The sequence below is a fragment of the Phodopus roborovskii genome, unplaced genomic scaffold (genome assembly GCF_943737965.1).
Source record: "Phodopus roborovskii unplaced genomic scaffold, PHOROB, whole genome shotgun sequence".
Classification (NCBI taxonomy): domain Eukaryota; kingdom Metazoa; phylum Chordata; class Mammalia; order Rodentia; family Cricetidae; genus Phodopus; species Phodopus roborovskii.
The window spans coordinates 24,118,858-24,263,036 of NW_026126571.1; the positions used below are offsets into that span (position 1 = coordinate 24,118,858).

At 42.9% G+C, this 144,179-nt stretch overlaps 3 protein-coding genes and 2 non-coding genes across 5 annotated transcripts; all 5 read left to right on the forward strand.

The window, feature by feature from the left end:
* The first annotated feature begins 11,025 nt into the window (after positions 1 to 11,025).
* Positions 11,026 to 14,778, forward strand: Npvf (neuropeptide VF precursor). The gene is made up of 3 exons (XM_051203008.1): positions 11,026 to 11,198; positions 12,732 to 13,129; positions 14,684 to 14,778. Exons 1-3 carry the CDS (start codon positions 11,061 to 11,063, stop codon positions 14,733 to 14,735), a joined length of 588 nt encoding a protein of 195 aa, XP_051058965.1. The 5' UTR covers positions 11,026 to 11,060; the 3' UTR covers positions 14,736 to 14,778.
* A 23,505-nt stretch (positions 14,779 to 38,283) lies between these two features.
* LOC127235893 (U6 spliceosomal RNA) lies at positions 38,284 to 38,394 on the forward strand. Its single transcript, XR_007835736.1, has one exon. It is a non-coding gene; the product is annotated as a U6 spliceosomal RNA (small nuclear RNA).
* A 1,994-nt stretch (positions 38,395 to 40,388) lies between these two features.
* CUNH7orf31 (chromosome unknown C7orf31 homolog) lies at positions 40,389 to 77,804 on the forward strand. Its single transcript, XM_051203010.1, has 10 exons — positions 40,389 to 40,628; positions 41,559 to 41,716; positions 48,957 to 49,133; positions 59,047 to 59,118; positions 60,897 to 60,926; positions 63,451 to 63,632; positions 63,933 to 64,021; positions 73,225 to 73,399; positions 73,678 to 73,769; positions 76,772 to 77,804. The coding sequence occupies exons 2-10, from the start codon at positions 41,583 to 41,585 to the stop codon at positions 77,588 to 77,590; spliced, it is 1,770 nt and encodes a 589-aa protein (XP_051058967.1). The 5' UTR covers positions 40,389 to 40,628; positions 41,559 to 41,582; the 3' UTR covers positions 77,591 to 77,804.
* Positions 75,600 to 75,729, forward strand: LOC127235898 (small Cajal body-specific RNA 11). The gene has a single exon (XR_007835738.1). It is a non-coding gene; the product is annotated as a small Cajal body-specific RNA 11 (non-coding RNA).
* An 8,834-nt stretch (positions 77,805 to 86,638) lies between the features above and the next one.
* LOC127235691 (cytochrome c, somatic) lies at positions 86,639 to 88,616 on the forward strand. The gene is made up of 3 exons (XM_051203053.1): positions 86,639 to 86,776; positions 87,606 to 87,782; positions 87,904 to 88,616. The coding sequence occupies exons 2-3, from the start codon at positions 87,614 to 87,616 to the stop codon at positions 88,050 to 88,052; spliced, it is 318 nt and encodes a 105-aa protein (XP_051059010.1). The 5' UTR covers positions 86,639 to 86,776; positions 87,606 to 87,613; the 3' UTR covers positions 88,053 to 88,616.
* The last annotated feature ends 55,563 nt before the right edge of the window (positions 88,617 to 144,179 follow it).

A 144,179-nucleotide genomic window follows, 5' to 3' on the forward strand; every position in this document is an offset into this window, starting at 1 on the left:
CTACCTACTACAAAAAGGTTAAATGAAGCGTAATCTATGTGTAGCAAAACATATATGTAGGAGGCAGTTTGACAACACGACCATTTTTCAAAACAAATAGGTTCTCTCCTAGGATCTATGACCTCCATATCCATGAATTTGTATCAGGTTTACAATACCAGACATCAATTAATTCCAATCCTTATGTTACAGGCCTCAAACCCAATCAGAAAGTGGTTGGCTACCACACAACTCTCCTTCCACTATTGCGCAGTGGGTATATCTCACCTGGCAGGTCAGTTTTATAACACACAGGGCCTGGGGCTAGATAAGATCTTAGATGTCTTTTTTCTCCTTTGGTTTACATAGCACCCGCCAACAATATAAAAGATAGCCAACAGGGAATTTCCTTGTCAGTTCCAGCTTGATTTCTTGATGTCCTATAACTGAAGGAGATAGTGTTTTCAACACTCTTATCATCTAGTTATAGTAGGCAACTGAGAGTAATGCAATGCCTATGCTGTTTTGGGCACCTCTGGGGCTTCCTTACAAACAGCTTTCTTTATAACAGAACCCTTAAATGTCACAAAATTTGTATCAACAAAATGCATGAACTAGTGCACCTAAAGTTTGTAGTAAATATTCCATGGGCATAAACATGGAGTATGATTAGAGCAGTACACAGAATAAGCTCTGTGTGTGTGTGTGTGTATGTGTGTGTGTGTGTGTGTAGTCTACATTTGTGGACCTATGTTCATGTGTATCTTAGACTAAGACAAGAAACCTTGATTGTGATCTTCACTAATGGATGTTGTAGCCTCTTGAAGAAAGTAATAGACAAGTCTCACCACACATTGTTTACTCATACAAGCATTGTCATTCTAATAGGGTTGTTGTTGTCTTCAAGGACCCCTGAGATGATGCCATCACTCTGTGCATGTCCAAGATTCCAAGACTAGAAAACTCAGACTAAGACACGCACTTACATCAGGTAGGAACTTGGAAATGATTATCTTCTTTATAGACAAACCAACAAATAAATTAATAACCAATTCTTCCCCAGTCATGTCATGAGTATAAATGATTATGTGCCAAGTAAAACTCCTTTTATAATTGTGAAAGGGAATATTTTGAGAATCACTAAATATTAATCGAAAGTAAGGGGGGAAATGCATCTAGGCCAGGCAGCATAGGAAAGATCAATGAATCAGCTCGTCACTGATGCTCTGAGAACTCCAAAATTACAGACAAAGGACGACTTCAGAACTATTACATGGTGCTATTTAAAACATGTTCTACCTGTATAATAGGCTAGAGAAGAACTAGTCCATTGATGATGGGAGATTTAAATCTATGGCCTACATTATCATGATGATGAATCGTCTATTAATATTAAAGTTCTATCCATCATTTTGGACATTTCCCTAGAGTTTCTAACACGGCCTAGTGACTACCTTAATATGTAAATCATTGCCAGTGAATATTCTCTGCTTTCAACTTTTTCTCCATTCTATCTTTTGTCCATAATAGTTTGTTTTGTTTTGTTTGAAGAAACAAGAAACTTGTTCTCCCTTCAGATTGCTATGTCATATTACCCTCAGAAAAGCCACGGTTCAGCTGTTTGATATCATCTCCCTTTTCCCTCTTGTTTGCTGATAGTAAAATTAGCAGCACTAAGGAGCTGATTCTGTGGGCTTAGGAAACTTGGCTCAAGCGGTTCGAACAAGCAATAAATGCTGGCCAGCTTTTATTCTGTAGCTCGTAAAACATTGGATTCCATAGCTCAGATTCTTTGGTCTGTGGCCACAGTCTACAAATGTCACATTTCATCAAAGTCACTCCAGCAACTGCTGTTCATAGGCATGCCCAGAGGGGAAAGAGGGGGTGGTGTAATGCAATAGAAAGAGACAGAGGTCAAGTCTGCAGGTACTAACTGCCATGCACAGAGAACACCACTGCCCAGGGTCTCCAACGCAAAAATAATCTGCGGCCTCTCCAGTTCAACATACTTGAGATTTGGGTGTGAGAAAATAGCAGGTCAGGAATCATTCAGTGATTTTCTTTCTGGCACAGGATCCACCAGCCTTGCAGCCTGCATGCATCCTGCATCTTCCACCCACCACCCATGGCCACATTCATTATCTCTAAAAGATTGTGAGCACAGTAGCAGCAGCACAGACAATAACCAGCATTTATCCAGAGCTTACTGGGCCGAGGACCCAGCCAGCCATGCCAAGGATGTGCTAGTGTCCTCTCCAGATGGGCCGTGGAGAAGCTAGCGGGGCCACTGAACAGAGAGCAGATGGACACCGGGTGGCTGCCCTCTATCTCACACCTCTATTTCATTCCAGAATGTGGCCAGCCCACATCAATTTCATCCCAGAGACAAAACAAGCACCCTCTGCCGGGGCTCCTTCCTGAGGAAGAAGATCCCACCCAGAGCACCCCAAACTTTCTCTGCCAGTTTCTTAGAAGTGGTTAAAAGAGCCTGGTTGAGCCACTACTGCTAGTCAGGGAGAAATTACCTGACAAATTTTTCACTCAAAAAAACTTTATAAATTTTTAAATCTCACTCTTTCAAAATGAGCCATAAATGGGTCAAATGATATAGAACAGTAAAATGGATGGGATATGAATTCTTTATAATTATGGAAATGATATCTTCCTTATTGGTCACATGAGTCATGTAACACGTAATTCCTTGCCTTGGGTTATTAATAATGGATACACAGTTATCAAATTGTTCTAATGAACACTTCTAAAATACTTTCTGTCATTGGAAGCAAATATTTTAGTGCAGATATGCTTGCAGGATTGAATTGGAATAACCCATTGCTGCTACTTCTTATTTAGGGTAAATTCTATCAAAAACTGACAAAGAACAATAAAGCTAACTACCAAAAGAGTGTGTATACACTTATATGTGTTATTTCTCCAAAATAAACACTCCTTTGTGATTCCTGCACAGTTCACTATACACAAACAGGGGATTTTGGATCATATCACTGAGGAAGACTACTCAAGTGTTGGGCACAGAAATGTCAAGTTTGCCAACTTAATAGAAAATATAACTTTCCTGCTCAAAAAGCAAGGTTTCACTCTAGTCTGTTTCATTAAACCCTTTGACCTTAATAAGTTCAATAGGAAGAAATCAGGGAAGCCAGTATCACCATTGGAAAATAAAGGGTTTTAAACATGAAATGAGGTCCACGGTTGAAAAGAGTTTAAGACCATTTAGGGATCAAACCATCTGGTCTTGAAATCCTTGGGACTGTTTCGTATCTGGTGAGAACATAATGCTGGAAACAGGAGTGCCTCCCAGTGCCAGAGGGAAATACCTGAGCCAGGGTTTCCACCTGCCAAGGGAAAAGGGGAATCTTAGGCCTCTCATCATTGGCTCTGCTTTTGATGGATATATGGAGAAAGAGCTGGGAACTGTGCCCTCAAACACCCCATGGGGAAGAAAGGTCTAAAATTTGTTTTGTTTTGTTTTTACCAGCAAAGCCCCATGTGAGCTACAAAAACAATATCACACAAGAACACCTGCCTGTGGAAACAAAGACCCAAATTGCCCGGCAGAAGTACTATCTGCCTCCCCGGCCCGGATGGGCTGGAAGACTGTCACTGCACCTCCACAGAGAAACAAAGGGACAGCACACCAGCGTGAAGTGCTTAGTTCTGCCTGTGGCGCAGTCATAACTCAGACAGTGAGGGCAACTGCCCCAGAACTGGAGTCAAGGGTCAGAATCCATCTTTGTACTTGACACCATCTATCCAAGTGACTTGTGACCTGTCAGTTGACCCACCCAGAAGTGCCACCACCCCACTCCTCTCTCTGCCTTACCTAGGGCCTTCTGTGTTAGTACTATGACCCCACCCAGTCACAAGCTGACTCAGGATTGGACACTTTATCTACACTGGGCAAATAAGAGTCCTTCCTTGACATCTTGAATCTGGAACTGAGCATGGTAAGGCAGCTTTTCATGGGGTGGCCAAAATTGAGACTATGTAAATTTGGAAAGTATTGAAAAATGCATAGGCGATTTTCTTTCATCTAGAAAGTAGTCAGAGAAGATAAGAAAACAGATGTTGGGGTATAAATGTGGTTGAGAGAAAGGCCTGATAGTGATGCAAGTCCTTGACTCCAGGTGTTCCACAGACTCCATCCCCATTTGTAAGGCATCCCAGGAGCCTTAGAATAAACTCCTTGTTTTGTTTGAAATTTTGTTAACATGTAACCCAGGAGACATGAATAAACTGTCAGGAAAAGGAGAGCCTCATTTTGCAGCTATGCCAATAAGAAACTTTTAACCACAGAGCATTTGTAAGAATTCAAGCTGTTGAACAAGCAAGAAGATCCAACATGTGCCTGCAGTAATTTCTCTCCTTATCATTTCTCACCTCATCCCTCCTGGACCGAATACTAGGTCTTCCTTCCCTATACCTCTTTTCACTGGAACAGAATAAATTATATGTGAAAGGCTTTTGAAGGGATAAGTATAAAGAAATCAACCTGAAGTCTATGAAAACATAGGAAGGGCACCAACTGCTCTTATTGAGAGAGTGAAAGATGGAGCACGGATGGATGGTTCACTTAGTGTCCATATCACTTTGGATGCTCCCAGATCACAGGTTGCTGGTTGTCTCTGTCAATGAGAGAGAGTTCTGTAGAGTATGGCTCATCAGCCAAGGCCTACCATTGAGTCACTCACATCTGGATTTGTAAGAGACTCCTGTCCACAGAGCTGGCTGTGCATCTAAATATGCTCTAAACTAAAACCTTTCCCAATTTTATCTATTGTCTTTCTATCATACCTTCTCAAGTGGGAAATAACCATTCTTTTGGACTCACCAAGTTTTAAAACCCAGTATGGAATTAAACCCATTAGATGTTTAATGAGGATTACATTAACATTTATTTAGTTAATTTAACCCAGTTAATATGAAAACTTACAGTCTAGATCCAGAAGATTGTCAGAAAAATCTCTTTTAATTAAATTTATGCCCAGAGTCACAGACACTTTCGATGTGCTAAATGCACACCGAAGTCAACAGTTACAATTCAGTTGAAGGTTTTTCTGGGGTCTTGCTTGAAACTGGCATTTTATGAATTTATCATGGAGTTGCCTGACTTTCAATCAACAGACCTGCCATGTTGTAGCTCCTGCTGCATCATGGACTCATCTTACAAGACTAACACTGAAGGGAATAACTTCCTCATTGTTGAAGTCTAGCCGCTATGACTCAAGTGACTGAAGTAGCCACTGGGCATAAGGTTTCTACAGGATCTCATAGGGAGAGCAAAGAATTGGGTGGGATTGCCAAAACCAAAGGTCTGGTAGAAGAAAAAGAGTCAAAGCACCAAGTGTCGATCCAACAGTGGTCGAAGCTACATCAGCCTCTGAGAGAGCTGAACAAGCATGGTTGCTGGAGGACCTCAACAGAAGCTCCCAGCAACAACACCCAGAAGCACAGGAACCATGGCACCCCTACTACCAAGAAAAATCCAATCATGTGCATGCTCCAACATGTCATCCAGATGAAAGAGCATGCATGTGGTCCACATTAGTCATCACGCCCCTTCAAATTAGATACACATCTGCCCTTACATCCATGTCTGTTTGAGAGGGGAAGCCAGCTGTGCTCACAAACATCCTCTACAGCTCACATCAATGTAGGTTTAAGAAAAAATTCTCTTCTCGGAGAAGCCTGGCTAAGGCAGTGAGAAAAGGTACCCTAAGGCTTAGGCTGGGTCTCTCCTACACTATCCAAAGCCTCAGATTTTATTATTATTATTATTATTATTATTATTATTATTATTATTATTGAATTGTAACTATTAAAGCAAATAGTTACTTTAATGGCACATTCTACGTTTAGAACCCTTCTAAAGACCACACGAAGAAATAAAACAAAGTGTTGGAAAGGTACTCACCAACTTTGGTTAAGAGCTGGCAAAATGGTTCAGTGGTGAGGAGCACTTGCTCCTCTAGCCTGAGCACCTCAGTTTGATCCCCAGGGCTCTAGTAGGAAGGAGAGAACCAACTCCTGGAAGTTGTCCTCTGACCTCCACACATAAAGTGTGGCACATAAATACACACACACACACACACACACACACACAAACACATTAAAAAATATTAAGTTACATTATCCTGCTCAAGTTGGAATATTGAGAAGGCTGCTTGCTTGTTTTTTCAAAATGTATCAAAAGCAAAACAGGCTAAAAATAATTCTAGTACAATTTCTATTTCCTACATTTGTGTAAAGCTATGTGTTATTTTAACTAAGCATCTGGTCTTTGTCCCTCATGTAAAAATCCCTAAATTTTCTTGAGTTTTTGGCCAGAGGTACCAGAACCCTGTGCCAAGCCAGTAAAAATCACACATTCTTCCCAAGAGGGAAAAAAATGTCAATAAAACAAAGCATTGAAAAAATGTAAAAGCTCAAATAGGAGAGCTATGAAGGCTATGCCCTAATCAGCCTTGCAAATTGTTTTAAATTTTTTAAATTCCACTACTTGTAAGATCTAATACTGGAGGTTTATTCAATATATTGCTATTAAAATTTTTTTTTTCCTTCCAACATGGGGATCCAGCCAGTTATTCACCCTCCAAGAATAAATCATGTGAATTAATTTTTATAAATATTTAATGTCTATCCTTGCATTGCACAAATTGATTCTTTAGGTTACTTCAACTAGAGTTGAATTTTGACATCTCTCACTACATGGAGAAATAATCCTTGTCTCACATTTGCCTCAGCACCTTCCCAGGCCTACCATTGTCATCTGTCACAGAGAAAGCCAAGCCATAAATACAGTCTTGCAATCAAAATATGACAAGTTCATTACAACGAAAGACTCATAATTCTCAAGGCAGAGGAACTACCGGTACATTTTTTAAATAATAATTTTATACAGTCTGTATATGGTACTTTACTTGGAACAAAGACCGGTATTTTTTTTCTCTCTCTACCATACATAATAGTGAAATTAATTATATCATAATACCACCTCCCATCCCACTTTAAAAGAGCCAAAAGTTAACAGATGGCTGCAAAATACTTTGGAAACATGAAACACAACATAAGAGTCTAATAACCATATATTCTTCTGTGTAACTCAGCAATTGGATTGCGCTTAGGTGGGAAGAAGTAAGCATTGAAAAAGGCAAATATCCCAAAACTAAATGGCTGGGTTGGGAGTGAGAAACAGGGCTCCATAACCAGATTCATGTGGACTTTAAAATTGGCCACCCTAGTAGACCTCTCCCATAGCTTAGGAAGTGTGCCTCCATGAGTTAAGTGAGATGCCCCTTCAACATAGGGTTTTTAAACGTGCAGCCCATGGTACACAAACAATCTTTTAATTTAAATACTTTACCAGAAACCTGGGTAGAACAGCACCTTTTGAACATGGGTCACTTCTATTCCTCATTAGCAGAAATTACTTGTTCCCAGTGATTATTACTTGCCAAAAAGCAGAAAGTATCTAATAGGCATAGAAAGATAAGCAAAGAGCCCTGCACCCAAGTCTGCTGCTCCATGGGAGAACCTACAGCATGTCCAAGAAGCCCTCCCTGGGGCTGGGCGTCAACTCAGCAAGACCCACTGGAGCCCACTGATCTGGAGGTGTGACCCTGAATGCGCCCAATCTTGTCTGATCTCCGAAGCTAAGCAGTGTCGGGCCTGGTTAGTACTTGGGTGGGAAAGGGTTCTTAAGAAGCAGAGAGTTAGGCCAGAGAAATCAGCAGAAGACAGGTTATAAATGTGGGCTTTCTGAGTGATTCGGAGGTAAATAGGAAGCCACTGAAGGTATTAGGAAGGTCATAAATAGTTGCATTGTGGAGAAAGTGTCAAAGAAGAAAAAAGGGGAGGGCTGGAAATACAGCTCACTGATTAAGAGCACTGGCTGCTCTTGCAGATGCCTGAGGTTCCATTCCTAATACCTACACAATGGCTCACAACTGTCTTTAACTTCAGTCCCAGAGGATCTGATAGTTCCTCTGGCCTCTGTTGCCACCAGCACATACTTGCATGTAAGCAAGTTTATATTCTAGACAAGAAGACATGGTGTCTTCAATGGAGATGGAGAAAAATTAGCAAATCTAAAAACTCCTTAGACGTTAGAAGAGACCAGACCTCACTAGAATAATCAGTAATTATCCACACCAGAGTTCCAGTCCCGGGTCTGACACCTATATAAACATCTCCGTTTCCCTTTCTGAACCTTGACTGTTGTTCCCATGGAACAGTACGTGCTGGTGAAATGATTAAGAAAGTTAGTAAATCACAAAGTACTTAGAATGGGTCTTGGCATGTGTGATGAGTACATAAAAATATACTATTGAGTATAATGTTCAAATCTAGACACAACTTAATGAACTTCAGAGTGGGGCGAGGGGGCAAATGGAAGAGAATAGCCAGGGATGACATGGGGACTCTGACTTAGACAACTGGATGGATGGTGATGAATGTAAAAGTTACTGACTGCCTCAGCTCCAAATCTACCTTTCAGCACATGATGCCAGGCCATGGCCCCAACCCAGTAAGCATCTTTCTTTTGAAGGAGGCACGTTGTGCTAGAAAAGACTCTGGCTGCAGAGTCGTTTGCTTCACTGCTGTCTCATACATAGCTGCCACTGGTTCATGTTGGGGACACCATGGTGCTCACCCACATCAAATCCCCGTGAAAACTGCCCAGGGGTCTCACAGATATCCCCGTTCTTCACCTGTACCCAGACTGTCTCATGCATGTGGTGTGGACAAGCAGACCCAGAGACAGTAGCAAATTTCTCTGTCATCCATATCTTCTCCAATATGATCTGAATCCTGGATGATTTGCTTTCTCCCTAGATATTCTACTTCAGCACCAGTGAATGCCTTTTCCCCTTTAAAATTAACCCTCAGAGGTGGGGGGATGGCTCAGTGGGTAAGGGCACCAAGTCTGACAACCTGAGTTGGTTCCCCAAGACCTAGATGAGAGAAGGAGAGGACTGACTGCAGCCAAGTTGTCCTCTGACACATGTGCCATGCCATGAGCACACACACACGCACACAATATTTTTGTAATCTCTGAATAGAACCTAAAAGTAACGCATGTGCATGAATAACACAAGCCAGCAAGAAACTTAAGTAAAATTTGTATGTCTGTGTATCTCCCCAAACAGTTCCAGACTTCTACATCCATATGCATGTATGCAGTGGTACATTTCGCCAAGGGTATATGGCGGTTCCATGCAGTGTATGTCCTACAGGGTGGTTCTCTATTTGTTAAACTTCTCAATGTTAAAATAAAAAACATGGTAGAAAACAGCCAACTTTCGTTTGAGTTGGATTTTTATGATGGGAAACCTAGGGTAGTGAGTCACAGGGGCCCCTCCAGATGTTGACTAGAATAACCTCTAACTGATGTGTCTGTACCCTCAGCACCACTGAAACCGGTGGCCTGCTTGGAAGCTCTGCATTCTTTGAAAAGGGCTAGACACAAACCAAATTTTAGAGATCCTGGGTGGTGCTTTCTACTTTTCCCAGGGTGTGAACTTGAAGGGGGAAAAAAAAACTTGTCCCTTGCTTCATCATTTCTCAAAAGTTTGTCTCTGCTGACCACAAAAAGGGAAGTCCCATCAGCAGTTTGCAAAAGAACAATTTGGGAGAGAAGTATATTAAATCCTAAGGGAAATTAAACCCAAATAATCTAATAACACCATTACAAAATTAACACAGGACTATGAATTGAATTAATTGCCTCCTACTGTGGGGACTCTTGGCTACCACAGACCAAAACAAATGGGGCTCACAAAGTCCACTGCCTTGAGAGGTCGTAGGCAAGTGTGGTCCTGAGGCCATGGAGAGTTTACCTGCTGCCTACTCTGGCTTATGTAGAGACCTTCAGGATGGAGAAGAGTCACTCCTGCCATCTCACCACCTTGAGTTATGTACAGAGGTTAGAGAGGGCAGAGAGAGGGTGGGGGGAGAAGATAGAGCAATGATAGACGTTTTCGTCAAGTCACACGGAGTGCCTCTGTGTGGAAGTGGATGGATCTCCGTGTGAGGTCTAGCTCTCTTAGGGGACAACAGGTCTGATGGGACTCATAGTGGCTTCTCTGGTGTGTGTCTGGTGATAAGGCAAGTCTTTAAGAATACCAGCCACCTATTACAAAAGAGACTCGCTGTGGCATTTCAGTAAATACACATTTATTTCTATAAATTGTCTTTTAATGCCATGATGTCAGTATGCCTGTGGCAGAGTGAGATTACCTAAATAATATGGGCCCTGGGAGTAACAAACGGAGCATGTGTGTGACTAACTCATCCCCTGCTAGATTCTTTAACTTCTGGATTTTGAGCAGGAGGGTAGGACGTGGTGGCTTTATAGAAATAAAATCCTGGTGATTTATATACGTTTGCCAAATTAGACCCTCAAGGCAAATACAAACTGGCTGAACTGTCTCCCAGAAGGCCTCCTGAACATTCTCTCTGCTGCTCATCCTCCACCTGACAGCTGACATTTACTCTTGGAGCTTTGTATTAACCGAACAATATTTTACAAAAATAATTAATCCATGGCATTTTATTGGGATACTATGGCGACTTACAACTTTTTTCACATTCTTAATTTGGTTTGACATTTTGAAAATATTATGCCTAACTCTTTTGTCTGAATTATTTAAAACACAGCTAGTGTGTACTGAATCTCCCCCCCCCCCTTTTACGCTTCCCTCAAAAACTAACAAAAGCATCAAAAACAAAAGATTTCTTGTTTAGGCTCAGAGAAATAAAGCATCCTGTTTGTTTGGAATCCTGATGACTGGTGCCCCAATCTTACCTAATTAGGAAAGCCTGGCTAATGAGGAAGGATTTTTTCAAAGTCAATGGATTTGCAAACACAGACATTGTTGTCCCCCCAGAATGAATTAAGCTCCTTCCTTACATGCATATTTTAGTTACACACTCTAATTAATAGTACTACTTAAAATGTGTGGAATTCATCTCTTATGGTATAAAAACACTGAGTTCCCTTCTTGTAGACTCATAAACACCAGGCTGAACATATTAACTCAATTTTGGATTTAGACAGAATGGAAATTATTTCATCAAAACGATTCATTTTGTTGACTTTAGCCATTTCAAGCTTACTGACATCAAACATCTTCTGTACAGAAGAATTGATGATGCCCCATTTTCACAGCAAAGAAAGGGATGACAAATATTCCCAGGTAAGTCTTAAAATCTACCTAATGCAATGGGCATTCTTATATTTATGGTTGTGAGCCTAGCCTTTAACGGCTGAGTTATCCCTCCAGCCCTACAATGGACATTCTATATATACACACTAAAGTAACTGACATTCTATACATACACACTAATATAACTGACATTCTGTATGTACACACTAATGTAAATAACTTTCTGTATGTACACACTAATGTAACTGACAGTCTATATATACACACCATGTAACTGACATTGTACACATATACACTAATTTAGCCAACATTCTATATGTATACACTAATATAAATGACATTCTGTATATATATATATATATGCACACACTATTTTCCTGAATCTAATGCTTCTGCAGAGACTAAGTAAAAATAATAAGTTTGTAATTTGTTTTATTTTTTATTTTGGTTTTCTGTCACACTTCAGCTTTTCTGTGACAATACATGATGTCACTTTGTAAAATGTAGCACAATAGCAATCAACCTGGCCTCTCTAATGACAAGTGTACTGCACTCGGTGTATAATATTTAGCAAGGAGAAGGTGAATTAGTACATGTCAGTTGACTCAGAGATGCACGCTTATAATAAAGAGAAATAGAAATAAGATTTGGATGCATTCCAGCTGGAAGCTTGCATGATAAGCACAACATTTGTACTTTCTCCTTAGCAATCACAAACTGGTAAGTTTGTGGTGTCTTTAAATCTAGGAAAACTGTTCGTCCCTACATCAGGAAACTGCAAATTATGTTTATTCTCGGTGTTTAAGTATTCTGCAAAGTTTCTGGTTAGCATGATCACTCGAGTCACAATCAGAAATGAATTAAGTTTTTTAATGTGGTCCAGTGTTCAAGGGAGAACCAAGTCTAACTAAATATCCAAGGCACTCATGTGGGTTGGGTAAGTAGGTTTGCTGGAGGTATAGGAACTCACAAATGAACTTCGACTCTCACTGAAAATGTCATTTGTAGTCTAATTAAAGAGCAAATGGATTTTTGAAACATGGTTTTAGAATGGAGCTATGACAGAGTAGAGAGAGAAACACAGTGGGACTGCCTGGCCAGGCTAGATCCAATTCTGTGTGCCACTTGGCCTTCAAAGGGGGAGGTGAAACGTGAGGCCTGCAGAAAGAAAGGGAGTCTTCTCTAAAGTCATAATAGAAATATATAAAAACATTCCATAAACAATGAATCAAAAACCTGGGAGAGAATGACTGTAATAAAATAAACGTTCACCTCATTTCAATACTTCATTATATTCCTGCTGCTTAAACATACTGCTGTACTCACTATATATTTTTATTAATATTTTATAGTTGTCTTATAATAGTCAAGGGACAGAGAAACTAGATTGCTTTAAGAAGCTTAATACAAATTATTTACTTAAAAATTCTGCTTATAGGAATGCAAACTTTGTTTATAGCTAGAGCAAGTCTGCAGCTTGAAGTCTAGATTTAAGTTAATTTAGGATTTAATCCATGGCTTGTGATAATAATAAATTATTTTAATTGCCATTTCTAATTATAGCCTACAGGAATCCCAAATGGGGAAAAGGAAAGAAGTGTCAGTTTCCAAGAACTAAAAGATTGGGGAGCAAAGAATGTTATTAAGATGAGCCCAGCGCCCGCCAACAAAGTGCCCCACTTAGCAGCCAACCTGCCCCTGAGATTTGGGAGGACCCTGGAAGAGGACAGAAGCACCAGGGCAAGGACCAACGTAGAGGCAAGGACCAACGTAGAGGCAAGGACCTTGGGCCGTGTCCCCAGCCTGCCACAAAGGTTTGGGAGAACAACAGCCAGGAGCATCCCCAAGACACTGAGTCATTTGCTTCAGAGATCCTTGCATTCGCTAGCCACCAGTGAGTTGCTCTATGCCATGACTTGCCAGCATCAAGAAATCCAGAGTCCTGGTGGAAAGCAACCGAGGTAAGTGTAGGAAAGCTGGTCAATGACATGGCCAGAGAACTAAAAACCTTGTCCCATACTGTCACGATGGACTGCTAAGGAAGCCAGCTTCTCCAAGGGCAAAGACAACAGCACAGGTAAGTAACACCTGAGCTCCTCAAGGACGGGTGTAAGAAGACCAAGCCACAGGTGACCATCAGGGTGACAACCTATAGGCCATACACTAAGTCCATGCAATGACAAGATCACAGATTTAAGTTAGGACATATTGTTCAATGTTACATCGCTCTAAAATAAAAGCCCTATGTGAGAGAATTGTTCCCCTGTCCAGAATATACCACCATCTCAATCAGATGGCAAATACAGCCCCCCCAGCAACATTTTTTGGGGATGGTGTAAGAGATGGAATCTGGGCCTTACGCATGCTAGCTAGGCAGTTGCTCTACCACAGAGCTACCACCATCCTAGCCCAACTTTTAAGGAAAGTTTTCTTAGTTTTCTGCATCTGGTTTTATAAATAAATCCTCCTACAGCCATTCTTTGTATTAATTAACAAATATTTGTTATCCCTACATATAAATCAAGGTGTCGGTTACTACATAAGATTAGAAAATGTTACTTCTAATAAAGACTATATATTTTTAAAAAGTTAAAGACTGAAGAAGGTAGGGCTGCAAATTCTGTCACCTAATCAGGGAAGCTGTTTCAGAATACACCTCATTTACTGTTTCCAACAAACTTACTACCCTCTCTCATATGTTTAGGATCAGTTACCTTTAATAGACTTTCCTTTCTATAAATCTCATCATTGTATCTACTGTCATATTCCTAGGGCCTAGACCCGTGAATGCCCCTTTTAAGTCCTGGGTACTGGAGAAAATGAAGGAGTGTTGTAAGATAGCCCTATGGAGAGTGTATCTGTAGGCAGGAACCCAGTGACATTTCCTTGGGAAGGCAGCTGGACTCTGAACATGCAGAGACTGCGGGGAGGAGAGGGGTCTTTTCAGACTAAACGCTGAGTGTAAACAAAGGCACTGAAGCAAGGCCAGCAATGGAGAGCTGAGATCCCTTTTTCAGGACCTAGAACGAGGAAGAGTTCGGGACAAGGGCAGAGGGTAGAGCGCAAACAAAATGCAGACAACCAGGGCCCAGACATGGGTTGGGGTCTCTGTCATCTGGAGATGGAGAATTGCTGCGATTTTGCTGAGGCCCTGGGTTATAATGCAAGGTAGACTTGGGCAATCAAGTCAACAGTAAGTGCCCATCACAAATTCAAAATCCACCCAAAATCCACCATGATCTCATTCATTTCAACTGCAACTCAGTACAGCTAAAGTATAACTAAGAAATCACAAGATGATTTTTTTTTTTTGAGACATCATCTTGCTGTGTAGATCTGACTGGCCTGGAACTGGCTGTAGACCAAGCTGGTCTCAAACTCACAGGGATCCTCCTGCCTCTGCATCCCAAGTGCTGAGACTAGTGTACCTCCACACCCAGGATGGGCTGTATCTTTATGTACTTTGCTTGCTAGAGCTCTGATAGATGAGAACACTCTTTCCTGTTACATTTAAGGAGACAAGCATTCATGGAAACAGACGAAGAAGAAGGGAAACATGAAAAATAGGAAACCTGGAACCCGTCCTTCAAGATGCTACGAAGCTGTGACCTGTGGTGTTGATAAGGAAGAGCATCAATTTTTCCCATCAGTTGGTTATGTTGATGGTTATTAACTAAGTCAAGAATATTTGTAATATAAAGTTGAAGAAACTTTTATCAGAATAAAACAATATTGTAAATAAAGAAGCTTCTGTCTAATGAGAGGAAAGGAATGAGAGAAGGGAGGAAGGGAAGAAGGAGGAGAGGAGAGAGGGAGAGAGGGAAGGGAAGGGAGAAGACAGGGAGGGAGGGCGGAAGGAGGGAAAGAGGGAAGGAGAGAGGGAGGAGAAGATAGGAAGGGAGGGACGGAAGGGAGGGAGGAGAAGAGAGCGGGAGGGAGAGGGGGGGGAAGAGAGTGAGAAACAGAGACTGAAGCTACATGACAAGCATTCTAAAATCACACACACGCCTCTTCCTCCCCGGGTCCCCTCCAGCATCCAGCACTTCCTGCCTCTGTGTCAATAGGTCTATGGGAGCCTGCTGAGCCCAGCCCAGCGCTCACTGTCCAGCACCCACCTCCACCCCCAGCTCAGTCGTCCAGCTGAAGAGATTATGGGTGTGAGATGCAGTCAGCCTTGGCTCCCAGCCAGCTCCTGCTCTCCATGAAGCTATGAGGCCTGGCTAGGACCCACCTGGGCGAACCCCGGCCCAGCTCCTTGGGTTTGTTCCTGCATTCCCTCCTTTCAGCAGGATACCCTCAGGTCTCCAGAGCACCATCAGACAGCCTGGTGCCTTCCGAGGTCAAGCCTGGGCTGCATTCCCAGCAATGCAGATGACAGGAGGTCAGGAGGTCAGGTCTTCCCTCACTGCTCTACATGAAGAAAACCCTACTGTTTGGGGGGGAAAAAAAAAAAGGAAATCACACACACACAAAAAATGTATAAAGACATATCTCTGTATTGCATGAGATTTCCTAATTAGATACACACAGACACAGACAAACAAAAAGTGCAAAATTACACTTCTTAAAAAATCAAGTAGAAAGAGAAGGGGAGGAGAGGAACGCACATGGGACTAGGAAGACTGAGTCAGGGGAGGAATAGACGAGAGAAAGAGACAGAGATCATAAAAGAGGGAGCCATTATAGGTTTGAAGAGAAAACTGACTCTTGAGAAATGTCCAGAGACCTACAAGGATGACCCCCAACTAACAATCTGAGCAACAGTGGAAAGGCTGCCATAGATGCCCTTCCCTGATAATGAGGTTGATGACTAACTTATCCACCATCATAGAGTCCTGGTCTAGTAGCTGATGGAAACAGAAGCAGACACCCACAGCTAAACATTGAGCTGAACTGGAATCTAGATGCAGAGAAGGAGGACAAGACCAGGCTACAGAAACCCACAGAGACAGCTGACCTGAACAAGGAGGAGCTAATGGCTCCCAGACTGATAGCTGGGAATCCAGCATTGGACTGACTCAGACCCCCTGAACATGGGTCTCAGTTAGAAGGCCTGGGCAGTGTAAGGGACCTCAGACAGTGGAGCCAGGATGTGTCCTTGGTGCACAAAAGGACTTTGGGAGCACATTCCCCATGGAGGGATACTCCCTTAGCCTAGAGGCAAGAGGGAGGGCCTAGGCCCTATTCCAAATGACTTGACAGATTTAGATGACCCCTCCTGGAAGGCATCACCCTCCCTGTGGAGTGGGGGGATGATAGGATAGGAGATGGTTATGGTTGGGGAGGATGGGAGGATGAGAGAGGAGGGAGGGAGGGAGGGGGAACTGGGATCAATGTGTAAAATAAGAAAAATAAATTTAAAAAAAATCAAATAAAGTCTAGTGGTGGTGGTGACACACACCTTTAATCCCAGCACTCAGGAGGCAGAGGCAGGCATGTCTCTGTGAGTTTGAGTCCAGCCTGATCTACAAAGCTACACAGAGAAACCCTGTCTGAAAAAACAATTAAATAGAAGGGTCACCTGACAGATAATATGGTGAAAGTTGATGATTGACAAGTAAGTGGGCCAAGGTAACAAGTTACTTGTGAACATGTTTTATTAAAATGATTTCTGTTCTCCATGTCACTGTTAGAGAATCTGTGACAGACAGTCTCACAGACACCTGTCCGTGTAATTTTATAGGACAGAGGAAACCCTGAGATCTTAGCTGGATAAAAGAGAGACCATAATAGTTGTTGTATTTAATGTCCTTGTATCTCTATCCAGAAACTCACCCTTTGCTCTTTATTTAAAATCTTAAGCCTTTAATTTATTGGGAAACCATCTGGCCACTCCTCAACTAACAATTTATAAATGCAGCGAAATCGTACATAAATGCACATTGATGAAACCTCAGTCTTAGGAATATGAAACCCTTCATCAGCTGTAACAGGCTTACTGAACAGTCCAGCTCCACAGGGAACCACAGGAAATGATTTCCTTTCTCTCCCATCAGCTGGGCCTTGTGACTCTGCCACCCCTGCTGGATAGAGATCCATTAACAATACCCTGGACAGATACCATAAGTTCCTTGGTCACTTGGTGATATTAAAAAACTCTGTCACATCTGGGTAAATATACCAACCTCATATCCAAGGCAAGCTGTTCCCTCCCCCATCACTGGCAGACCCGTGGGCCGGGAAGATCTGCAGTGAGGACCAAAAAGTTCTGCTCTTTGCTCTGCCTCTGTGGCCGTGTTGTGGGAGGGAACATGGTAATCTAGAAAACAGTCTGTCTCCTTCTCCAGAGTGTCTGGATGACAGAGAGTAAAGGGAATTCAGGGAATGAGATGCGCATGCAATCTATGTGAAACTGCAGCTTCTCCCGGTGAATTATTCAGGGAGCAGGACCAGGCTTTCACACTGCCTAAGTTGACCTGGGGGCCTAGATGTGGCTGGCTTTCTTCCTCCTGCCTCTATTTGTTCTCCCTGTACCTTCCTGTTGCCAGAGAGAAAGGACTGCCCACTTTTCCAGTAGCCACTAGTTGCATAAACAAGACAGGACACATTGGTCACAAGAGAACAGGAAAGGCTACTACAGAGCTCATGTGTCCCAGGGACCTACCGAGCAGGCTTACAACCCTCCTCAACAAACACACACACACACACACACACACACACACACACACACACACACACACACACAGGCTTACAACCCTCCTCAACACATACACACACACACACACACACACACGCACGCACGCACACACACACACACACAGGCTTACAACCCTCCTCAACACATACACACACACACGCACACACAGGCTTACAACCCTCCTCAACACACACATACAGGCTTACAACCCTCCTCAACACACACACACACACACACACACACAGGCTTACAACTCTTCTCAACACACACACACACACACACACAGGCTTACAACCCTCCTCAACACATACACACACACATGCACACACACACACAGGCTTACAACCCTCCTCAACACACACACACACAGGCTTACAACCCTCCTCAATACACACACACACACACACACACACACAGGCTTACAACTCTTCTCAACACACACACACACACACACACAGGCTTACAACCCTCCTCAACACACACACACACACACACACACACACAGGCTTACAACCCTCCTCAACACACACACACACACACACACACACACACACACACACACACACACACACCAGAACTCCATGAACACTGCAATCAAAGAAACCAAAGGCTGCCCAGCAGCATGTGGGATCTGAGCGCCAGAATGAGCGAGAACTTCACCTTTTCACCCACTGTAGTAGCTGGGACAGCAACTCGCTCCATATGTGATCTCTTTACCTCCTCTTCCCTGCTGTTTAGCTTCTGCTCTCACCTGTGCCCCAGGACTTTACTTGTTTGGGTATCACACCACTCACTCACTCAGATCTTAGGGCAGGCCTCATTGGATTCCTTGAATTCTTCCCAACAACCTGTACCCCTGTGGCGCCATCTTCTTTGAGGCCTCCCCAGTGCTGAGTGGATTATAGCATCATTGTGCTCCTGAAACTCCAAAGGTGTGGGTTAAATCATCTCTTTTTAAAATAAGGCACCAAGTTTGAAGTATTTTGATAATCGCAACAGAAAACAAGATCTGCCCCTTCCTAAGGTCATGACCCCTATCATCTCCTACAACACTCCAAAACGAGTGTAAATATCCAGCCCATAGACAAGCTTAAGCTATCCAGACCATGCCACCTGGCTTCCAGGCAAAGTGAGCTAGAGCAGGGATTCTCCAGATCGCTCATCTCCTGGCCTTTGTTGTTCACCCCAGAGTGGCTTCATGGACCAGTGACCTATGCAGTCTCACAGGGCCCCGCCTTGATGTTAAAGTTTGAAAATGATTTCAATGTGACCATCAAAGGTTCATGTGTTAGAGTCTTGGTCCCCCATATGAGTGTATGGAGATGTGAGCCTAGGGGTCATAGGTCATTGGAGTACCACATCCACAAGGCATTAGAGAAGTATTCCTAGAACGCCTGGGTGACGTTCTAGTTTTGTGACTTTAGCTCACACTGACTCAAGACTTCTGGTTGCCTCTTTCTCTTCTAATCATTCCTGTACTAACAGGCTCCCACCATTGTACATCTTTATGGTCATGATATGATGAAATGTGCCCCCAAAACTGATGTTTGAGCAGTGACTGGATCATGAGGGTACTAACCTCATCAGTGAATCAATCCATTGTGCATCAAGTTGATACAAGCTGGAGTCATCTGAGAGAAGGGAACCACAAGTAAGAAAATGCCTCCATAGGCCTCTGGCAGTGACTCAGTATTTATCCCTAGTATACGAATGGACTTCCACATAGAGGGATACTGTCTCAGCCTACACACATGGGGCAGGCCCTGCTCCAAATGATATGAAGACTCCCCATGGAAGGCCTCACCCTCCCTGGGGAGCAGAAAGGGGATGGGATGGGGGTTGGTGGAGGAAACAGGGGAGGAGAGGAGGGTGAGGGAACTGGGATTGCTATGTAAGACAAGTTTAAAAATTCTATATAAAAGAAGAAAGAAAATGCCTCCATAACTATTGCGGTAAATAAGGATCAGGATAAACAAATAGGCCGAATAGATGTTTATTCAGGGAGAAATAACTTACAACCTAGACAGATGAACACCAGGAAATTCAACCCGATCCTCTCCTGTCCGAGTCATGCCAGAAAGAGAGAGCCTTTCCTGGCCCCCTCCAACCTCCTTCCACAGGTCACTTCCGCCCATGGCTCCACCCCCCAATGGGCGTGGTCAGTGCCATAGAAGGAGACAAAGTGAATATCCCACTACACATAACATTTAGCCGTAAGGCATTTTCTTAATTAATGATGCATGGGGGAGGGCCCAGAGCATGGTGGGTGCAGCCACCTATGGGATGGTAGCTCTGGATTCTATGAGAAAGCAGGCTGAGCAAACCTTGGGGAGCAAGCCAGTAAGCAGCATCCATGGCCTCTGCATCAGCCCCTGCCTCCAGGTTCCTGCCCTGTTTGAGTTCCTGTCCTGACTTCCTTCAGTGATGAACAGTGATATGTAAGTGTAATAAGTGATATGTAAGCCAAATATGCCTTTTCCTCTCCAACTTGCTTCTTTCCCCCCACCCCCAAGACAGGGTTTCTCTGTGGCTTTGGAGCCTGTCCTGGAACTAGCTCTGTAGACCAGGCTGGCCTCGAACTCACAGAGATCCACCTGCCTCTGCCTCCCTAGTGCTGGAATTAAAGGTGTGCGCCACCACTTCCCGGCTGCCCCCCCCCCAACTTGCTTTTTAGTCATAGTGTTTCATCACAGCAATAGTAACCCTAACACAGCCATTAATGAGTTCATAACCTGAGAGCCACTAGGAAGTGAGGCCTAGTTTATTATGTCTTTGAAGGGTGGGTCTCATCTCCAGCCACTTCCTCTCATTCCATTTCCCAGCCCCCCATGTGGTGAGACTGAGTGAATGCAGCCTGCACTGAACCAAGTAAACCCTCTGAAACCAAGAATAAAGCCTACGTTTTTTTTTTTTTTTTTTATTTGAAACAAGGTTGTTTTACATGTCAATCCCAGTTCCCTCACCCTTCCATTCTCCCCTATTACCCCCACCAAACCCCAGCCCATCCCCTTTTTGCTTCCCAAGGAGGGTGAGGCCTTCCAGAGGAAGTCTTCAAAGTCTGTCACATCATTTGGAGCAGGGCCTAGGCCTTCCCCCAAGTGTCTAAGATGAGGGAGTATCCCTCTGTGTGGAATGGGCTCCAAAAGTCCATTCATATACTAGGGATAATTACTGATCCATTACTAGAGGCCCCATAGACAGGCCTCCTGACTGACACCCATGTTCAGGGCATCTGGGTCAGTCCCAGCTATCAGACTGGGGTGCATGGGCTCCCCCTTGTTCAGATCAGCAGTTTCTGTGGTTTTCTCCAGCCTGGTCTTGACCCCTTCGCTCATCACTCCTCCCTCTCTGTAACTGGATTCCAGGAGTTCAGCTCAGTGTTTAGTTGTGGGTATCTGTTTCTGCTTCCATCAGCTACTGGGTGAAGGCTCTAGAATGGCATATAAGGTAGTCGTCAATGTCATTATCATGCAAGGTCATTCAAGGTAGCTCCCACACTATTGCTTAGATTGTTAGTTGGGGTCATCCTTGTAGATCTCTGGGCATTTCCCTAGTGCCAGATTTTTCCTTAAATCTATAATGGCTCCCTCTATTATGGTATCTCTTTTCTTGTTCTCCTTTATTCTTTCCCTGCCTACACTCCTTTTAAAATGTTACTCCCAGCTAATTCTGTCACAGAGACAGAAGGCTGACAACCAGTTAACCTCTCAAAACTGTCGCCACTTTATAAAAGTAACCAGCCTCAGAGATTCATTATGGTAACAGGAAACAGCTTAATACAGAAACTTGGTTCTGAGGAGCCGAGTCATTCCTAAAACTATAACTAAAAATATGGAGGCAGACTTAAAAATCAAACCCAAGTGATGGGCAGAGGTTGGAAGAGTTTGAAAGAGCGGAAACCATGAATGCTGTAACTAGAGTATAGGTGATTCTGGTCATGGCTCCTAAGATGGGGGGACTGGAGAACTACCCACTGACACAGATGAGGGAGGGTTCTACCAGAAATCAGGTTGAAGGCCACTCTTAGCACACAGCAGTAAGGAATATGGCTACACACAGTGTCCATGCCTCAGGGCTCGGTGGAAAGTCAAATTTTAAAACAGGGACTGGTTTAACTGCAAATTTGGGAGAAATTTCTAAACAACAAAGCATGCACCTGTGACGGTGTTATCACATGGACCTGTGACAGGAGAGCTGACTTTGTGGGTGCACAGAATGCAAGGAAATCTCAGGCAGCCGGGCAGAAGGTTACTGCCCAGAGAGCCATTGATGAGGCGATCCTGACTTAGTATAGCAGTACAACCACAGCAGAAACATGCCACACAAGCCAGAAAGCTACAGACTGACAAAATTGATTAACTACTCTGCTCTCACTGTCTTGAAATTTTCAATAATTCTGAACCAGGAGCCCTGTTTGTTATTACAGCCTGTTCTGCTTCCTTCAAAATTGACCTGTGAACTTCTATGAGGTCCAATTCCCAATCCTTCTATCTATACTCTTTTTTTACTGTTTTGTGGTACTGGAAAGCAAACTCAGAGCCTAGTATATGCTAGGTAAGCACTCTCTTGTTGGACTACCTTTGGACAGCAAGCCCAAAAATAATGACCTAGAAGCCAAGTGGTGGTGGCTCAGACCTTTAACCCTGCACTTAGGAGGTAGAGGCAAGAGGGTCTCTATGAGTTCGAGGCCAGCCTGATCTACTAAGTAAGTTCCAGGACAGGCTCCAAAGCTACAGAGAACCTCTGTCTCAAAATAATAATAATAATAATAATAATAATAATAATAATAATAATAATAATAATGACTGAAGATTTGTTATTAATTATGGAGGCCTGGCCTTCAGCTTAGGCTTATCTTAACTAGCTCTTATAACTTAACCCACATTTTTTGATTCATGTTCTGCCACATGTTCTGCCTGTCTCCTCTATGTCTGGCTCAAGACTCCACCCTTCTTTCCAGAGTCCTCTGTCCCCAGAAGTCCCACCTAACCTCTTTCTAGCTTTTATTACACCAGTCACAGCAATACATTTTTCACACAGTGTACAGATATCCCACATTTGACTGTCGTTATTACTACTATTCTTTATTTTATGTGGGTGCATTGCATACATATATGTCTGTGTACCACATGCATGCCTGGCATTGACAGGGGTCAGGAGATCAGATGCCCTGGAAGGGGAGTTACTGTTTTGAGCCACCATGTGGGTGCTAAGAATCGAACCTGGGTGTTCTGAAGAGTAGTAGCAAGTGCTCTTAACCACTGAGCCATCCATCTCTCTAGCCCTCTTTGGCCTTTCTAAGTTAAAAAATATACCACACTGTAACATCTCATTGTACCCTATAAATATATTCAACATACTTTTCTATGTGTAATAAAAAGAGACTCAAATTTAGAAAAATAAGTATGCATTCACATATACAAAGCCTTGGTACTATTGTAATCAGTATCGCAATTGGCATTCAGAGTTCATTACTCCATTAACCATCCCTACCGCCTTCGCCGCCCATGCTGTGGCCTAAGCTAGCAGCTTTCCTCCAGCCTCTGTGCTTGCTCTCAGCCTGGTTGCTTGTAAACCTCCTGCCCACATGTGATCCAGTACATCCAGGGCAGATTGGTCAAATGAACTTATTTAGGGGAGTGAAAACATGTGGTTGTTATCTCCCATAAACAACAGCCTCCAGCATTTCAGGAACTCTCTGTCCTTGGGCAAGGGACTCGCAGATCAGAGGCATGTTTGTTTCACGAACTTCTTAGGCATAGTAATTAAAACTTACAATGCAACGCTGGCTTCCACAGTGTGAGAACTCCACACAGTCAACAAGGAACCCAATCTTCCCCTCCACTGGGCCTCAGCAAGCTGCCAGGTCTCTTTCTGAGGAGCACAAACAGAGCAAAGGCAAAGAAATTCTGTATTTCAAAGAAACTTTTCTTCAAGCACTAACCAGTCATTTCCTCTTTTGTAAAACTGCCACTCTCGTCTGCAAATAGGAATTAATGCAGCGTTTCTACTTGGATGTGGCCCCAACCATTATTACCGTGAAAGAAAAAGGCAAGATGTGGCTATTGGATGGGCAACCTCTATAAGCTCACTTCCTTGCCGCATAAAATATGTGTCACATTTTAATTGTCTCATTCACTGGACAAAAGTGAGCCATTGAGTTTAGGCTGGGGACTATTTGTGCATCACAGGTTGTTTGGTAGTACCGACAGTTTCTATCTATAGTGTCACCTGTTATGTGCCAATGGGACCACTCTTCAACTGTGACAATCCAAAATATTTCTAGACACCACCAAATGTTCCCTGGAGGTCCAAATGTTCCCCAGAGGTCCACTTAATTCAATTGTTTCTTCCTAAAACTTGTGACTATTTATTGCTCTAGTGATTATGTCTGTTTTAACATTTAGTGCTATTCCATTAACACTGACTTCTCTACATGAGAATGGGGCTTAGAAAGAATGGTCTGAAGAAACAAGAGACAGCAGATTGCTTCAGCTGATAGCAACCTACTTGAAGGGTTACACTCTTCCTCTATCCCCTGCCGTGCCCACCGGCATGCAATGGCGTGCCCTCCGGCTCCATAACATATTAACCATGCTGGAAACATTTGCTGAATTAAGCATCAATGAGGAAAATAACTACAGGAGCCCAGGACTAAATCCTTAGTGTTTTGAAACACCACACACAGCTCTGGAAGGAAGAAAATGGAGGGAGGAAGGAAGGGAAGGAATGGAGCAGGAGGGAGAAAGGGAGGGAGGGAAGGAGAGATGGAGGGAGGGGAGGGAGAGGAGGGACAGAGGGAGGGACAGAGGGAGGGACAGAGGGAGGAAGGGAAGGAATGGAGCAGGATGGGGGAGGGAGGGAGGAGATGAACTATAGATTTGGGGGAAGCATTGCTTTATCTCTTCCCTGAGGCATCTAACTGATGAGGAGTTCTCACCTCATCAGTATCTAGAGGCAAGGGGTATAGCATCACAGAAGCAGGAGGGGACCACTATTATCTTGGGCCAACAAGGAGCAACTAATCCATTTTTCTTCTTCAGCAGTCAAAGTATTTGACAGTACATGTCTATCTGTACACACATGCGTGCACGTGCGCGCAAGCACGCATGCACACACACACATCCATATGTGTGCATGTAGTACAGGCATACATGCAAGTGTACATGCACATATACATGTAAAGGACTTAGGTAATGTTTTTTTTTTCGTTTTTAAGAAACTCACCAAGTAGACTAAGCCCCAGTGATCCACCTTTTTTTCTCCATCCTCAGCATCAAGATGGCAAGTGGGCCAACATGAAACTCAAGCCATTGTGCCCGTAAGGCAAGCATTTTACCAACAAAGCTATCTCCCCATCTTCCAAAGTGGCCTTGTTGATGAAGTCCAACTTCCCATTTCTGCTTCAGCTGTAGTGCAGGGCCAGAGAGGTACAGAAATCTTGGTGATGACTGACAAGTGGAAATGAGAAGCAGTGGCCAGAGGCACATCCTACCAGAGAGGTCTTGTGCTCCTCTGGCGATTTGCAGTCTATTACAGATTTTCTTCAGGAAATGGAACAAGACATTGAAGCAATTAAATCAACAGAATGCCCTGACCCCACTTGCATGAAATGTAGTAGACATGCCCACAGCTTCTCACAGATGTAATTCTATGTTCGGTAAGATTCAGTTAGGAAATATTAGCCAGCAGGTATCAGTCCCTCTTCATTATTCTCAGCCTATGTAAACCTCCCGTTTATTCATTGACTCAGTGTCTGGAACATTTATCAGGCGTTGCATATTTCATCCATTGTTGTGTTCTTTAAATTGAGGAGATTTTGCTTACCTTTTGAATTAAATTTTTATTGTGATAAAAATCCATATAACATAACATTTACCATCTTAACCTCCTATAAGTATGCAATTCAATAGATTAAGTGCATTTCACTAGTCTTCTTCTGGAGTCTGAGTCTATTCTTTACGTGCATGCTGATACAATGTAAGCATGTGCAAAAAAAAAAAAAAAACAATGACAACAACAACAAATTATTTTTTAAAAAACCATCCCATGAAAACAAGAAGGCTGATGGTTTTCAAGAGGCCTGGACTATGTTATCTTCCATCATCCAGAAATGTTGCAACTTTTCACTAAGCGTTTTTCTTTATACTGTCTTTAAGCACATCTCAAAGGAGGCTATGTTGCCAATCATTTTCTTTCTTCCCTTTTATTCATTGATGGCTCTTGACACACCGAGCTGACCTGGGTCCCAAGCTCTCACCTGGGAGAGCACAGCTTTCTGGGAACAGTTGGATATAAGGAGACATTTGAGAATGGTCATGAAAATGAGGAGTCTGATTAAGTGAATCCTCCTAAGGAATGAAAAGCCGTGATTGCTTGTGTGCTGTTTTGCAACACTTTCCCTTGAACTTGAGAACTCATTCATAGTCTTCCCAATAGCTCATATATTACTCCCCATCTGTTTCGTATTAAAGTCAATTAAAATTAAAAACTTTGCCCTTGATGTCTGAGAATCTACATTAACAACTAGCCCAAAGATGTCCAAAGATGACTAATGAGAGAACTCCTTACAGAATGCATCATGGAATTTTCCTATCACAACTTAAAATGAATATGATGCGTATAATCCTAAATGCAGCTAAGGAAATAGCAAGAATTATTACCCATATCCTCATCCTCAATATAGGAACTAAAATATGAACGGAGCCAAACAGGAAAATCACTATTAGAATCAGGAATGGAACTAAATTATAACTAGATTGATGTCAAATTAACATTCTCTTTGTGGAAATAGAAAAATATTATTTTAATCCTGAAGGAAAAATATCACAAAATTGATTTTACTTCTTGCCCAGATTTCTAGGCACTGGTATATTGTGGTTAATAAAGCAGAATTGATTATTCTTCTTTTGTAAAGTACGCAATAAAAGTAATTAGCTATGGCAATACATCACATAATTTTCACACTTTCAAAGCTAATTGTGTCTTTTCCCTTTGTAATTTAAAATGGTAAAGTGGAGCCAACATTGCAAAATTACTTTTAACCACTTGGGGGCAGAAAATGTTTCACATCTGTATGTTACCAACTTTAAATCCCTAAGCTAAAAAGATAGTCTCCACTACAACAGAAGGTCTTTGGGTCTTCCTGTGTGCTGTACAGCACACTGCACATATAATAGTTGAAGACCTTATGGGTTTTTAAAGTTTAAACTAGTAGATAGTCTCTTCTATTCAACAGTTCACAGGAGGTGAAAGTGAACATCCCTTTGAATGTAGCATATCCTCAGGGTGCTTAAAGCAGGCTAACATCCCCTGATCACAAGCAAGGCTTTTTCTCTGTTACAGTATCTGGAATGTGCCAGGCAGTGGTGGCACATGCTTTTAATCCAGCAGAGGCAGGTGGATCTCTGTGATTTCGATGCCAGCCTGGTCTACAGAATGAATTCCAGGATGGTCAGGGCTACATACAAAAAGAAACCCTGTCTCAAAATTAAAAACAAAACAAAACAAAAAAACCAAAAGACAAAAATCTGCAATGCAAGGCAAAGACAGTGTTCATCATAGACCTGGATAGTCACTGAATTCATGGTGGTATAAACTCAGCCGTTGACACTGGGAACTTTGTTATATGAACTTTCTTTACCACAAGCTAACAATCTAACAATAGCTCTAAAGTAGTGAGCGTGTTCTTAGTTTCTTAGTGTATCTTGGTGACCTAATTAACACTGGTTTCCTCCCAATGAAGCCATTTGCGTTTCAGTAACTAAAGCATTACTTTGATTACAAAGTTCAACCTCTTCCCTTTCTCTCTCTCCATAACTAAAACGTGTCATGGCAAATTATCCCATTTGAATTTCAGTCTGAGCGGGTGACATTTTAACTGCTGCCCTTTCTCCTCCCTTCCTTGTCAGTCTTGGCCATTCCCTACATCACTGGACAGCAAGAGGGCAATGGTGGCAGGCTGTTGGGGGGATGGGCTGGCAGGGAGCCACGAATTGCCCATCACAGAAGTTGGTGACATCTCTGATGCATGAGGCTCTCACTTGCCAGTCAAACCTCATACAGCTTTCACCTTGCACGGCTTTACCCACCGCCCTAGATCACTTCTGTTCTAAAGCATTTTTCCTTAACTTAAACAGGTCTCCTTCCACTTCCCAGGTCTGTGCCCAACACTCACCCAACACGAATAAACATGGAAAGTCTGGGAGTGGGCAGGGTGGCAGGGTCCCTCGTCCCTCGTAAGAGCAATGTGATCTGAAAGCAGGGCTTTTAAACTAACACTAGGCACAGAAAGGTGCAAGGAGAGGCTCAAAGTATGCATGTGTTTGAAAATGTCGTAATAATCAGGCCATTGTTTTGTATGGGTTACATATGGTGATAGCAAGGAGAGGAACTGTCGAGACAGCTGTGGGTAAAGGTAGCCACCACCAAGCCTGGCAACCTGAGTTTGACCCCTGGGACTCACAGGGTGGAAAACCAAGTCCTACAAGCTGTTCTTTGCCCTGCACATGCACACCAGAGCTCGCGCACACACACCCAAACACTAAGTAAATAATTGCTTTTCAAAAGCAGAGAAAGATGGTTTTGAATACTGGTATCTAACCACTGCTACCTAGTTTTCTGGCAGTTTCATAGGCACTAGTCTTCTGCGGCTACCGTAACAGCAGTCACCAGAAACTGGTGCTTTGAACAAGAGGAACGTACCTTCCACAGATGGAGCAACTGGGAGTCTGAGGCGAGGACACCAGCATGGCCCAATTCTGGCAGGACTCTTGCTGGCTTGCAGATAGCCAGCTCCTCTTCTTGCTGTGTGTTCACATGGCCTTTCCTCGGTGCTTTATGGGACAGCTCTCTCCTCTCCAGCTCTCACTGCAAGTCTCGATTTTGCTCTTTTCTATAGGATCAGAACTCACATCTGTTTAACCCAATTTCTCCCCACGGCCCTGTCTCCAGATATCAGTTGCACACTGGAGGTTAGAGCCTCACTATATGAAGTTGGGGAGGGTTGAATATAATTCAGTCCCCAATGTGTGCCTATTATCCATAGGCAACTACCAGGGTCTCTTTTCATTCTATTAAGTATCCCCTGTGAGTTGGGGGGAAAAAAATCAGCATTTTGACCACACCCATTTCCTGTTTGTAGTCTCCAGCAGTATCTACTTTCAACTTGTTTAGGATACCTTCTTTTAGATTCCAAACATCTCAAAACAAACAAACAACCATGACTGTACTTGTATCACTTAAAAATTCCTTTAAAGGGGCTGGGGAGATGGATCAGTGGTTAAAAGCACTGCATGCTCTTCCAAAGACCGAGGTTCAATTCCCAGCACCCACATGACTAACTCCAGTTCCAAGGGATTTGATGCCCTCATACAGACATACACGCAGGCAAGATAAAATAAATATTGTTTTTAATTCCTTTAGAAACTAAAATGAAAAAGATCATTGACCAGAGGAGAAAATTTTAGGAAGATACCCAACGACTTAACTTGTCTGAAAAAGAAATTTCCCACATCTAACTTTGGAATTTCATACCCATCCAACTTCTTTCTTAACAGAGCATAGAGATGGAAACATCTGCACCATAGTTGACTCCAGACACCTGGTCTCTTCAAGGCAGGATTTGTTGCCCCATCCTGGCACAGACTGCCCCTACCACACCAAGCTCCTTGGCCTTTCAAAATGCCTTTCTTACAACTAACACAGGATCAGTGCAGAAGTGTAAAGGTCACCGCCACCCAGTCTGGGACTGCTGGGACGGACTATGTCTGCTCCCCAGACCCAGGGTTAACCCTCCTTACACACAGACAGCTCAAGCCGGCTTTAAACTCCTGTTCTCCTATCTCTACCTCCCCAGTGCTCCAATTACACAAAGGCGCCGCTGTGGGTATTGATCTTATTGCCTCCTCTGTCGTTGTGATAAAAACAAATGAAGGGAAAGGGGGTTTATTTTGACTCGAAGTTTATGGCAGTTTGAATGAGAATGGTCCCTATAGGTTCATATACTTGAATGCTTGAACCCCCAACTGGTAGAAATGTTCAGAAAGGATTAAGAGGTATGGCCTCGTTGGAGGACATGTGTCACTGGGGGGGGGGGGGTTGAGTTTCAAAAGTCCATGCCACTCTCAGCTCTCTGTCCCTCCCTCCCTCCCCCCCCCCTGCCTGCAGCTTGTAGATCAGATATAAGCTCTCAGCTACTGCTACAGTGTCACAGCTGCCTGCCTGCTGGCCATGATGGACACAGACTAACCCTCTGGAACTGTAATTCCCTTATAAACCCTTTCTCCTTTAAGTTGTCGTGGTTATGGTTCAAGGATACAGTCCATTTCGGGCAGAGAAATCAAGGCAAGAGCTTGAAGCAGCTGGTTGCGCTGCATTCCCAGTCAGAAGCAGAGAGCTGCATGCATGATACTTCTTACTTCCCTGTCTTTACTATAGTCCAGGATCCCAAACAGTGAATGGGGCCACCACACTTTTGCAAGCCCCATTGAGTCCCCTCGATGCTCCGTTAACCATCATGTGATCATATGCTTTGGATTTGTCTCTGGTTCTCTATTTCATTCCACCAGGGCCTGTCTATTACAGTGCCAGTGCCAGGACTTACCGTTTCCAGTCTACAGCTTGGTGGCATAACGCTAAATCAAGGAGGAGGATGTTCTCAGCCCACTTGTTCTCAGAATAACCATAGCTTTTAGGAGTCTTTATGATTCCGTATTTAATTCTGCGACTGATTTTTTTATTTGTATAAAAATCTGATTAAAAGGTGAGAAAAGAGGAACCCTGCATAGACGACTCAAAAGGTAAGAATGCTTGCTGATCAAGCCCAAGAACCCAAGTTCTGACCCCAGCGTGCAAGCAGAAAGCTAGATGTCATCACATATTATGATGTAAGGACAGTGCTGTGGGTGGATAGAGACAGCCTAGCTCCCAGCCCAGCCAGAGAGTCTGTCTCAAAGGAATAAGATGGAGCATGATAGAGGACAGTTGATGTCATCTTCTTCCCTCAGTGCAAGAAACTCATGCATATATGACACACACATACACACACACATATGCATATACCACATATACCATATAGGTGCATATACAATGCACACATATACCACATTCACAAACACATATATTATACACATGTATACATGTGCATACATCACACACATATATCTGACACACACAAGTGAGTAAATACTTGAATAGGCACGACTTAAAAGATGCCACAAAAATAGCCAATGGCAATATAAAAAAAGTACCCAACATAGCTGGGCATTGGTGGCACATACCTTTAGTCCCAGTGAAAGACCCCAGAAGACCCCAAGAGTTTGGAGCCTGTCAGGGGGAAGGCCCTTGCCCCCAAGAGACGAGACCGGACCACTGGTTGCAAGTGCAAGAGGTTATTTATTGTTTACACACAGGTACCTATGAACGCCCCAGTCTTTCGAGAGACTGAGAGAGCGTGCCTGGTTAAAGCATATGCAGTTTATATAAGGTTGGTGTGGCAAGAAGCAGGCTTACAGAAGCAGAAGCATGGGTACAGGGACTTCATTGTTTCATCTAAATGTAGCAGTTGTAGTTAACCAAGGACAGTTGGTTATTCAGGTTGGGCACAAAGAATACAAAGAATTCAGTTATGACTATCTCAGCATACTGGACACTGTCCTGCTGACCTTGCTTTAGTCCAAGCTGCAGACCACAGATATCTGGTTGGCGTTGGATGAGAGCAGCACCTGGTTCCCTCCTGTACTTTTCTCATAACTTGACCTTGGCAATTAACGAGAGCAGCTCAAGCAGGCAATAAGCATAGTGGGGGTCTTTCACCAGCACTCAGGAGGCAGAGGTAGGCAGATCTTTGTGAGTTCAAGCCTAGCCTGGTCTACAAGAGATAGTTCCAGGACAGGCTCAAAAAACAAAACAAACAAACAAACAAAAAAGTCATTCAAAGGGGCTCATGAGGCCACACTAACACTACCTCCCCCCCCCCAGGACTACTGGTGGTTGCTGAGAGCAGGGATGTCACTATGTCACTTTCTTCAGTGGTGTAGGCACTGACAAGTTGCCCATGTAAATAACTCCCAGGCATGATCAGGCAAACAGATCTAATTAAACTCACACAGAAAGGCAATGTGAGAGCAGGAGGGAGGCTTGATGGGGAGAAGAGAGGTTTCAGTGGGAGCAGGGAGAGGATGAGAGAGGGGAATGGACCAACAAATGAAGGGAGAAGTCATTTAACTCATCCAAAGTGTAATTTTTAAATATATGTATATGTATGTATATGTTATATATGTATATATGTTATATGTGTGTGATATGTGTTATATATATGAATGTATCATATATATGTATATATGTATACATATATATATATATATATATATATATATATATACACACACACATATATATGCACAGGAGTTGTCTTCCTGGTAAGTAGCTACACACTCTGAAACCAATGAGGTACAAGATTTCATGTTTTTAAATGTAAATTTTTAAAAAGCACTGACAGGGGCTTTATATCTTCTAGGCAAGGAATAGATCCAGTTTTTCTTCATTTAAGAAATATTCTTCTCTCCCTCTAAAACTTAATTCATTTTTCAAATGCCACTTTGTTAAAGGTCTCTGTAAGATTTAAAAGAACGATTAATTGCTATGAGTAGTTTTCTCCCTGCAAGCCTGGGCCCACTGCTGTGCCAGCCCCAAATAACACACAGAGACTCTGTATTTGATATAATGCTTCTGGCCAGTTACTAGTTTCTTATTGGCTAGCTCTGTCTTGAATATTAACCCATTTCTATTCATATAAGTACTTCCACGTGGTCTTATCTTACCGGAGAGAGAGGCTGGCGTTCTACCCTGTAGGTCCTTCATTTTGGATCTCCTCCCTCCTACTTCCAGAATCCTCCTTGTCTCCTAGGCCCACCTATCTTGCTTTCCTATTGGCCAACAGTGCTTTATTCATTAACCAATAGGAGAAACATATTTACAGAATGACATCTCCCATCATCTCCTCTTTTCTGTCTAAACTAAAAAGGGTTTTAACCTTAGCATAGCAAAATATATCACACAACAGTTATGAAATAAGAATCACAATTAACAATATTTAGTCCATTAACATTTAGCAAGATTTAAATAGTTTATCATCTATCCTATCTTTGTGAGTCTAAAGTCCTATATGTAATTTATCTTTAATCGTAACTAAGGAAAACTATAACCATAACTATCTGTCTTCAACTCTATCAAAGACCATGGAAGGATAATATATAAACTCTAGAAATGACAGAGGCATCTCGCTACCTGGTCAGGTACCTGAAGTTCTTCTGTAATGTTCCATCTTCAGCACATAGGCCATAGTGTGTCAGGCAGACTCCTCAGCAAAGCAGGAAACTTAAAACTGTCCACCTGTATTGGCAGTTTGTCAGCCATTTTTCTCTGTGTCTTGCACACTGTCTGGCAGACTCTTTCATGAAACAGGAATCCTGTAGCAAATGTACATCTTGTATCAGCGGTCACTTTCCTATGGGTCCTGCATGTCCAGTTTATACAGCATAAAGACAAACAGTCCAGACAAGAGCAGTATCTTGTCCAAATGGCTAGTCTTGCCATGTTGAAGGCAAACTTCATAACCCGTTTCTTCGATGTCCATCTTCCATTCTGATGCAGATGCTATTGCCAGAAGCAGTTATGTCTCACTGTCAAGAAAAACCCTAAACCATTTTAAATGCCACATTCTGTAGGTCTTAGGTTTGAAGAATGCCTATTCATCTCAAATATATCTCTGTACATATAGAAATCTTAACTATAAGTTTTGACTATCATAGGTAATTATTGATAATCTGTGTTAAATTATACATTACATTTCTAAATGTATATAAACACAATACCTAAACAAGAGGAGAAATATACATATCACAAAGTTGACCTTAAATTTTTATCAATAAATGAAAATCCATTCCAAAACAAAGTATACATATTATACCATAATCCCCTTTTTACCTTTAAAAAGAGATTGATTGTGATCATCAACCATTTATAACCAACCCCATTTAAATGAAAACAAATATTTATAAACAATATTTGGGAATTTGGGCATTGTTCTTTTCAAACTGCTTCCTGCTGGTAGGGGGCGCTGTCATGGGGATCCTAAGAAGACACAGAAATCCTGGCTGTAGTCTGCAAGGCTGGCTTATCCCAACTGTTTTGAATGTTGGATCACCTGGGATGCTGTTTCAGGGGGTCTGGCTTGATCAAACCATGTTAGTCTGGAAGGAATCCACAGCTTTTCATTTTCCGTGGAAACAAAAATAGAAATCCTTTTCCCCAGTAACCTGCCCTTAGACTTAAATTTTGGAGTCAAAGCATTTTTAAAATATGTAAATTGGATTAATCTAGCAGCATTTGTTTTAATGGTTGTTGCTACTTCTTCAGCAGTCAATTTAAAGAAAAACAGAACAGCACACAGTATCCACACTCTTTTTGTGCTTCCCATCTTTAAGTGGCTTTTTTTTATCACTCTATTTCTTTTATTTTTATGTTTTCATTTTTTGAGACAGGGTTTCTTTGTGTAATTTTTATCTGTCCTCAAATTAACTCTGTATATCAAGTTTCCTTTGCAATCACAGAGATCTGCTTGCCTCTGTCTCCTGAGTGCTGGGATTAAATGCGTGTGCCACCACACTCAGCTACTCTCTTTCTTTTTAAAACCATTTTATCCCGTTTCTTTTTCTCTCCCAAGCCTACATATATTTTAAAACACACCATAAACCTTTAGCAGTTTTTCTTAATCTGAATCTGTCTTTACTGTAAATCTTTATCTTTTTTCTGGCCATGAGCCTTTTATCTGGTAAACAACAACACTGCTAAAATGAAAGCCACAGCTGTGTTAGCTGCAGTCTATCCAAGATGACTGTGGGTATTTTTACTGCCAGAACTGAGAGCTGTGCTCAGTGCCTTGGTCTACACTGCCATCAGCAGCATGTTGCCGGCTTGGAAATGTGGTCATTGCCATTGCCAGTTCTCGTACACTAGTAAGTTGTTAGCAGAGCTCTTTAAAAGCCTTGCAGTTTTTTTTTTTTTGTTTGTTTGTTTTTGTTTTTTGTTTTGTTTTGTTTTTTGCCACTTTGCTGAGTCGGGAAACCTTCTTTAAAGGAGCTGCGCAAATCTCTGCTTGTCTCTAGCAAAACAGAGTCCAACCATTTTTTAAGCTTTTGTTAAGTTTTAAGTCAAAGTTCTTTGGTCTGTGTTGGACACCATTATGTTATGAGTAGTTTTTTCTGCCAGTCTTGCCCCACCGCCACGCCAGCCCCAAATAATATGCAGAGACTCTGTATTAGATAGAATTCTGTTGGCCAGTTACTAGTTTCTTATCAGCTAGCTCTGCCTTAAATATTAACCCATTTCTATTAATCTAAGTACTTCCTCGTGGTCTCATCTTACCGGAGAGAGGGGCTGGTGTTCCCTCTCCGTCCTCCACTTGGATCCCTCCCTACTACTTCCTCTCTTCTCCATGTCTCCTAGTCCCGCCTATCTTGCTTTCCTATTGGCCAACAGTGCTTTATTCATTAACCAATAAGAGAAGCATATTTATAGAATGACATCTCCCATTAGGTTATAGACTATAATCCAATCTTTAAATTATTATATATGCCCTGAAAATTCCTTTTTTTTAAGATTTATTTTTATTTATTTACTTATTATGTACACAGTATTCTGCCTGCATGTATGTATGCAGGCCAGAGGAGGGCACCAGATCTCATTATAGGCGGCTGTGAGCCACTATGTGGTTGCTGGGAATCAAACTCAGGACCTCTGGAGGAGGAGGCAGTGCTCTTAAACTCTGAGCCATCTCTCCAGCCCGCCCTGAAAATTCTTTAAGTGAAGATAAATGGTCTCATCGTGACCTGGAATCTTTGTCAACCCAGATACAATTTCCTAGGCATATTTCTTTTCATCCTAAATTTTACCTCCCATGTGTGAAGAACTCCTAAGATAGAGAAATTAGCAAGAGAAATTAGGGTTAGGGTTAGGGTTCAGAAGAAGAAAGGTAATGTGAGGGTATTAATGATATCAACAGGTATTGCATATCTAAGTATCCATGAGCATCAACAGTCACTGCTTACCTAAGTATCCATGAGCATCTTCAGTCACTGCTTACCTAAGTACATGAACATCAACAGTCACTGCTAACCTAAGTACATGAGCATCAACAGTCACTGCTTACCTAAGTACCCATGAGCATCAACAGTCACTGCTTAACTAAGTACCCATGAGCAGGTTACTTGTGTTGGTGTAGGACACACACTCATTGTCTGTGGGCTGAGGTAGATGAGTTAAACCATAAGTTCTAGCGAGCAAATGAGCTGGTCAAACATTAAGAGTGAATCCTGACATTGTCTCTGAGAGCCTTTCAGAGCAGAGCCATTTCCAAAGGACAGCTGCTTTAAAAAGATAAGACTGTGTCCCTTTCTTCTAAATTCTAGTTGGAAAAACTCAATAGTAAAAATAATTACATCTCTCAGGGGCTGGAGAGATGGCTCAGTGGTTAGGAGTACTGGCTGCTCTTCCAGAGGACATGGGTTCAATTCCCAGCACCCACATGGCAGTTCACAGCTGTAACTTCTGTTCCAGGGAATCTGATGCACTCATACAGATATATGCCGGCAAAACACCAGTGTATATTAAATAAAATTTAAGAATAATTACATTTCTCCACCCTTTACACTCATGAACTAAAATAAAAATTGAAGTACACTACAACCTGAAGATTATAGCTGAATTGCTAGAGGCCCCTTTAAGATAGTCTGGGGGAAAGAGAGAATCAGATCATGATCCCCTACCATTCTATCCCTGAACAGAGAGTGAAGAGCTGTCTTGTGTTCTGTTTTGTGGTCCTAACCAGTATCTGGTTCTCCCATGCTCACTATCACATGTGTGATGTTGAACTAAGTCACATGATATAAAAGGCCCAGCTACCCTGGAAGGTTATAGAAGCTGGGTATCTCACCTTGCCCAGCCTAGACACAGGGATTTGGGGGTGGAGAGGTGCACTGGCCCTCCCTCAACAAGATGATGGTACAGGCTTAGGTGACTTCCTATGGTAGGACTTACCCTCTCTGTGGAGCAGATGAGGACAGGGGGAAGTGGGGGGGGGGGAGTAGGAGGAAAGAGGAACTGGGATTGGAATGCAAAAAATAAATTAATAAAGAAAATGTGGTACATTAACAAAAAATAAAGTAAATATTCCATTCAAAGAAGAAGGAGGAGGAGAAGAAATAGTAGTAGTAGTAGTAGTTGGGTGTCTCCCTTGTTGGAGACTTCTCTGAAGACTACTCCTGCTTGTGTCTGTCCACCCACACTCACACAGTCCTCTTCTGGCTTTCTTGCCTCTTATCTTTTGTTCTCTCTTAATGAAGTATCCCTCCAGGTTTTAAAGAGAAGCTTCTCCTTCCATTTAAAACCCTATTATATTCCTTCTAATGTTCTCCCAGCTCGGGGCCCCAGCATGGCTTCAATGTTCTTCCTCCTAACAAATCTTCTCTTTCATTCTTGGAAGGCATTTGTATGCCAGCCTCCTTTCATGAACTGACTATGCATTATTTTCCCCCTTTTAAATTCTATTTAACATACATTTAACCTAGAGTTGCCACAACTTCCCTAGTGTTACCACAGACATGGACTAACAGTGAATCTTCATCAAATGTATCTCACTTAGTTTCTTTGCAGGAACATTAAAGCCATAACGAAACACCAAGGCACAGCACAGAGAAACTTAGTATGGAAAGTCCTAGAGGGCTAGTGTTAGAATGTCAATGTGCAATGGCCCCCAACCAGCTGTTTCCGAATGTTTGGTCCTCAGCTGATGGCACAGTTTTGGGACATTGTGTAACCTTTGGGACATGGGGCCTAGTTGGCAAATGTTAACTATCCAGGGCAGGCCTTGAAGGCTAACATACTCATCCCCGCTTTGGATCCTATTCTGTCTACTGATCACCTGAGATGTGAACAAGCTGCCCACAAGCTCTTTCCACCTTAAACAGATCATCTCCAGACATTGTATCTCCCCGTGGTGGAAGCTACCCTCTGCAACCCTGTCAGGCATTTTGTCAACAGCAATGGAAAAGAGTAATCCAGATGGGGACATGGAACAAGCTAGGCAGACAGGGAGTTGAATGGGAGGTCTTACACAGAGGAGCTGCAAACCGCTAAAAGATTAGGATGGAGTTCCATCAGAAACTGAAAACCAAACCCGACAGGTGACTGTCAAAGCCACCTTTCCTTCTCCAGCAAAGCTCAGGGTGGTGACATATTACTGTTTGTTGCTCTGAAGAGACACCATAGCCAAGGCAGCTTAAAAAAGAAAGCATTTAGGCAGTGGTGGCCCATGCCTTTAATCCCAGCACTATAGAGCTAGCGCCAGGACACTGGAGCTGTTAAACAGAGAAACCCTGTGTCAAAACAACAACAACAACAATAATAATAGTTATTATTGTGCTCGCTTCAGCAGCACATATACTGAAATTGGAACACCGTACAGATATAAGATGAGCGTGGCCCCTGCAAAAGGATGACACACAAATTTTTGAAGTGTTCCATATTCTTTTTAAAAAGGAAAAAAAAATGAAGTTTCTTTCCTGCCTTGTCCTGAAGCCATTTAGTCCAAAATAAACACACAAAGGCTTATAATTATAAACCGTTTGGCCAATGGTTCAGGCTTCGTACGGGCTAGCTCTCTCTAATTATTATCCCATTTCTATTAATCTAATCACCTACACGAAGTCTTGGCTTACCCATGATGCCTGGTTCTCATTCCCTTGGCAGCTACATGGCATTCCTGGCCTCTCTCTCTGCCTCTTCCTAGAATTCTCCTAATCTAGTGGCTTTGTCTATACTTCCTGCCTAGTTACTGGCCAACCAGCATTTATTCATCAACCAATAAGAGAAACATATATTCACAGCATAGAAGCACATCCCCCCGAGAGAGAGAGAGAGAGAGAGAGAGAGAGAGAGAGAGAGAGAGAGAGAGAGAGAGAGGGAGGGAGGGAGCATTTAATTTAGGACTTGCTTACAGTTTGAGAAATTCCTGCCTCATTTTTAGTTCCCACTTCCAAATGTCACCTTTCTGCATTCAGTTTCTTTCAGGTTGTTCTTCAAAGACACAAACTCAGAAGCCTAAGTCTAGGTGACATCTTTACTCTGACCTCCCCCTTCTCTTTCTTTGGACAGGGTCAGCCTCAAAGTCACTGTGGCTGAGGATGACCTTGAACTTTCTGAGACTAGTGGTCCACCTACTGAGTGCTGGGATTACAGGTCCAGTGTTTGGTTTTTAGTTTCTGTCAAGGTTGCAGTTAGAACTGAGATAATGTGGGAGGGGCCAGGCCTTTGGGACAGGCAGATAAACAATCTCTACACTCCACCATCCCTTTCATTCCACGTTCAGGGAAAGAGAAGAGAGGCTCAGGTCTGAGCTTGTAGAATCCTACGGACCCCTCCTTGGAGCTCAAAGGTGCTGAAAATACAAGTAAATTCAAAAGACTAGTGAAAGCGAAGCAGTTTTTAAACACTCAATTCTGTGGAAATCAACACCAGCACAAAGAAAGGCCAAACATGGTTGGGTACTGATTTGAAGCAAGACAATGGGTTTTTAATTCCCGATGTCGAGAAAGTCTATCCACTCTTCCATCGGCCAGAACTCGCCCCCTTCCCAAATTCCCCATCTTGTTGGTTTAGGACAAGAGCTTTAGCCTTGAGTCTGCCTTCCCATTCTCTGATAGTTTTCAGCAGGCTACCAGGGGCTCTCAATTAATAGCTGTGAGATAGATAGGCTGGGTGAGCCGCCAGGCTGGAGAAGGGGTACCTAGCGCCTCGGGCTTCTCTGCAACTCTGACGAACTTAAAGAGCACCTCATACTGCAAATGAACTATAAGAACGTTTCTTACACCGAGACCTTCGGGCTCTCCTCCAGGAGGACCGAGCTTTTGCTCAGCTCAGACTTTGAGAAGGCATACTGAGTGAGCAACTGTAGACCTGAGTCCAGGAAGGAAAGAATTGCCAGGCAGGAGCCACCAGAGGGCGCCTGGAGTCAGCCTGGGGCCCGGCCTGAGGCTCGACGGGGTGGCACGGGTTGGTGTAAGCAGAGCCTCAGTGCGGAGAAGAGGAGAGGAGGAGCCTTTGAAGCAGGGGAGGGGAGAGGCTGTAGCCTGAAGTAGGAAAGGCCCTGGGGTGGTGGGGAGACAGGCGTGTAGGCAGAGCCTACGATGGAGGCGCGAGGATAAAGCCTGTAAAGGGCGACGCACAGTGGTGGTGTCGGGACCAGAGTGAGAGTTTGGGGCGGGGCCTGAGGCCGGGGGCGGGGCCTGAGGCCGGGGGCGGGGCCTGAGAGCGCGAGGGGCCGGGGCTTGAAGGCGCTAAGACCTCAGGGCGGGGGCGGGGCCTGAGGGCGCGGGTGGGGTCGAGGGCGGAAAAGCCCGTTGTCCCACCTTCCCGCTTGCGGCAGGTCCCTCCCGCCTCACTTCCGGCCCCTTGTGGCTGCCTGAACGACCTGAGTGAGCTTCCCGCCGCTGGTCGGCCTGCGCTCTAGGCCCGCCGCCGGGCGCCCCACCCTCAGGATGTGTTACCTAAGTGCGCGGTCACCGTCGCCGTCACAGGCAGCCTCAACCCCGCCCGCGGCCAGCCCGCGTCCCTCCGGCCTTCCTCCCCCGCACCTGCCCGCACGCTCCCGGGGCCCGCAGGTGCGGAAGACCGCGAAATTCCACGCCCCGCGGACACCCGCCAGCTCCAGTGACAAGAAGGGGAGGCGCGGGCGGGCGGGCGCAGCTCCCGGGCAGATGTGCCAGGTGCGTGCCACCCCTGGTGCCGCTGGGCGGGCGCGACGGCCCTGCAGTCCCGGAGTCCTCCGCCCGGGCGGGCTTCTCACCAGCGCTGTGGGGGAGCCCGGTGTCCCCCTCTGGGGACAGAGGTCCCGGACCACCTAGTTTATCTGTCTACTAGAACGACCTTGTCCAGAATCCTCAACCCTCCTAATACTGCGATCCCTTTTTGTTTTGTTGTTTTTTTTTTTTTTTTTTTTTTACTTTTTGAAATTCATTTATTTTTTACATTCCAATCCCAGTCCCCCACCCCACCCCACTCCCCCGACTTAACCCCCACTTCACCTCCCATCTGCTCCTCGGAGAGGGTAAGGCCTCCCCTTGGAAGTTTAAGTCTGTGCCATCATCTTGTTGAATGCTTCGACCCTTTAATGCAGCTCCTCGCGTTGTGATGACACCCCCCACTATAATATTATTTTCGCTGCTACGATTATGAATCGTAAATATCTGCTTCCTGCTGGTCTTAGGCGACCCCCAAAGGGATCAAGTGGGGAATCCACAAGTTGAGAACTGCTGCTTTAGAGGAAGACTCTTGTCCTGTTAATGAGTCAGTCTCCCTGCTTCATAGAAAGGCCACCGTGGTAGAAAGTGTGTTAAATTTGAGCAAGAGTGAACTGCAGTAGGGGACTTATTCGTTACAGGTTCTCCGGGTGTTCAGTTGAAGTTACTTCTGAGAAGTTGGCTTTAATTACAGAAGTTGCTGTTTATTACAGGTTTGACAGAGTCCCCAAACCCTCACAGGCAGTAAGTAAGAAAGCCTCTGATTTTTGTGCATCGATGAGTTGAATTTTGGCTGCAGAAAATGTTTCCTACCTAAGGCAAAGTCGTAATACTAACCAAGACAGTTTCCAAAATTAAAATCGCCCTCACCTTTCATGTATCTTATTTGCTCTTCAGACTGCCTAAGTATAGGCAAGAAGCATGGAGGTAATGCATGGCAGGGCCTGCTGCTGCAGGGAGCTTGAAGGAGCTGACATCCTGTCAAACACCTTTTACTCTAATGAGCTGCACACCCCGCTCGAAACAACTACTCGCCCAACCGCTTCAGAAGACAGGTAAAATAGAAACCAGAAAGGAAGAGTCAGAATGCGAAAAAAGATTTTGATACATTAGTGACTCGCTCTAAGCACTTCAGCTCTCCAGTATATCACATGAAAAAAGAAAGCAAAACATGCTGAGCATTGATGGTACACACTTTTAATCCCAGCACGTGGGAGGCAGAGATGGGGATCTCTGTGTTTCGAGGCCAGCCTGGTCTACAGAGCTAGTTCCAGGACAGGCTCCAAAACAAAACAGAGAAACCCTGTCTCGAAAAACAAAACAACAAAAAGCAAATCCTGACTAAACTTCCCATGGTTAATCTGTTAAAACTGGGAAAGTATATTGTCATACTCTATTTTAAAAAGAAAATAAAAAGAAAGAAAGGAAAAAGCAGTGGAGAAACCCATAGAAACAGCTGCCCTGAGCTAATGGGAGCTCACTGACTCCAGACTGACAGCTGGGGAACCCGAAACTAGGCCTCCTGAATGTGGGTGACAGTTGTGTGGCTGGGGCAGTTTATGGGGCCACTGGCAATGGGACCAGGATGTATCCCTAGTGCATGAATTGGCTTTTTGGAGCCCTTTCCCTATGGAGGAAAACCTTGCTCAGCCTAGATACAAGGAGGAGGGCCTTGGCCCTGCCTTAATAGGATATGACAGACTTTGTTGAGTCCTCATAGGAAGCCTCGCCTTCTCTGAGGAGTGGAGAGGGTGGGGTGGCAGGAAGGTAGGGGAACTGGGATTGGTATGTAAAAAAAATTGTTTTAAAAAATAAAAAAAGTAAACATCAAATTCTTTGACTACATTTAGAAGTGTGTGTGTGTGTGTGTGTGTGTGTGTGTGTGTGTGTGTGTGTGTGTTTTGCAGGAACTAAACCCAGACCTTATGCCTGCTAGGCAAACACTGTACCACACCAAGCTACACCAATAACCTCTAGAACACATCTGTTCTGGAAATCTAGAATGGCCCCTTCCTTCACTCTGAGATCTACCCGTTTATTGTGGTATATTCAAATATTCACCATCACTTTCTGCCCCGAAATACTCCCGGAATCTGTTGTAGCAATGGTGTGTGTAAGCCCTGCACCGTGTTTGGTTGTGACTCTTTCAATGCTCATGACAGCCATGTCATGAGCACTGGTGTCCTTTCACCTATGATGTATAGGGCACAAGCAAATGCTTTGCCAAAGTCTCTGGCTCAGCTTTCTTCTGCTTGATTAATTTGATCATTTTGAGAGGAAGAATAAGTTTGTTTTTAAGTATCTTGTGTAGTTGGGTTCTTGTTTTGTATATTTCTAATTTCACTTGGCCAATCCGTAACAATGCTTTGTAAGAAGAGGCCAGGTGATGTAAAGTGCTGACCACACAAGCATGAAGATGTGAGTCTGATCCCCAGCACCCACATAAAAAAGCCATGTGTGACAGTGTGATCCCATTATCCCAGGGCTGGAGAGGCAGAGACAGGAGGATCCCTGGGATCTTGGGGGCTCAATAAACAGCTAGTCTAGGAAAATCAGGAAGCACCAGGTTTGATGAAGAGCCCTGTCTCAGAAATAAAGTGGAGAGTGATTGAGGAAGGCAGTCAATGTCACTTTCTGGCCTCAGTGATTGAGGAAGGCAGTCAATGTCACTTTCTGGCCTCACACATCTGTAGAAACATATACACCAGCCTTTAAAAATTAAATTTTAGGAAATTAGGCAGGAAGCCACTTTACCTCCGTGTAAACACTTCCAAAGTGGAGCTGGAGAGCTAGCTTAGCAGTTAAGAGCACTTGCTGCTCTTCAGAGGACCTCAGTTTAGTTGTAAGCATCCAGGTTTGGCTCTCCCACATCAGGCAGCTCACAAACACAGTAAGTCCAGTTCCGAAGATCCAGCACCCTCTTTAGGCCACCAAGGGCACCTGCAGACACATGGCATAGATACATACTCATAAAGCAATAAATAGTCAAAACCAAAACCCTCTGAAGTGCTACATTGCTACACACAGGCAGTCCATTCCAGTTTTGACTGGCCCTGGTTGTTGGGTCAGTTTCTTTGAGATGTTTCTAAGAATACTTTTTCTTCCTGTAACTTCTACCTGCTGCTTCCGTTTCTTTAGTCTGAAAATATGTAATAAGTCATTATCCCCAGGCCAGGAGCTCTTCATGGGTTTAAAGTTTCTTTGGACTCCCTAAGTGTCTCTTCCTCAGCCCCAACACTGGTTCTTTGAGACTCTGCTCTTACATCGGGCTCTTACTATCTTGTTTAGACTTCATGCATCTATTTCAATTTATAAACATGCTCTTTGCAAAAGAAAAAAATGGGTGCTTGGAGCCTAGAGAGATAGCCCAGGGTTAAGAGCCTTTGCAGCTCTTATAAAGGACCCAGATTCAGTTGCTAGCTCATAGTTGCTTGGAGTGTGATGTCCTCTGATTTCTTCAAGCACCAGGCACACATGTGGTGCATATTTATTTATGACAAATATGTAAATAAATATTTGACATGAACATTGTTTTCTAAACCATAAACATTTGAGAAAATTAAGTGCCCATATGGTCAGCTATCCATAACATATGAGGCCACTGTCCAGGAATAACCATCCCTGGCTTCTAATAACTAAACCTTGCCTTCCCTTTTATTTCATGTGAGCTTTTTTTATTGTAGTCTCCAGACAGAAAGCCAGGATGACCATGTGTTCTTACAGCCCTTCCTGTTAACTCCTCATAAGAAACCCCAGGCAGCCTAGAAGATCCTCTTTCCGTCACTGTTCTGAAAAGTGTCCCCAGGACAAAAGCAGCATCTCTACTCTGTCCTACCTGAGGCTTGCTTCCAAACAAGTTCTAGATCAGTGGCTCTCAACCCAAACCCAAAGCAAAAAGTCCCTGCATTCCAGAAAGCCACTCTTTCTGATGGTAAAGGTGAATAGAGTCCTTGGCATATGTTAGCTTTCAGAAGCTTCATTTTCTAAGCATAGAGATAGGCACACCCTTGCCAAATGTGACAGATTGAGTTAATGTGGCAATCTTAATGATAACATACAATTCCCTATGCCAGCCTACTTTGTTCTTCTCATAGTGGGCAAGGCAGTCAGAGTATATTAAAATCATCTAAGGATAATCACATCAGCATATCCCTGTAATCAAGGCACTTTGAAGGCTAAGACAGAACTATTGAACTAAGGACCATTGCTGTGTATTTAAGGACACCCTGAGCTCTATAGTTAGCTCCAGGACAACCTGAACTACCAACTAAGACCCTATCTCAAAAAGAAATCATCTAAGAAGCTTCATGTGTATTTCCAGGCTTAACCTGTCTGTATTCGGGCACACTAAGTTGGAGGAGAGGCAGAAGAACCTTGGCAAGCAGGGCTATCAGAAAGCACTGTAAATAGTAGGAGAACCAGAAATAGGGCTCTGGCTTACCCAAAGATCAAAGAACAAGCTAATCTTTACTTCTATTACTTTATTCACTTGTGTCTTAGAACAATTACAGCAGCCACTATTTTATAACAATCTCATTTGTTCTCCTTTGAGAATGTTAAGTAAATTAATAGGCACAGTATTCTTTTGTATTTTTTCCAATAGTTCCCAAGAGTTTCTTGCCAGCCTCGATGAGGCACCAGGTTTAATTTCCTCTGTGTGTGTGTGTGTGTGTGTGTGTGTGTGTGTGTGTGTGTGTGTGTGTGTACATGCACAAATTAAATACATGTACCTGTGGCTGGGACAGTCCCTATAATAACTAGCCCTATCCCCTCTTCCCAGTCAGCTGACTTCTTGTCAGTTCTGTAACTCATCAGGCAAAGAAATATATCAATTAAAGAAGCATCTTGAGAATTGCTTAAGACTTCAGTACAGGAGGCTCCTAGGTTTTTGCTTCTAGGTTTATATCATTACTTTCTGACTTTTTAAAACACACACACACACACACACACACACACACACACACACACACACATACACACACAGCTATTAGTTATCTTCCAACTTAAAAAAAAAAAACCTAGAAATTTGTGTGAGCTTTCTTGTAACCATGCCTTCCAATTGTTACTAGTCAAACTGAGCCCTTTAATTTTGTGATTGATACTCAAGATTCTACACAATGACTTTAAAAGGTTTTGGTTCATTACATAACCTTCCCTCAAACAAAGTAAATAATTTTCTGTGGCTACAGAGTGAAATATCAGTAGTTTCATGATCATTCTCTTTGTTTAGGAGAAGTGTTTTATTTGAAATAATTATTTCATCCTAAAACCTCAACTTACATTTTAAATTATGAATATTAATACTACAGGATGAGGGTTAAGTAGACTTGATTATTTAAAATAAAAAGAGACAAACATGCTGGGTGTGGTGGTTCATGCCTATTAATCCCAGCACTTGGCAGACTAAGGCAGTTAAATTGCAATGAGTTCCCCACCAGCTGGGACGGAGAGAAAGATTGCAAAGGGTCGAGAGGGCCAAGGGTGATTAAGGAATTACATCTTATTTTAAATGTTTTTTTTTTTCAATTTTGCAGCTTCACTGGGTGCCATTACACATGATTGATTAACATTTTTTTTTGGCTCATCTTCTGGGACAATGTAATTTATTGGGGTCAGATATTGAGAAATTGACTCATTTATGATTTAAATATAACTTTACAAACTTAAAAATTAAAGCTTAGCTTTTCATTAATCACAAGTGTTTAATATTTTTCACTTGTCATATTCCCTAATCCATGTGTGTTGATCATAGTCAGAGCTGGAAGAGGGGAAAGGTCTGAAAACTGTTTGCCAGGACCCCACAGCAACATGCCCCACGCTTTCCTAAACTGTGGCGCAGCACTTAGGACACGTTCTCTGTAATGAGCCAGACAAAATATTTGTGCTTTACAGTTTTATCATAAATATTCAATTCTGCTGTTATAGGGTGAAGGTAGCCATGAATTAGTTATCATACATAAATGAAAGGCAGTATTCCAGTAAAATACTATTTGCAAAACAGTTAGTAGGGCCATAGCAATTTCATATGATACTCAGTTCCATTTGTAAGACAGTCATGAGTGTTAATTCTCCACTGTACTTATCAATTACTATTGGGAAAGGGTCACCTAAGGCATGTACTGTGCTGACAGAGAGACAAGTACCCAGCAGCTCGTGCCTCTCCGACTCTGACTGCCTCCTCTATACTCACAGGACAGTCCGCAGGGCTCAGGAAGCCCACAGAAGACAGTTCTGCTTTTCTCTCATACTATACCTCTCACCATGGCCCTCTTCCACTGTGCCCACAAATCCCTGACCTCTAGACCAGCTCTAAAAGTAGATATGCGAAACCATTTTTATGGTTCATGCAATCAACTAAGTCCTACTCAAGTCTTCATAAATCTTTCAAACGTATCCAAATACCCAAGTTACGATGGGGTAGCACTTTTAAGCCTCTGACTTGAGACTTAGGCTATTTCTGTTCAACACATTGACCCACAAAGAGAACTCTATTCCTCAAGTCCCCCAGCCATTCCTCAATTCCCTCCAGAGGATCCATTGTTGCATAGCATTTGTCAACCTAGGGAACCTCACGGAATGGTTGGGAAGCAAGTAATGCCTTGACAGTATTAGTACTGTTTCTTTACAATACTCCAAGTCTCCTCAACAGATGCTGCGAGGAAGATCCAACTACAAAGGAGCAAGTTTGACCCTTACCTTATACCATACATAAAATTTACTCAAAATGATTCAGAGATACGGATGTAAAAGCGATAACTGAAACTATAAAACTCATGGAGGGGAAAACGGGAGTAAATCTTTGATTTTTGAGTTGCAGTGTATTTCTATATGACATCCTAACAAAACTAAAAGTAATCCAGGTGGTGTTGGCAAATGTCTTTAGTCCCAGTACTTGGGAGGCAGGGGCAGGCAGATCTATGAGAGTTCAAAGCCAGCCTGGGTCTACTGAGCAAGTTCCAGGACAGCCTTCAAAGCTACAGAGAAACACTGTCTTGAAAAACCAAAAGAGAAAGTAAAAATGAATTGAATTTCATTAAAATTAGAAATTTTGGTATTTCAAAAGATACTCTCAAGTAAGTAAAAAGGAGTGTGCAGAATAGGATGACATATTTGCATAGTATAGCCAATAAGAGTCTTGTATCTGGGACTTAAAAAGAACATGTAACTAAGAAATAAAACAAATTTTAAAAACACAAAATCAAATAGATGTTTTCCAAAGAAAAATAGTAACAAAAAGTACTGTTGCCATTAAGAAAATGCAAAGGAAAATTCCAGTGAGATACTCTTTTACCTCCATGAAAATGGCTATAGTTCTTTTTCAAACATACATAACAAGTGTTACCATGAATATGGGAAGCTTGAACCCTTATTCCATGCTTTTAGGGGTGTAAAATGAATAATCAGCTATGGAATAGCCCAGCAGTTTCCCAGCAAATTAAATTTAAATTAACATGATCCAGCAATGTAATTCATTTTTGGTAGCATTCCCTGGAAAATTAAATCAAGTATTCAAACAAAAGTACTAATATTTAGTACAGCAATACTAATAGAAGCCAAATATCTTATCAACTGATGAATGATTAAGCAAAAATAGAATAACCATTGGTAGACTATGATAGTCATTAGGAGGAATAATGTCCTGGTCATGCCACATCATGCATCAACTTTGAAAGCTTTATGTTGGTTGTGTGTCAGAGGCTCACACCTTTAATCCCAGCACATGGGAGGCAGAGGAGGATGGAGGCCAGCCTGGTCTACAGAGTGAGTTCCAGAACAGGCTCCACAGCAATACAGAGAAACCCTGTCTTGAAAAAAAAAAAGAAAGAAAGAAAGAAAAGAAAAAAGAAAAAGTTATGTTAATGGTCAAAGCCAACATAAAGACTACATAGTATATGGTTCTGTTTATATGAAGTGTCCAAACCAGGCAAGTCTAGTAAGAAGGTTGGTGCTTGGGGTGGAGAAAAGGTGAATTCCTTAGTAGAGCACTAGCCAAAGAGCATAGGACTTCTTTTTGAGGCCAGGAAGATATAAAATTGACTCTGGAGGCTGCTGTACACACTTGTGGGTCAACGAAACTGTAGAATTCTATGGCATGTGATTTTCATTTCAATGAAGCTTTTTTTTATATATACAAAATAAACACAATATTTGTGGGGACAGCTAATCTCATCCCTTTAGCAGTCAGAGTATATCATAATCTTAGAATTCTATATTCCGAAATCATGACCTAAACTAATGAAGTAAATGGGTTTAAGATGTAGTCAGGCAGTGTCAGAAGTCTGTCTTTTCTCACAGGTTTCAGGAGCTGAGGGACTCAATGCCACAATGCAGGCTCCCATGGGGTGCTGAAAGGGAGTATGGTGGCATTATTCCAGTTGCTCTTCCTGAAGAACACAGGCCCAAATGCGAGCCTCCCTGTGTCATGGGCAAAGGACATCAGCATTATGGATTTGGTGGAGAGATCTGGCCAAAGTAAGTGAACTTTCTGGCATTCACATAAGGTCTTCATTAACCATTGCTCATTTTTATTAGTTCTTATTAACATATTTGCTTCTAGATTTTACTGTTTATGAAAAGACAGAAAAACTAGTTTTATGCTTCCCAATTGTAAAATCAGTGGTAAGTCTGTAGGTTTTGTTTTATGTTGCTGTCATTTGAGATATTAAAGTATTGTGATTAGAATGTTTGATTAATTCCTCACTTATCTAAAACCAAATGAGGCCTTAGAGTGGTGTCTCTGCAGTTAAGAACACTGGGTGCTTTTCCAGAGTATCTGAGTTCAGTTCCCAGCACCCACATGGCAGCTCACAACTGTCTGTAACTCCAGTTCTGGGAGATCTGACTCCTTCTTCTGGACTATACAGACTGTACATGTGTGATGTGCAGATACACATGCAAGCACATACATGCATATACATAAGATAAAAATTACAACTGAATGTGAGGGAAGATAGAAGGAAGGGATTATGTTAAAAATGTTTTTACCTGAGCAAAAAGCTCGCCCCAATTTGTGCAGGTGTTGTTGTTTTGAGACTATTTTCTAGCTTGTTCACCAATTCTTATTATGAACCTGTAGGGCATTATATTCATGCTGATTCCCCCCCCCATATATGTCTGGGGTAGGTTGCATGGAGGTCAGAGGACAACTTTGAAAGTTGGTTCTCTTCTTCTACTATGTAGATTCCAGGAATTGGCAAGGCCTGGCAGCAGGCACCTTTACCTAAACTAACTGGCCAGCCCATATTTTCAAATAGTAAACTACAGCGTCATGCCTTCAGCTAGAGTATTCAAAACACAAAACTAAAGGAGCCTAGGCCTGGTGGCACAGTATGTAATCCCAGATGACTAAGGGGCTGAGACAGGAGGATCAGAAATTCAGGGCCTGGGCAATAGAAAACAAAAGAAAGAAAGAGAGGAAGGAAGGAAGGGAGGGAGGGAGGGAGGGAGGAAGGGAGGGAGGGAGGGAGGGAGGGAGGGAGGGAAGGAGGGAGGGACGGAGGGAGGGAGGAAGAAAGGAAGAAAGGAAGAAAGGAAGGATTGATTCAGGATATGAATATAGTTGTGTCCAGTGGTGCCTAGCATGCACAGGCTCTAGATTAAAAAAAAAAAAGGGGGGGCAAGCAGCAAATTAAATTAAATGCTTCCTTGTTTGTTAAAGGTTATTATATTTACCCAGAATGGAGAATCCATAAAATCATGGCACAGAGCCCACTTTCTTTCCTGCCTTATCTAACACTCCCAGTTGCCTGGTTTACTAACATTCTAGATAACTAGTTGCATGTAAAAGGAATAAACTAGGAAAGATAAGCCACAGCTAGACAATAAAATGTTAATAATAGGGGCATGTGCAGCCAGTGACCTCTAAGTATCAACAAATAAGAACAAGGCCCACATTTACACTACAAGGACATTTGCTCAGCTATGTTCATAGCAACATTATTCCTAATAGCCAGACCTTGGAAACAACCTAGATGCCCCTCAACTGAAGAATGGAGAAAATGTGGTATATTTACCCACTTACTCGGCAGTAAGAAACAATCACATCCTACAATTTACAGGCAAATGGACAGAACTGGAAAAAATATCATCCTGAATTGAGGTAATCCAAAAACAGAAAGACAAATATAGTATGTCCTTACTCATAAGTGGATACCAGATATAAAACAAAAGATACCCAGCATATAATCCACAATCCCAGAGAAGCTAGAACTCTCTTCTGGAAATAGATGGAAGAAGATGCAGAAATCCACAACTAACCAGTGGACCAAGCTCCTGGAGTACAATCGAAGTGAGGGAGGAGCAATAATATGAACAAAGGAGTCAAGGCCATGATGAAGAGACCCACAGAAATAGCTGTCCCATGCTAGTGAGAGATGACTGACTCAGGTCTAACAAATGGGGAACCAGCATAAGACCGAACTAGACTCCATTAGTAAGGTGACAATGATGTGACTAGGACAATATATGAGGCCCCTGGCAGTAGGCCCAAGATCTAACACTAATGCACAAACTGACTTGTCGGAGCCCATTCTATATGAAGAGATACGTTGCCCAGCCTAGACATAGGGTGTGTGTGGGGTAGAGAGGTGCCTTGGTCCTGCCTCAAGGAGATAATAGGACAGACAGAGTAGACTTCCTAGAGGATTTCCAAGGAGCAGATGGGAGGTGGGGAAGGAGTGGAGGAATGGGGGAAGGAACTGAGATTAGAATGTTAAAAAAAAAATAAAAAAATGCAAGAAAAAGAAAATAGGAAATAAATAACTCCAAAAAAAAAAAAAAAAAACCAGCAGAGACCAAGTGGGAAGATTCAGACATCAACACACATTACAGATAGTGAAGACCTCAAGTTGGAATACCTGTTCAACAGACTCCACTCTCAGAGAAGCTCTTAACTATGCTTTGCTTAGGCTATGGTTGTGCCTTTATAAACTCTAGGCTGTCACTCTTCCCTTAAGCTAGACATTGGAAATCTGTAGAACAGGTATTTAACCCCAGGTTTGTTTGATGCTAACACCCATTCATTTTATTGTTTCACCCATTTATTCTCTGAACATAACAAGTAATGACTTAGTAAGCTGGTTATAGGTCTTTGAGGAACGCACAGTTGTGGCCCCCAACATTTGTATGGGAAAAGTACACAATTATGCTGGGCATAGTGGTGCTTGACTTTAATCCTAGCACTAGGCAGGCAGAGGGAGGTGGATCTCTGTGAATTCAAGGCTAGCCTGGTCTACAAATAGAGTTCCAGGACAGCTAGGGCTATGAATAGAAACTGTCTTAAAACCAACAAGCAAATTGCACAATATTCTAAAGAATTAGAGGTATTCACACAGAACTCTGTGTGTGTTAAAGGGGAGTCAAAAAGACTAGTTTTAAAACATTCAGAGAAATCCAGTTTAAGTGATTGGACACAGCCCTAAGACCCTGGAGAGGGAGTACTATTCCCTTTAGAAACATAACTCTTCCCTGACCCAGAGTCTGGGTTAATATATCTGTTTTCCTCATGCCTTTTATGTCAAAGTTGTCATTTTAGCATACTTTTCTCTTGAAAACGTCAGTCTTCTAGCATACTGCAAATAGCTTGGCAAACAACTGTAGAATAGATTTATCTTCTTCTATAATACTTTTTTCCTTATAGTACTTTTCTTTCTAAAAAGAGCCTTTTATACAAAATATTTTCCAGCTCTCTGATGGGTCAAGCCTCAGTTATTTCATAAAAATATTGCTCTTGAAATCAGATATCACCTTCCCTGCATGGGGAGGGCACAATTCACCCCCTCCTTGTGGGGGATATGTGTTGGTTATTTTTGTCAACTTAACACCTGTGAGAGAGAAACTCCAATTAAGGAATTCCTTTATCTAGTTGGCCTGTGGGCATGTGTGTGAGCATTTTCCTTCCTTCTTTCCTCCCTCCCTCCCTTCCTTTCTTTTCTTTTCTTTTTTTTGTTTTTTGTTTTTTGTTTTTTGTTTTTTTGTTTGTTTGTTTGTTTCTTCAAGATAGGGTTTCTTTGTGTTACTTTGAAGCCTGTCCTGGAACTTGCTCTGTACACCAGGCTGGCCGTGAACTCACATAGATCCGCCTGCCTCTGCCTCCCAAGTGCTGGGATTAATGGCATGCTCCACCACCACCCAGTTGTGAGCATTTTCTTGATTAATGATTGATATGGGATGGCCCAACCCACTGGGCAGTCCCACCTATCATGCTTCCCTATTGGCCAACAGTGCTTTATTCATTAACCAATAAGAGAAATATATTTACAGAATGACATCTCCCATCATATATCTAAGGAAAACTCCTTAAAAGGATTTTCAACATATTCACTCAACCCTAGTGTGTAAGCTTCAGAAATTCTAAGTGGGGTCAGCTGTCTCCCATTTCATCCTTTCACTGAAAGGATAAAATCAACAGTAATGAAAAAGGTATGGTCTTATTCTCACATAAATGCTTTTATTTATAAGTTTAGGCAAGTAACAAAACAGTTGATTTCTCTACTTAAAAAGTGAGTAGATTCTTCACTAAACTATTGCCAAATGATAAAAAGCTATTAACTACATCTGTAGTACACTGCGAACTAAAGGATTTGTGAACTTTTTCTTGATGGTGGTACTTAAAAGTTAATGGAACTACATGAAGCCAAACTGCTAATGTAAAAAAGATAAAATAGATACAAAATGTATCACCAAACAAGAACCAAGCAATAACAATAATGATAAACCTTATTCTATTAATAGGAACCAACCAAGGAAAGAAAAGCCTATGTGATTTATCCCAGGCTCTAACTTAATGTCTTCCAGGACACATTTAGAGCCAAGCAGTTCTTTGTCCCACAGATTGCAAGATGCTTAGTTTCCCTTGCTCTTCACCTATAAATAACCATTAGCTGTGACAAGTGGAGTAAAGCCACCACTATTCACTCCCATGCTTTTCCTGAAAGAATTGGAGCCCAAGATGGGGAGGGGGGAGGCAGACAGTATTGGATGGGTTGTATCTAACCCCAACCCTGCATTCCAGATACACCTAAGGCAAGGTGAGCACACAAAACCTGCAATTCTCCAGTTTGAAGAGACGCGAGTGGAAATCATATTAGCAAGGGGAAACCCCTAGAGAGGTCAAAGGGTCAACGACAGTGACCCCTGTAGAGTACAGCAGACACCTGGATGGATTCGCTGCTCACAAAACCCCTTTCAGTTCTTCCCTCTCAGAAAGACTCTGCGCCATGGGTAGCATGAGAAAGGTGTGAGGTGTGTGAGCTACAGAACTTTTATTTGGCTTACTTCCCACATTTGGAACTTGCCTTGTGGCAAGATAAAATGCAGGGTGCCAATGTGGGTCCTAAGTCCCACCAGTTACTCACTTCTGCACTAGACTGTTAGGAATAGTTTTTCCCTCCGGCCTGGTTCCAGAGCTGCGCCAGCCCCAAATAACACACAGAGACGCTGTATTAGATATAATTCTGTTGGCCAGTTACTAGCGTTTCTGATTGGCTAGCTCTGTCTTAAATATTAACCCATTTCTATTAATCTAAGTATTTCCACGTGGTCTTATCTTACCAGAGAGAGGACCCAGAATTCTGCTCTCTCAGTCCTCCATCTTAAATCTCCTCCCTACTACTTCCTCTCTCCTCCTAGTCTCCTAGTCCCACCTATCTTGCTTTCCTATTGGCCAAAAGTGCTTTATTCATTAACCAATATGAGAAACATATTTACAGAATGACATCTCCCATCACTAGACTTTAATTTGCCAGCTGAGTCCTTGGTGATGAAACCACTGGGTAAATAAAGGGTAGATTCATTGTTGGGAGGCCCAAACTCCCTTGACGGCACCTCTGCACCCCACTTCCCTTCTTAGAGGGATGCATCACTGACATGTGAGGGTCTCCTTCCACGCCTTTTGCTACTTGGTTCCTAATAATTTTTTGGTGTGCGCCATTGAAAAGATACAGATCCATACAATCATAGTATTAAACTATTTGGATTTTTTTTTATTCTTTACAATCCAGATAGTAAACATAGATCCATTTCATTTTAATCTCAATATCCACAATTCATTTGGGCCAAAGATGAGACACATATTCTATTACTTTACCTATACCTTAATGAACTGCCTTACACAGGGCTTTGACAGTTCATCACATGTAACGAGTACGGGTTTTTCTGCCTGCCGCTTGGTTTTGTCCTGCCGCTGCGCCGCCAGCCCCAAATAACACACAGAGACTCTGTATTTGATATTATCCTGTTGGCCAGTTACTAGTTTCTTATCGGCTAGCTTTATCTTAATTATTAACCCATTTCTGCTGATCTATGTATTTCTCTTACCGGGGAGCCGGCGGCATACTGCTTTCTTCAGACTCTCCATCTTGACTCCTCCTTACTACTTCCTATTTCCTCCTTGTCTCCTAGTCCCTCCTATCTTCCTTTCCTATTGGCCAACAGTGCTTTATTATTAACCAGTATGAGAAACATATATACATAATGGCATCTCCCATCATCTCCTCTTTTCTGTTTAAATAAAAAGAAGGGTTTTAACCTTAACATAGCAAAATATATAACACAACAGTTATCAAATAAGAATCACAGTTAACAATATTTAGTCCATTAACATTTAGCAAGATTTGAAGAAAATATTTCATCATCTATTCTATCTTTGTGTGTCTAAAGTCTAAGTAACTTATCTTTAATCCTAACTAATGAAAACTATAACCATAACTATCTGTCTTCAACTCCTTCAAAGACCACAGAAGGATAATATATAAACTCTAGAAATGACAGAAACAACTCACTGCCTGGTCACCCGAAGTTCTTTTGTAATCTTCCATCTTCAGCCCATAGGCCATAGTGTGTCTGACAGACTCTCCAGTAAAGCAGAAAACTTTATACTGTCTTCTTGTATTGGCAGTTTATCAGTCACTTTTCTCTGTGTCCTGCATACTGTCTCGCAGACTCTTCCATGAAGCAGGAACTCTGTAGCAATGTCCATCGTGAATCAGCAATCACTTTTCTGTGGGCCCTGCATGTCCAGTTTATATAGCACAAAGTCAAACAGTCCAGACAAGAGCAGTATCTTGTCCAAATGGCTAGTCTTGCCATATTGGAAGTAAACTCCATAATGAGTTTCTTCAATGTCCATCTTCATCTTCCTTTCTGATGCAGGTGGTGTTGCCAGGAACAATTATGTCTCATTGTCAAGAAAAACCCTAAACCATTTTAAATGCCATATTCTGTAGGTCTTTGAAAGATTTGAAGAATATCTATCTCAAATACATCTCTGTGTATCTTGAAAAACCTAACTAACTTAACTCTAAGCTTTGACTATCATAGGTAATTATCTATAATCTGTATTCCATTATACATTACATTTCTAAATGAGCTATACAAACAAGAGGAGAAATATACATATGACAAAATTGACCTTAAATTGTATCAATAAATGAAAATCCATTCCAAAACAAAGTATTCATATCTATACCATAATCCCCTTTTTACCTTTAAAAAGAATTGGCTGTGATCATTACCCATTTATAACCAAGTCCATTTAAATGAAAACAAACATTTATAAACAATATTTGGGAATTTGGGCGTCGTTCTTTCCAAACTACTTCCTGCTGACAGGGGGCGCTGTCATGGGGGATCCTGAGAAGTTGCAGAAATCTTGGCTGTAGTCTTCGAGGCTGCTTTGTCCAAGCTGTTTTGAATGTTGGATCATCAGCGACTGTTTCAGGGGGCCTGGCTTGATCAAACCACATTAGTCTGGAAGGAATCCATAGCTTTTCATTTTCTGTGGAAACAAAAATAGAAATCCTTTTCCCCAGTAACTTGTCCTTGAACTTAAATGTTGGAGTCAAAGCATTTTTAAAATATATAAATTGAATTAATCCAGCAGCATTTCCTTTATCAGTTGTTGTTATTTTCTCAGCAGTCAAACAATGCAGAGACAACACAACAGCATACAGTAACCAGATTCTCTCTGAGCTTTTCATCTTTACATGGCTTTATTATTGCTCTGTTTATTTTAATTTTATTTATTTATTTTTTATTTTTTGACATAGGGTTTCACTTTGTAACTCTTATCTGTCCTGGAATTTACTCTGCATACCAGGTTTACTTTGCAAATCACAGAGATCTGCTTGCCTCTGTCTCCTGAGTGCTGGGATTAAAGGCGTGTGCTACAACACCCAGTTCCTCTTTGTCTATTTAAAACCATTTTATTTTTCTCTCCCAAGCCTATGTATTTTTTTTTTTTAAAAAATACACTGTAAACTTTTAGCACCTTTTCTTAATGTGAATCTGTCTCTACTGTAAATCTTTATCTTTTTCTGGCCATGAGTCTTTATCTGTTAAACAACAACATTGTTAAGATGAAAGTCTTTGTTTCTGCCGCGGTTTACCAAAGATGGTGGCGGGTACTTTTACCGGCCAGCATGGAAAGCTGTGCTCACAGCCTTGGTCTGCGCTGCCACCCAGAAAGCATGCTGCCGGCTTGGAGATGTGGTCACTGCCATTGCCATCTCTCATACACAACAATAAATTGTTAGCAAAGTTATTTAAAAGCTGTGCGGTTTTTTGCCGCTTAAGCTGAGTCAGGAATCTTCCCTTAAAGGAGCCGAACAATCTGCGTGTCTCTAGCAAGTCAGAGTCCAACTGAGAAAAATGCTGCTACCAAGAAACCTTGCTTATCTCTGTTCTTTTGTTTCTAAAACCCATTTTTAACCTTTTGTTAAATTTTAAGTGGAAGTTCTTACTAGCCACGTGGGCGCCATTTGTAACGAGTACGGGTTTTTCTGCCTGCCGCTTGGTTTTGTCCTGCCGCTGCGCCGCCAGCCCCAAATAACACACAGAGACTCTGTATTTGATATTATCCTGTTGGCCAGTTACTAGTTTCTTATCGGCTAGCTTTATCTTAATTATTAACCCATTTCTGCTGATCTATGTATTTCTCTTACCGGGGAGCCGGCGGCATACTGCTTTCTTCAGACTCTCCATCTTGACTCCTCCTTACTACTTCCTATTTCCTCCTTGTCTCCTAGTCCCTCCTATCTTCCTTTCCTATTGGCCAACAGTGCTTTATTATTAACCAGTATGAGAAACATATATACATAATGGCATCTCCCATCAATCACAAATGTTCCTTTAGAACAAATCCGAAGTGGAAGTTATGGGTCTTAACATCTGAGTGGTTCTTGTTGTTGTTTTTCGAGACAGGGTTTCTCTGTATTGCTTTGGAGCCTGTCCTGGAACTCACTCTGTAGACAAGGCTGGCCTCGTACTCACAGATATCTGCCCGCCTCTGCCTCCCGGAGTGCTGGGATTAAAGGCATGCACCACCAATGCCCGACTAATATCTGAGTGTTTTTAATTTAGTATATGTGATCCAAATGATTTATATTCTTGTAATAGTGTCTAAATACATCCATTTTCTTGTGTCTCACCCTCTACTGTGTTTTCCAGCTGTACAGTTTTTGTCTATTTTATGAGTCAGTCCATTCTCATGATTCTAAGAATATATTTCTTTGATTATTAGTTATTTATATACATTTTTTGTTTGTTTTATGTAACAGCTTTTGTATTTTCTTTCAGCTCTCACCCCTTATTTATTTGGTTTTTATTTTACTTAGAGATTATTTTTGTCCTTTATAGTCAAAATATGGAATATTAAAAATATATGTTAGGGACATGACTCAGTAGCCAAGCCCTAGTCACACAAGTAAGAGGCCCTGAGTTTCAGTGTCTGGAAGCAGACACAGTGGTATGCATGTGACATCCTAGCAGTGCTATGGCAAGAGCAGACATGGAACAGGAGAATCCCTGAAGGTCACAGGCCAGCTACCCCTTCTTCAGTGTTGTTCAGGGAGAAGGTATTCCTTTTTAAATTATGTATATGATGTGTGTCTCTTTGTAGATATGTGCACATGAATGGAGTTGTCCACAGAGGCAAAAGGTGCTGTGAACCACCCTTGGGTGCTTGGAACTAAACTCTGGTCCACTGCAAGAGCAGTACACATTCTTAGCTGTTGAGCCTTATCTCTAGCTCTCTTTTTTAGTTTTAGTTCTTTTAAACCAGGAATGTTTGTGCAACCCAAGCTGAGCTTCGGTCTCCCTACCTTGGCATGCTGCTTGTGAGCTTATAGGCGTCTGCCACCACCTCTTTGTTGTTTAGGTTTTACTGTAACTGAGATTATCCCCTTTGGAGTGCTAAGTTGAGGTGGTGAAATTTTCCCATCTTGTTTACTGAAAACTTCTTACTTTTCAACTAATTTAAAGCACTCCCTTTTAGATATTCGATATAGAACTCATATAAATCCATGTCTGTATTCATGTTTGTCCTTTACCATCTCATGGATATGCTGTTATGTACAAATGTGTTCAATTGAACCTGCTCTCTCTTCAGAAAGCTTCCTATTGAGCAGTTCTACTACTTGACACAGAACAAGAAGAGTGATGTCTATGGAAACGACTCTTTGTAAGTCCTGGGCTGGGGCTGTGCTATGTGAGATCTCAGGTATTTTAAATAAAAATGAAGTGTATGAGAAATTTCGAAGCCATTTTATAGAAACCTTTCCTTCCTTCATACTATAACCAACATCAGAAATTAGATGATGTGCAGTCTTTAAACAAGCCTGTGAAAGCTAAGGGATCCTGGAGAGCAGGGCAGGCCATCATGGACCACAGCCCGGCCTTCTCCTACTCGGTCTGTTAGATGCTTTTAAAGATCCAATGAAAATGACGAGGTTCCTGAATAAAACAATTTTATATTGAGAGAGGTTATTATAATTACCTACTCTTGGTAAAAAATCACTGTCTCTTTATGGATAAAAGGGGTATTTGTTAACTCACCTTCATTTAAGGTAATGTCTTTCATTATATTAAATTGTCATTCTAAAATGGTTTCTTATGTATACTGAAATGCTTTTATTTTAAAATAAAAATAAAATGCCATGACCTTATGGAACCTAGTTCTATGTACATTGAACATACAGCAGATTGCACAAACACTGAAGTTAACGCTGAATCCTTAAGATTAGTTCCAAGAAGCTAATGCAATATAGGACAAAGCCACTAGAGGGAGCCAAAATTGTCTGAGATTTTCATTAACTCAAACATGACAAAATTAATGGATTGATGTCAAGAAAATAGTGTATCTGAACATCTGGTAATTTGATTTGTATATTTTTGAATTTTAAATGTTTTAAAAAATATTTCCTTTCTGATTTTATTTCCATTTTGAATCAAGTCTGTTTTAGTCATGAAATTTTGTCACATGGGACATTTTAGATGCCAGCCTATGTTTTGTTTATATATAGTAGCCAGTCTAGCAACACTAAATCCTTTGGGTCCACATATTAATCACTTGCTGCACCCCCATATTTCTGCCTCAGCAACATAGCTGGAAGCCAGGAAATGATTTGCTTTTTTTCAGTTATACCTACAGAATTCAAATAAAAATTTCAAAAAGTTGTGGTCATTATAGAATAATGTAATTATATGGCTTATTTTCTTGTGAATATGTCTAGTATTGAAGATGCCTAAAACACTTAACAGTATATTCAAATTTTCTGGTTTATTTTATTGTGAAATGGTAACATTCTGATTATTTTCTCTACCCGAAGTCTTTAAGAGCCTTATGAGCATAGGCTGAAAGGAATTACTGATATCAAATGTCAATGGATAACTGTCCCTCTGCAGGGGGCTCGTGTCCAAGACTCCTGGATTATCTCTTGGTCTGTGGGTTCAGAAAGTCAGTGTCTCTGGGAAGTTGGCCAGTTTTGTCCTCTACTCTCTGATTGCACAATATTTACTGTCATGAGAGGTTGGCAGCTGTGGGCAAAGGGACAAAGCACACCCAGTACTTATATATCGTCCCCAGCCAGGCCACATAGGTCATTTTAGGACACATAATTGCATCACACGTGATGTCAGGCTCTCAGGACTCTGTGGCTACAACCTGACTATGGCAGAGGAGGTTAGATCAGAAGCCTCAGCCCCTGAACCTTCCCTGCAAATAGAAATGCAGGGTGACCAGGACTAAGTTAGGATCAATGGAAAAATCCATCCATAGGCAACTGAGATATGAAAATACTATGTCTGTGTCTTATCATTGTGCAAGGCAATAAAAATTTGCCTACATGCCACTGTGGTTTAATCACAGAATATATCTTAATATTCTTAATTTTCTGATAGGAGTTCAAACCTTTAAAAGCCCCAACTTAAATTCAGACTTTTGTCCTGTTTTTATTCTAGGTTACCCAAACCACCTAATTCAGCAGTAGGGTAAGTATATAGTTTATCTTTTCCTCCCCATTGTAATAAAAAATGAAAATTATGTCATTGCTTATGATTTAGATGGGTATGAGCACAGATGAATTTTTTTAAACCAATTTTTAACTGTTGGAGGGCAGTCTTGTGCAGTCTGGTATTTTTATTTCTCCTCACTTATATATAAAGCCTTTCTAAATGCTACTTTATTTTCCTATAGTTTTAGGTTGTCTATGTAATAGAAGTTAAAACAGAGACTTCCTCTTGTACCCCTACTCTCCCTACTGTGCGCCTCTTACTGCATGCTTTGCATAGCAAATGAACCAAGAATGATGCACCATAGTTCCTGAATCCTCACTTCAGATCTGATCGGTTTTTCATGCTGTCCTTTTTCTGTTCCAGGACTGCACCTACAACACCACATTGCATTTAGCGGCTGGGACAGCTCCTTAGATTTTACTTGTCTTGGTATTCTTAAGTTTTAAGGGTTATAAAATGTTTATAGAATGGCCCCAAATGGAATTTGGCTGGTCTTGTTTTTATGGTTAGACTGGAATGGTGTGTTTGCAGGAGGAAGAGCACAGAGATAGTGCTGTTTATATACTACCCTACCCCACTTGATCGATTGCTAAGGTGGCCCTTGACCACTGGGCTCCCCCACTACAGTTACTCACTTTGTCCTTCCTGCCGCATTGTAGAAAGCAGATGTGTGCAGAAGGCGTCTAGAATTCTGTGCTACCTTCTAAGAGCAAAGCTTGTTCACAAATTACTTAGGGCTGGGGTAGAGCTTAGATGGTAGAGCACTTGCCTAGTGTGCTCCAAGGGCCTAGGTTTAATTCCCAGCACATACCTCTATGCCCAGAACTCTGGAGGCAGAGGCAGGAAGATCATGAACTTAAAGTCTTCCTCCACTACGTCATGAGTCTGAGGCCTGCCTGAGCTACCTTAGTCTGTATGTATGTATGTATGTATGTATGTATGTATGTATGTATGTATGTATTCTGCATGGCAGCCCTACATACTCTTTTGAATGGTGGCTTTGTTTTGGTTTGGTGGTTTTCCTTTAATCACTTGTTTCACCCTTGTGGATGTTTGTTTTGGTTTAGGAATTCATGAACTAATCCAGGGCCACTTATTCTAGTGTCTTGAATTGGCCATAAGCCACTCTTTGAATCTGTTCCTTCGTTCTTTTAGTATTTCCCACACTATAGTGGGCTGTGGAGAGGGTTTTTGTTTGTCTGTTTTTGTTTTTGTTTTACCTTTATTATTCACTTACTTTCTGGCATCATTAGCTATTTCTGGGTCATCTTACTTATTCCCTGTCCACTTATTCCCTGTCCTATCCTAGAATCAGCCAGAACCTTAAGAAACACGAGTCCCTTCTATTAGGGACTGGCATAAGAAACCAGATCTGAGCAGTAGGTGCTCTTGGACCAACTGAGAACGTTAATCTAACGTTTCAAAAAGCAAAGAGCTACTCAAAAAGCTGTCAGAACCCAGGCTAAGGTTGGGGTTGGAATTAAAAAGGTTTGGGGTTATATTTCTTGGGTTCATCTTTCTTGAGTCTGAGCTTCTAAGTGGCAGGCTAGAGGTGCAGCATTGTGCTGTAGGAGGGTGGGTTCCTCCTGGGAGCTGTGAGGGGATCTGCTCTGCCCAGCCCTGGGGTCTTTAGATGTGTCCTCTCAGTTCTGTCCTCACACGGTGTTCTCAGTGTGGCCTCCCCTGTACAAGCCTTCAAATTAGGGACCTGCTCCACTTTAGTATGACCCCTCGTGCCTAATTACATGTACAATGATCCTGTTTCCCAATTCGTTTACAATATAAGGCCTTTGTGGTTAGGATTTCAACCCATAGAATGAAAGGAAACACACTTAAACCTCTGACACTGGTCTTGTTTTCTTGAATTCTAATTATAAACACCGTTCTCTATTTTCTGGCCCTCTCAACCTCAAATTCTTCTTGTTCACACAGCTCTTAAACTTTCTTTTAGTCTGTGCCAATTCTCCAAGCTATAGCAATATTAGATCCCTCTGCCTTTTTAACCTTTTCCTTCAGCGTGCTAGCAATTTTAATTTCTAAATAGTGTGTGTGTGTGTGTGTCTGTGTGTGTGTGTCTGTGTTTGTCTGTGTGTCTGTGTGTGTTGTTGTTATTGTTGTTGTTGATTGCTCAAAAAAACAAGTGGCCAAGTGCTTAAAATTATTTTGTAAAATAAAACATATGGATTGTCTTAAAACATGAAGTGGAAATTAAAAGGAACAACAAAAAAATTCTTTGTATATGTCTACAAACTGTAAAATTAATACATTGTTTTATATTAGCTATTTAGGAAAGCTACTTACTAATATTAGATACAATTATTTTTTAACTAAATTAGTTTTGATTTATCCAGCAAAATTAAGATTTCATTGTCATAGGAAGGGTCTGGGTCATCCCCACAGTGAACAGAACAGCATCTGCAAGAGCAAAGAATCCCTATAAATATTTGATGGGGTTTTTTATTGTACTTCTTTCTGTTTTTATTTACTCAATAAATCTTAGAGAAATCTGCTCATCATATCCAATCGAACATCCCTACCATACGCACATAAGCCGCGGTGCCGTGTTTCCGACCTTCACATCACCTAAGGACCACTACACAGGCGTTAAAGCCCGCACGCAACAGCCTTTTCCTCCTACGGTGCCAACCAAAGCCTATGATACAACGATTTTGAAGACAAGAGGTAAAAATGTGCCTTGAAATCAAAACTGTTTGACTTCTACCATTGGTATGAATTCAGTAGTAAAATCAGAGAAGGCAAGGAGAGCAGAATACCTATTACCACCATGTTAGGAAAGGTACCACAGCGTACGTGCAGTCAGCTGAGAGCACACTACACAGTTCAACCAGACTCTGCAGCACTATGGCTGCACTTCAAGCATGGCCTCTGTGATAGAAGCAGAGCATCTCTACTTGGTCTTGTTTCTTGTTGCCTGGATTGATCTGATCTCTTCAGAATAACTACTCTTGCTTCAATTTTCAGGTAACCCTTACAGATATGAACTGCTTGATTTCCCCATGGATTCAAAGAAAAAAGCATTGACTTGGCCAGGTCAGGGTGTGTATTATGATGTAAGTATCTTTCAAACTTAATATCCTTTTACCTTCTACACTTATAAAATACACAAGATGGGGGCTGGGGAGATGGCTCAGTGTGTAAAGAATTTGCTATGCAACCATGAGACCTGAGTTCAAATCTCCAGTCCCTACACACAAAGCTGGGATGCAGGGTGAATCTGGTCTGCCAGCCTAGCTGAGTCAGTGAGGCCGAAATTCAGTGGGAGTCCCTGTCATACAATTCTAACGTGGATAATGATAAACGAAGCCACCCAGTGTTAACCTCTGGCCTCTATGGGTATGCATGCATATACCCCTTCACACACACATGCCCACTGCCATACATGATGTGTATTGTCAAACACATATAGGTTTAAACTTAGATGAAGTGTGCAGTTTGATTTTATTAGCTGATTTCATATACTTGGGATAGTTATGGGACATTTCCAGAGTTATAAAACAAAGACAAAAAGTTTTATGTGTGTCCTTCAAGGCACACTGAGAAAGGGCTGCATGTCACATACTTTGTATTCTCTAACTCCATCCTTGTGATTCATAATATGGTAAGTAATTAAAGTTATTCCACCTGTGCATAGAAGAAATGGGAGATTTTTTTAGAAATATTCATAAGCCATTTTCATTCCAGTTATTATTAGTACATTTGTATCAGCCGAAAAGAAAACATGATATGTTAAATTGCTTCACACAAACCGCTTTGAGAGACATCATTTAACTCTTAAAGTAATTTTCTAAGATTACTACCACCAAGCCCATTTTATAGACTGGGATACTGAGACTCCAGTTTATGACTATGCAATGATTAGAGTTCAAGTTTATGAACTTGCTCTGCTCTTCACCTCTGTACCAGAACTCCACATAGATAAAATGGAAAATTCCAATCCTGAGAGAACACATCTAGGCATTTGAAGATAATAATAGCTACCATTTACCAGGCAAATGGTTTCTAAGAGGCAGTGACAGTACTTCCATATATTTGCTCCTTGCACCCAAGAATTTGTTAGCTAGGTAAGTAATTAATAATGGAAGGTTGGAAACATCTGAGCTTTACCTGGAAAACCACGGTGGCAGACCACATTTGGTCACAGTAGTGACACACAGCTGTCAATAAACAATTCCTGTTCCGTTCTGAAGTATGTCTAAAAGAACCCTTTACATGATCATTTTAAATGGGTCTCTGATTTTTTTCTATCTTTAAAATTATTATTTAAAAATTAAACTGTTATTTTATTTATTTTGATTTTCTGAATGGTTTCTCTGTAGCTGTCCTAGAACTCGCTCAGTTGACCAGGCTGGCCTGAATTCACATTTATCTGCCTGCCTCTGCCTCCCGAGTGCTGGGATTAAAGGCATGTGCCACTAATACCTGGCTAAACTGTTATTTTTAATGTCTTGCAAGTAAATAAAATATCACAGGATCTGATTCTTTCAGGTAAACAGAAACATAAGAGGTTATTCTTGCAACCGCCCCATTATTTCTTGTTCTGACAGTTCAAGTCTCTACCATGCGCTTCCTTCATGTCACTCCTCTTTGGGCTCCTCTCTGCCCATGTGGGAGTGAAGCCCAATGATGTGCTGCGTTAGGAAGGCCTTCTGGGAGCAACCTTCCTCCTCCCCTCCTCTGCTGTTCCTTCAGTAGACTCAGCCATGCAATGCCCTCTTCCAGGACCTTTCATTCCCCATGCCTCCACTAAACAGTTTGTTTTTCTTGAAACAAGTCAAGACCTGTGTTCTAGTTAATGCTGTCCACTGTTCCCATCTGCTGTCTCAGTGACAAGGGATGCATATTGTTTCATTTTGAGCTTTGATTAATTATCTGTATGATTTCAGTAAGTCTGGCCTACAAATGTGGAAAGTTTGGGGAATAATATAAAAACTGGAAAATACAAGATAAGACATTGGTAGTCCAGCAGGAATTTTCTTCTCTGCTAACACTTACCATACTCTATAGTCAATAACTTTCCACTCTGATTTTATAGTCCACCAACTAAATTACAACTTCTTTGAGAAGAGAGTATTCTGTATTTATATGTTCCACAGTGTTTGCGTGTGTGTGGGGGGGGGGTTGTAACAGTATCTCCCAGAACCCAGGCTGGCATTGTACTTGGCACATAGCTAAGAAAGAACTCATGATCCTCCTGCCTCCTTCCCAAGTGCTAAGATTACAGGTCTATGACACCACACTGGCTTTGCTTTATGCAGTGTTGGGAATGGAACCCAGGGCACTGTTCATACTACACATTCACACTAGCAACTGAACTACTCCCTCACAGACAGTGCTTCCTACATACATTTCCACTGGCTTTATTATTTTTCATGTCTCTAATGTTTAATCTCACTTTTGTGATCTGTTCTAACTAGTCTTAATTTTCAATTGTTTGATCATTCTTCATTCCTATCTTTAATCAAGTTTTGCAGCAACAAAACCAAAATTGACACTGAGTTAGATGGGTATGGAGGGAAACCCCCCACCACTACCCTGCCATAGTGGAGGGGGAGCTTTCTCACGGACCTGGATTAGGACAAACCACGCCCAAACACCTGTTTTCACAGAGAAATCCTTTATTAAACTGGGCAGAAAAGTTAAAGCCACTTCTTTCTGACTCAGCAAAACAACAGCAAATGACCTTGCAGGTGTAAGTTTTAAGAGAAGAAGGGAGGTCTGTGTTAGAATGGGCTAGGATGCAGTGGTGAAGGGGACAGGACAAGGGAGAAGGGGACAGGAACAAAGGAAAGGGGGGAGGGGTGCTTATCCTAGAGGAACAAAAACTCTCAGGATAGAGAGGAAAGAGATGTGGCCCACAGGAAATGGCAGTTCATAAAGGGAGAATCCCATGTTAGGATTAGCATGAAGTGTTTAATTTTAATTGGGTATGTTAATTAGGTGAACCAAAGGGGCCTTCTGATTGCTGGACTTCAATACTTCAATAGCTAGACCTTGGCAGTCAGCCCCATGAGAAGGAAATGACCAAATAAGGGAACAGACCTAGGGGAGTAGCTTTAGGAATGCAATCTAGTGATTTTAGCAAGGCAGAGGGAATCCCACAGAAAGGCAAGGCCTGCCAGAGCTGTGCTTGCCACTCTCAAGCTGGCCAGAGACCCTTTAGGTACACCCTGGCTCATCTTCTTTTATTTTTGGTTTTATATGTATGTTTGCTTGCATACTTGTGTGCCACGTGCATGTCTGTTGCCTGTGGAGGTCAGAAAAGTGCATTATATACCCTGGAACTGGAGTCCAGATGGCTGTGAGCCACCACCTGGGTGCTGGGAACGAAATCCTGGTCCTCTGCAAGAGCATCCGGTGATTTTAACCTCTGAGCCACCGTTACCTTCTGTGAACTCATGGCAATAACCTGAACTAGTCCTCTCCAATTTCCCTCTTCTCACTTGACTAGGGGGGAATCAAAGGTCTTCGTTTTTCTCCCAGCATTTTATTTGCATTAAGAGTTTATACAGCACCAGCCCTTCCTGTCACTAGAGCAGTGGCTCTTGCCCTTTGCTGCACATTTGAAACACTAAATCATTCTCTAGGGTTGGCTCAACAACAGGCCTGTCCAAGTGACTCATACTGTAGAATAATAGCTGGCTTTCTCCATACCACATGCATAGAGATGATGGTAATAATTTGATAAGCATTTTCTACCATGTTACCTACCACAAAGAGGAAACTCCAGAAATCGTATTTGGCATTTCCTATGTAAACCGTCAAGAAAGTGTGATTAACAGTGGTAAACATCTGAAGTTGCTCAGTTTCTGGCTCTAAAGCCTACCACCTCCATGCCCTGGGTAACAGATATATTTATATCTTCAGTGCCTCCGTGTCCTAATAGATGAAGCCAGACAATGATAAATTTTCATTGAAAGGCTTGTTCCAAGATAGAGATGCATATGTAAGCCCCCAGCACCATATCAGTGTGTAGCACAATATAATACATACAACTACTTTTGGCAAAGGTGTGTGTGTGTGTGTGTGTGTGTGTGTGTGTGTGTGTGCGTGTGTCTTATGTGTGCATGTGTTTGTGCATGTGTCTGTGTGTGTGCATGTATCTGTGTGTCTGTGTGTATGCGTGTATGTATGTATGTATGTATGTATGTATGTATGTATGTATGCAGTTCTCCTCCCAAGGATTCTGAGATGAAACTTTTGGCCACTGAGCCATCTCACTGGCCCCTGGACTTAGTTTTTAACAGAATACTTTGATTGTCATCTTGTCCTCATCCTCTCTGATACACATGGAAGCTTATGCTATCAGGCTCCAGGAGCTCCAGGCCCTCATTCCCACCCATACCCCACATCATCCCTGTTCGGTGTGACTGTCTCCCCAAGTCATCACTGAGCACTTGCGCTGGAAGCAAGCTGCCTCCTGCTTCTCCTTCCTTCTGAGACCTCCTCTCTGGCTATTGCCAGACATTACACAGCCAGGCATGCATCCTGCATCCCTTTTCCTTCACAGTTGTAAACATAAGCAAGTTTTAATATTTGATTATTGTAGGCTGTGCATGCCACTATTTGCTGAAGTGCCCAAACCCCCTCTGTCCTTTTAGTTCTCAAGAACAGAGCACACTTACTAGGTTTGTGATGTAAAAAGTCTTCAGGATGAGATGCATTTTGTAATCATCTTTTGAGTAAGATGAGATACAATCCCAGAAGGAAGGTACAGATACTTCCCCAACTTTAAACTTAAACAATTTCAAAGTCTCTCCAAGCCTATTTATTTAATGTTCGTTGCAAATGGCTTTCCTTAAGTCTAAGTATCTGGACAAAGCCTTGGCTTCTCTTTGAAAGAGAGCTCACTTATTTCATCATATGAAGGAGGTGAGCCACCTGGCTTCCTCTTTCCAATTGGAAATGCTCACCTACCTCCTGTAACCTCATTCCTGAGACAGCTGTCACTCCACCATAGCACCTGGAATCTAGATTCATCCTTAAATGGCCATAAAAAAATGGGGAGCACATAAACAAACCTTTTAATTAAATGTCTTTTGATCAAACAACTGGATGCCCACAAGTATGCCTCTCCATGCTGCCTCCCACCTGCTCAGTCTCAGTGACACCTGGGTATTCAGGAAGTGAAACAAACTGGCATATCCAACATTTTCACTTCACCAGCAACGCTCTTCCACACTCCTGTATACTCCCTTCCATTCAGTCCTTCCTTCCATTGTCCTAACTAGATGTCAGAAGAAATCTAGCACTTTATTTGTTCCCATTTGTGTTTTTTATCATTCCATATGCAAATAATTAAAGTTCACAATCATAACTTATTAGTGTGATAGTGTAATTAAATGAAATGGTCTCCAATAAAGAACTAGTGTCTGAAATGCTAACGTCCTTCCAGAGTGTGGTATAGTATCTACAATAAGCCTTTTATTACTCCCTTACTAAACCTGAATAAACCTCATCATTCATTCTACAGTAAAGCAACCAAAAGAAAAATTTTTTAAATATAATTTACTATATCACCACTATATAATTTGTTAATATTTTATTGGAGATTTATGGAGGTTTGGTGCCCAGTACAGAGCCCTCAGAACTTTGCACATAACTCTAATTTAATAAGTACAGACTTAATAAGTGTTTATTAAATTTATTGCACTGTGTGAGGACCCAAGTTCATATCCCAGCATTCAGTATTAAAAGCTGGATGAGCTCTGTGGGTTCGAGGCCAGCCTGGTCTACAGCTCAAGTTCCAGGACTGGCTCCATAGCTACTGAGAAACTCTGACTTGGAAAACAAAACAAAAATCCAGATGTGGTATGTGCAAGCCCGTGGCCCTGTGCAGAGAATGGGACAGAGATAGGAAGCTTGCTGAGGCTCTAGATGCTGGTCTAGCTCCAGGCTCAGTGAGAGACCCTATCTCAAGTGACAAGGAGGACACCTGACCTCCTCCAGGCACACACACACACACACACACACACACACACACACACACACACACACACACACACACACACACACAATGACTAAGCTACCTGTACTTTATAGGCTCTGTTGAAAACCTAACATCCCCTTTGTAAACCGGAATGTCTTCCTAGAAAGTCATGTGCCAGCAATGGGAGTCCTGCCTGCCTGTGCTTATCTTTGTCTGCACTGGATGTACCCTTCCCCAGTGAACACGGGTCATGACTGCTTCTCTCTCACTAGTCCCTCAGAATAACATCACCTGAGCACACTCCAACTCAGATGTGTCCTGGCTATTAAACTCCTGCCAAAACACCTCAGGTGACACTAGTTCTTGCATTTCCTACTGAATTTCTTATGTCCTAGACTGCATTTCAGCCAGTATAAAGTACATTATCCTGGCCTCTTAGCACAGTACTTGAAGAAGGTCCATGTTTTTTCAAATAAGCTAGCTCTCTAAATAATGAAAAAGATAATGAAACATAGAAGACTTTGTTTCCCAGCATCTGCAACTGCCTGTAACTCTAGCTCCAGGTGATTCAACACCCTCTCCTGGCCCCTGAGGACTCCTTCACACATGTGGTATACATAAACTCAAAAAAAAAAAAAAAGACATTGTTTACATACACACAAATAAAATTTAGTAATTATGTCAAATAGTTGTCTTTTTGCTTTTTCAGGACAGGGTTTCTCTGTATAACAGTCCTGGCTGTCCTAGATCTCTCACTCTATAGACAAGGCTGGCCTCAAACTCAGAGATCTGCCTGCCTCTGCCTCCCACATGCTAGGATTAAAGGTGTGTGCCACCACTGCCAATGTCAAATAGATATTTTTTCCTGCCCCCTTTCCCCAAATAGATATTTTTAAAGGAGCTCTCCTTTCATCTGAGTAATCAAGCCATAGGTTGATTAATGGTATATAAAAGTAGTTATTTAATATTTCTTGAGACAGATTCACAAATACTCTCACTAAAATGAGAGTTACTTCAACTTTACAAGAATATTAGCAACATTGTCAACCCAGGCTGAGGGGCATTCGTGATTATTCCTTGCCCTTCCTCTTGCTGTGACCCTCTCTGTGGTGCTGGGACCTTCAGAGTAAGGAGGCTCTGGCCATCTGCAACACATGTACTCACTTCCCACTCCACACCAGTCTAGGGACTCTCCTTTGTATCCATCTTTAACGGTTGATATATCCCCAGCCTGTACGCAGCTCTAGACTAAATGGGTAGCCCAAGATGGCTACTGGATGGCATGGGGGTGATGGGAGGATGGAGCAAGGAAAGGAGAGCACCACAGGACCTGAGGCTACAGGCAGCGTCTGGCCCTTCCTGAGCCACCCTGTCTTGATGCAAAACTTGTAACAGACTAACACGTTTGAATTCTGAACTGGCTTTCTGGGTTGTTAATATGGCATGTCAAAGTAGATAGTAGTTTATTTCTTGATTTCAGGTGAACTGTTTAAATGGTAGGTTTCCATCTGGACTTTAAACCCTCTACCCTGCAAATATTAAAGGTGGGCTTGGTTTGCAGGCAACAAGTGGCATCACCTTTGTAAGGTTCCATACTGCCCACCTCCTCCCTACCTCTGCTCCTGCAGGTTCTTGCCTCCATATCTCTGCCTAGTTGCTATGGTGTGACATAGCACGGCCCGTCTCATCTCCTTCCTTTGCACCCTGCTCCTGGCCTCACCTCTCCATTCAATTAGAACCTCCATGAACTTCCAAGCAGTTATTAACCTCTTTCTTTTTCTTCCTTTCTTTCTGTCTTCCTTCCTTCTTTTCTTTCTTAATTTCTCTCTCTTTCTTTTTAATTTAAATTAGAAACAAGCTTTTGTTTCATGTCAATCCCAGTTCCCTCTCCCTTCCCTCTTCCCCTGCCCCCCACCAATCCCCTAGCCCATCACTTTTCTGCTCCCCAGGGAGGGTGAGGCCTTCCAAGTCTGTCACATCATTTGGAGCAGGGCCTAGCCCTTCCCCCCTTGTGTCTAGGCTGAGAGAGTATCCCTCTATGTGGAATGGGCTCCCAAAGTTCATTCGTATACTAGGGATAAGTACTGATCCACTACAGGCCCCATAGATTGTCCAGGCCTCCTAACTGACACCCATGTTCAGAGAGTCTGGGTTGGTCCTATGCTGGTTTCTCAGCTATCAGATTGGGGTCTATGAGCTCCCTCTTGTTCAGGTCAGCTGTTTCTGTGGGTTTCTATAGCCTGATCTTGACCCCTTTGCTCATCACTCCTCCCTCTCTGTAACTGGATTCCAGGAGTTCAGCTCAGCGTTTAGCTGTGGGTGTCTGCTTCTGCTTCCATCAGCTATTGGATGAGGGCTCTAGGATGGCATATAAGGTAGTCATCAATCTCATTTTCAGGGAAGGGCATTTAAGGTAGCCTTTCCACTATTGCTTAGATTGTTGGTTGGGGTCATCCTTGTAGATCTCTGGACATTTCCCTAGTGCCAGATTTCTCTTTAAGCCTATAATGGCTCCCTCTATTATTGTATCTTTCTTGCTCTCCTCTATTCTTTCCCCGACTTAATCTTCCTGCTACCTCATGTCTTCCTCTCCCCTCCTCTTCTCCCCTTCTCTTTCTCCTAACTCCCTCTCTCCTCCCTCTACTCTCCCGATTTGCTCAGGAGATCCTGTCCCTTTTCCCTTCTTTGGAGAACCATATATGTCTCTCTTAGTGTCCTCCTTGTTTCCTAGCTTCTCTGTTGGTGTGGATTGTCTTAACCTTTTCAAAACAGCTGTCTGTGGTCATTTGCATTTACCCCATTCTTTCCTGTACTGGCCAGTGAGCTCCTGGAACATTTGCTTTTGAAGATTCTCCTTTCCTGCCACAAACTTGTCCATGCAGGCAATGACTAAAATGCATCGAGCCACATTTACATGCACACCTCTTTAGAGACTAGAAAATAAAACTACAGTTATCTATAAAGAATGGCCATTCTATTGGAATGTGAGTGACTTAACCCTTGGTCAGAAAGCTGTAGCCAACATCATGCAGTTTCCTTTCAGGGACAGAAGACAAAGAAGTCAAGTCAGCCAGCAGTGCACAGAACCCTCTGTATGTCTAATGAAATTGTAGTAGAGGGAGAATATTTTAAGTTCTCAGAGACTTTCAGAAGAGATGTTAGTGTCTTCTTTTGATAGAATGTGGTTATAGTTATAGCCACCATGCCTGGCTTGAATATGTCAAAAAATAAGAAAGTGGCCTCAACTGCTTGACTGCTGAGACAGAGAACCAGCATGTATTCTGGTAGATACAAATAATAACAGCAATCTATATGTTCATATTCTAGTTTCCTAAATGTGTTGAGAAAAACAAGCCAATATTCTATCCCAAACCTCCTAAAACCTTTGCTCCTAACTCATCTTTAAATCCATGGGATGCTGTGAACACTGCAAAGGAAGCCAACATACAGAGAAACCTTGAGAGGAACCACTGGATCACTTCATACACTCATGATTTTACAGGTATGAGTTCACACTGACACAAGTAGTGAGAACGGAACACTCAACAATACTCTAACAAGCTCCATCTTCTGGTCTTCTGTTCTGTTACTCATTAGAAAAACTAACCCAAATTAGTGGGAGAGCTCAGTTTCTCTCTTTAGTGGGTAGCAGGGAGGTGGGGCTGGTTTATATTTTATTGTTCTAATTTATATGATAAAGAATAGCTTTTCCTACATAAAGAGTAGCTTAATAACCATTCTTTTACTCTGCCAAAATAATAAGACAATGTTTCCATTAAGGTCTGGGGCCCATGAGCCCCCTTGAACTGGATGATTACCATGAAAAGGAGGTAGCAGAGCTAACTGGACAGATAGGATTTGACCCACAGCCTGTAAGTAATTACAGTCAACTCTCAGTTATTTGGGGGAGAATATCCAGTCCTAGTCTCCTTGTTTTCCCATGTTTTCTGTCTTCAGTATTGGTGACCACCCAAGCAAAAGAAAATCTAATTGGTTTTGAAAGATAACAGTGAATTTACTGGAACTGATTTGGATACCCTTGTCACTATTTGGAAAAACAAAACTTCTTCACAGTACTTTATTTCGAACATATTTTCTATCAAGCTACTATTGATAAAATAATTCACAAAAGAATTTGCTTATGACAAGTAAAGCTTAACTAGTAATGTCATGATTCCTAATAAATTCTAGATCTTTGCAGATTTGTCTCTTACACATTCCATTATTTTGAAGAAAGTAATGACTTCTTCCTGGTAGTCAGAATAATTGAGAGTTGTCTGAATTACAATAAAAAGCCAATACATTTTTTTGCCTATAGTATTAGAGAATTGATTACATAAATGGCTTGAAATAAATTATCAAGCCCTGTAATAAAATATGTAATCTGTCACATCAATCATATAAAGAATATAATTTCATGTGGTGGTTTATCCTCTATAAATATAAATTTTGAAAACATAATTTTGAAAGCTATAATTGTGGAAATATATAAAACTATAAGCATATGAAAATATGGATTATTTTTTGAACACTCTAATTTTATATTAGCATAAACATTTGTGTCCTGAATTGGGTCAGTAAACTGTGTTTTATCAGCCACCAACCAAAGGGCTTTTAATTGTTTTGATTTTGTACTTGCAATAGGCACTCTTTTGGATTAGACATATGCTCTGACACCGAGGTATGCTCAACATACATGACCAACTCCAGGAAAGCATATTTAGTGGTGATAAAAATCCCTGTGAAAACTTTTTTCAGAATGAAATGCAGGTCCTAGGGCTAGAGATGTTGTTCAGTTGGTAATGCCCTACCTTAGCATACATGAAATCCTGGTTTGATTTCTCAGTACCTGATAAACTAGGCATGGTGACACATACCTATAATTCCAGAACTTGAAAAGTGGAGGTGACAGGTTCAGGAGTTGAAGGTCACACTCAGCTGCATAAACATACAGTTCAAAGCCAGCCTGTGACACATCAAAAGAAAGGAGTATTAAAAGCTGTTGCTCAGAGCAGATACTATTAAAGCCTGATATCCATTTCTTTAATGACAGATGTAGTAAACTTTCATAAAGCTGGAGTTTTTCTTTGCCTCATAGCATATTAACATTTGATTAGCTAAAGTTTATAACTATTAATGATCCACTATGAAAATTCCTCCAACTAGGATAATCCAAAGGGATGATCCAAAACTTTAAGTCCATGCTACTGTTAATATTTTATCACCACTTTTTTTTTAAAACATTGGCTGTCATGTAGCCCAGGCTGGCCTCAGACTTTCTATGTAGCCCAGGATGACCTTAAACTCCCAATCCAGCATCTATGTCCCTAATGTTTGGGTTACAGCCTTCTGTCACTATGCCCAGTTGTATGAGTTATGACAGATTGAACCCAGGAGTCTAAGCAAGTATTCAACCAAATGAACTACATTCCCAACCCCTCCCCCACACACTCATCATAATTGCCTTTCCCTGCTACTGACATGCTTATACTGCTTTTTGGTGTTTGTTTTAGCATATTACCATAAAAATTTTCAAACATACAGAAATAATTTTCACTTAAGACCTGTATACTCAACACCTCACCATACTCAATCTTTCACATAATCTATTCCCTTTAACCATCCAATATTTTTATTATTTTTACACATTTTAGAGTGAAGTATAGATCTTAGTATACTTTACCCATTAAGATTTGGCATGCTTGTCCCGTGCCTTTCTCTGCTCCCCTGTGCCCAGTCTTGTAGACTGGCAGGACACACAACAGTTTCCCTGTCACTTTAGGAGGCCTGTCCTAAGAAGAGGGCTAGCTCTTAAAGGCACGAGAGGACAATTTAGGGAAAAAAAGATTTGGCATACATACCATTCATTTAAAATTCTGTTTTTATGCTTTTCACTCAATGTGAAGTATAAATTCAATAAAACTGTATAAATCATATGTGTACATTTGTTAAAAATAACAAATGTGTACAGCTTTCATTCAAGTTTCTGCCACAATATAGAACACAGGCCACCATCCATGTCCTCATAGGCCACCTCTTCTCTCCCACCCACAGAGCTCCAGTAATAGTATCCTGATTATGCTTCTTATTTTTGCAGTTTCTAAGCCTGATTGAATCCATACTTTTAAAACGCCTCAAAAGGAAACACAGATGGGACAGTAGGTACAGCTCAGTGACAGAGCATGTACTTGGCATGCACAAGGCCCTGTGCTCAGGCCTTAAACCAAAAAGCAGGTATCAACTGAACACCTCAGACAGTGCTTCTCAAAGCATTTGCCACCAGCCTTAGAAGCACCTGAGACACTTGTTAAAATGCATGTTCCTGAGTTGGGAGGTTAGCTCAGAGTACATAGGTTTGTTCTCTTACACACCCTCCCCAAACAGAGGGATCCCAGAACCCTACCATAGATCTTCCAAGCCCTAGTCTTAGAACTAAAGCTTAAGATTCCATTTGCTGCCAGTTCTGAAGGTGATTTTGATTCAACCCAGGCTTAAGAACTCTTACCTTGCCTACATGGTTTAAATAACTGCACAGATAGTTAATGCAATCCTGATCTCATAAGCAAGGCCCTCAGTATCTTTAAAATTTTGAAAGCCAAGAATTCCCACACAGGAAAGCTATCTATAGCCAAGTAAAACTATACTTTCCATTTTACCAAAAGCCAGTAAAAGAAAAAAAGATGTATTTACTTGAACCCAAATTTCAGTGTACTCAAATAAATACCAAGGAATCTTAGTGTGTACACTTCCACTGTGCTCCTACTTACTGATAGTGAAAATGGGTATGAAATTGGCCTACCACTTGTAGCCATATCATTATAATGCTACATTTATTAACCAGTTGATTTTTCTTCCTCTTATTCCACTGGTATAGCAAGAAAAATTCCATCCTGCCTTAAAACCTCCCAGACCTTTGGAAGGTCGAATTGCCCGACTTATTCAGAACCAACGGCCTCTGGAGGCTACAGTACAGCAAGGACCACCTTCCTGTCCAGATTGTACCCCTAGAGTTTTGTGTGCTTTTCATACATTCATACCAAGTTCTACAGAAATGATGGCAATGAATGATAACCTCCTGCCTGGAATTACCCATAAAAACCAGGATATCGAAGAGAAGATTAAAGAAGAACAAGGTTTGATGTCTACCTATACACTCCCAACTTGTTATCCAGCAAAAGACCTGATGAATCTTTATGACCTAAAATCATTTCCAAAGATCACAGACACTAAAAAGACAGATGATTTGTACTGGAGACAGCTGGACTTGAAGCCCCTACCCATATCCTATTCTAAGTCAAACCATTACATTGACTACGAACCACTTAAATCTGCTTTCCGTGATCCCTATACTATATGTCAAAGCCCTGTTCGCCTTAGTAAGTCTAATATTCTACAGAACAAAACAGATATGGATAATTTCAATTTTGGCAACTTTTCAAGTAAACCAGAATTTTGGGGCATGGACATGGGAAACAATGAAGAAACAAGACCTATTTTGGGATGGATTCCCAGAGCTGGAGTGCCCAAGCCTCAGACCAACCTGCTAGATCTTAGGAACTCATTTTCAAAGTCCATGGCACAAAAGCGTTTGCATGATTCCATCCAAGAAGAACAAAAAGATCTCAGGGATAAAATACAATGTGGAAGGAGACATCAGTTCTATGGCCACAATGCCCATTATTTCTATAATTGAGATATTCCCTCTTCCCTTCAAATCCAAGCCTCTTGCAAGAAAATAAAATATGTCACAGAGTGCCCTGCATTTGGCTGGATTCTGTTTCTGTATTGAACCATAATGACATTAATGAGGTTTGTGCTTTTTAGGATCTTGTCCGAGGGACCAAAATAATGTCCTGACTTCTCAAAACATTTAACAGTCTGTCAACAAAATATCAGAGCCAGAAAAATCAGTCTTTTGTCTCATCTTCAAAGGATACTCTGAAGAAATTTCCCAAAACCAGGAAAATCAATGTGTAGACAAAATTTACATCATCATTTTGTGAGAAATGAAAAGTTGAAAAAAATTCAAATATTGAAGATTTGACAGACAACTATAGAATGTATTATGCTTTAATAAAATTAATATGTCAACAATCTCTTTCTGTAAATTATTTCACAATATAATGGGTAAAAGAGGTAAAATTCATCTCTGTGAGTTCAAGGCCAGCCTGGTCTACATAGTGAGTTCCAGGAGAGCAAGTCTATGTAGAGAACCAGTCTCAAAAGAAACAAAGAGGGGGTACAATCTAAATTCCCAATTAATTAAAGATAGAGTGGCTCTCCAAACTATAGAACTTCAATAAAAAGTATGTCAAGTCAGTGGGAAAGATGAATCCTGAATGTTCTACATGTACAGGTTACATGTGCTTCCTTCCTCTTAGCCTTCTGATTGAAAACCTATACAGATAAAATTATTTTGTTATAATCCAGACGACTTATATTTTCAATTTTGGCAAGAACAACTGTGGCTTGCTTCCAATTATTCCAGAGCCCAACATCTTCATCTTTGAAATGTTTGCCTACTGTGTAGGTAACTCCCATATGCATGTTAACACATCAGTGTACCAAGGGGTGTGTTTGTAGAAGTTCTCTCTCACTCTCTTTATTTGTCTGGCCATCTTAGCCTCAGTGTGGGGTCAGAGAGCAACCTCTATGAGTCTTCTTCCACTGTGGGTTCCAAGAATCCAGCTCAGGTCATCAAGCTTGCATGGCAAGTGGTTTAAAACATGCTGAGGTATCTCACTAGCCCAAGAAGTACATAATAAAAATAATATACCAAGCAAGTTAAGTACCTTGAAGAAGTTATGAGTTGAGAAATAAACTAAGTTGCTTACAAGAGGCTCAGAAGAGGCCAGCTGCCCCAAAGAACAGGCCAGTCAAGCTACATGAAAGAAGGGAGATCAGCTGAGCTGCCTAAAAGAGAAAGGTTCAGAGCTGCATGAAAGAGCCTCCAGCATGATGAGCTGCATCAAGTTATACAAGCTCCAAGTTACCAGCCTTTGTGAACTGTCACTAGTGCTGAGGCAGGCTATGAAGCAGCTGTCTTTTGAGTCATTTCTGTTCCGATAAATAACCCCTCACCTATATTCCTATAAGTGACACCAGTAGAACTCATTGGTTCACACAATATAGTTATGTGTTTTACATTATTTTTGTCTTTATGACTAACATATACATTTTTAAAGATTTATTCATTTATTATGTATACAGTGTTGGGCCTGCATGTGTCCCCACAGGTTAGAAAAGGGCACCAGATCTCCTTAGAGGTGGTTCTGAGCCACCATGTGGTTGCTGGGAATTGAACTCAGAACCTCTGGAAGAGCAGTGCTTTCAACTGCTGAACCATCTCTATAGCCCACATGTACATTCTTAAACTTATTCTGAGCTAAAATTATGAACAGTTTTGCAAATTTCATTTTATACAGCATTAGGTAGGTTTTAAGGAAAGCAAAAATTTCCATATTGAAATACTATCGTGTACTACAATCATGTGACAATTCTTAAGTTATTCATAGTCTGTGTAAAATTCTTGGCTGGAACATAGCTCAGTGGTGGAGTACTTCACAAGTTTGCTTCCTCGCCTCTCAGTACTCATAAACTGACTTACAATGGATTAGGCTTGGCTTAAGAGAATTGCTCTAGATCACTAAACTGCCTCCATGTCAGGAATAAGATGTCTCACTTCCTTGTATTGCTGGAGCAGTGATTCAGGTTTCTTTCCTTCGATAAGGAAAGTCTCACCATTTGTCACAGAGAGCCTGACTGCTAAGCTGTCCTCACGTTCACTGTGCTTTTCTGACCAAGCTTAATGCTTTCTGGGCTTTAATCTTAAGGAAAGAGATGTGGTTCTCTGCTTCGCATGTCAACACTCAAAGGAAATTAGTTATATTAGTCAGGGTTCTCTAGGGCCACAAAACTTATAGAATGAATCTCTCAATCTCTTGATTGACTGGCTGATTGATTGATTGATTGGTTGGTTGAGATAGATAGATAGATAGATAGATAGATAGATAGACAGACAGACAGACAGACAGACAGGTAGAATGGGTTGGATGGAGTAACTTACATGTTGCAGTCCAACAATTACTAGCTGTGAATAGAAAATCCAAGAATCTCCTTCCATTTTCTGTCCAGCAGAAGGTGTGGCCCAGATTAAAGGTGTGCCTTCCTCAAGGTCTGGATTAAGAGTGGCATGTGTTATCCAGCCTCAAGATCTGGATCAAAGGCTTGTGTGTTGTCTTACTTCAAGGTCTGAATTACAAGTATGCCTGCTATTTCTGAATTATAATTCATTTTAGATATAGTCAAGGAGACAATCAAGAATAGCCATCACATGAGCACATCCTCTAAAACACAAAACAAACAAGCAAATAAAAACTAGCATCTTCAGATTTGTTCCATACAGGGTTGCCACAAACCTGTAATCTGAAAGTAGAAAACGGGATGTACAAAGAGGAGGGGAAAAACAAAGCATAATAAAATGAGGAAGAATACTTGTGCAGATAGATGAGAGAAGATTTGATAGGATTGTCTATGTGATGGATGTCTATGTGACAGTGGATGGTGAGAAGTTCTTGACAGACCACCTGCAAGCTGGAAAAACCAGAAGAGAGTAGCATAGCTAACTTCAAACCCAGAGAGCCCCCAACCAGGGATTCTAATAGTCCAATTCTACCTGAGAACTGAGGGTTACTGGGGAAATTTCCAAAGGCCAGAGAACCTAGAATCCCTTGTCCCAGGAGCTCTGGCTCCTGGAGAGACAGCAGGAGTGCTCCTCTCTGTTTCTTTGTGTCTTCTGGACCCTCCACCATTGCATGTGTGTGAAAGGGGTAAAATAATAAAGGCACCAGACCCTCACCCAGCCCCCTGCTTTAGCAGCCATGACAGGCTATAGAAAAGACACATAGGCCTCTGACTCAACACATGACAAAGACACTTCACATCCCCTAGCCTCCTGGAGCCTAGGGACAAAACAACACAAAGAAACTCCAGACCCAACCACCCCCCAGCCTCCTGGATGCTTGGTTCCTGGGAACTGTTTGGCCACAAAAGAAACTCCAGGGGGACCAAAACCTCCCCTGTAGTCTCCAGGATAGTGTACTAAAAACTATTGGTATCTATGAATAATAGATCATCTACAAGTAACAAGACAAAGCCATAAAACCCACAGACTGTTCCCTCTCAGCACTGACCAATGAGAATAAATGGTGTACAGGTATCTCATGCCAAAATATGACTTTGAGAAATTCCCCTGATCCCCAAATGTCAACCAATCAGAAACTAACCTGTACCTACCGATGTAATCCTGTGAATTTTGCCTTTAAAAACCTGACAACAGACAGGGAATTCACATCCTCTGGTGGCTGCTGTGTCAGCCAGCTAGACAGGACCCCTGTCATGGTTGAGTGAACAATAAACCTTATCCATTTGCATCAATGGGTCTGTCTCTCCCTGGTGGTCTCTTGGGATCTTCATGACTTGAGCACAAGAGTGTGCCCACCCATTTCGGATGACAGAGAATCTCTTACTTACTTGGTCCACTGACTGGAGATACTTTACTGACATCCGTAGAAATATTACTGGCAGCCAGGCAGAGGTGGCCCACACCTTTAATCCCAGCACTTGGGAGGCAGAGGCAGGCAGATCTCTGTGAGTTCAAAAACAGCTAGGACCATTATTCAGGGAAACCCTGTCTTTAAAAAAAGAAAGAAAAATAAGAAAAAAGGAGGAGGAGGAGGAGAAAGAGATGGAGAGAGAATAGAGAAGAAGGAGGAGAAGAAGAAGGAGGAAGAAGAAGAAGAAAGAGGATGAGGAGAAGGAGGAGAAGAAGAAGAAGAGAAATACTACTAATACTACTGACCACCTGGATATTACAGAATCCAGTCAGGCTGACAAAGGCATCCATTTCAACAGATTATGATATTTCAGGTTTGCAAAATGAAGGAGTTCTATCCACAGATACTGGTTAGCTGCACAATATACCTATAATAAATACCACCAAACAAAACATAATAAACTCTATGTGATGTGTTTCACAATAAAAGGAAGAAATCATAACTATAGTAAATCTAATTAGCAAAACCTGTATCTAGCTGACATTCTTCTTATTCTCTCTCAGGCCTGCCTTCAGGATTGCAGTAGCTGGCATTTTGTCATTACTCTGTATATAGATCACACACACACACACACACACACACACACACACACTCCAACTTGTAGTGGGAGCCTCATGGCAAACAGCATCATATGATAAAGAGCACAAAAAAAGAAGTATCATGGCAAAGGAGCAAACATGAGGACCAGGGTTTGCTCTCAGGAACTAATCCACTCACGAGAGAACCTCTTACAACTGGTGCCCAGATTATCTCTTCATGGAGAACTGTTAATTGCAACATTCTCGAGAAATAACCAGCTCCACAACTGCCTGAATTAAAGCGAGCTGCATTTGGGGTACCCAAAGCTTGCCAGCCATCTGTCTCCCCTAAGTTGAGGTTTTTGAGAGTAGCCCCCGCTGGCCTCTCCAAATCCCTTTTAATAGGTGGAAAAGGTGTTCACAATGGGTGAGGGGTTTGGTAGTTATCTATTGTTAAAAAGATATAATGAAAGGGATGGGGGAATGCCCTTCTGTATATATGTTTCTCTTATTGGTTGATGAATAAAACACTGTCTGGCCAATGAAGCAGGAAGATAGGCAGAACTAGGATGAGGAAAATTCTGGGAAACGTAGGCAGACAGAGTCGTCATGTAGAGTCCAGAAAGAGAGGATGCGCCAGGCATTCTCTGGTAAGCCAAGACCACGTGGAAATACATAGATTATTAGAAATGGGTTAACAATTAAGACAGAGCTAGCAATTAGAAGCCCAAGCCACCAGACAAGAGTTTTATAACTAATATAGCATCTGTGTGTTTACTTGGGGTAGAAGGGCAGCGGGACCAGTCTGAACAAAGAACCTCTCACAACAAAGGCAAGAATACACACCAAGTGAATGGGGGTTAAAAGTAGTTTACATCAGGCCAGGAATTTAAGAGATTAAATAGAAGCCTCAATTAGCAGGGACTTGACATTGGACATAGGACTTATGTCTTAACTAGGAACAGACAGGAACTGTTTTGACCAAAACCAGAACCTTAACCTGCAAGGTATATTCTTGGTTTCAGTTTGCCATTAATCTGTGTGGTATTATTTTCAGTTTCTGTTTTACAGAACCAAGGAGCAAGGCATCTGAAGAAGTGTTCCTCCCATTAGGCCCTTCCTCTTAAAGGTCCTCCCACCTTTCAAACCTGCCAATTGCCAAGCAAGCTTCCAGTACAAGAAACTCTGAAGGAGAAACTACACGGAAACCGTGTCCAAGTCACAAGTAGAGAGCCACTGGCTTAAGTAGCTGCATCTTGATGTCTGGTAGAAGGAAGCATGAATCTCCAGAGGAATATCTCAACCCAAGCCCCAGAGGATTCCCAGGATCTTGGGAAATTCTAAGCCTCAGATGCCAATGAAAAGCAACAAAGATAAACCCATGAAAACATAAAATCGAAAGCCATAACATATAGGCAAATGACCAATAAGGTCACAATTCTTTAAAAATAAGATCTGGCTTTGAGTTTTTCATCTACTGCTGGGCATGGGGCCTGGCCTTTAGTGTGGTTTGTATACCCTGTGAGACTCTGTTACCTCCATTAGAGAAAACTAACTTTTCCTTTGCAAATAGTTGCCAAATTGAGCTAGATTCTTGGTTAGAGATGGGAGATCATGTCCACTTCTCCCTTAGTGCTGGGACCCATCTTGCTTGGACTTGTACAGGTCCTGTGCACACTGCCACAGTCTCTGTGAGTCTGTATTATGACAGTTCTGTTGTATCTGGAAGGTATCGTTTCCTTGGTGGTTTCTATACCCACTGCCTCTTACAATCTTTCCACCTCCTCTTCCTCAAAGTTGAGAGAAATGTTGTTCATCAAAGATACGTAAATCCAAGGCAGACAAGACTAATCTGGTTCTTCCCTTTGCCAGTGAAGAGTTAACTATATTTGATGCTTCAGATACATGTGTAGCAGCATTAAGTAGGCATTTCTGCCCAAACTGTTCCGACCCCTCCTGGCCTCCACTTCTGAGCTCTAACACCTCCTGGCCTCCTCCCCTGGCCTCCAATCCCTCCTGGCCTCTTTCTCTGAGCTATACTCTGAGCCCAAGTCCATAATCCAGCTGTAATCAGCATGAACTGAGCACACTATCTGCCTCCAACCAAATGATTTCTTGTGGCCTCAGATACATATTTTGATTGACAGGAGAAATTTTAATAAATATTTTTCATATTTTTTAAAAAAATATGTAATCCATTATACTGTTAGAAAGAGAGGCATCTGCTTTAAAGAGTTATAGCTCTTACCAGCCACTATCTTTCCTAAGGAACAAGACAGAATAGATAGAGCAATAGAAATACAACAATATGTAGTTTCTTTCTCCTACTCAATTCATTCAGCTATGCTGGCTTTTTGTTGCTGTTTGTTTGTGTTTTATGTGGTTTTCTTTGGGGGGGTGTGTTTCAGTTTGCTTTTTAAATAAGGTTTCTTGTATCTCAAGTGGGTCTTGGATTTACTATGTAGTCCAAGATGATCTTGAACTGATCCTTCTGCCTCTCCCTCCCAAAAGCTTTCTGAATGCTAGGCAAGCACTCCACTCAGGTACACACCCGTTCTCCTCTTGAGCGTACTGAGTAAATAGTAAACACCATGACTCTTAAGAGCTTAAAAGTAGTAACAGCATATCATCTATGGGTTTTTGTTTGTTGTTTGTTTGTTTTAAGATTTATTTACTGTGTATACAGTGTTCTGCCTGCAGGCCAGAAGAGGGCCCCATATCTCATTATAGATGGTTATGAACCACCATGTGGTTGCTGGGAATTGAACTCCTGCTCTTAACCTCTGAGCCATCTCCCCAGCCCCTAGGGTAGCTCCTTCAACACAGGAAAGAGTGACTGTTATTTTGGCTGCCCCACCCAGCCCCGAGAGAGGGTTTGTCTGTGTAGCCCTGGCTGTCCTGGAACTTGCTCTGAACAACAGGCTGGCCTTGACCTCAGAGAACTGCCTCTGCCTCTTGAGTGCTGCTTTCTCCTTGTCTCTCCACAATATTCATAAATAAGATTTTTTTAATCGATGGTGTCCTCAGCTAGAGAAATATTCAGCTGTCTGTGTTCTATCCTCTTCCTCATTAGAATACATTTGTTTGAGACAAGGTCTCCTTATGTCACCCAACCTGGCCTTGAACCAGCCAAGGATGATCTGGTCTCATTCTGTTTCCTCCTTCGTAATACCAGGGTTACTGGTGGGCATCACCACCCCATTTTATGTTGTTAGGGAATACAATGTAAGATGTCAATCCATTTACTTGTTCAACTGAGTCACTGGTGTACAAAGTCTGCAGTAGGATGTTCCTGAAAATCTTGTGGTCAGCCCGCTCCCTTATAAACAAAGAACAGTAACTTTTAGTACACAGAGAAGGTACTGGGAGGACAATGACTTGGTGAGGGCTACATTTCCTTTGGAGAAATCTGGAAGGCAATGCCAAGACTTGGTTTGAGGACATATTGAATGCCTATGGATTTGATATGGCAGGTCTTAAAAAAAAATTTAAGCCTATATATGGGTAATTTAAATAAGCCTATATAAGGACTATATCAGAATCCTCAACAAGTTCCCCTAAAGCTACCAAAGTCTTAAATATGTTGTGAGAGCTACTGTTTTATAGTAAAATGTGGCAGTGTTGTGTCAGAAATAGGAATTATAAATTAGGGGCAGTTCAAAAAAATGAATAGCCAGACCTCTCTATGGATTCAACATCCATGGATTTAAAAAAATAATAATAATAAAAAAAAAAAACAGATCACATCGCATCCGCGTCTCTGTCTCGCGCTCACCGCTCCCAGCTGATCAACACCACAACAGCTGCGACCCGAAGACAGAACCCAGGGAAAGGACAGGCGCTCTTTAGAATTTGGGGTCTGTACTTGGAAGAGCAATGAAGAAAACTTCGAGTGTCAGAAGTTAGCGTGTCGGAGAGTTTGATTTAAAGTGCAAATGAAAAGTGTGCTAACAAAACTTCCATCCCCAATAAGGTCAGAAGGGATGCAAGTCCAGTGGATTTCCAAGAATCAGGTCAAATCCTGTTTCTTCCTAAGAGCTTGCCTGCACATGCTCCTTTTTTTCTACAAACATTGAGGGAGGGGAACAGGAACTCCAGGCGGAGATCCTACATGCCCAAAGTGCCGCACCTTCCCTAGCTCTGGGCGCTAGGTCACTGGGAGAGCGGGAAGGTTTAGCCGAGTGAAGGTCACCAGCAGGCGTCCACTCCGAGGCTGGTGCAGTTGCGCCAGACAGAGTCTTGATCAAGCCCGGGTAAAGGTCGCCAGCTGACCGGGCGGCAGTCGTGGCACTCCCCGCGGGCGGCGGCCCAGGAAGTCTTCAGTCGAGTCCTCGCTGAACCACGCCGCGCCCTGGACCCCGAGGTTGCCCCCGCCCCGCCACCCACACTCATAAGCTCAGGAACCCGAGGGCGACGTCACCGTGCCTACGCCTGACATCAGAGCGCCTGTCGTAAGTGCCGGGCAAACGAGGCCTTCAGAGGAAGGGCGCCCTCTGGGCACATCCTAACATGCTAGCCCGCATGCGCGCGCACCTCCGCTGGCGCGGTCCCGACTCTAAAGCCAATGAGACGTGGCTACGTCACGTCGCAGCGCCCGGCGCTGCCGTACGTCGAGCCGCGGGCCCGCATGACAAGTGCGGTTGCACCGACACCGGTACATAGGCGCGGGCCGGCGTGTCCTTGGGCTAGAGAGCGGGACGTCCGTCTTCGGGTCGCAGCCGTTGTGGTGCTGATCAGCTGGGATCGGTGAGCGCCTGACAGGGACGCGGGGCGGGAAGGGTGCGAGGAGGCCCGCGCGGGTCCGACCTAGAAGGGCATGCAGGACTGCGGCAGGGCTAGAGGCGGCGTGGGCGCAGGGCCGGGCCCCCGAGTGCTAGAGAAGACTCGCCCACTGCCCTTTCAGAGAGCAGAGGCTGCTGCTACTAAGCACCTGGACGGTTCTTTTTTTGTTTTGTTTTTTGATCAGGCATCCGGAAGGGTAGGTTTCTTCATTTTCTATTTTCCCTGACTGGCCTGGATGGGATGACCTCGTGGTCACCCCCGGGATCTCGGGAGAGGGAGAAGGTTCCTGCCCCAGCCCTCTCTTGCAAGAGAGTGACTTAACCTCCAAATGAAACCAGAGTAGCTGAAAGCACTTACGACATCCTCCCCCAACCCCATTGGTGTATTTTGGTATTTTGTCGTGTCTTTAATTGCCAGCACAGGCAGTAATTAAGCACCCTGAAACGTTATAATTGCAGTGGTTTTGGTTTAATGCATTTGTAGTCCAATTTCATATTTGTGACTTTTTGACCTTCTTCTGAGGTTTTAGTTGGGTTCCCACTTACCTTCCTTGGGCACTACCCTATCATGAACATAGATCGGCCTTAAAAATTGTGTGTGTGTGGGGGTCTCCTAATTAGTGTGTTAGCTGTTGAAGAGTATTGCAAGTGGACTGAGTAAGGCAGTATCTGGTCTAGTGTTAAAGGACATAAAATAGCAGTGGGTTGGTAGTCGGGTGATTTGAATGGTGTTAGGATTCGTTGTATGTGTTGCAGGAGTTATTTGAACTGTTGTTGGGTCTTTTCATTTTTAGAATTAAAAATGGGTGATGTTGAGAAAGGCAAGAAGATTTTTGTTCAGAAGTGTGCCCAGTGTCACACTGTGGAAAAGGGAGGCAAGCATAAGACTGGACCAAATCTCCATGGTCTATTTGGGAGGAAGACAGGTCAGGCTGCTGGATTCTCATACACAGATGCCAACAAGAACAAAGGTAAGTGGGGCTGTTGGGTGTGTTTAATCACAGCAGGGGTTGCATTTCTGATTGCGTGGGGTAACCAATGACAGACATCAGGAGTATAAAACACCTAATCATTGCATCCCTTTCTGTTTAGGCATCACCTGGGGAGAGGATACCCTGATGGAGTACTTGGAGAATCCCAAAAAGTACATCCCTGGAACAAAAATGATCTTCGCTGGAATTAAGAAGAAGGGAGAGAGGGCGGACCTAATAGCTTATCTTAAAAAGGCTACTAATGAGTAACCCCACTGCCTTATTTATTACAGACAAATGTCTCATGGCTTTTAATGTGTACTATAACTTAATTCATACACCAAGATTCAGATCATGAATGGCTAATAATGTTTTTGTTGGTCAGTCCTGATTTAAGTAAAACTGACTTGTAGTAAAGTGGGTATGATCTTTTTTAAAATAACAATTCCAGTTGCATAAATAATATCACTGCTCTCCTTTTCTCGAGATAGGGTTGGGCTTAATTACTTAAGTTCTACTTTCCACAAAGATGGATATATCACCTCAAACCTGTTGGATGGCTTTATACTCAAATCTATATAACTGGGCAGCTGGGCATGTTTAAACACTGGGAAAATTCTGTTACTGTCTCAGAAATTAGAAGACTCGCCTGTGTTTCACTTTGTATTCACTGGTCTGTTACAGGCAATGGCTAAGCACCAGGAAGTAACTGTCTATTCCTGACATGTCATTTTAATTAGAATTCCCTAAGTCAAAGGATGCTGCTGCCTTTTACCAATGAAAGGCACTTACTGTGGTCTATATATAATATCAAATAAAGAGTATTTAGCATTTCTTTATAGTTAATCTATTAAGTTAAAATACTTTTAGAAACCAGCAACTTACACCGAATTCTTAACTATCTAAGACTTAAGTTGTAATTCAGAATTGTCCTTAAAAGACCATTCAGAAACACACAAAACTGGAACTCCTTATATGTGTGATTGGTGGTGACACTCTTTGCCAACTTATTAGATGGAAAGATTAAAATAAAGGAGATAGTTTGTAAGTTATCAACAATAAGAACATAATTAAAAGCAGTCACAGATGGAGAACACTTGATTGCTTTGTTTAATGACTGTTGACAAAGTTAGTTTAAACTTTCCCTAATGTAAAGCCGTGGTCAAGTGATGGTGTTAACCTTGACCTCTGGGACAACTCAAACTAGAGCAGCACTTCACCCTTCACTGAGCAGAATGTGATGTATAAAGGGGAAATTTGCACTCACTAGGAAGTGTTAGGGAAATGAGGATGATAACAGTGTCTTGGCTGGGGAAAAGGCCTCATGGATGACTTCACGAGTGTGAAGATTAAGTAGATAGACCTCCAAACTCTGACAAAGCACTTTGTGACACAAGTCTTATTCATATAAGGAATAGAAAGCAGTCTGATGAAACAAATTTGGAGTTTTAAGCGGATGGATAGAGCTGGGTCTTTTGTTTTTAAGATTTATGTGTATGTGTGTTTTGTCTGCACTTATGTGTGTACTACACATGTAAAATATACCCCTGGGGGCCAGGTGAGGGTGCTGGATCCCCTGGGATTGGTGTTACCGAAGGGATCTTCAGTGTGGGTGCTGGGAATCCAAGCTGGGTCCTGGATCAGCCAGTGCTCTTACACTGAGTCATCTTCTGCCCTGATAGGTGTCTTACTAAGTCCTTCAAAGGTTGAGCCTCTGTAACACAAAACTTGTTGACTATTAAATTTTAGTAACAGCTTTCAAAGGACAGCAATTGGGAGACAGAGGCAGGCGTATCTCAGTGAGTTTGGGGCCAGCCTAGTCTACAGAGCTAGTTCCAGGACAGGCTCCAAAGCTACATTGACAAACCCCATCTCAGGAAAAATTAATAAAAATAAAAAACATACACACAGTTAAGTTTCACTGGTTCAGAACTTTGCCAAATGGCAAAACAAGGTTGTGTTGCTCATATCATAAATGGGCAAAGCTTAAAGGTCACCTAGATGAATTACCTTGTTAGCTGTCACACAGACTACAGTGATGACTGCACTTTCCAGGGTGATTTATAAACTTCATAGGAACTGAGTTATCATTTTTAAGAGATTTACTAGCTGGATGTGGTAGTATATGCCTTTAATCCAAACACTAGGAGGCAGAGACAGAAGGCTCTTTGAGTTCAAAGAGTCTAGACTACAGAGAGATCCTAAACAGTGAAGGTTATCTAGGGAAACTTCCAAAATAATGATTTATTTATGTTTTATGTGTATGACTATTCTGGGTCCTCTGTAAGATCAGCAAGTACTCCTAACTACATAGTCATCTTCTAATATAGATAACTTGCTTTAATAGGAACTGGTTTGCTCTAGGGCTGTGCTCCTGTAGCCCTCACAGATGGAACCAACTCAGTCTCCACATTATCCTCAACAGGAGCTTCATGACTAAGGCATCTTCCAGATCATTCCTGACACAGACATGCTAATGGGATCTCACCTACAAGAACCTATCGTCTCTGCTGCCCATCATCACAGCACTTGAGCTGGCTTAGGCTCTCTAACACCCTCTCTTAATCATCTACCTATCAGTGAATGTCTGGTGATTTACCTGGACTAACCAAAACCCCAGGCCCCTGTCATTTTCTTGTGACCTCTGTCATTAGCCAGCCTCTTGGGATCTCTTCTCAGTCTTGAATTCTCCATACCCTCTGTCTTAGTTATTTGTGATTCCTTTTGCATCTGCTCTGGAAACTCAGCTATCTGCTTTCTCCATTCCTATTCCTGACTTGAGTCTTGGAGGAAACCCCATGTTTCTATGGTCAGCCCCCCTGTAATCAGGTCAACTCTAAATCCACTGAATCAATAGACACCCTATCAGACTGTCATTTATATATCCAACTTCCCAGTTTGGCAGCTATTGTCATACTCCTTGAGCACCTTAGCCCTCCCCTGCCCCCTCTCCCATTTCCAATAGGGGTTCTTTACCTCCTGGTTACAAGGAAGAGTCTTGCTGTCTGCCTTGAGCAATGAATGCTGTTCCTAATCTAGAGATGGCACAGAAGGCTCAATCACACCATCAGTAGCTCTGCACGATACAGATAACCTCGGGATAATATAACACCCTTAGCATCCCTCTCCCAGAAGATGCAATGCTGGATGCTTGCTTGCTTTTTGGTTCAGGACTCTCCTTGGGCAGCCACACCATAATACAAATATGCTGTGTGTATACATTCTTAAGTCATAGCTTTTCTTATTTAGCATCAGTAATGCCTTTGTAATTGTTCCTACCCAAAATAGGCCTGTATAGGTCCAGACTAGAGATGACATACCTTTCCAGCTAGAGTTATAGGTGAAACTCAGAGACTTTCTAAATCATGTCCACAGAATTTGTACATCATATAGTTAAAGCATGACTTTTTGTAGCTTTTACTGGTAAAGGTTGGAGGAAAACAGGCCCCAAAGAGTTTGAGCCCTCTTCTGACAGTGACAGAATCAAGCACACTAATCTTGTGTACCCTAGATTCCTATCTGTAAGCTGACATTGTACTAGCCCCTAGAGTTGTGAAGATTTAAGAAATTGTATGTGGCATGTTAACCATTCCATTAGCTAGTTTTGGACCTGCTGGACCAGGCATACTGCTGTACTGCTTACAGTTATAATTAGGAATAAAGGGCACATGATTTTTCCAAGTGGAGTGGACCTGAAGCTCACTGAAACAAGTGCCATTAGAGACATGCCATGACAAAGGCATGCCGTTCTGAAAGTTCACCTATCCTTGTATAAGATAAGAATTATGAATTGCAACCTTCACATTCCCCTAAGAGCATCTAAACAGGGCTGAGTTTGATTAAAAGAGTGGACGCACTCATCTCCTAAATGCATCTAGTTTTCTAGTAACCTGACAAAATTTTGGTTAGTTTGTTGTTTTGGTTGGTATGTTGTTATTCTGAGACAGTGCTTGAGGTTGGTCTACTTGAGATCCTCCTCCCTTTACCTCCTAAGCTCCGAGAATACACGTGTCACCACACCTGGCTGGCTGTTCTTAACTCATTTGCAGGTGCAAGTCCTAGCTAACTTTTCCTGAACCTTAATGGTTGTCTCAACAAGAGTGGAGACAAATTGAAATGGTAGTGTTTGCGTTCGAGGCAGAGTGGGGTGGGGAATGTTGAGTTGGCCACCCAGTCTTTGGCTTCCCTAGAGATTCAATATAGGTTGAAACAACGTGCTGCCTAGGAAACCCCTGCCTGCGAAACTGGGAAAAGCCGGTCCTAGTACCTAGCCCACTTGTTTGGAGTAGTATTAAGTAGTTGTTCTGTTGATGGATGTTGGTTCTGGAACAGCAGCTCTTGAGTGATTCTAGGGTGGAGAGTGTGTAATACAACAAAGCTCAGTGTGCGCTAGCCCAGTGAATAGTTTGCCGAGTGCATAGGTTAGAGATGAGAGGAAAGAGATCATGAGAATTAGACTAGATTAGGACATGTAAAAATTTTTTTTCTGGGGGAGTGTGTGGAAGTAATAGAAAAGGTTTGCCCATTTCAGCACATCTCAAGGTGGTAAGGGGTGGTTTTTGTTGATTCAAGGTTGGGTCAAGAGTCAAGTAAATTCTCAAATGAAGGGTAGCTATATCCACTATGTTGTTTAGTTAAGAGACCTGCTTGAAGATTCTGATAGCTTTCTTCCTGTCCTCCAACATAAATCTGATAAGCAGGTTAGTTAGCATCAAGGTCTGTATTGGGTAGTGTGCAGTCAGGGCTGAAACAGTAGCAAGCAGAATACCTTGGCAGTGGAAAGAATGTATCATAACCAAACCCAACCTCTGACTTCAAATGAAGGCAAGGACATGTCCCTAAAGTATCAGCCGCAGCCTCTGTCCTTTCTCACGGTCACTCCTCAGTCTCGGTCACTCCTTCTCAGTCTCAGTCACTCCTTCTCAGTCTCGGTCACTCCTTCTCAGTCTCGGTCACTCCTTCTCAGTCTCGTCAGTAGTCTTCTTTCTGTCCACTCCTACTCCCCACTCATTCTCTCCATTGTTTAGTATTAGAGCTGTCCACTTCATAATGCATACATGTGTACACTGCACTTACTAATTCTTACCCATGTCGGCGTTGGTGGTGCACGCCTTTGATCCCAGCACTCGGGAGGCAGAGGCAAGTGGATCTCTGTGAGTTTGAGGCTAGCCTGGTCTACAGAGTGAGTTTCAGGACAGGCTCCAAAGCGACAGAGAACCCCTGTCTTGAAAACCCAAAATAAATAATCATTCTCACCCACACCCTCTCTTAACTCCCTCACACCCCTTCTCTACTTAACCCTTTCCACCTTTATGCTTGTTTTGTGATCCACCCAATTTAACCATCTGTATGACCATACAGCTGGGACTACCCATGGGAGCCTGGTGGGCTGAACACTGGGTGCACAAATGAAGACCAGGATCCTCCTCTCCCTGAATCGGAGTAGCCAGTAGTTCAGAGGCAGAGCCCATGATCCCCTTCCCCATTCACTACTGCTTGTTGATAGGGCCAGTCTTGTGCAGGCCCAGTACAGGTAATCACAGCTGCTGTAAGCTCATTATTGCAACAGTTTTGTCATGCCCAGGAGATGGCATTCTGCAGCCTTTCTTCCTGTTTAGCACACTCCCATTCTGCAGTGTTCCCCAAGCCTTAGAAGTGGTGGTATAGATGTCTTCTTCAGAACTGAGCATCCAACCACTGCTTACTCTCAGCACCTTGAGAAGACTGGAGTCTTTACAATCACAGCTGCTTACTGCAAAGCAGCCTGCTATTGAGGCTGAGAATAGAAAGCATTTGTCTAGGGTTAGAAACAGATATTTAGAAGGTAGTTTTGAGACTGTGTCAATTTAGTTGAGCTAAACAACAGAAGTTCCCATCTAGAGCCTATAACTTCCCTAGCCATGTGGTTTTGACCAGATTTACAATACCAGATGTGAATTCTCTGGCACAGGCCTTAAATCCAAGCAAGTTGGTCACTCCCTTAACAGCTGTGCAGCGTTGAGCTCATCTTGCCTGGCAAGTGAGTAGTGTAGTTCACAGGGCTCACAGCTGGGTAAAGCTGTTGATGCCTTTTCTCTCCCAGCAGCCTGCATAGCATCTTCTGGCACTATGAATCCAGGCAGCAGGGAGGAAGTTTCCAGCTCAGTTCCAGCTTGATTTCTCTATATCCTGCAACCCAGGCGTGCCGCGTCTTCAGCAACTGAGTATCTCATCTAGCTGTGATACACAGCCAAGAGGACCAGCAGGCACCTGAGTTGTTTTGCAGGCCCCAGGGCCTCTCTGACCAGCATCACACGCAGAGGTACTCATACCAGGCACTTGGGATTTTGTTCAGTAACTCGTGGCTTCTATGAACAACATTACCCAGCTATGCAGGGTATCTTCCTTCCAGCTGCTTTTTAAAATTGTATTTTTAAATTGGGTTGCAAAATAGTAGGATTCCATAAGGTTTTTTTCATAGTAACCCCTACACTTTGGTTTTCATGCTCCCCTCCCCTCCCCCCCCCTGTTTTTTCCTTCCACCCTCCAAATGCTATCCCTGCTTAAACTTTTCTTTGCAAAGTGTTTGTTTGTTTGTTTGTTTTGTTTTGTTTGTTTACTTAGATAGAGTTTCTTGGTGTAGCCCTGGCCGTCCTTGAACTCAGTGATCCTCCTGCCCCTGCCTCCAAGTGCTGGGATCAAAGGCGTGTGCCACCACCTAGCACATGCATGCGCACATGCATGCAGGAGGCTGAGGGGAAAGATTTCGATTTTTAGGTCTGTATAGCAAAGGACCTATCTCAGCGAGGGAGAGAATGAAAATCAAAACAATAAACAGCTGACTCGGTCAAGAGGACTGCGTGACCCTTCCCCTCTCCTTCCAGGGACCTGGAGAGGACTGCTGAGCAGCCACGTTAGTTGGTGGTACCTGAAGGTGACAGCTAAGTGCCCGAGGATGATGGGGTGGGAAGAAGGAAGGACCTCCTGTCCCATTGATGGTGTAATGCAGCTGTCATAGTAGCCCAGACTACTTTGCCATTTAGAGAGCTCTTTCTTAAACCCTTACTGTTTCAGCATCTGTTGCATACAGCAATTTTAATCCTGATACACCTACTCATGTAATAGTGTCCCGTTCTTACCTCCCCCCTCAGGAAAAGCCATATCTATAAGTATCTAAAATACCCATGACTTTATGTCATTTAGGCCTAATCTCTCAAATCCAAATGCTATACATTTTAGATACCTTTGATACCCCATACATACTGTGATAAGCTGAAATGAGGGTGCCCCAATATGTCCATATCCTGACCTCTCAAACCTTCAAAGTTGCATTGTAATAGCAATAGAGACTTTAAGTGGTTAAGTTAAAGATCTTTACATAGGAGGCCTCAGCCCTGGTTTATTCATGTGGTACTGATCTAATCATAAAGCTATTTACAAAGGAAGAAACAGGAGTCAGACTGGAAAGGATGATATGCTAAAGGAAGCAGAGGTTGATGTGATGTGACTGACCACAAGATGAGGAATGCTACCAGTCTGAAGGTGGAGGGGCACAGTTTAAAGGTCAGGGGTCAGCCCTGCCAAGAGCTGCATTCCAGCCTTCCAAGATGCAGGTCAGACCTCCATCTTCTAGAACTATAAGAAACTAAACAGGTACACAGAAAATTCTTAACTTTACCCCCAAATCTGACCCTTTTACTTTTCCTGTCTTTATCTTGAAATCATCCAGACCAGAAATTACTGTGTGCCTTGGGTTGTCTTGCTGCATCTTCCTCTCCTTGCTGGGTGTTTCTACTTCTACACATTACTGTTCACGCCAGGTCCTTCATTCTCTTCTATTCAAAGGTTCTTAATGGGGGTGAACTCACCTCACAGAACACAATGACTGGGAACATTTTTATTTGTCACCATTGTTTAGGAAGGTGCTATTGGGTAACATTTAGTAAGTAAAAGCCAAGGATGCTGCAGAACATGCCCAGTGCCCCAATCATCGTCTAGAGTCTCAGCCGAGTCTCTGCCTCCCATGATAAGGCACCAGTTAGAAACATCACACTCCTGGTCCCTGGGGAGCCCCCATCTCTTCTGACTCTTCTAGCAGAAGTGCTCTGCTCCAGGCACTTCATCTTTAGCTCTGCATTAGGAAGCTGAGTGAGGGTCGTTGAGATGGCACAGTAGGTAAAGGTATTTGCTGCCTGCTTGTTTGATTCCTGATAGGCACATAAAGGCAGAGGGGGAAAAGCGACTCCGCAAAGCTGTCATCCGACCACCATGTGTGTGCTGTGGCATGCACACCTACCTCTCCTTCACTCACACATATGTAAGGAGTAGTTTTTTCTTGCCGCCGGTCCCACTGCCACGCCAGCCCCAATTAACACACAGAGACTCTGTATTTGATACAACGCTGTTGGCCAGTTACTAGTTTCTTATCGGTTAACTCTGTCTTAATTAGTAACCCATTTCTATTCATCTAAGTATTTCCATGTGGTCTCATCTTACCGGAGAATGAGGGGGGGGGCGGCATTCTGCTCTCTCCAATCTCCCCATGCTGACTCCTCCCTACTACTTCCTCAAATCCTCCTTCTCTTCAATCCTGCCTATCTTGCTTTCCTATTGGCCAACAGTGCTTTATTCATTAACCAGTATGAGAAACATACTTACAGAATGACATCTCCCATCACACATAGGATTCTTTTACAAAAGAGAGATGGGGAGAAGGCTGGAGACATAGCTTGGTGGTTGGATGCTTTCTGTTTTATTAGGATCCAAGTTAGGTTCACAGCACCCATAAATGCCTGTTTCAGCACTAGGGGCTCCCCGGCCTACACACACACACACACACACACACACACATTCACAGAGAGAAAGTAGAAAATACACACACACCACACTCACACACACTCCTCTCTCTTTCTCTCTCTCTCTCACACACACACTCCCCTCTCTCTCTCTCTCTCTCTCACACACACACACACACACACACACACACAGAGAGAGAGAGAGAGAGAGAGAGAGAGAGAGAACAATAACTCTAGACAAACTGTTTGGCAGGGGCATCAGATTGCTCCATCCAACTACCCAGTCCCTTTATCCTGGACCCTGCTAGCATTACAAGCATGTACTGCCACACCCACTTTTAGGAGGAGCTGGTAATCAAACCTAGAGTTTCGGGCTGCTAGGCAAACACTCACCCGCTAAACTGCATCCCTAACCCCTAGAACACCTTCCCTAGCACCAAGTAGCATCATAGCCCTGCTTTTCCCCAACCTCAGAGTTCACCTGGTCATAGTGACAGCACTTGGCCTTTCTCCAATGTTTTGAAAGACACCTGGCAGCTTTCCCAGCCCTGCAACTCTGTAGAGATTGCTACCAATCCCCTTAAACTTCTAGAGTAAATTTTCTACCAGCCCCCAGTCATTCAGGGAGAAAGCTCCTTTGAGCATCCACACACACTGTCCTCATGTCATTCTCATAAACACACTATGGCCAGCTTCAGTTTGGGGAGGGAAAGGATTTACTCTGCTTGCCCTTCTGGGTCTAACATTGAGGGAAGTCAGGGTAGGAACTCAAGTAAGACCTGCTGCGGAAGCCATGGAGGGATCAGGTTTCTGGCTCCTCACAGGCTCATCCTTAGCTACTCAAAACCACTTGCCTAGGGATAGTGCTGCCCACAGTGGGCTGGACTAATCAGGGCAGTGCCCCATAGACATGTCATGCCCACAGACCAGTCTGGTCAAGGCAATCCTTCAGTCAAGGCTTTCCTCTCAGGTGGCTCTGGCTAGGCTTTGTCAAGCTGACAACTAAAGTTAACTAGCACAGCTATATTGCAGTCTCCTCCATTTGTGCCCATCCCCAAAATGGTGGTGGCCCTCTTGTAGAATGTATTCTCTATGGATTTCAAACAAATCAAATTTATCATCTTGCTAAGTAAAGTCAAATGTCTTTATTAGAACAACTAAAGTAACTTTTGATTAGCTACAGTATTTTGTATTCTAATTGCATGGCTACCAGGTGTCCTTTTTCTGCCTGGTTTCATTCATCACTCAGCAGTTCTGTGGATAACAGGGTGAGTGAGACTTTTTAAGTGGTTCTGCTTCACTCTTAAAACACAACCATTGGATCCCACAGAGCCCATGGTAATGATTAGTATTACAACCCAACTCAGGACTGACAAAACTCACTGTTAGGACTGAAGAGGAGCATGCTAATTACCAGGTGAGTGGGAAACTTACATCCAAAGGACTCTCCACTTCCAAAACCCTTGATCTTTCAAGTATAGCTGTACCTCTTACATATACAGTTTCAAACTCTGCTAGTCGTAACTATTCACGAGCCTTGACAACGAGAAGGTGAATATCTCAAAACAGTCCATCACCTTGACCTGTCAAATGACATTGTTAGAGGCTGGAAAGAAAACTTAAGACCATTATGCCTTCCATCAACAGATGGAAGAATAAGGAAAATATGACCTACATGAGAGCCTGAGTTCACACTCCTAATCCCAGTTCTGGAGAGGCAAAGCCAGGCAGAATTGGCAGCTTGCTGACCAGATAGTCTGGCTTAATCAGTAAACTCCAGACTGATAAGAGACCCCATTGAAAGATGGGTGGGTAGAGGGAGGAAAGAAAGAAAGGGTAAAGGTGGACAAGACCTGAGGAGAATCATCCAGGGTTGTTGTTGCACACATGCACACCCATCACACACACACACACACGCACACACTTACACACACATAGAGACTCTGACAAACCTGGAGGCTGTGGTGTAAAGCAAAAGAAGACAAGCATAGAATGACTAACCCTAAAGAAGCTGAACTCATGCTTTAGGAAGGAATATTGGTTACTAAAGGCTCACAGGAGGCTGGGTGGGCTGGTGTGGGGGAGAGATCTTTGGAGAGCTGTGGCACAGCAGGGAGACTATAGTCAACATCTAGGTCAATATTTCTGAAAGAGTCTAAGTGATTAATCAGTGGGTAACGGATATGTTAGCAGCTTTGATTTTTCTGCAATGTGCACATACACTAAAACACCACACTGGGCCCCACAAATACACAGGTATTGCACCGCTTACTTAGTAGTGACAGAGAACATGGAATTGCTGGGACCTCAAATAATTTGTCCCTGAGAAGGAAAATAGCTTCTTGGCACAACCATTGGCAATATGCCAGTGAGGTCTAAAGTGCATACTCATGATGGCACATACATGAAATACCACCCTCCACACCTCCCATTCACATGTAGAACACTTTGTCTACAACTGGTCACTCTGTTTTAGAAGGTGCTGGGTACTTAAGCAAGTGCGGCCCAGCTGGAGGAGGTAGATCATTGTGGACGTGGTTTTGAAGGCTTTTGCTCTCTGGTTTCCTTCTCTCTGTCTACTTCCTGTCTGCCATCAGATAAGCAGCCTCTGCCACATCCCTCTGCCATATCCCTTGCTACCATGATATTCTGACTCATCATAGGCCCAGAATTAACACAGTTTAGGAACTATGGCGTAACTCTGAAACCTTCAGTTAAAGGCTTTGTTTTTCTCTTAAAGTATTCTCCCAGCCGATTTGGTCACAGTAATGGAAAGCTAATTAACCCACAAAACTGGGACCAAAGAAGTAGAGTCCTTGATGTGACTAAATCTTGCCGTGTTGTTATTAAACCTGGGGACCCTTTGTGAGAAGACCTTAGAAAGCCTGAAATGCTATCGGAGAAGTTAATGGACAATTCTGATGAAACCCAGAAGACCCACCATGCTGATGGAATGTAGATGGTGAAGACTGTGAGGTTTTAGAGGAGAACACGGATGCTCTTCACATGTGGACCAGAGGTCGTACATACTACATTCAGGTAAAGACCCTGTCTATAGGTTGTAGCACTTTGTTGGAATTGAGCTGAAAGTCAATCAACTAATTAATCCTAGAGAGGACTTTTAAGGCATACCAGGATTCAGGCCATGGCACGGGCATTGCTGGCTGCTTTTAGCCAGGTTTGCACTGAGAATCAGAAGCAAAAAGCAGAGCAGAAAGAACTGGAAATCTTGCAGTTTAGTTAGAAAAGCCCGTGTAAAGTTGTGTCTTAGCATTTCTATTGCTGTGAATAAACACTATGACTCAGAGCAACTTGGGGAGGAAAGGCTTATTTTAGCTTACAACTCTCAGGTCACACTCCATCACTGAGATAAATTAGGGCAGGAACTCAAGCAGGGCAGCAGCTGACCCAGATCTCAGAGAGGTGTGCCACCTACTGGCTACTGGCTTGCTCCCCAAGGCTTGCTCAGCCTGCTACCTTACAGAGACTCAAGACTACCAATCCAGAGGTGGCACAACCCACAATGGGCTGAGTTGGTAGTTAATAAATTAAATAACCCACATTAATCACTAATTAAGAGAACATAGGCCAATTGTGCCGGGGCATTTTCTCAGTTGAGGTTCCTTCTTTGTAAATAGCTGTAGCTTGTGTCAAGTTGACATAAAACTAGCAGCATATCCGGGCTAAGGAAGGAATGGTTTGTGAAGAGATGAGCCAGATACTTCCTATGGGGTGATAGAAATGATTCCTTGAAGACATCTCAGGAATTGGGCGGAAGACACTCAGCCTCACAGACTCAAAGGTATGAAATGGTAAATTCATTGGAAAACAGACCCCGAGAAGAGTCCTGCTCCCACAGAGCTACCTAAGAAGTTGTTACCTCAGGACTCATTTCCCTGGGCTCAGGTGCTGAGGCATCCTCAGCTGCCATTTTCATGGATGCTGGTGAAAGACAGACTCCCAGTCAGAAACAAAGATCAATTTTTTTTTCTTTTTTCTTTTAGACAGGGTTTTTCTGTGTAACAGTCCTAGCTGTCCCGGAACTAGCTCTGTAGATCAGGCTGGCCTTGAACTCACAGAGACCCCCTGCCTCTGCCTCCCAAATGCAGGGATTACAGGCATGCACCACCACTGCCTAGCTTTCTAGATCAATTATTTTTGGAGTCCATCAACAATCCACACATACCCTACTTCATGGTGCTCTGCTTCACAGGGACCCGAAACAGGAGCCCAGCAACCTGGATCTGAAGCTGTGGATGGAAACAGGCTTTCTCCCTCTCAGTTGATGTTCTCGGAATCGCCAGTGGCAGACGCTGAGAACAGAACAAACAGTGTTAGAACATCTGTTTCTCAGGCACCTACCTCCTCAAAGGGGAAGAATATGTAAATCATTTCCCGATTTCAATCCTTCCAAATTCAGAGCAAGGGAGTGGGAAACAGCCGTGAATTACATTAGCTGAGTTTCTTCTGCATGGATGAAACAGTGGACCAGATTCTTTCACAACAGTAGGAATGAACAACTGGGTGTTGGTAATGTCTTCCGTCCCTTCCCTTGTCCCTCTCCTGTTGGAGTCTCAGAGGACACAGCTTCTGTTCTTTTCTTCATAGCCCTAGTACTCAACACCCTTCTTAGCAGTAAGAACTAATAAATACCTCATGACCAGCGAGTGTGATCTTCACAGCTACAATTTACCTCTGTGGTGGTGGAGACACTCCCTTTAAATTTTTTATTCCCCAGACTGCTTTTAATTAATCTTAGTTAATTACATGAGGCAAGGATCTTCGATTCCCGCAAGAAATGGGGCACGCTCATACTCTAAGGCAGTGCTAGGGAACAGATGAAAGGGTTTGCCCTTTTCACAGGAACTGTTGCATCTTAAATCTCCTGCGCTGCCACTCACCCGACTCCCCTTTGAGTATTTTATTCTCTTTTATTTTTGGTCTTCTCTTCACCTGCTGTGGACTAGCAGACCTCCCTTCATTCAAAGGGAGCAATTCCACCTGACCTTGTTATCTCTCCCTGTCGGGATAAGGGTTTTGAACCAAGTAACTTCCCAAGGAGCCATGTACAAGTTTTTCTCTGTCCTGCCAGCTCCCAAATAATAGCATGGAGACTTAGTATTAATTATGAAAGCTCGGCTTTAGCTTAGGCTTGTTTCCATCTAGTTTTATAACTTAAATTGAACCATTTCTATTACTCTGCGGGATGCCATGTGGCCATGGTATTTACCCCTCGTTCACGTTCTTTGGGAAGCTGATGACTCCCTCTTTCTTCTTCCCAGTGCTCTGTCTGTCCGGAAGTCCCGCCTATACAGTCTGCCTAGCTATTGGCCATTTACTCCAATCTGTATACTGTGGAATCAAATATCTTGAAAGAGAGCCAGATCTGATATCCATTCTAACTGGTAGCTATCTCTTACTCCTAACCAGCCTACAGCCCACTTCCATTGGCCAGGGCCCTGAGGTGCCTTTCCTCAGCAGCAGCCAGTGGGGCTAGCAGGCCTCAGGAGCAGCGTGATCCAGAAAGGCTTTCCTGGAAGTTCAAATTACACGTTTATCCATGGCACCTGAAGGGAAAAAGTGGGGGAATTGCATGATTGTGTATAATCTAGAATCCTGGATATTCTTTGTGGACTTAACATTGAGCAAGGGTATAAATGTCCTGTTATTTGAACGTCAACTGTCATTGCCACTTTGAGGTAGGTGGAGTTTGTGAACTGTCTCTCTTTTCACAGTGGGTCCCCTGCTTTTGACTGAAAATCCTGCCTTGTGTTTTCCAATGGTGTCTAGAGCTGTGGAGGTTCAGTTTAAATGTGTGCTCCTTTCTCTCAGCCATTCATAGCTATGCCTTAACATAAACAAATAGTTGTGTCATCCTGATTTACCCTGCATGCATTGTATCTGCCTTAAATCTTTCTAAAACACTCAACATGGACTCTAAAAAAACACTTTACACTGAATATTTTATATACATTATTTATCTCATTTAGTTCTCTTAACAGCCTTAATTAATTCTACTTTACATGTTGGAAATTAGAGCTTGTGAAGTTAAATAACTTGGCCAAGTTTGTACAATGGATGCGTATGGGATTGGAGGCTTAAAGTGGGTATCGATGTCCATGGTATTTGGACTCATCTGTGGTGAGTCACTCCCAGGTCCCTGGAGGACACCGTATCATTTGCGGAACACATAAAAGTAAAATGACATTCCGCCCTCACTTGATCACCACTCTGTGTTACAGTGCCTGCTGTGTCTAAGGCAAGTGACGAGCTGGGTTCTCTGCTTCCACCGTCCATCTAAACTCTCAGCTTACTCCCAAAGATTATTTTATATTTTAACTTATGTGTGTATTGCATGTAGTGTGTGTGTGTGTGTGTGTGTGTATGTGTGCATGCTGTGTGTGTGTGTATATGTGTGCATGCTGTGTGTGTGTGTTTGTGTTTGTGTGTGTGTGCGCGCGCGTGCACGCATGCACGCATGCAGGCCAGAGGCATTGGATCCTCTGGAGCTGGAGTTACAGGTGGTTGTGAGCTGCCCAACATGGTTGCCAGCAGCATAACTCTGCAGAACCATGGAGCTACTTCTGCAGACCCCTCTACCATGTATTTTTAATGTGTACCATATGAAAATACTTCTTGGACATCTAAAACGTGTATTTAAATTTAGTTACTATAATGCATGATGGAGTCAAAAAAGGGTCTGGGAACTCCAGAAGGAATAGACAGAGAAAAGTCAAGTGTTAGAAAGAGTAGGGTGAAAGAGAAAGGAGAGAATTGTGTGGGTTTGTCACCCAGAAGCTGGATATTTGAATACATGATTCTGAGAGTGTCAGTATCTTTTGAAAACTAGAGACCAAACCCCGACCCTTCCAGTAACAGTTACAGCTCTTGGTTTCTGAGATCATACGGGGTTAAGACAGAGGTGTGTGATTTAATGCCCTACTATGGTCTTAGTAAAATAACTGAATTTAAAAAAAGAAAAAAAAACAATAAAATAAAAATTGAAATCTGAAAACAAATTCCGTGGAAAGACCCTTGCTTGGCCTCATAGTGAACACAAGAGGGCGCTAGGCTCACATGAGTCACAGGCTGCCAGGGAACACACCAAATCACATTCATGCCAGTATGTTATTTGAGAGCATTTCTTAAAAGTCACCTGGGCTTCTCATAGTTATAGCCACCTCTTTGTTTAGTAAGTATCGTCTCAGTTAATTTTATGGATCTTGAAGATTTGCCTGTCCATTAATTGAGGAGTTATTTATCTAAAAAAACTAAACCCAGAAGTTTGGTCAGGCATGAGGATCCAAAAGAAAAGTTGTAAAGACCTTGGTGGGGACTCAAGGAGCCTTGGCCAAGACTTCAATGCCAGAATCCCGTAGGACACAGGCTGTCTGAGCTGGAGACTGTTTACACTTCCAACTCACATACTCACAGAGCAAGCTCCCATAATTCCTCAGCTTCTCACTGGCATCTGTCTGTGCCAATGCCAAGGCACACTCAAGAAAAAAGAAATCTAACTTTAAAAATCCACTTTTCTTTTGGTGGTAAGACAAAGGAAAATGTCTGATAAATAAACATTTGGTGGCGGCCATAGTTTTTATTTTGTAATGCTTGATAGACCAGGGAAAGTTAAACACCACTCATATTTTACTTCAGTGTCTGGAGAAGCCATTAAAAGGAAAAAAGAGAGAGCTGGGGTTTGAGGTGGAGGTTGTTTGTTTAGGTGGACACTGTGAACAGGTAATCGGAAATGAGGGTTCTTATGTGTTGTCACATAGGAAGATCAGAGAAGAAGATACCGGGTTAGGACCCACTGGCATGGAGGGCAGGGATGGAGTCACTAAGGATTTGTACTCACAGTTTGAGGGTGCAGTCTATTGCGGCAGCGGGAGCGTGGCGAGGGCATTCGTTCCATTGCATCTGAAGTCAGGAAGCAGAGACAGGTGCTGGCATTCGGCTTGTTTCCCCCCTTTTCTTCAGTTCAGTCCCCCACATCTAGGATGGGTCTTCCCTCCTCAGCTAACTTGAAACTTCCTCACAGGCACACTCAGGGTCATGTCAAGTTGACGGTGAATATTAAAAGTCAGATGAAGTCAGTGTAGACAAAGAAGGTGTCTTAGTTAGGGTTTCCATTGCTGTGACAAAACACCAGGACCAAAAAGCAAGTTGGGGAGGAAAGGGCTTATTTGGTTTAAACTTCAGCATTGCTGTTCATCACTGAAGGAAGTCGGGGCAGGAACTCAAACAGGGCAGGAGCTGATGCAGAGACCATGAAGAGGTTTTGTTTTGGGGCTTGTTCAGCTGCTTACTTAGAACCTAGGATCAGCAGCCTGGGGATGGCACCATCCACCAAGGGCTGGGCCCTCACCCATTGATCACTAAATGAGCAAATGCCTTACAGCTGGATCTCATGGAGGTATTTGCTCAGCTGAGGCTCCTTCCTCTCTGATGACCCTAGCTGTGTCAAATCAAAACACAAAACCAGCCAGTACAGAGGGTATGGGGCCCAAGGGCAACCTTAGGGGCCTAGAAAGTAACAAGGACAATGGTGTTGGGTTCTGCACTGTTGTCCAGGGAAGACAACCGTGTTAGATGTTAGACGCTGCAGAGACAAAAATAACAAGGACCAGAAGTTTCAATCTGAAAAACTCCTGACTACATTTAAAAGAATGTTCCAGCAGGGAAACTTAACAGTGCTCTAGAGGGTGAACAGGAATACCTTGTCATAGCAGAAGCAAGGACCTCAAGCTGGAAGCCAGCTTGACAAAAACCCACATGACACTAACTGCTTCTTTTCATTACTGCTTAGGGAAAAGTATCACAACTTAGTGACTTCTAAACCTCAAATTTGAGCCCTGTAGAAGGCCAACACACATCTTAGTAATCACCAATCAAGATGTCCATTTAAAAATTAATGGCTAATAGATCTGATAGCAATATTCTAAGACACAGCTTCCAGCTGCAACCTACATTTACAAGAAATCCCTTAAGGGTGCAATATGCAAAATGCAGACTATAGACAGCTGCACTAATGGCTCACTTCTTCCAAAACACTGTCAGAACACAAAATGGAGGCAAATCTCAGCTGGGAGAGTTAGAAACACATCAACCAATTGCAATGTATTGATTTGGTCTGAATCCTAATTCAAACAAACTTAAAAATGTATAATAAGGTAAGTAAGGAAACTGAAGCAGCAACTGGATGTCTGATGATATTAAAAATGGTTTGATTGCCTCAGGTGTTACAGTGAAATAGTTACATCAGAGTCATCTAGGGGCAAAGCTAGGGTTAGGTGGGGTAAGAGAGGAATTGGATTGACCAAACTAATAGTGTGGCGGCAAAGCGATGGAGACTTAGGTATTCTTTATTCCTCTGCCGCTTCTTTAAATGTTTTCAGTTTTCTATAATTAAATGAAATACCATCAAAAGGTGGTTTAGATAGTATGCATACACTAATATTTTCTCTTTTGAAGTAAGGTTTCATGTTTCCCAGGCTGGCCATGAGCCTCCTATGAGGCTGAGGATGGCCTTGAATTGGATCTTTGGCTTCCATTTCCCTAGTGCTTGGATTACAGGTGTGTACCACCCAGTTCATCCTTCCTTCGTCCATCCATCAGTCTGTCCGTCCCTCCCTCTTCCCTTGCTCTCTCTCTCCCTCCCTTCCTTCCTCCCTTTTTTCCTTTCTGATTAATTAGGTAAAAATATGGAGAAAAAGAAGCTAAAATTACATGTCGTTAAAATAAATTTTAATTATCCAACTGCATTGACAAGAAATGCAAACAAATATAGAAAAGGGAAGAAAACACGATCCATATATTTTCTTTTTCAAATGTTCTTCATAACAATAATAACAATTATGAAGTGTCACTTAGCACATTTGTAGCACACGACGAGCATTTTCTAAACATTTAAAATACTGATCAACAGCCAGGGAAGTGAACAACATGACATACTCATTAGTAAGCCTGGCACACTGGTAATCAGATGCTACTCTGCTTCACGAAAAATGAGATTAGTTGCTTGTCTTGTTGCTGCAACAAAATATCCCACAAGAGCAATTTAGAGAAAGGGCTACTTTAGTTTCCTGCTCCAGGGGATCTCCTACATCTTGACAAGGGACTTGGGAACAGGGAGTGGCTGGTCACATTGCATCCAAGCCAGGAAGCAGAGAACATGAACACTGTCTCTCTTTTTCAATCAGGCCAGGACTCAAGCCCATGGGATATGCCACCTCCACTTAGGGGACTTTCCTACCTCAGTTAACCTAGTTTAGAAAATCTCTCATGAATGTGCCCAAAAGCTGAATCCTTGTTAATTTTGGCTGTCAAATGGACGATATCCACCATCAGAGAAGGAAACTTTGAAACCTGGGTACAACACTGATGAACCTTGAAAATGTTAAATGGAATAAGCCAGGCACCAAGAGATAACTTTTGTGTGGTCATTAAGTACTTACACGAAGTACTTAAGAGCCCTCACCCTCACAGAATGAGAAAGTTGACCAGAAGTTGCCACAGGCAATCAGGAGAGAATGGGGTAGCATTGTCTACCAAGTGCAAAGCTCCTGTCTGGGATGATGAAAGCCCGTGGGAAATGACAGGTGGTAACACACAATTGTATGGATGTCTTCCATGCCACTTAGCTGTGCTCTTAACAAAAGACTAAAATGGTAAGCGTTTCACATATATTTTATCACATACATACAAAAAAAAAACCATTCAAACTTTTTAGTTGTCCTCTAATATAGATTAAACTGCTGCTAATGGATGAGTTTGACCTAAAACTATACCTGACTTGAAAGGCCATGATTTTTGTCTGGACTGCCTGCATCTCCAGCACAGTCTATAAAACACTGCATGGTGTTATTTGTGTTCATAATTTCACAATTATTTTCCTCTTTATACATGTCATTACTTGCAGTGGGTACATAGTATATCAGTGAGTAGGCATGTCACTGTTTATTGACCTCCCGTTGTTGTCTTTTTTGTTAGAGATTCTCTATTATAAAGACACTACTGCAAACTTATTTTTCCATGTATCTTAGATTTTTTTTTTAAATGCACATTAACTTTTACAGAAAGGTCCACATTTTATGGAGTAGAGGAGTCTGGAAAATAGGATGGAGAAAGAGACTGGCTGCAGGTTGCTAGGAAGTCTGGAATGAGATGCAGGGAGGAGGGGAGGGAGAATCAGGACTATGGCCCCCATGTTTCCTGGGAAGGGAGTTGGCACCTTCCTAAAAGCGTCAGGAAGGATGCGTGGACTGTGGAGTCTGAGTTGGGGACAGGGGACTGAAAGTACACTGGGTGGTGGCCACAGTCATGGAAGGGTAACTGATGAGGGTCATGGGAATGTCAAAGGCATGGAATTCTGGGAACCAAGTAGCACGTGGACAGGAGTATAAGCCTCGAGAGCAGCAGTGGTGACGTATTTGCGTCAGCGTGTGAACTGGTAGGTGACCAGCCAGCAAGCACCTGTGACTGCAGGTGCCCTCAATGCCCTGGAAGAGGACTGGGAAAACTGAGCCAGAGGGAGGACCACAGGCTGGGGACAAGCCTGGTGGGCTTGGCGGCAAGCAGCAGCCCCCTTTCTGCTGCCCACGCTAGAGCTGCCTGTTCAGTGGTGCTGTCAACCTGATGGCTTCGCCATTCGTTAAACACTGATAGATGTCACCATCATCACCCTGGGGAACAATCCTTGCTAGTTCACTGAGTGCCAACTAGTACTTTACATGTCTCAGGTTCTTCTGGCATAATTTCACAGCAACTCTCACAGGAGACAAAGGCTCAGGGGTGCACTGTCCCAAGCTTACACGGAGTTACACAACTCCTCCAGAAATCGGTACGGGAGAGCATTCTAACCCCACCTTGGGAGTTTTATTCCTCTATCATTACACAAGAAAGCTGACCTCTGTGGGCTTCAATTTCCTCTCCAGGGCTAGGGAAATAGTCTGAAAGTGAGAAACTAGAATCCAGTGGGGGCAGGAAACAAAGTCTGAGAGCTGGCTGAGGAAGGAGGAGGGTGTTAGGAGGAATTGCTTCCTAAGGTGGGAAGCAAAGAGGAGCTCAAGAGTTCCTGGCTTCTCCCCCATTGAGCATTGAGAAGGCTCAGGCTGACCCACGTGCTGCACTACGTTCTGTGTCCAGCAGATGGCAGTGTCCTCATCAATGCCGCAGGCCATCTTCAGCATCCCAGTCATACACACACCAACGAATTTATTTGGAGTTAATTTTCAAAATTTTACTTAGAAATTCTGTATTTAACAATGTAAAGAGTTACACACATGATAAATATTTTCCAAAGCAGTTTCAGAGATTTATAATCCCACCAGCCACCAGAAATATGTAGAGATCTTAATTCCTCCTCACCATTTTGTCTTTCAATATTTCCCTTCTCCCAACTCTTCCCAGACCTTCCCCCTACCCACCTCCCCCTACTCCACACCTTCCTTCTCTATCTTAGAAAACAAGCAGTAAGAAAAAGCAAACAAACTAGAATTAAAAAAAAAAAAAGCAGAGAAAGCACAAAGAAACACACAGGAAAACCATAAAAACATTAAATTGGAAATCATAATATGCAAACAAACAAAAGATCAGTAAGACAAAAAAAAACCTTTTTTTTTTTTTTTGAAAAATTCAAACAAAGCAATATGAGACAAAAAGTCTACAACAGTTACAAAAGTACCATGGAAGTCATTTTGTGCTGACCATGGAGGCTACCTACCCTTCAGTGTGTTAATAAACCCAATGGCATTCCAGTGGAGAAAACCACTGTCCAGGGATGGGAGGGGGCTCATGTCCATCCCCCCCACCAGGTGCTGGACTCCATCTGGCTTGAGCCTTCAGGCCTGTCAGTCTGCCACAGTGATTGTGAGTTCCTAAGCATTCAGTCCTGCTGTGTCTGGAAGGCACTGTCTGTTTGGAGTCTTCTATCCCCACTGCCTCTTAGGATCTTCCTGCCTCCTCTTCAGCATAACCTCGTGATCCCTGAGAGGACGGTTTGTAAACTGCATTCTATCTTATATTTTGATTTCATAATAAATATGTTAATGTTAAGTTTCCCTTTTAGGGAAAATATCTCCCCTCCCCATAGAGTACCCTGATTACATTTTTTTTTTCTCCCTCTGTTCCTTCCAGTTCCTCCCCTCCCACCCAGATCCACCCCCTTTCTGTCTCTCATTAGAAAAACAACAGGCTTCTATGAGATAATAATAAAATATAATAAGACTAAACATAAACTAATCTCAGAATAGGACAAAACAAAGAAGGAAATGATTCCGAGAAAAGGCACAAGAAACAGATATGGACGCCATGACCCACTTATTCATACACTCAGGAATCCTATAGAAACATTAAACTAGAAGCCATAATATACACATATACAAAGCACCAGAAGAGGAAAAAGAGAGAAAAAAATACACATAAAAATTGATTTAAAAAAAAGCTCTGCCAGGCGTTGGTGACACATGCCTTTAGTCTCAGCACTCAGGAGGCAGAAGCAGGTGAGTTCGAGGCCAGCCTGGTCTATAGAGCAAGTTCCAGGACAGGCCTCCAAAGTGGAAAACAAAACAAAACAACAACAACAACAACAACAAAAACTCTAACACATTATGACACAAAGAATCCCCAAAGGCGTTATTCAACTTGTTTTCTTTTGGTTATCTGTTGTGTGATATTTTAACCACATTCTGACAATAAAATTAGCTTTGACTCAGAGGTCAGAGATAGTTACTAACCACCCAAAACTAACCATAGAGGGTTTTGGAGATCTGACAACAGAGAGACAGGAAGTAGTAGGGCGGGCCTTCCAGAGGATCTCTGATGGAGGAAGGAGAGAAGTAGGAGGTCACTGGGCGCTTCTCTGCTAAGAATTGTTAGATAAGCGCAGCCTACCCTTAAGAGTAGTCTGTTTTCCCAGTGAGACTCCCTTGGAGCAAGCTAAATTTTCATTTGCAAGTGGTTATCAGTTGGAAGTAGCTACTGGGTTAGGGATAGGGTCATGTATCCACTTTCAGTTCTAGGACCCCTGCAGGCCCTGTGAATGCAACCTCAGTCTCTGGGTTCATATGTACATTGTCCTGTTGGTTTATAAAGAGACTTCTTTCTTCCAGCCCTCTGGCTCTTACACTGTCTGCCTCCACAGGGTTCCCTGAGCCCTGAGCTGAGGGATTTGATGGAGATACCCTGCTGGCTTTATTAACACCCCAGGGCTGACAGCATTCTCTGTTCCCACCACTAGAAACGCTGTCAGATGGCACCCATGGCTTTCTGCCTTGCCTGGCTCCAGTCAGTTGCTGCCCTCCCCTCTCCTCTCATTCTTTCTGTCTCCTGTGGGGATGCCAGTCTCCATGTCTGGGAAAGAAATGCAGAAAGGACCAGTAAGGAAATGGAGAGGGAGCTGCTCTTTACTCCCTTCCCATGTTCAAGTAGAAGAAAAGTTTACATCTTTATGATGGGAGTTTTGACTAGTATATGGGACTCAAACTTAGCTAGTGACTTGACCCTGGAGACTTAATTACCCCGGAGGAAAGCTGATGCTGAGGCAGCCCACACTAGCATAGTTGGACCACTCATTACAATACTGAAGCCTTCATGCACTCACTGGTAAACAGGCCCTTTGGTGGCTCTGAGTGTCCCAGCTGCCATGACCCCTTTGTAACTCTACAGTTTCCACAATGCAACAGGAAGTGATCCCTGACCCAGAAGATGCTGTTGGTTCCAACACTTGGGCCAGGACAGTCCCAGTTGTGTGGGGAGGAGGCCAGACCGATGCATTGTTAATAATTCAATAATGCATCCATGTAAGATTGCATGTGAGGTACCTGAACAGATTTGCTCTGGGGATAGAGACAGATGCACAGTGTGGAGAGGGGGTGATGTTAGAGCATCTGTTGAACTATTGTGAGTATGCCTCCAACATGAATTCCATAATAATGCAGCAAAAAAGTGTGTGAAAATCACAGATCAGAAAAAAAAAAATCACAGATCAGAGAAATCCACACAAAGCAATGCTACAGTGGCTTAGAACATAACAAGCGTTCCACTTACAACAAAGAAAAAGAAAAGAAAAAAAAAAAAAGAACCCACATCAATTGTTTCAGGAAGTAGATTTTGTCAAGAAAGTGATTTTTAAATTCCGGGAAAAGAAAAATAAAAGCAAGGTGTGGATACAAGTGGTAAGTAGACATCTGCTTAAGACCCTAGGAACAGTGAGATGCACACTTCCCAGCATCTAAGCCACCAAGAACAGGGTGTGGGAGCCCCTACACTTCCCGTAGTGACTCCCTCTGACCCGGCCTCACTCCTAAGCCACTCCCACTGACCCGGCCTCACTCCTAAGCCACTCCCATTGACCCGGCCTCACTCCTAAGCCACTCCCACTGACCCGGCCTCACTCCTAAGCCACTCCCACTGACCCGGCCTCACTCCTAAGCCACTCCCACTGACCCGGCCTCACTCCTAAGCCACTCCCACTGACCCGGCCTCACTCCCACACTGACTCCCTCTGACCAGGCCTCACTCCTAAGCCACTCCCACTGACCAGGCCTCACTCCCACACTGACTCCCACTGACCAGGCCTCACTCCCACACTGACTCCCTCTGACCAGGCCTCACTCCCACACTGACTCCCACTGACCCGGCCTCACTCCCACACTGACTCCCACACTGACTCCCTCAGACCAGGCCTCACTCCCACACTGACTCCCTCTGACCAGGCCTCACTCCCACACTGACTCCCACTGACCCGGCCTCACTCCCACACTGACTCCCACACTGACTCCCTCTGACCAGGCCTCACTCCCACACTGACTCCCTGTGACCCGGCCTCCTCCCACAGTGACCCTACTAGCTGGGCTCCCTCCCAGAGTGACACCATTGGCTGGGTCACTTACCTACATTTAGCATTGAAGACTGGAACAAAAAGTGAAGTAGTCAGTGCCTGAGGTCCCAGACTCCCCATGCAGTGGCACTGATGTAAAAATCGCTGCTGTGCTCGACACCAAAGCTATCTTGCCACCAGACAAGGCTGCCTGCCAGCTAAGATAACGCCATTAAATATGAGCATCTAAGCGATAAAGAGCTAATATAAAAACGCGGTTATTAAGAATGGAGTGCTCTCTTCCCGAATGCCTGGAAGTCCCTGCAGCTCCCATATGCCTCCTGTTCTCCCTTAAGTTCTACCATGGCAGATTTAGATGCCGGAGAGAGACTGGCCTAGTTTGCCTGCATTACAGCAGCAAATGCAGAGTGAGGGCCCCAGCCCACTAAAGCCTCCAAGCAAAATGGAAAAGGAAAGCACAGAACGTAATGCCCATGGAGAGGAGACCGGAGATGGTGAACATAGTCAAGCCAGCTGCATACACAGCTCCCAGTGTCACCCTTTAATGCTTTTGTGACCCCTCCCTGCACCCCAGCAAAGCAGAGATGGGAGGAGAAACTCCACTGTGGTGGCACTTCAGGTGGCTGGGGGAAATGCTGGAAGTGGATGGGGCCACTTATAGGGCAATGCTGAATTACCTCACTCCGATTTCTCTCACAACTCAGTTACTAGCCTGCATAAGAACAAACCAGTGATGTATTAGGGCTCTTTTCCAGAAAGTGGATGCATCCCTTCCTTGCTCAGGATCAGTATTTGTGGAGCTCCTGGCTTCAGGGCACTAATACGGGCAGGTTTTGACATTATAGTTGCTCCTTGTGGCGTGGAGACAGAAAGGACTTTCCAGGAGATAGCAAATTCCCCTGGATTCTTTCTTTCATAGCTTATTTTTGCAGTTTAAACGAATTTTTAAGATAAATGGAGAACTATTAGGGTTCCTGATGACATTTTTACTCAGATATGTCACTACACCTGGCACTTCAAGAGTTAGGAACAATCTGGTAGGAAACAACAGTTACCAATGATAATAGGTCACAAGATGGCAACTCTCCTGCTCCTAAAAGCAGGATGGTATGAGGGCACAGGTGTAGAACCTCAGGGCATGACCGACAAAGACCTTCACTGCCTGGCAGAACCAGCAGAACTCGAGGAATGAGAACAGGGACTCGTGGATCTGGGTTAGAACAGGCACACAGTCAGTATCTGCAGGATGGAGCAGAAAGTGGAGAAATGGGGCCCCTCCTAGTATCAAAATATCTGTCCCAGCAGGTCTGGAATACACCGCTCCAAGAGGCAGACATGAGCATGCTTCTCGTCTCCCGGTCTATGGATGGGCCTGTAATGCAGATTTTCTCTTTTTTCAAATAAGAAAGTCAGTGCTTTTCCATTGGCTTTTATGCATGTTGGACAGCAAGTCCTCTCAGTGTCGCTGCCATCAGATCAACAGTGCATTCAAAACAGCTCACTAAGGGAATCAGGATGATTGGCCACACAGAATGCTCAATAGAAATTTGCTCTGGCCTTAGTTAATTATTGGAAGCAGCAGGACTGAGAAGGCAGAGGCAGTTTGCCCCCCTGAAAAGTGTTAAGCAGGACCAATGATTACATCCTTAATGTTACACATTAAAAATAATGTTTAAAGGGAAAAAACACTTGGCCCTCCCTTTCACAACTCTACAATTTTCAGCCTTTGTTCTTTATTCTTGTTCTGGATCTATAACATTGCATAGCCACCTGGAATAATAGCTTAGGTGCTTGGCCAGGCTTGTGGCCCATTTCAGAGATATGAGCCCTCAACCCTCAGTTTGGTGGGTCAGCCATGGTTGCACATTGAACTTGAGTTAGATCTAAGTCCTTTAAACCAGGATTTTCCTGAGGCCTGAGAGAAGACCATTTTCTGGACATTTGATGGCACTCTGACTCTCCAATAATATTAATAAGGTTGACTTTGCATCAGGGTGGAGTCAGGAATAGGGAAGATGACGGGAAGGAGAAGGGATAGACTTGGAATGTGCATGCTCTTTTCCATCTGGGAAGTGTGGAGAGAGGGTCAGCTGGTCATTCCTCCACCAATTTCTTGATCTACCAGGTTTTTACCCCAATATTGAACTCCTAAATTTTTACTAATAATGGAACAGTTTAGATAAATGCTTCATCCAAGAAGGATAGTTCATTTTTCAGGGTTTCTCTTTGATCATAGAGAAATGTTTAAAACAAGGGTGGGCTTTGGTCCTGCCTCAATGAAAGGATGGGACAGACTTAGTAGACTTCCTAGGGGAAGGCTTACCCTCTGTGAGGAGGGAGAGGGGTGGGTAGAGCAGGAGAAGAGAAGGGACGGGAAACTGGGATTGGAATGTAATAATAATAATTATAAAAACAAGGATGAGTTCTGATGTTATTATATTTAAGGCCCAAGTGTCTTTCCAGTCTCAAGGGGGCCATTAGGAATAAGCCATTATGCGGAGAGCCCTTGCCAGGCTCTGGGGAAAAGGTTCTTTCCAAGGAGAAGACTTCGGTTTTTAATGGGCACACGATGCATATTCGGAAGTTTGGGATGAGCAGCAAGCATACTGAATGTGTCTAGTGCATACATTATGGTGTAGAGTGGTTATCACTGCTAGCTTTGCATCTGCAGAAACTGAGTTAGGGTCATATATAGTCACCATTGGGAACAGCTGGGTCCTGTAACAGTGGAAAATAAGTCAGTGACAGTGATAGAGATCTGTCAAAGCCTGTGTGGATAAAGAGGGGTCAGGTAAGTTAGTGGTGGTGGCTGACACTAAGGAGGGGTGCTGTTGCATCTCACAAAGGATGAAGATGTAGTGTTGCTGCCCAGCACATAGCAACTCAGGCTTGCCCTCTGCACACATGTGGGTGATCCCTGGAACTCCACCATGATTGGGTTATGACATCACCATTACCGTTTCCCCATGTCTAATTCTGGAACAATGTAGCTTCTTTACATTTGCTTTGACACAATGTTCTGTTGTGAAGTAAGCCCTATCAGCGACTACCACATGGACACTCTTACAACTGAAAAAGTCTTTATTGCCAGCAGGCAGCTGCATGGAGAACTTTCCCAAGTCTCTCAGGCCAGAGCCTGCCAGCCCTTTGTCCTTTATGCACAAAATTCACATCCTGCTTGGCACACTCCAGTTAGCAAGAAGCAGAGCTACAGAAGTCACAAATCAAGGTTAGTATATGTAGGGTCTTCCCTGGATCCTGGCACTGTGGACTGGGTCTTTGGTAGATTAGGTCTTTATTACCATTTGGCGGGTGTTGGGGACCTATGTGCTGGGTTGGAAGGTCAAAATGTACCTCCAATGTGGCTTCTGAGCTGTGGTAGTGTCTGGGAGCCTGTTACAGTTCTGGCCTGGAGGCTCGCTACCTGTCCTCCAGTAGCACACTGGATCAAAGGCACAAAGCTCTGTGACCTTGAATTTTTGTGAGCCTTCGTGCCCTTATAAGGAGAGTGTAAGTGGTGCCTGCTTCCTCTGATAGTCACAAGGATGGGGGACTGTCATGCTTTCTTTCTTTTGGGGTACCAGGTATTAGCGTGTGCCACTAAGTTATATACCCAGCCCTATTTTTGTGTGCTTTTAAAAGACAGCTAGGTAGACATGGCCTTGAAAAATCCTTTTAGTCTTTTGGTTTAGACCTGGAGGAGCTATCAGTTCAAGGAGTCCTTTATTTATTTTGGGGAAAAAAAAGACCAGAATAGTAAATTTTAATTTTCTTGAACAGGAAAATCTCCAGTATAAGTACAAATAAAATTTCATATGCCACTGCATTCATTCATCCAACATAGGATAAATTCTGTTTATTTTATTTAACAGAAAGTGTTTACACAACCTTTGTATGGACCAGACAGGGGACTCATGCTTCATGAATAATAAAGAACTTCTTCCTCATAAGAGCCCATATTTATGTAGAAAGCAAAGTCACTAGGTGGTCATAGGAGAGCAGGATCCCCACTGAGGGGCCCTAGCATCAGAACCCATGCGTTTGTCATTGTGCCATTCCCCAGCAGCTGGGTGTAATGACTGACTTATTTCCCACAGTCTTCTGCCTGGGAAAGTGCCTGGCCTGCAGCAGGCACTCAAATATGGGTTGAGTCTGGCTACCTGTCACTGTCTGAAAACCTCTCAACAAACTGTAACACACAGGCTCTGCTATCAGACTGAGCATATTATTCATCACCCAAACGAGGGCACTTTTAATACAGTGGGAAAACAAGTTTAATCCAGGATGTCTCAGGCGAAGCGGAGTGTATGTGATCGTGTTATAATTGTCATATAGGGGATGGAATCAAGGCAAAGGAGATTCAATACATGGTCAAGATCACATACTGGTAAGTGATGCCAACATACCCGGAAACCAGGAGGTCACTCCAGAGCTTAACTGGTGGCGTGCTGCCAAGGGGAGTGAAACTGCAATGCTGTGTAGTCCCTTACCCTCCTACTCCACACTACAATCACAAAGTCTGCCTCATAAGACATGTACCAAAGACAGCATCAGTGTGCCCCAATTGTCCCCCAAGTCATCTTAGAAGAAAGGCCTCCAGGGAATGCACATGCTCACACACTGGGATGTGCTTACTGAAAACATTTGGAAAATATCCCAAAATATTTATTTTGGGTCTACACATGATGAGAGGTGTCATTTTGTAAATATATTTCTCTTATTGGTTAATGAATAAATCACTGTAGGCAAATGGGAAGGCAAGATACGCGGGACTAGGAGACAAGGAGGATTCTGGGAGATCTAGTGAGGAGATTTAAAATGTAGGACTGAGGGAGAACAACTCTGGACACTCTCTCCAGTAAGATAAGACCACATGGAAAACTTAGCTTAATACAAATGGGTTAATATTTAAGACAGAGCTAGCCAATAAGAAATGCTAGTAACTGGCCAACAGCTTTATAACTAATGCAGCGTCTCTGTGTGTTATTTGGGGCTGAAGCAGCTCTGGGACCAGGCTGGTGGGAAAACTGCTCATAACACACACACACACACACACACACACACACGATTTTTCAAGACAATCTCACTATGCAGACCAGGCTGGCCTTGGACTCTCAACTCACAAGATCCACCTGCCTCTGCCTCCCAAGTGCTGGGATCAAAGGTATGTGCCAACATGCCTGGAATATCTTTCTGTAATTGATTTCTAGTTAAATTCTTGTAGTTTGAAAACATTCTTTGCCATGTTTTTATTCTTCTTTGATATTTTATTTATTTGGGTGCCTGTAGATGTGTGGGTGCTGTGTGTGTGAAGGCCAGAAGACAACAGGATTCTGTTCTCTATTTCCACCATCCAGGGTCCTGGGATTGAACTTAGGGTATCAGGCTTGGCAGCAAGCACCTTTACCTGACAAGCCATCTTGTAGCCCCAAGGTCTCAGATTACTGTTCTTTTACACAAAACTTTAAGGTTATTTTCTGGCATCCTCTTGGTGCTTGACAGCTTTCATAAACTCCAATACTGTGTAGTCTGTTGGACTCTGTGGACTTATTCAAACTGGGGTTAGATACCACGGGCTAGTATTGTACAGGTCACCTGGTTTGTTTCCTTTCAGTTTGGTTTGGGTTTTATCTATTCTGTCTGTTCAGCCTAATAGCTCTTGTAAGAAGTGTCAAAATCATTTATAATTTAAATTTGACTCTCTTTAATGCAGTCCTGCTCTACAGGTTTGCCTACAGGCGGATGTTATGGGGCATTTTCTTTCTTTCATTTATTTATTTATCTTTATTTTATGTGTATTGATGTTTTAGCCAAAACATGTATATCTGTATGAGAATGTTGAATTCCCTGAGAGCTGGAGTTACAGACAACTGTGAGCTGCCATGTGGGTGTTGGGTCTTGAACCTGGGTCCTCTTAAAGAGCAATCAGTGCTTCTAACCACTGAGCCATCTCTCTAGACCATGGGGACATTTTCCTAATTAAGGCTCCCTCCTCTCAGAGGACTTTAGCTTGTGTCAAGTTGATACAAAACTATGTATCACAGAGACCTGCCTGCCTGTCTGTCTATCTGTTCTTCGAGACAGGTTTCCTCTGTGTAGCTCTGGCTGTCTTGGAACTCACTTTGTAGACGAAACTCACAAAGATCCACCTGCCTCTGCCTCCCAAATGCTGGGATTAAAGGCGTGTGACACCATCATCCAGCCCATAGCCTTATTTTTATTTAATCTGACAATGTTTGCCTTGTACTTAGCATTTTTGAATAATATATTTAACTACTGATGAGTTGGATTCTGGTCTATATTGCATTATCATTTTGCTGTTTGCTTTTGATTTCTATGGGTTGTATTTTTTTTATTGTTGTTATTTGTTTCTTTCTTTTGTTTTTTGAGACAGGGTTTCTTTGTGTAACCATTCTTGCTGTCCTCCTGTCCTGGAACTCACTTTGTAGATCAGGCTGGCCTTGAACTCAGAGATCCACCTCCCTCTGCCTCCCGAGTTCCGGGATTAAAGCCACCTTGTTTTTGTTTTGTTTTTCCTATTTTCCCTTGTTAGGCCTTCTTTTGAAATTTTTAAAAATTCCATTTTAACTTGTGTTTTGGACTTGGGGCTGTATCTCTTTGTACATGCTTTCTGTAGTGACCACTCTGGGGCTTATATGTACCCCTTCCAACTTCCGTAGCTTAGAGTTAACTCTGTACCAGTCCAAGTCCACATAAAATGTAGAAGCATTGCAATTACAGGTACTCTGTACAACCTTCAGCAATTCCCCATACCTGCCATATATGTTACATGTATGTACACATTTTGCTTTCCACAGTTAACAGTTTAAGAAAAAAAAGGTTCCTTTCTGAATCTATACACATTTATGTCAATAGGCAGTTAGCATTTCTAGTCCCTTTTGCCACTCTTGGAGAACAAACTCCCTCTGGGGTTAGTTCCTTTGCAAAGCAGGCCAGCTATCAGATTGAGAACAGATGGACTATAGACAAATTCCTGAAGTTTGCTTCTTTCGAGACTTGATTTCACTATCATTCTCAGAAGTTCTTTTTCAGTGTGAATTTAACATAAAATACTGGGTTGAATCCTTTTCTCTAAACTTTCTAAAGTATGTTCTTGTTCCTGTGTCTTTTAGACTCTGGTTACTGATGAAAAATCTGTGATGGTTTCCCTGTTATTTTTTACTAGTTGACCTTAAGACTTTTGTATGTGTAGTTTCAGATATTTAGTTATAAAGTGTCTAGGAACTTTAAGAAATACTTAATTTTGCTTGGGAATGGCTGAGTATCTTAAAGGTCTCTACACATAGGTTTTCCAGCAAATTTGCCAAGTCTGCAGCTGTTATTTCTTCAAATACCTTTCCTTCTCATTTTTTTTCTTAGTCTCAGATTCTAATTGTATGTATATTTGACCTTGATCTTTTGGTAGTTTTATCAGTAGGAGTTCACCAGAGAAACAGAACAATAGAATCTTTCTGTCTGTCTATCATCTATCTATCTATGTATCTATCATCTGTCTATCTATCTAAAGCATCTATCGAAGAAAACAGCTTAAGGGAGGAAGGTTCATCTGGCTCACAGTTTGGAAGCCTTAGTTCCCAGTAGCTGCCTCCATTGCCTCTTAGTCTGTGATGAAGTAGTGCGCAATCATGGAAAGCCATACTACTTCCTGTCTATCTGTCCTCATCCTCTAAAACCTCTATGGTTAATTTTGGTCCACTAATAGCTAGCTCTGTCCTCTGATTCAAAGCAAGCTTTATTGTCATAATGTGATCAAAGCATCATTCAGCACTCTTAAGAAAAGATTATAATTGAAAATAATGACAAAACATTTGTATAACTTGACAAGGTTTCCTTTTATCAGTAATTTTTGGATTGAGCGAAATCTACCTTTTGTTGCCAGCATTTAAGGAGGATCATTCATGATATCAAGCCAAGAATTTCTCCTTCTGTAACAGACCCCTAGACCTTAGCACAACTGACTTCATGGTTGAAGTGTTACTTAGGCTACAAAACACAACATGTAGACAGCACCACCTGACAAAATGAAAACTCTAAAAGTCCATAGTTCTGGAAAAGTGTCATATTGTACTGATTTTGGCTTCTGTAGATCTGCTTCTGTCTTCACTAAGATTCCAAATACCCAGCATAGTTGCAAGCCGTCCAATAAAGACTTTCTATCGGCTTAAACACATGTCTGAGCTGACTTCTCTGGTGGAAACTTGTTGATCAACAAGTCTGCAATGCAGTGAACATAAACAACACTATCTTCAAGCCTCATGAGAAATGTTCTGTGTTTATAAACACTGTATTCTACAGAAATTCCATGAAAGATTTAGCAGGCAGAGGGAGTACAGTGCTTCCTTAAAAAATCACAGCTCCTAGCCAGGTGTTGGGGGAGCACGCCTTTAATCCCAGCACTGGGGAGGCAGAGGCAGCCTGATCTCTGTGAGTTCGAGGCCAGCCTGGTCTATAGAGTGAGTGCCAGGACAGGTTTGAAAACAATACAGAGAAACCCTGTCTCAAAAACAAAACAAAACAAAACAAAACATCGCAGCCCCTGGAGTGGCTTCCTCAAATCACCTTTTCTCTTCACTTTGGACGTCTCCGTGGCCTTAGCTTTCCTGTGCTCCTCCTGTGACTTTGGTTGCTGATTCAGCACTATGAAGAGTTTTTCACTGACCTACCTTGTAAGGAGTAAGGTTTTTCCGCCCGCCGCCTGGTCTTGTCCGGCCGCTGCTCCAGCCCCAATTAACACACCGAGACTCTATATTTGATATTATGTTGTTGGCCAGTTACTAGTTTCTTATTGGCTAGCTCTGTCTTAATTATTAACCCATTTCTATGTATTTCCACGTGGTCTTACCAGCGAGAGGCGGCTGGCGGTTCTATTCTCTCCAGATTCTCCATCTTGACTCCTCCTTGCTTCTTCCTCTTTCCTCCTTGTCTCCTAGTCCCTCCTATCTTTCTTTCCTATTGGCCAACAGTGCTTTATTTATTAACCAGTATGAGAAACATATACAGAATGACATCTCCCATCATCTCCTCTTTTCTGTCTAAATAAAAAGAAGGGTTTTAACCTTAACATAGCGAAATATATAACACAACAGTTATCAAATAATCACAGTTAACAATATTTAGTCCATTAACATTTAGTAAGATTAAAAGAAACTATTTTATTATCTTATATTTGTGAGTTTAAAATTATATATGTAACTTATCTTTACGCTTAACTAAGGAAAACTATAACCATAACTATCTGTTTTTAACTCCATCAAAGACCATAGAAGGATAATATATAAACTCTAGAAATGACAGAGACAACTCATTGCCTGGTCACCCGAAGTATTTTTGTAATCTTTTATCTTTAGCCCATAGGCCATAGTGTGTCTGGCAGACTCTTTAGCAAAGCAGGAAACTTTAATCTGTCTTTTTTTATTGGCAGCTTGTTTGTCATTTTTTTGTGTGTGTGTGTGTGTGTGTCCTGTAGACTGTCTGGCAGACTCTTGCATGAAGCAGGGTCCTGTATGTTCAGTTTATACAGTATAAAGTCAAACAGTCCAGACAAGAGCAGTACCTTGTCTAAATGGCTAGTCTTGCCATATTGGAGGCAAACTCCATAATGTGTTTTTTTAATGTTCATCTTTTTTTTTTTTTTTTTTTTTTTTTTTTTTTTTGACGCAGGTGGTGTTGTCAGGAACATTTATGTCTCACTGTCAAGAAAAACCCTAAACCATTTAAAATGTCATATTGTGTAGGTCTTTGAAAGGTTTGAAGAATTCCTATCTCAAATACATCTCTGTGTATCTTGAAAAACTTAACTAACTTAACTCTAAGCTTTGACTATCATGGGTAATTACTTATAATCTGTATTACATTATACATTACATTTCTAAATGAGCTATATAAACACAATACCTAAACAAGAGGAGAAATATACATATCACAAAATTGACCTTAAATTGTATCAATAAATGAAAATTCAAAACAAAGTATTCATATCTATACCATACTACCTTCCTTCCTTCCTTCCTTCCTTCCTTCCTTCCTTCCTTCTTGTGTTTTGTTTTCTTTTTCTTTTCTTTTTGGTTTTGGAGACAGGGTTCAACTGTGTAGTTCTAGCTCTGTAGACCAGACTGGTCTTGAACTCTGATATCCACCTGCCTCTGCCTCCCTAGTACTAGAATTAAAGGCGCCACCATTGCCTGGCAACAGGCCCGTTTCTTAACCCAATCCTTAAGATCTCCTCTCTCCATTGTCTTAAACTCTCCCTATCTGCCAGTATAACTCTCCTATCTAGCTGATGTTTCACATGAATGAATTCGAATGGAATGGATGAATGATGCAATTTAAATACAGGCTGAAACTCACGTAGGAATGTTATCTTCACTGTGAGACATCAAGCAGGTAGAACCTTGATTTGATGTATTTATGAGGCGAATAGGATTAAAATCATCAGGGAAGAGCATCCATGGTTAAGTACGGATGGGATTATAAAAGTAAGAGAGGCCTGAACACTGACTGTCCTGTCCTGATTTGGAATTCTGGGATGACCAACTTGGCTGCCATCCCAGCCCAGATCCAGCACTCCCAGTCAGTGCATCCTAACAGCAGGGCATCGAAATGACATTTCAAAGGAGATGTGGGAGATAGGGAGGGACAGAGTGGTGCATACACAGTGGAAAGGGGCGGAACTAGAGATGCCAAGGCAGCGACAGGTGTGCAAGAAGGAGACAATGAACGGGGAGCAGGGCGCTTTGATAAGCAGGGCCCACAGGTGGTGTACATCAGCTGGGAGCTAGCACAGGCTCTGCCCCAAAACACGCTGCCCAGCTGTGCCTCAGAGGCCAGGTTAAGTTAGTGTGTGTCCTGCAGAGGCCATACCCATGGCCTATGCTGCAGCCGGAGGTTAAGTTGGCCAGGGGTTGTGTTGATGTCTATGGCCAATGTTGTCACAGAAAGCCGGGGGTATGTCCATGGTCTGTGTTGCTGCCAAGGACCATGATGGTGTCCACGGTCCATGCCGCAGCAGGAGGCTGATTGGATGTCCATAGTTTGTGCTCCCACCAGAGACCAAGTCGATGTCCATGGTCACATTACAATCTAAGGCCATATTGATGTCCATAGTCTGTGCTCTTGTCATGGCTGTGTTAGAATATGTGGTCTATGTTGCTGCCAGAGGCCATGTTGATATCCATGGTCCATGCAGTCACTGAAAGCCATGTTGATGTCCCTGACCCTGCTGTGATGTCTGTGGTCCATGTGACCTCCAAAGGCCATGGGGATGTCTGTGGTTCATGCTGTCATCTAAAGCCATATTGATGTTTATGATCTGTGCTGCTGCTGATTGCCATGTTGGACACTATGGTCTGGCTTTTGACCAAGGGGCCATGAGGATGTCTGTGACTGGTGTCACCACTGCTACCAGGTTGTACTGCCGCTAGGGTCACATTGATGTGTGTGGCCTGGCTGCCCCCTGAGCTTACGTTGATGTCTGTGGATGTGCTGTAGCCAGAAACCACATGCAAGTCCATGCTCTTGGCTGCAGCTGTATTACAAAGGTCATGGAAGCTTCTTTTGCAGTGGTATCGATGACTGCAGACCCACAGTGGAGAATGAGAGACATAGAAGGCTTCTGTGACCTCTTCCCTGCCTGCTCCCAAGAAGAAGCAACCTAGACAGGAATTATGGTAAAGATGCTGAAGTGTGGCTCTTTACAGTTGACGACTTCGGTCTGCAGACTGGAGTTTGACCATGCTCCACTGAGTAAATGGGCAACACAAATTGGACTTGGCATTTCCCCCTTCTCCTTCATTTGTTTGGGGGTGGGGAGCTCACTAAAGTAGGGGATAGGCCTGGGAGGGCTGGAAAGTGAATGTGATCAGGGTGCAGAATGAAATTTCCAAATAAGCCATAAGAATATTATATTTACAGAGAAAAAGAGAATGAAGGCTCAGGCTTACACACAGCTCATTCCCATTCCCAGTGTAAGAGCCAGAGCCCTCAGAAGTGCCCGGTATCTGCTTCACAGACATTCAACTCCACATCAGAGCATGCTCCCTCCTCATTTGTTCCCCAGGGCCTATTTTCTGCCTGGAGTTTACAGTGCAGCAGAAACAAAAGCAATTGGCCGCCTCAGTCTATACTAGAGCTCTTTTTCTTGGTAGGAAATGTCAGGGCTAGATTCTCACTTCCAGTCTAGTAGGCAGGAAGAGTGGTGGGAGGGGTAAGCTGGGGTGGGAGAGGAATAAGTGTGGGGGGGGGTTAGGATGGGGGTGGGGGCATTCAGCATGGAGGTGGGAGGAGATGGGGTGCTATCCCGTGCATGGGTGAGGGAGGGAACATTAGTGTCCGTTCACGGTTGCAGGGTTTCAGTCTGTGATGATGGCGGAAGGCAGCAGAGCAGGAGGGTTCGTGTCTCGGCCAGTCAGAGAGCAGCAAGGGGATACTGCACTGAGCTGCTGGCTTCTCTTCCTCCTTCTAGCCATTTCAGGGGCAGGGTGTGGTCACCTCCAGGATCAGTCTTTCGCTCAGTCTATCCACTCCAGAATACTCCCGTAAGAGCGAGAGGTGTGCCCACTTCTGATGGACTCTAAATCCAGTCAAGCTAACAAGGGAAATTAAATGTCCAGCCACTTTGCTTTCCTCCTTGTTTATTTTTAGTAACAGGCAGCATGAGAATTAAAATAAATCACCTTCCTTTCTTCCTTCTTTAATATATTCAAATGGAGAATTTGCGGTTCCCAACCTTGACGGTAGGAAACAGGGCAGCCCTTGCTCTGTGACCAGCTGGAGCAGTTTCCAAAAGTGCTCTGCTCTAAAGTGTGAAAATGGGCCAACCGGTGGGATGCTGACTGGAATGCGACTAAAGCATGGCCCTTTCCAGGGCCAATGAGACTGTCATGGAGCTCTTGCTATGCGACAGTTTCCTTCATGCCTTTTAAAGGGTTTAGATGGCAAGTCTCATATTTTATCACACTTTTTAGAACAGTCACATCAGACAAGAAGCTTTACTTCTGGAGTTCCCATCCAAAGGTGCATAAAATATTCTAGGTTATCAGTATACATAAGCCTCGAGGCCACCTAGACATGTGTGTTATCAAACACTCACTCCCCACCCTTTGGCATGCTTCTGAAGAACGAAGACCATTTAGAACAAGAGTAGCCACCAAGAGCCCATAAAAAGATGGATGCAGGGCTGGAGAAATGGCTTGCCTTCCAAGCCCAATGACCCAGAGCCCGAGAAAAAGACAGGTGCCATAGGAGCATGTGGATTCCCAGCGCTTCTACCTGAGTTAGGAGGTGAAGACCGGGGTGGGGGGAAGTGGGGGTGAGGCGGGGGAAATGGAACAGAATCGTGTGGGCCAGCTCCTCTAAAAAGGATAAATAGGCGGAGGCAAGAAGAAAGGCCTCATCTCAAAAGGAGGTGGGAGAAAGGGACTAACTCCTAAAGGTTGTTCTCTGACGGCAGAGCATGCCTGCCTCCTCCTCCTCCCCCCCTTTCTCTCTCAGGCTTTTTAAAGATCCAAAGCAGTGATAATTTTCAAAAAGGTAATTTCCAAGGCAATTATTTTATAATTTTTTTTAAAAAGGTAATTTTCAAATTATGGTGTAACCATTTATGTCTAAATACAGATGTGAAATTCGTATTCAAGGTGTTATTAATAAGGAAACTAGTAAGGGCCCTACAGTCAGTGTAGCAGGGAGGCTGAGGAAAACTGAAGTGAACATTGGGCAGAAGCCAAGCCAGCCCCTGTGAAAGAAGGAAGTCAGGGAACCCTGAAGACCGCACAGATCCTGTGCAGCCATGGACAAAAATTGTTTTCTGTCAGTAAGTTAGTTCTTTCAGTCACAAAATGGCTTCCATGGAACTTGAATGGGATGCCCCTAGAGAGGCTATCTGGGAGGTCTAAACAATATAATTTCCAACAAAACACATAATTTTTCTCTGTATCTGAAGTTGGCTGAGATGAAGCCAACAACAAAAAGATCGATATCAGTTTGGGATAGGATGAAAAATATTCTCTACCAAAGGTCTGGACGGTCCACACCCTGACACTCTCTGATTCATGTTTTATTTGTCTCAGAATCCAACTGGGAGGCTGATTTGCACGTCCAACTGATGGGTTTTATTTATCTTCTAACCCCCCGAGTCCTGTATGTACCATGACCTTTTCTGATATTTTGGCTATTACTTTGGTGCAAAACATTTTTACAGCTACTCAAATTCCCCTTTTATAATTCTGCGTATTTTCATCTATTCCCACAATTTATTCTTTTCAGGATTTTTAAAAAATAAAGATTGTGAACAAAATATATCCTTGGCACCCAATGAAACTGTGAGTTACTGCATCCAGAGAACTCTAGGGACCTCAAGACCTTCTGTAGCATCAAGCTATAGGAAGAAAAGAAATGAAATTTAAAGCTGCCTTTAAAAAAGATCACAGGCCTCTTTATAGGTCGCAAGAGAGGCGTAAATTAAAAGACAACTCAAATCCCTGGGACCAAGTGGTTTTTTTTCCTATTGTTTGAAGCCAGGTGAGACTGTGGATCAGTGCCCATTTTGAACCTTGTCTGACTTTGCATAGCAAAAGAATTGCAACAGCTGGAGTTCACAAATTCGGAGGCAGGGAGTTTTAATTACCTTTCAAATTATCTGAAGAGCAATTAAACTGTGCAAGTGAATAAAGCAGTTTTTGTTTATATTCAAATTAGATTGTGACTCTGAGGGCCCACTCTCCCCACTGAAAAATGTTATGCTTGCCTGTATGAAGAGACCCCTCCCCACCATGATTCTGAGAACCTTTAAGGATGTATATTTGTTTTAAAGGTTTCAATTAGCTTTAGATTCGAGTGGGGTAGAGGCACTTATCAGCTAGTGCCATTCACACCACTACCACTAGGTGTCGCTGTTGGACCCTAGTAATCCATTCTGCCTAATAAGTACCTTTCCATCCTTTTCATGTTGTAGTTTGTTTTGTTTTGTTTAGGGATGAATTAAAGAACAAAATTTAAATCCAAAACTCTGTTGCTAAATGACATGATATGAAGGTAGGGTTTAAATGAGTTCACCAGACCCAAGATACATGTAACTAGGTATTTATTAGGGAAGCACTTACACAAATAATAGTAGCGGTCTTCCTGCTCTAGAAGATGCAGTCGCTGCCCTTCCGATGCTCTCACTGCAACCCAAGAAAGCTAGCCAGCTCCTCTACCTTACAAAGGGTCACATCTGAACACCGGAAGCCACGCCCATAAGGTGTGGCCACCCTCACAAGTTCACTGGCAAAACAAGACGCCACTCCAATGACATAATAGGTCACAATTCACAGGAGAAGCTTAAGCATGGAGTTGCTGCCACCTGGCTGTCTCCATCTGGGCTGTGCCAACAGGGTTCACACTTCTTAGGACCTGTCTTAAATCCCAAGATTGGACACACTGGGATGTTTGCTTTGGGATGTGCATCCTGTTGCACCCTTACTTCTTCCTGGTTTAGAGAACCATTCTTGGCCGCAGAACGCTCTCCTATAGCGCCTTTACTGAAAGCCTCCTCACCCACCCGCCTCGCTTCTAGATTCTGATTTCTCAGCCCTACTTACTGCAAACACTGAGTGTCTCCACTTCCTTGTCTCCAGTTTAATCTCAATCAGGCTTTTTGTCCACATATTCCCTGCAAACACGATTGCCAGACCCTGGGCTCAGCTGACCACGACCCTTGTCCTCCTGGTTTGTAACCAACACCTCCTTACAGGGTGAAACACACTCACTTTCCAGTTCCACCCTTCTGATTTCACCTTTGGCCTTCCTCGTCTTTTTGTTTTGAGTGAATCCCCTCACATTCGTGACTGACATCTCAGCATCCTCTCTAGGCATGTCCACTTGGGTTGTGGTTATCTTTAATTGTCAAATTGATATAACCTAGAGTCACTTGGGAAGACAGTCTCAATGAGGGATTGTCTACATTGGCCTGTGTCTTGGGGGAGCGGGGTTCTTAATTGAAGACACAGCCCATTGTGGGTAACAGCATTCCCTAGGGAGGCAAGCAAATCAGCATGTATGCATTCATTTTTCCTCTGCTTTCGATGTGGGTGTGGTGTGATCCATGTCTCTAGTTCCTGGCCCTGGGGCTTCACTGAAGCCACACACTAACCTGGAGCTGTGAGCTGAAGCAACCCACCTTCTTTGGGCAAACAGCCCAGTGTGTCCAACCCTGAGTTGCTTTTTGTCAGGGATTTTTATTACAGTGACAGAAATGCAACTAGAACAATTCTCAAGGTAACTTCATACAGCCCTACGACCTTCTACACTATCTACATACACTGACCCCAATTCGGAGTTTCCCCTTCGGACCTCTTCCCTCCAGTCCATATCCATATCCAGCATCCTTTGACATCTCCACTTGCTCATCAAAGAGGTGTCTCAACCTTCATGCATCGGCACCCAGAATCTCGGTTTTCCCTCCACACCCTACTCAACTCTCGCTGATTTCAGGCTGGTATTTATTTCATTCACCCAGTTGCTCAGACCAGACCCGGAGGAATCATCACAGATTCTTTTCTCTGAGAATGCACCCACAAATCCAGTCTATTGGCTCCAGCTCAGCCTCCTGAGTGCTGGGATCGAATCCAAATGTGTCATTAACCGAACATCTTTCTCTATCTCCATGATCACACCTTGGATTAATATAGTTTTCATGGCATAATGAAACATCAGAAGCAGGCTAGCTATGAAGAAGGAGAGATTTACCTAGCTGGAACGCCAGCAGCACAGCATGGTGGTTCACTTTCTGGACTGGGTCCCCTCCACAGCGTAATGCCGTGGTCTATAGCAACTGCAGGGATGAGAGACGGGGAAAGAGCTCACCCTTTGGAACATGAAGCCAGAGAGACGGGAGGGTCCAGCAGGCTATTGTGATACCCCTTTAAAGAACTTCCCAGGGTCTCAGGAGATACCCCACCCTTCTAAGTTCCTGCCGCTGTTGACCTAAAGGGCCTCCCACTAGACCCTACCTCCCAAGTCCTGATGCATGGACTGAGGGGAACAAGCCACATCTAAATCACAGCACAGGTCCACAGTGCAGGGCAGCAAGGTCTTAACCATTGAGCCTGGCCTGCTGCTTTGACACTGGGCCACTGTTTTGCTCTATGAGTCACATGCTAAACAAAGTGGACTTTTACCAAACTTAGTCAGCTCAGGTGCTCTCCAAATGTCTCTCTAAGGCCTGCCCAGCCTTCTGATCCCACTGCTCTGGGGCCTCTCCTATTTAACCCCTTCAGCACTGTAACACCCCCCCCCCCCCCGCGCTCTGGAACCCTCCCCTCTTCTGGGCCTGGCATACAGTTGGCTTGTACTTTGTTTTTCTGTATTGTACCTACCACCTCCTGACTTTAGGTCATCAACATATCATTTGGTTTTTGTTCTGCTACAAACACCAGTTCCACTAGGACAGTGAGTTGTCTTGAGTACAGACCGCCAGCTCTCAGCTGCGATGTAACTGCATGATCACTGAATGAGGGTGTGAAAGGGGGTCGGGGCAGGCGTCTCTTTTGAAGACAGGGACAGATCTTTGGAACAGAACTTAAGACTTTGTCAGAACATTTTGACCTGTGTTGGTGTTCCAGAGTGTTAAATAGTGCATTGCCCGGCAGTGGCCAACCTTGTTCCTGGGTCTCTATAGCCAGTCATTTTCATGTTATTTATTTATTTTTGTGAAACCCCTTAGCATCAACACACAAATTCTCTTTTGTGATTTGGCTCTTAAATGTTTCCCTGGTGGCCAATATGCCAAAGATCTGGTCCCCAATCTGTAGCACAACTGGGAGGCGGTGGGACCTTTAGAAGGTGGGGCCCACTGGGAGGATGGCAGGTCATTGAGAGCTTGGCCTTAAAGGGAACATTAGAACCCTGCGTGCCCCTCCCCCTTTCTCTTGCTCTGTTTCTTGGCCACAGTGAGATGAGAGCTTTGCTTTGCCACAAATTCCCACGCATTGTGCTGGGCTGTCACAGGCTCCAAAGTAACAGGGTCAAGCAACCATGAACTGGTGGCTAAGAAGCCAAGAGCACAAACAAGCCTCTCTGCTGACCAACACAGCTCCCAAAAGTTCACTTTTCTCATGGGCTGACACTATCGACAATAAACCAACAGCAGTGGCAGGACCAAAATTTCAATTAAATCTATCAGACTTCAGTTTCTTACAGTTACTGTCTTAGGAATTTGTAGCAGAGTTCTACTGCCAAACTTACTGGGAAATTTCCCTGAACTATCATCCCAAACTCCCAAGATGCTTTCTGGGAGCAAATTGATCCCACTAAGAGACTCAGCATCCCTCAAAGGGCACCATGCAGCCATTTTGGAATATGGGTCATGTGGTACCCTCTCTGTACCCTTGTCACATGGCCTGTGGTGACACAATGGTGGATGGAAATCCTAAGTCTAATAAGCTCTCTGCCTGTCTGTGTAAAACGAAAACAAATCATGACGCAGAGACTTGTTATTAACTGTGAAGTCTTGGCCTTAACTTACACTTCTCCTAGTAGCTTTTATCATGTGGATTAACCTGTTTTTATTCATCTATGTTTTACCATGTGGCTTTTTACCTTGCATTCTATATGTCCAAGTCCCTCCATGTCTCTTTGGCCTCTCCTCCACATCTCAATTATCTCTCCCTCCTTCCTCTCTCTGTCTAGAAATCCTGCCTATATCATGTGCCTAGATGTTGGCTGTTCAGTTCTTTATTAAAACAATCACAGCAACATATCTTCACACAGTGTGCAAATATCCCACAACATTTCCCCCCTTTTGTCTAAATAAAAAGGAAAGGGTTTAACTCTAACATAGTAAAATTATATACAATAAGAACAATTATCAAGTAAGAATGACATTCACAATATATAGTCCATTTGTATTTGGCATATTTGGAGAAAATACTCATTATTTTAGCTTGATGAATTTAAAGTTTTATACCTAAACCATTTTCTATCATGAGTTGTATTACCATTCTAAAACTATCTTTTTAGAACTCAAAACATTTTCTTAGATAAATAATTTAAGCTTTTATGTTTCTCAACTCTATACACTTTATACCTCTTGTGAGCTTTTTAAAAATTTTGGTAACAAGGAAAACTGTAACTATCTCATCTTCAACTCCATCAGAGACTCAAGAAAGATACGCTATTAATTGAGTGAAAAGGAAGTGCAGAGCAAACACTTTCTAAAACTATAGAAATAACAGAAAGAGCTGGCTGCCTGGACAATCATCCATGGCTCCTCTGCAATGCTGGGGCATCCATCTTTGACCTACAGGCCTAGAATATTTGACAGACTGTTCTGTGAAGCAGGAATTTTGAAGTACTGTTCTACCTTGTCTTGGCAAAGTTTGGCAATTGACTTCTTTTGTGTCCTGCTTGTCCAATTTGGACAGCATACTGTCAGCAGTTAAAGCAAGGGCAGTTTTTTGTCCAGTGGCTAATTTTTGTCACAAAGAAAGCATACTCCACATGGAGGTTCTTGGATGCCCATCATTCTTTTTTTTTTTTTTTTTTTTTTTTTTTTTTAAATATATTGGTGCTGCCAGGAAAGATGTGTCTCACTGTCATGAAAAGCCTTCTGTTAGCAACATATCTTAAATGTCATATTCTGTAGGTCTTTGAAGTGTTTGAAGACCATATATTTATTTAAAATATATGTGTTTGACTTTGAAAACATACCTAGCATGACCATAAATTTGATTGTTATAGATGACTAATTACTAGCCATTTTTTTCTTTATTATCCTAAATAGCTTTCAAGGACTAAAACATTATATTACATTTTAGATGAGTTGCATATAGGTACAGTACCTTAAATATGAGTAGAAAAATATATACAGTATAACAAAAATAACCTTAAATTTGTATCAGTATACAAAAATCCATACCAACATAAAATATTTGAGACTAGTAGTTGTTCAAAAGTAGACTCAACAACCCACCCTTTTATCCAATCATTTCTATTATATCTCCTCCCTTTTCCCTTCAGAAAGAGATCTGATGGGAGATGTCATTCTGTATATGTTTCTCATACTGGTTAATAATAAAGCACTGTTGGCCAATAGGAAAGGAAGATAGGAGGGACTAGGAGACAAGGAGGAAAGAGGAAGTAGTAAGGAGGAGTCAAGATGGAGAGTCTGGAGAAAGCAGTATGCTGGCCTGCTCCCCGGTAAGAGAAATACATAGATCAGCAGAAACGGGTTAATAATTAAGGAAGAGCTAGCCGATAAGAAACAAGTAACCGGGCCAACAGCATTGTATCAAATACAGAGTCTCTGTGTTATTTGGGGCGGGACAGGACCAGACCAGCGGCGGGCAGAAAAATCGTACTCGTTACAGATATCCTTGAATCTAATCCCCTTTGCTCAGCTTTTTTTCTGGCCACAACCAATAACAATTTGTAACCAACCCCTGTAAATAATAACAAACATCCATACCTCACTGAATGATCAAAAACCATCCACCCCACCTCTTGGGAATTGGATGTTGTATTCTCTAGACTGTTTCCTGTTGTCTGGGGGTGATAACATTTTTAGATGGCATCTTTAGGGAACCCTGAGAAAATTGAGATAATGGTCAAGTTATCTAGCTTGCTGTCCAGTCTCCATGTAATGGGAAAGTGCAGGGCTTATCTGAAATCCTTGCTGGAGTAGTGCATGAGGCTAGACCATCTCAACTAGCAGCTTTGAAGTTGTTCTGGATGCAGAGTTTTGAGGAAACTGCAACAGAGGTATTTTGAGGCTGGATCACTGGGCTATTTGTCTTTATTTGTGTCTGGTCTCCCTTTTTTCCCCCTGAAAACACACAAACTTTTAAAGGTAACATATATACATATGTATATATGTTAACACAAATATGGAGTGTGCAATGTGCACCACCAGCTAAAAATGATTGTTCTACGTTTGAGCAAGTAAAAGGCATCTGTCAACTTTATTCGTCCATTTGTTTTAAAATCTGATCTATTTTTAACATTTTTTATTTAAATTAGAAACAATCTTATATTACATATTAATCCCAGTTCCCTCTCCCTCCCATCCTCCCATGCTCTCCCAATCCCCCCATCCCACCTCCCCAAGGAGAGTGAGGCCTTCTATGGGGGATCATCAAAGTTTGTCACATCATTTGGGGCAGGGCTTAGGTCTTCCTGCATGTATTTAGGCTAAGAAAATATCCCTCTGTGGGGGAATGGGCTCCCAAAGTCCATTCATGCACTAGGGATGGATCCTGGTCCCATAGACTGCCTAGACCTCCTAACTGCCATCCACATTCAGGGGGCCTGGTTCAGTCCTATGCTAGTTCCCCAGCTCAGACATTGTAAATCCATTTTACTGAATAACCAAACTGTAATATAAATCTTTATCCACTGATATGAAAGAATGGCGTGTAATAATAAGTCATGAGGACTCTGTAGCCAACAAGATTTACTTTGTCTTCTCCGGTCTCAGAGCCGTCCCCATAGTAGAGGAATCAGGGCGTGTGTCACCTGTCCTGTAATCATTCTTGTTTTCGTGTTTCATGCCTGTAGCCAAGATTTTCTGGAGGTTTCCCCCAATCAAATCTGATCTTTATTAATTTTGAAGGGAACCATAACATTTTATTTTCTGTGGGAGCAAAGGCATAACCTCGCCCCCAGGATAACATTTTTAACTTTCATTTTGAAGTGAAGACATTCTTAAAAATATATAGGTTGGTTTAATTTGGCAGTTTCCAAAACCCAGTGTCTCTCAGCAGCTATTTTGTTTGTTTGTTTATTATCATTTAAAAAATTCAAAGTCAACAAAGCACCATACAAGATCCAGACACCATATGTATTTCCCATCCTTATGTGGCTTATTTTTTTTTTTATAATACTTTACTCTTTCTTTAGAGACTTTATTATTTTTAAGCTATTTATTTTTTTTCTTTGACTATCTATACCCAGTTTTTCCTGTGCCTGGTTAGAGGTTTTCTTGGTCTGAACTTACTGCACACCTGCAGCCTTCTCTGACCACATGAGCTCTGTGCTGGTGGCTGGCTCTGTCCTGCTCAGTCTATGAGAGCTGAGCCTTATGTCAGCAGCACTGGCCAGGAGCAGCATTTACTTGACCCGGGTCTGGGAATTTGCTGAGCCTGTACTGTTTCTACTTAGTGTGCCAGCTGCTCAAGGGCTCACTGTAGAGCAGCCATGCCTCTGTAAGCCACAAGTACTAGATTACTAGGAAGCTGTGTCCATTTCTGTTGTTTTGTTTTGTTTTAAGATTTCAGGCCTTATGTGGAAATATGTGCCCAGAGGTTAGACAGCTTTAGGTTGCCAGTTCACAAATAATGACACAGAGACTTATTAATTATAAAAGCTTTGTCTTTAGCTTAGATTTTTTCCACTAGCTCTTACAACTTAAATTAACCTGCTTTTATTAATCTACATTTTACCATGTGGCTTTTTACCTTTCTTTTATTCTGTATGTCCAACTCTGTCCATGCCTCTTTGGCATCTCCTCCAAGCCTTGATTATCTCTTCTTCCTTCTCTCTACCAGAAGTCCAGCCTAGACCTCCTGTCTAGCTATTGGCCATTCAGCTCTTTATTGAACCAATCACAGCAACATATCTTCATGTAGTGTACAAATATCCTACAACAAATACGGGCTAACACTCTCTTGAGAACAGTTTTATATCAGGGGGTGGACTGAGATGTGAGGCTCTTCTCTGAGGAACAGGACTGCCTGGAAAGGTCAAAATTAGGCCCCGGATGACTTTGTGAAGGAGTTGGTGCCACTGAAGGTGAATGCATCCATGTGTCCTGCACGGAGCCTGCATGGAGCTCTTCTTGCCTGCTTCTTGTGAAGTCATTGCTCTGCACCCTTTATCAGCATGGGAGCATTTTAAAGAGACTAAATTTTAATGGTGGAGGGACTGATGTTAACAGGTTTGATGGTGGCCTATTTATGGTACAAGCTCACAAAACCACCAACGGCCGCTTCCTTTAGCACACAACCAGTTTAAACCACTGGTGTTTAGCTACAAGGCACTCTGTCATCACCTCTTAATTGCTTTCTTCACAGTGCTCTAGGATTGATAACTTCAGGCGGATAATGTCTGGGGGAGAGTTTCAAGTTTGCTACATCACAGGGTGGCGTTGTACTGCTTCCTCCCTCTTCTTTTGAGGGCACACCAAAGCTGATGGCCTTCTGTGTTAGGATGTAATCCTTAACTAAGACTTGCTCCATGTTAGAGAGAAAGCTGAGAAAGACACTGTCCTGAATATAGCCTCTGGCCACGATGTCTGGGGTGTAAGGAAGCAGAAGACACTCCCTGAACCCACACGTCTACTGAGCCCTGTGTGTGCATCCACTGCCTTCAACATAGTCTTTGATGGAAGAGGAAACAGATCAGGCAGATTTCGACATTGGAGGAATCTCTGCCAAATTTGCCTAGTTGCTTCACCAGGCCTCTTGGCCCTTTGTCATTTATTTACTTGACAACCATTAACCAACTCATTCCTCATAGACCTGGCTCTGCACGAAATCTTCTCTCCCCGCTGTCACTCAGCTCACTAATTGGCATAATTGCCAGCTGCCAGCTTGGTCCATCCACAGGGATGCTCTAGCTACACATCTGTGGCTGGAGCCTTGTGGTCTACAGCTTTTTTGCCCCGTGGCACAGCACAGCCCCTCCTCTTCTGGGCAGTTAAGCCTAGGCCAGCAGCACCAGCTGACATTTCACGATCACCCCTGACCCATTCCACAAGAGGAGGCAGCCTGAGCTTCCTCAGACCTCCCCTCTCACTCTGCACTTCTTCAAGGCCACCTGAGGACCTTTGCATGTCACTCTTCCAGGCCTGGACAGGCTCGCCTTGTTTGCACGGTACAGAATAGGAGAGGGAGAGTTGCTGCTCAGAAGTGAATGCCCCCTTGGGCCTAGATGCATCTGTGTGGTAGTTCCTCCAAGGACCAGTCACTAGAGAGTGGCTGGAGGGTGTGCATGGCTTCCTGCTTTCCAGGAAGACATCCTGAAAGGGGCCTTCCTCTCTAAGGAAGGCGCAAGGGATGAAGACGGTGGTGTCGAAGCTGGCAACACAACGGAGGGCTTCTCTCTTTACTCGGCACCCCTGGTGCTTCAGCTGGGAGGACCTTGTCTCTGAACACGCTGTTTTGGGATGGTAGCTGGAGTACAGGGCCCCTGTGCAGCAGTCTGTGGTATGACACCACTGAGGGACAATTTGGTATCTTTTTGTTCATTAGAAAAGCTGTCCCTTCCTCAAGGATTTTGACTGCTCTGTATTGCAATTTTATAATAAACTTGCTAGGCTAAAGGAAGTATGCTGTGATACTTTGTTTGTATTCTGACAAATAAAGCTCGCCTGGAGATCAGAGGGTGGAGCTAGCCACTCCTTAACCATAGAGGTCTGGAGGTCTGTACAGGCAGGAGACAAGATGTGATGTGGCTGGGTGGAGAGAGGAAGTGATGAGGCGGGGCATAGGCAGATTCTCAGCCCCTTTTCAGTCTACGGAGTGGGAAGGGTAAGAGGTGACGGTCCTTGTCCTTCTCTGACATTTCAGCTTTTACCCTGATATCTGACTCCAGGTTTTTATCATTAAGACTAATTAGGACCATGCTTCAGAACTAGGAGAAGAGTAGTACCCGAGAGAACTGTGTATCGTGGCTAGAAGAGGTGAAGGAAGGGACAGTTGTGAGAAACGCCTTTGGTGACAGACTTGGAAGCCACACACTGCCTTGCAGGTCTGGCACAAGGACAGTGGCAGTAAAAATATCACCTGGGGTCCAGGGTGGGTAACAAAAATGGTGACCCAGAAAAAGTTAAGCATCTCCTGTGGGACAGTGGAAGATTTGTCATTATTGTCACAGGTTGCTTTGAGGCTGCTGGCACAGTAATGAAGGAAGAGAGAAGGTACTGTGGATAAACGGATCAGGTGTGTGTGTGTTGGGGGGGGGGTTCCTTTCTGTGGAGCAGTTAGAAACGTGCAATTTCTATCCAGGACAGCTTGTAAGTTGCCCCCAGATGTGCTGGAACTGGAAGGCTCCTGTAGGGTTAAGGAGAGAGTCAGGGGTTCTTTCCTTCTGCAGGGTCGAGTTTCAGCCAGAAGAATGTGTTTGATTGCTGTCACCATGACCAGTTGTATGCCCAAGACTCGGACTTGTTAAGTCTCAAGTGCACTTAATGGTCCTTACCAACACCAAGCAAAAGAGCGTGACTGCTTCTCCCATCTCTTCCAGAAACTTCTGAGCTGTCCATTGTGCCCTCATTCCTTTAGTGGTGTAAATAAAAGACCGGCAAATGACCTTTAGACACAGATTCATTAATCACCAGGGATCTATATTAAACTACAGAGAAGTAGGAAACAATAAGATCCAAGATGCCACTGTCCCCAGACTCTCTCATGGGAAGAAAGGAAGGGACAACAATTGCTGGGCTTGAGTGCTGTAAGTGCTGTGCCTTGCTCATGTGACAAACACCGGCCTGGATCTCTGGCACATTGTCTGTGAGTGGCATGGGGCACATATCTGTACTTTCTTCACAACAGTCTTATGACGCAGTGGTGCTTCCCAGAATAGTAGGCATGCTCCCCCAAAGGTGCCTACATCCTAACCTTCAGACTCCACAATGTTACCTTAAACGGGAAAACGGAGTTTGCAGGTATGATTAAGTTAAGGACCGTGGGATAAGAGGGGTTCCTGGATTTGGCAGCTAGGCCCAATGCCATTACAAAGATCTTAGAAGTGCGAGTGGGAAGCAGACAGCTTAAATCTGTTTGTGAAATTTATTTCCCTGGTTTGGAAAAGAGAAGTGTGAGTCGAAAACCAGAGGAAAAAAACCACACTGGGGTTCTTTGAACAGTGGGCAGCAAATTAGGACGCTCACAAAGTGAGTGGAGTGGTGGAGAGGGAGGCAGCCAGGAAGCCAGGGGCCTCCCTCTGCTCTCAGTTCCTACCCTGACCCTTTGCAGGATACATCCCCTCCCAGGTCCCTGGGTCCTCAGCTGCAAAACAAATGAACTGGATTAGACCATCTCAGAGTTTCCTTTTTGCCATAAAACTCCATTAGCTACCATCTGAAGTGGCAAATCAAATAACCCCACAAGCTCCTAGTTGATACAGCCTTGCTTCCCCATCACTCATTGATTCTAATTCAGTTCAGTCACGCGGGTCCCCAGGGAGCGACTGGCATTCTCAAAGATCACATTTTCTTACAGGAAAGTTGGTTCTTTGTCAGGCATCTTCTCAGGAACACAGCTCAGAGAGATACACGTGTGGGCTGCTCATGTTCCTATTGTAGGCCTTTGAATATTCATGAGGTCTGGAGGGACCGCCGCCTGTGACCTCAGACAAGCTACTCACATGATGAGACAGCAGACCACATTCTGCACCTTCTGCTTTTCCAGGGCTTCTTTAGCCATGAGATGAGATCTGGTCGTAAAGATAGAGGGTGCTTTAACTTATAAACCATGCCACAAATATAAAGTGGTTTGTTCCTACTAAGATTTGGGAGAGAACAGGGGAGCTTACAAACAAGAAAAGGCAGTACTGGAGGGGGTGACTTCAGGGAAGCAGAGGTAGCGCTGAACCCTATTGCTTCCTGTGGTCTCTACTCTTGTCCTGTGTGCAAGGTGACTGATCTTTGGTTTACCATGCTCATTTGGAAGCAGTCACCAGTAGACTGATGGAGATGGAGGGGGAGCTACAGAGAGTGCCTTGGAAAATGGGCTGCAGGAGATGGCAAAGGCCACCGTAGCTGATTCTCCGCAACTCTACTGTCAGCACCTAAAACCGCATCAGCTGTATGCGAGAACTTTGACGTTGCTGACTGAACAGCGTGGATGCACACAGAGGCTCCCAGGGAAGCAACAGTGTAGCCACCCACTCCCCTGCGGCCCAGAGATGTCCTGACCCACCTCTTTGTAGTCTTGGAGGCTCAGTGGCTTGAGTCTCTTAGCCATTCATCTCTCTTTTCAAAATTCAAAAGTGGCATTCCATTGAATGAAACAAAATTTCCCATTGATAGACATTTGGAACATTTCCAATTTCATTTTTAAGACTAAGGCTGGTAGGAACATGTTAATATGGATCTTCTCATGTAGATATATTTTATTCCTCTTGGATAAGTTCTTATATGTGAAGTTTTGTAGATTTGTATTTAATTTTATAGAACACTGTTTTCAAAGCAGTGTTGCTTTGACACCGCTTCAGCAATTTAAGAGAGTTCTGGTTTGTTTATGTCTCCACCTTTCGCTTTAATCTATGCACTCCAGGTGACTGAAAATGTGTATATTACAACAATTTATAAATTCAGCCAAATGAAGGAGCACACCAAAGTCAGCATGTCTAGGACACTTGCACCACACAGCATTGGTACCTTCCATTGATACCCCAGGCCCGGAAAGCAAACTCTTTCTTTTCCATCCTTCTATGTTAGGTCAAGAACCCACATCAACGGTACTCTCTGTGGCAATGTGAGTCATTCTGTCTTCTCTGTTTCTGTTTCTCCAAGCCCAGCTCCCATCTGGACCTCAGTAATGCTCTCTTAATTGGTTTCCTTCCGTGTGTGTGTGTGTGTGTGTGTGTGTGTGTGTGTGTGTGAGTGTCTGTGTGTGAGTGTCTGTGTGTGTGAGTGTCTGTGTGTGTGAGTGTGTCTGTGTGTGTGAGTGTGTGTGTGTGAGTGTGTGTGTGAGTGTGTGTGTGTGTCTGTGTATGTGAGTGTCTGTGTGAGTGTCTGTTTGTGTGTGTGAGTGTCTGTGTGTGTGTGTGTGAGTGTGTTTGTGTGTGAGTGTCTGTGTGTGTGAGTGTCTGTGTGTGAGTGTCTGTGTGTGTAAGTGTGTGTGTGAGTGTGTGTGTGAGTGTCTGTGTGTGAGTGTCTGTGTTTGTGTGTGTGAGTGTGTGTGTATGTGTGTGTGTGAGTGTCTGTGTGTGTGAGTGTGTGTGTGAGTGTGTGTGAGTGTCTGTGTGAGTGTGTGTGTTTGTGTGTGTGAGTGTGTGTGTGTGTGTGTGTGTTTGTGTATGTGAGTGTGTGTCTGTGTGTGTGTGTGAGTGTCTGTGTGAGTGTCTGTTTGTGTGTGTGAGTGTCTGTGTGTGTGTGAGTGTCTGTGTGTGTGTGTGAGTGTCTGTGTGTGAGTGTCTGTGTGTGTGAGTGTGTGTGTGAGTGTGTGTGTGTGTGTGTGAGTGTGCATGCGCAAGCACCTGCATATGTAGCACACAGTGTTTTAGTTCAAATAACCCATTCTATACCTATATGCATTTATATAGAGAGACATCCTTCCCCATATGTAAACCATCCAGTTGCTTCCAGTAACACAGAACTCTCTGACTCCTGACAGCTCAGGGTCTCATACATCTAAACACACAGGTGCTTGAGTTTGTGCAGTTCACTGTCTGTGGGTTTTGCTATTGTGAGTCTGTCTCTAAGGCTCAAGTTCTTTCTTGGCCCCCTAACAAGTCAGGTATCTTAGCCAGGGCATCCGTGGAGGAATGACACCTGAGGATGTCTCACTCCAGTAAACCCAGGGCCTGACTGAGAGTGGCTTCTGGAGTTTTCTGGTTACTTATAGAACAAAGAGAGAAGTGTTTCCTGCCAGGAACATCTCCACAGGCAAGAAGATAAGTGTTCTTTGGCCTGGCCCCTTGACCTTGAACTTCGACACTTTGGGATTCTGCATTCTGCTCCAAATGTCCCTGCTGTGTGGTGACCACCTTTTTCTCATTCTGTTGTGTGGCAGAGGCTGGTCCAGGGTTCTGAGGAGTGAGAGGGACAAGCTAACCAGTAGTGGCTGTGTGCTTTATCACTACCCATTGAGCACACGGAAGGCAGCTCACGGAGACTCAGCGCTGCATTCCCAAGTGTGAAACTAAAATGGAGATCTCTCCCAGCATTTGATGCTAAAGTGAAATCAGACTTGTCGACCAGATTGAACTCACAGGTTAGATGTCTTAGTCCATTTTTATTGTGTGGGAATCAAGATTCACTGGACTCAGTGTGTTAAGTAAGGTGTATTCGGGGAGAATTCACTCACACATGAAACAGATGACCCCCGGGGTTCCTGCTCCACAGATACCACCCTGCCACCTGGATGCTCCCCGAAACCCAACCTGGAAGTAAGAAAGAGCGAGCTTGGGCGTGGGATGCCCTCACGCCTGCACCTGTGACTACACACAAACGGGCGTGGTCAGTACAACAGGCGTGGGTCGGGTGGATATCTCACTACACAGTTTTAGTTTCTGAAACAATGGCAGAGATGGGCAGTCTATAATGAGTGGGAATTTGTTGCCTTATGGTTCTAGAAGCTGGGGGTCTGAGTGTCAAGCACCTGTTGAGAGCCTTCTTACCCTGCTATCCATGGCTGCAGGGACAGAGCAGAAGAGGGACAAGAAAGAGCAGGGTCCCCAAACTCTCTCCCATAACAAACCCACTCTGGGGATGACTAGGTTACTCCTGCAACCGCTACACTAATTTCCCCAGGAAAGCGAAGCTCTCAGGGCCTACCTTCACTAACCTCACCACTTTTCACCAGCCTTGTTATGCTATCGCACTGGGGATTACATTTCTAATGTCCGCTGCCCAGAGAGGGGTGTGATGCTCAAGCCCCAGCCCTCAATGACAGGTACTTGTGGGAACTGTAAGGATACAGGTCACTATGAGGTACTGTGAATCATGGGTCCTTAAAGATGTTTCCTAAGTCCTTTCGTGTGGAGTGGAGTCAGGTTGTCTTCTGTCGAGGGGATGACACATAAGGCCTCTAACTGATGTCACAACAGCAACTTGGAAAGCTTGTCAACTTTGTAGTCACATAGTAATATAGTTTATGTGGCATTTTCCATATGTGACCCAGACACATATAATTAAAAACCCATCTTCTTAGGCTGACCAGGCACATCCAGCTACTTTTAGATAAACAATAGATAGATTCCATAGATGGGTGATAGGCTGATAAATGGATGATAGGTGATAGGCTGATAAATGGGTGACAGATGGATGATAGGCTGGTGAAAATGGATGATAGATAATGATAGGCTGATACATAAATGGATAGATGATGGATCATTAGTTAGATGATAATCTCCTAGTAAGTACCACTAGTTCTCTTTCTAGAAGGTTTATGTTAGTGTGTTGCCAAGGATATTTGACTGACAGCTCTCTCTTGCTCTCTCTCTCTCTCTTCCTCTCTGTCTCTCTCATTCTCAGGAAAGAAAGAAAATGGTCAATTCTAACCTTTCCTCCCTTTAAGTAATAGATTTTTCAATCTGAAAAACACCACCAGCAGTGGCTATTTCCCAAAGCTTTGAAAGTGTTCCACACCCACCAGCTCTGTCCCTGCAGAAACCAAGACTTCTCCCGCCCTCCTCTGCTTCAGACCCATATTTCTACAGCAGGAACGATATATTTGATAAGTAAGGTTCTACCACTAAGTTAACTTGGGGTTATATCCAAATAGCTCTTAGAGGTCTTTTTAAAAGAACTATTCCCAATCTGATGATGATGATAGCAACAAAATAATGTTCTCTCTGGCATCCACCTCTATCAGATCAGAATGGCAGAGCTGCATTAGCTCATTGAGGGTAAGTTCTTTCCTAATGGTGGTGAAAGCCTACCACATACCCACTGTGTAACGAGGGAAAAAAGCCTTAGCCCCTGCTGTCAGGGAACACACAGTCCACTGGCAGGTTAAAAAAATGTTTCTATCCACAACACCTCTGATGTTGTGGACTCACCCTACTTTTTGAGTCTGAAAAAAAGGCTCATAAAAAGGACATAAAAACAGTTCTCTCCCTAATGGTGTCTGGAACCAATCTAAAGAGACATTTTGTTCTTTTTCAGTCCTACCATTAAGTAAGTGATAGAATGGACTGTGCTTGTTGCTACAGTATAGAATGACTACAGAGAGGAAGGGCGTGGAGACAGCATTTTAGCTGGGGATGTGGGAGCCGGCTCACAGAGGCATGCAAGGTAGCCAAGCTGGGTTTGGTTAATGACAAGAAACTTACCATGAGGAAAAAAGCATCCAGACAATGGACTTGTACACCCATGAGATCAGACAAGAAAGATGAGAGAATAATGAGGAGCCCCCAATGAAACACACAACCACAACTATCAGGAAACATTTGAAACCAAAAAGCTGTGTGTGAAAGACACAGGGTATCACCCTGAAGAGAGGCATTGACAGAAAGGGACAAAGCTCCCAGTACTTGGTTGTTGGTAAACTCTGGAGAATAAGGGAAAATGAGCAGTCACAACTTCTGCAAAACAGTGTGACAGCACCTCAAAAAGTCAAAGATACAACTGCTGTCTGCTCTGTAATCCTACCCCTGGGCATATAGATATCCTACCCCTGGGTATGCATATATGTATCAGAGTTTCAAAATCACACGAGCTAGCGTGTTCACAGCAGCAGTAGTCACAGCAGGCAAGAGGAAGCAGCCCAAATGCCTATTGGAAAGTGGAATCATAAAGAGCTAGGGTGTGTTTGCATGCTAGCATTCTGTTCTGCCTTTAAAATGAAGGGCATCTTGGCATACACTAGCATGATGGACCTGGAGGACACTGCACATGTTAATTTAAATAATCCAGAAGCAAAAGGTAAGTCATGTGTGGTTCCATTTTTAAGATTTTATGATGAACACAGATGTATTGTCTTATGATTTTGGATTCTGGGGAATCCACACATAGGGGTTGGTATCTGATGGGGACCCTGTTGCTGTATCATCAGTAAATGATTGAAGGGGAAAAGAAAGCTAAAGCTGTGTGACTGCATTTATTCAAAGTTCTCAAGTTTA

Bases quoted from the DNA above. Each gene is read 5' to 3' on its own strand.
- LOC127235691 (XM_051203053.1), top strand. From the start codon at position 87,614: ATGGGTGATGTTGAGAAAGGCAAGAAGATTTTTGTTCAGAAGTGTGCC. The intron at 87,783-87,903 runs GTAAGTGGGGCT...CTTTCTGTTTAG, and splicing joins AGATGCCAACAAGAACAAAG to GCATCACCTGGGGAGAGGAT.
- CUNH7orf31 (XM_051203010.1), top strand. From the start codon at position 41,583: ATGGAGGTAATGCATGGCAGGGCCTGCTGCTGCAGGGAGCTTGAAGGA. The intron at 49,134-59,046 runs GTAAGTGAACTT...CTCTCTCTTCAG, and splicing joins GGTGGAGAGATCTGGCCAAA to AAAGCTTCCTATTGAGCAGT. The intron at 73,770-76,771 runs GTAAGTAATTAC...CCACTGGTATAG, and splicing joins TAGGATTTGACCCACAGCCT to CAAGAAAAATTCCATCCTGC.
- Npvf (XM_051203008.1), top strand. From the start codon at position 11,061: ATGGAAATTATTTCATCAAAACGATTCATTTTGTTGACTTTAGCCATT. The intron at 11,199-12,731 runs GTAAGTCTTAAA...TTCTAATTATAG, and splicing joins GGGATGACAAATATTCCCAG to CCTACAGGAATCCCAAATGG. The intron at 13,130-14,683 runs GTAAGTGTAGGA...GTTACATTTAAG, and splicing joins CCTGGTGGAAAGCAACCGAG to GAGACAAGCATTCATGGAAA.